General features: G+C 41.8%; 5 protein-coding genes, 3 long non-coding RNA genes and 1 other non-coding gene across 31 annotated transcripts in view; 4 read left to right on the top strand and 5 right to left on the bottom strand.

Moving 5' to 3' along the window:
* Positions 1-10,668: 10,668 nt before the first annotated feature.
* On the bottom strand, positions 10,669-12,804 carry LOC147756149 (uncharacterized). The gene is made up of 2 exons (XR_015327626.1): positions 11,645-12,804; positions 10,669-11,004 (listed from the first exon to the last, which is right to left on the bottom strand). It is a non-coding gene; the product is annotated as an uncharacterized LOC147756149 (long non-coding RNA).
* Positions 12,047-12,128, bottom strand: TRNAS-GCU (transfer RNA serine (anticodon GCU)). The gene has a single exon. It is a non-coding gene; the product is annotated as a tRNA-Ser (tRNA).
* Positions 12,805-15,297: 2,493 nt separating the features above from the next.
* Positions 15,298-19,025, bottom strand: LOC111249239 (proteasome assembly chaperone 2). Its single transcript, XM_022802835.2, has 5 exons — positions 18,685-19,025; positions 16,930-17,151; positions 16,439-16,557; positions 15,939-16,168; positions 15,298-15,632 (listed from the first exon to the last, which is right to left on the bottom strand). Exons 1-5 carry the CDS (start codon positions 18,742-18,744, stop codon positions 15,499-15,501), a joined length of 765 nt encoding a protein of 254 aa, XP_022658570.1. The 5' UTR covers positions 18,745-19,025; the 3' UTR covers positions 15,298-15,498.
* A 1,365-nt stretch (positions 19,026-20,390) lies between these two features.
* On the bottom strand, positions 20,391-22,421 carry LOC111249240 (acylphosphatase-1-like). 4 transcript variants are annotated; one of them, XM_022802837.2, is made up of 3 exons: positions 22,337-22,421; positions 21,393-21,552; positions 20,391-20,749 (listed from the first exon to the last, which is right to left on the bottom strand). In XM_022802837.2, exons 1-3 carry the CDS (start codon positions 22,358-22,360, stop codon positions 20,592-20,594), a joined length of 342 nt encoding a protein of 113 aa, XP_022658572.2. In that variant the 5' UTR covers positions 22,361-22,421; the 3' UTR covers positions 20,391-20,591. The 4 variants fall into 4 exon arrangements, with proteins under 4 accessions (XP_022658572.2, XP_022658573.1, XP_022658571.1 ...); XM_022802838.2 differs by lacking the exon at positions 22,337-22,421 and adding an exon at positions 22,056-22,214; XM_022802836.2 differs by lacking the exon at positions 22,337-22,421 and adding an exon at positions 22,056-22,213 and having other exon boundaries at positions 21,393-21,702.
* A 73-nt stretch (positions 22,422-22,494) lies between these two features.
* LOC111249238 (uncharacterized) lies at positions 22,495-28,414 on the top strand. Its single transcript, XM_022802834.2, has 6 exons — positions 22,495-22,823; positions 23,177-23,262; positions 25,869-26,099; positions 26,565-26,841; positions 26,984-27,223; positions 27,524-28,414. The coding sequence occupies exons 1-6, from the start codon at positions 22,661-22,663 to the stop codon at positions 28,372-28,374; spliced, it is 1,848 nt and encodes a 615-aa protein (XP_022658569.1). The 5' UTR covers positions 22,495-22,660; the 3' UTR covers positions 28,375-28,414.
* Positions 28,415-35,118: 6,704 nt separating this feature from the next.
* na (sodium leak channel non-selective protein na) lies at positions 35,119-78,599 on the top strand. 12 transcript variants are annotated; one of them, XM_022801755.2, is made up of 28 exons: positions 35,120-35,438; positions 35,910-36,838; positions 39,045-39,242; positions 44,194-44,414; positions 44,625-45,147; positions 45,385-45,610; positions 46,210-46,373; positions 47,298-47,627; positions 47,913-48,043; positions 48,189-48,374; positions 48,476-48,568; positions 49,790-49,879; positions 51,171-51,218; positions 52,754-52,931; positions 53,108-53,304; positions 53,516-53,804; positions 54,099-54,439; positions 54,568-54,755; positions 55,108-55,604; positions 55,813-55,961; positions 56,188-56,351; positions 56,957-57,158; positions 57,643-57,780; positions 58,140-58,253; positions 58,612-59,291; positions 59,397-59,816; positions 60,116-60,247; positions 76,551-78,599. In XM_022801755.2, the coding sequence occupies exons 2-28, from the start codon at positions 36,731-36,733 to the stop codon at positions 76,586-76,588; spliced, it is 6,045 nt and encodes a 2,014-aa protein (XP_022657490.1). In that variant the 5' UTR covers positions 35,120-35,438; positions 35,910-36,730; the 3' UTR covers positions 76,589-78,599. The 12 variants fall into 12 exon arrangements, with proteins under 12 accessions (XP_086845094.1, XP_022657490.1, XP_086845093.1 ...); XM_086988967.1 differs by lacking the exon at positions 76,551-78,599 and adding an exon at positions 37,048-37,150 and having other exon boundaries at positions 35,121-35,438; positions 60,116-64,457; XM_086988968.1 differs by lacking the exon at positions 60,116-60,247 and having other exon boundaries at positions 35,119-35,438.
* Positions 78,600-82,536: 3,937 nt separating this feature from the next.
* Positions 82,537-96,156, bottom strand: LOC147756150 (uncharacterized). Of its 3 annotated transcripts, none has more exons than XR_015327629.1 (5): positions 95,442-96,156; positions 91,409-91,529; positions 84,915-86,671; positions 84,568-84,666; positions 82,537-83,429 (listed from the first exon to the last, which is right to left on the bottom strand). It is a non-coding gene; the product is annotated as an uncharacterized LOC147756150 (long non-coding RNA). The 3 variants fall into 3 exon arrangements; XR_015327627.1 differs by adding an exon at positions 83,517-83,652 and having other exon boundaries at positions 84,568-86,671; XR_015327628.1 differs by having other exon boundaries at positions 84,568-86,671.
* LOC147756151 (uncharacterized) lies at positions 92,479-96,784 on the top strand. The gene is made up of 2 exons (XR_015327630.1): positions 92,479-93,627; positions 93,789-96,784. It is a non-coding gene; the product is annotated as an uncharacterized LOC147756151 (long non-coding RNA).
* An 11,149-nt stretch (positions 96,785-107,933) lies between these two features.
* Positions 107,934-144,179, top strand: part of LOC111249806 (uncharacterized) — a 106,461-nt gene continuing 70,215 nt past the window's right edge. For 2 of the 7 annotated variants that reach the window (XM_022804145.2, XM_022804149.2), the window contains exon 1: positions 132,328-140,384. In XM_022804145.2, coding sequence (XP_022659880.1) covers positions 140,382-140,384 — 3 coding nt within the window. In that variant the 5' untranslated portion in view covers positions 132,328-140,381. Of the gene's footprint in view, positions 109,121-109,190; positions 124,732-132,327; positions 140,385-140,443; positions 140,607-144,179 lie in introns of those variants that run through there. The other 5 variants (XM_086988493.1, XM_086988494.1, XM_022804146.2 and 2 more) reach the window with 5 other exon arrangements.

The raw sequence follows: 144,179 nt of genomic DNA on the forward strand, positions 1-144,179 counted from the left end.
CGCATAAGCAGAGCGTGATACTCCTTCTGAAGGGCTTTCGATTTTAACCTTCAATTTCAGTTGACTTCATCAGGAGATACTGCTTTTCTATTTCGTCTGTTTCAACCTAAAGGCTATATCGCGTTCAGCGACAATGCAGCCATAGAATATATTGCCAATAAAACTAGAGTGATACATCCAACCAGTTAACGAGTGATCATTTCCAAAACCTGACTGATAACGAGGAAAGTCCAGAATCTAAAACAGTAAGCAATGGGACCAAGACGAAAAAATATCGCGCAAGCTGACTGAAAGGGGAAACCAAAAATGGTAAAGATTTGGATATTCTGTAATTTTTTTTAATATTTCCAGCGTGTTGCTTAACACATTCTAAACAGGTAGCACGACATGGATAACACAATTTAAAATCATCATCAGTGCATTACTTTACGCGGAAACTTAGCTAGTGAACCGTCAACAGCTGTAACTAATTATCTTAAAATTAGTGAAACAATTCAAGTAAGCAGGATTTATTGATTATATATCGTGTATACAATGTTATACTAAAGATTCATTGTCCGGTATTGGTAATGTAATAGCGTACACTATAGAATGAAGGCCGAAGTAAATTTTTTAGGCGATGTTAAGGAGACAGATCATCAGTGATTTATATTGGAAAAATCAACTATTTTTACTGAAAACAAGAAATGTGTATCTTAATGTGTGTTGCTGAAAACATAAGAAGCCAAATTAATATTTTGTTATATATATATATAATTTGTTAATACATAAATAATATATAAAATAAATAAATTGTTATAATAAATAAAATAGGTTTGACTATAATAGTTTCAGCCAACTAATTAATATTTAGGTTACGTGCGTTATAACTCGGATTGATCGCCAATCCAGTAGCATTTTGATAGTTTATTCTGGTGGATTCAGATTCTCTATGGATGGTCTTGATTCGGCCGCTCCTCCTGGTTTTTATACCATCATTAGGGTAAGTATTTGAGTGTATAATTCGAGTAACATTTATTCGTACATAAAAGTTTCGAACGGTGCACATGTCAAGGCCTCTATGCCTTTTATATCATTTTCTAAAATAATAGTCATTTTGTGTATTGGTATTACTCCTTAACAGCAAGCAGGGACATTGTTTTTCAAAACGATAAATTATACTCATATTTGAGCAAAAAGCACCTTAAATGCCCCCAACTCTTTGTTGCTTTCCTTGGTCGACCTCCATATGGGTCGACGAATCCTCACACTATTAAGTGGCAGCCTGCTGCTGATGCGCCTCTAACTGCTGTATACAAACCCTACCGCTATAAAAAGCCGAACGCTCGTAATAGCAGGCCTCTCCAGTTGTAACATTGTCGGCTACGGTTCAGTGACTATTAAGGCATATGCGCACAAGGCGCAAATCAGGAAAGAGGGACCAAAAGAGAAACCGAGTGTCCGATGGACACGCTAGCTTGGCGAGCAAGCTTAGTCGTCACGATACATTTCGAACTGTCTTCAGTCTTTTGTTACCGTCGCTCGCAATTTATTCACCCTAAGCGCGTATCACTCGCTCCTCCGGCCAGTGGCATCGTCGTCTGCGCTCTCGCTTTTAGCTTCTTAGTTACCGCTAGTTTTTTAAGCCCTTCGCAAGGCATTTTGTTTTCTATCTCGTTCTCCGCTAGAACAGCGTCCGCTGGACGACTTCCCCATACTCCACAAAAATCGTGATAGCTATGTAATAACGTAGTAATACGGTGGCGTGTAGTGTCGTTCTACGTATGCCGATAACAACCCGAAGCAAAACCATTTCGCCGTTAAGAAAAATATCACTCTAGGGTTACAGGCGCAACCGTGCTTCAGATTTCTACAGAGCAGCAATGAAGCGAATACATTCTGAGGAACCATGCTTAGCTACACGTTTTGAAGGCTGTGGTATATCACCCTGTACATATATGGTAGTACCATCTACAGATAAAATTACAGAGACCTGGTAGCGCAGTCACGGTTATGAACTCTATCACTTCGGCTCCGAAACATGAGGTAGTACTACGGGGGTTATCCTGGAGAGAGCCCGCACCACAACTAAATCCGGTTTCAGCACCCATCGCCTAACGTGGGCTTCGGCTACATTGTAGAGCGACAGTCCCGTTTCGAAGTCCTATACGTCATGTTACTTTCTATCGCTTGTTGGCTATTCCGTCTGATGAGTCAGTGAGTGATACTCGCACCTTTTACGTATAGTGAGACCTACAAGACGTGTTGCTTATGGCAATGGTTACGGTTATTATCATTACCGTGCAAGTGTTGTTTCATACATAGCAATCGATAGTCTTCACACGAATGCGCTTGCTATGTTTTTCTTTCTGAAAAAGGCGCGAATACGAAAAATTGATTGACCCATGTCAGCATTAGTCTACAGAGTACCTTACCAGGTTAATTGCGGGATTGCCATAACATAGTCTACATTGCCAACCCTAACGGAGCGGTTGGTTTTAGCGTTCAGTTTGCGGATAGCATTGTATATTGTAACAGTAATAATATATCAAAAGTAATTTACATCAAGTAGCACTTAGAGCAGTATTTGGTATTCGGCGTTTTGGCTTTCGTTCAGGCAACTAAATAACACGTACCTATCTGGAATAGCGATCTTTGTTTCCGAATTCATAACTCGTGTAATCATGTCGCCAACAAAAACAGATCGAACAATTTGACGATTAATTGAATAGGCTACCTCTTTCGACACCCAGTATACCATTTCTCTACGTAAAGGGTGTTGTTATTCGTCGTATCGAAAGGATTCGCTCCTCTGCCCGTCAAGCGTAAATTCACACTTTCTAGCCTAGTGCCGGCCCGTATAGTTTGAGCTTTACGTGTGTAGCGATTCTAGGAGACTATTGGCTCCCAGAGGAAAACGAACTGTCTGTCTATGCCCTGCCCTGGATCGAACCTGGACCATAACGTGCCCTTAAGATTAGCGTTACCCACTAAGTTGTCACGGGAACAGGCAAGTGCCAGTCGGAAACAGTTTACTGAGAGCAACCAAAAAGGGTCTATCACGGTTCCAACTGGCCGGTTTGTCGATATAGCTTCAGGTGCACAATAGCTTAAAGCGATCGATTGCAAAAGAGTACAGTCTATAGAAGTTCCCTTGGGTCAGTAGCCTGGAAAGCAGCTCTAGAGACCTAAGGTATCAAATGTAGAGGCGTGGATGAAGGAACAGTAATAGACGCCATCTACAATTCCCAAAGGATCAGATTGATAGTGAAAGCCACGCAGAATGCATGCATATGTTGATTAAGCATTTGTATGTTTTTGCCTTATCAAAAGGTTACCGCGAATATCAACTAAGTGACATACAACCGTTCTGCATTCACTTGAACCAGAATCGTATACGCCTCTATATATTTCCAGGCTCGCATCATGCTATTAATTAAGAATCCTTTTCTAAAATACAAACGGGGTAAAATAAACTAGATTGTATTAACTGAAAGCAATTATTAAGTTTTGATTAGAACTTTTTTTCTTTTTTTTTTTGCTACTTTAATATCCATTCTGGTTCACAAGATTACAGTATACATTGATATGGTCTTCGACAAGAGTATCGTTCGATTATTTAAAAAAAAAAGTTGTTTCTGCACTCTAATATCTTTTAATAATATTGGTACCTGCTATTCGGCTGCTGTTTATCTATATTAGATAAGTGATAAGCCGTTAGTCGGTTAGATCCTGAATTTCCCTTAAAGCTTATGGAACTCAGTGGTTCGTAACGACACAGCCATTAACTATCCGGAGTTATACACTAAGTTCAGTTGGGATTCATACGTTCCTGCAAAAATTCAAATCTGTTATTGTACAAAGTTGGACGAGTTCATCTAAATCAAGGCAGCAAAATACGTACTTGCAAAGCATTGTCTACGCGTGTTCAGGATACAACGGTAACGAACACAACGATTAGCTAGAACAACACTCACACTGTTATTTTTTTTTGGTAAAATAACATTTTGAAAAAGGTGCAATATTATTAAACTAGAACTGAGATAAAATTGATCAATACCAGTATTGTATTTACGTTGTTGCGCAGACGCCAAGGCCTATGTGATTATAATTGTGGTTAAAAATCTGCTACGATAATCTGGCGATATAATAGTGGCAGTAGTGAGAATGGTGGCACAATCTGGCGAAAAATTAACTTAAAGCCAATGTACGGCTGCAATAGCCTATGTTGCCTGCTTGGTGGTCTGATGCAAGTATCTACACACTAGAGCTTTATAGATTCTATTATGTTGATAGGGCTTGAAGTAATAAGTTCAAGAGAACCGTAACGAAAGTTCATGTTAAACAATCAGGATCAGTGAACTACTCTTACACTGAGTACATATACAAAATCCGTGCCATTTGTGAGGTAGGACTACCGATATCTGAATCTGACGAGGGAGCAGATACTGCAGTGATTCATAAATCGACTAGTTTCTAGTTATGATCTTATGAAATGGGTGAGAAATTAACAATTTCTATTTAATCCGCATGTTACAGTTAGAGGCTCTTTATCATCCAGCACACTTACCGATTTAAATGCTAGCACAAGGTCGAAATGATCTTTCAAGACTCTCGTCCCCAGACATCTCCGACAGCGACACACATTGTGATTTAAAAGGCAGAACATCACAGACAGCAATGGCGTATACTTCGATTAAAAATAAAAGAACTTAAAAAGTTCGAAGAGTCGAAGGTTACGTTATCTAGACGTTTTCATACTGAACGACCTAAAGTATATAGAAAGTTATTATTATAGGTCGTATGCCCGTATGATGGAGTAGTAAGACATAGAATAAAAAATAGGATCCGCTTCAAACTATTTGATTAGAAACACACTAAAGGAGAAACGAGGCTATATGGGACAGGGCCTATATGGACCACTCCGTTCTTTCCAGTAAAGCAACGTTCACTTGGAATTTCAGTACTCATTTTCGGGTGTAAACAACTCAAAAACTTAGTACAATTTGTGTTACTGTATTTTCTTTTTAACTAAACATAAAAGATGGAACTGTATCGGGAAACTAAATCATTCTTTAAATTTTATCAAATCAAACAATAAAAAAGCAAACGAATCACCCCATTTTTTACGGCAATTTTGGCTACCTCAAAGGTATATTTTAACGGCAAGTTGAAAGAAAATTATATTCTTTAAAAATCATCATATTGAATAGTATTGCATGACTACTTTGGGTGCTATATAAGCCAAACTAAGATAGATCTATGTAAGCCATCACATTTCGACCAGATGCCGTCGTTGCACATTTCATAAAGTAACTAAAAGCACTAACTTGTCCCAAAGCATAACTTTACAGAATGCGTATTTATATGTTGACATGTCAAGTTAAACTAGGGCAGCGTATTTTCGCGTTCGCAGTACTGCATGCCGTTGTTATCATCAACATGTCAGATTTAGTGGTTTTTACAAAAAATTAACGATTTTGTTAACATAATGCATCGTTCGAACAAGACATTATTGTCAACGTATGCCTCACACTGCGGATAATCGCGATCAAAAACTGAAATGATTAATTATCTATAGCAGCATCCTGCACCACCAAAATATTTCTACCCACTTGGTTGCGGTTAAATTGGCTTTGTAGAACATTTTGCTCTATATCGTTATCATTTTTCTAACCAATTTTCTCGCAACTCGTACTTAGGTTATATGAATTTCAAGTGGATTTGTTGCGTGCCAAACTTGACAGTAAATTACCACGATGGTCTTCGCTAGTAATAATCGCTGGCCTTTCTAGGAAAAATAGCATTTCCCCTTTAATTGTGTTGAATATTTGACTTATTTGTGCGAAATTATTTAAGATTCGTATAACCTTATCTCTGACCCTTATAAGCCCACCTTTTGGGGCTATGTGGGCAACGATTCTTTTTTTTTATTCTTCAATTAACATTGTCAGGAAACCAAATGAAGTTTAGGTTTCATAATAGATAGGTCTGGGGCGAATATGCGGATATATTTTTTTTGTTCCCGTGGCATTGGCTATTTTCAACGATGGCTTTAAGAAAATTTGGTCCATGTAACCTCTTTTTCTTATATAAGACCTTATATATAACTTATTTATCGAAAGATTAGTATAAAAAATAAATAAAGCTACCGCAAATATTTTTTTTATTCAATCACACCTGTTGTGTGGCGTATGCTAACTTTTATGGTCGAAAGTCTAATTGTCCGAGGCATCGGATCGCCGAATACCTTTATTTTTAAAGAGCAGGTACAGGCTGTCAGAGTTCATACCCAACGTTCCTGCTTTGAAATTTTCGCTTACTTCATCGCGGTAGTATCCGTAATTGAAACCAAATCAGAATGTGGATAAACGCTTGCATGCTATACACCACTGGAACTAATTAGATAAAGAAGATCTATCTACTAATCAACCCATAATCGTAAGTAGTTTAGCATCGCCACCTAAAGTAGAAGATGAAATCTGGTTTTACCACTGATTTTTTTTATTGAAAAAAAATCTATATACTGTGACGCCGCCTATATATACCCGAATGGACCGACCTTAAGTTTAGATAGAAATTAATTGAAAGTCGCTATGGTTTAATAAACGTTGCTGAATGCATATACTACTTTTAAAAATTTTTTTTATAGTAATCATTATGTGCTAAATGGCGTTTTTCGCAACCTAGTGTCACAAAAGGTGTTATAGTCGGCCACTTCTCGCATGTATTGTACCTCGTTGTAGTTCCCGTCGATTGCCTAACCTGCATACCTTCGACAGAGCTGCATAGCTAAGTTGGCTTGTTCTAGTTTAGAACAAAAATAGATCCTAACAAATTAAACCACCAGATTCTCTCAGAAATAGTTAGATACCAAGACTAACAGAAGAAGTCGTAAGACCTGTCCCTTCTCTGTAGTCCTCCCTCGTCCTTTTCTTCATTCCTGGTCCTGAACGGTTCTGGCAGCTTAATGGCACAGAGCGGGCTTAGAGGCCATTTTTTCTTTCCGTCACTACCAGGTGGCCAAATCGTTGACAGACCCCAAGGAACTGAGTAAACTGCAGAAGACTAGAAACGATGGGGAAAAGAAGGCAAAGTGGCAGATAATGCCCTTATTACAATTCACACGCTGCGATCCTTCGTATTTTTCTTCCTTCGTCCTCCGTCCTTATTTGTTCACTCCTCGACCTCTGCCGCTCGTTCTTTCGTGGTCTGTGGTCCGAGGGCCCTCTTTCTTTCTCGAAGAGGGAGAGAAAAGGGGAAAGCTGACTAACAATTCAAGTTAGCTACCAATTCATGTTTACTATGTTATGAAGGTGACTAGCTTGGTAGCTAGTCAGGCTGGTTGATCTGGGTCGTGTACACACATGAGGATAACACGGTTATTATTGCTATCTATAAGCTTTGGACATTGTTTGACTTTGCTCTTCTGAAATTCCTTAGATAGCATCATTCAATTTTCTGTTCTATTTGAGGAAGTTCTGTCAACCTATTAGCTAAGCATCGCTGTCTTTTTTTACAGGCATCCCTTTACGTAGAATCCGTACAGTTAAGGCATACAAGGCAGAGAAAAATGCGTTCACAGCATTCGGTTACTCATTGGTGATCCGCTTTTGAATCAAGTCAAAGTTTTCCGATACTGGATCAAATACCACTTGTATTTGACAGTGATGCAAATAAAATCCTTTTAAGTTCTTTATTACTAGAAAAATTTTATTCATTTACATCCTTTAACATTTTTGTAAAAAGGAAAAAGCAACCTCAGTCTAACGGGTAAAGTCTAATATTAAGAACCGCTACTTGCTCTACAGACCTTTGTAAGGAGTAATTGTTGGCGTCTATTTCTGAATTCAGGCGGGCAAACATCATTTTACAGTTTGATTATTTATTACATTTAATAAGGTAGCAAGAGCGTAAAAGGTACTAGAAATAAAAATGAAAAAATCAAACGAAAATTCTCAAAATTGTCGAATCAGTTTTGTTCCAGCCTATTGGGTTGTCGACAAAGCATTGATTATACTTTCAGCTGGATGGCTTTAAAGTCACATCTACTATATGGGTCGGGATTTGCCAGTACTAGATGCCTTAAAATTGTAGGAACAGATTTATTCAGACCCAAGATAAGATGTTTTGAAAATAAGTGAAATTCTGCAAAAATGCGCTATATCTTACAGTTTTGCTACGATAAAGGCACAGATGCTGCCCACACCCATAAAAAATTTGTGCTGTTCACCGTCAGGATAGGTTACTGGGAGACACGGCTCTAAGATGATTTTGTCGCTTTTCCGCTGAAAATTTCGATGTCAAATATGCTCTTCGTAGTGGTCGACTAAGTACGAAAAAAGTTGTTGGAATTATTACGTAAGTTGAGCAGGGCCGAGACGTAAGTAGACATGGCTTTGGTATTTTTTAAGTCACTTAAAAAAGTTGACTACAAAAAAGCTCGATGTTCGGCAAAAAAATTGACCGTCTTTCATTTTATAAATAAAGGGGCGAATAGAGAAAAATAAAGAAGTGTGCTTCCAATCTGTGGTAAAACCTAGATTTACGCTAAATAAGGCGACGCTATATGTTTCGTGGAACCAGAAAAAGCTGAATAAATTATTGCTGCCACCTGCCAACGAGAATGATTAGAACCTTTGCGATCAACAAGACAACAATTACGCCGAGCGACTAAAAAAAATTACAGAACTAGAGAACAGAAAAGGCGTCGCCTTCCACAATTAAAACATATACACCTTTAACCGCTTGATAAAAATAGAGAGAAGTTGAATAGGAAATTTCGATGTATCTGCCATACTGCTCATATATTTCACCATCAAACTTCAGTCTATTTCTATTTTAATAAAAAGAGATGAGAGCAATTTCTGGCTTAAAAACCACAGGAATTCTATAGTAATGAGATGAAAGTGTTACCAGAAAAATGGCAGAAGGCCTTTGATCGGAATGGAATTTATTTAGTTTATTAGTATTATCTCAAAACAAGCTTTAATTTTGCTGAAAACAACCTTAAATATACATATATATATATATATATATATATATATATATATATAAACAAATTGTCTAGTTTATTGGCATACATTAAGAATCGATTGGAAAGCAGTCGTTGAAAGGATCCTTTACCTTCTTCACCAAAAGCCAACATCTCTTAAGAGTTACGGTACACCTATAATAGTCGGATGATTTTGATGAGGATTAGTTCACGAAATGAGCCAAACCAATCATTGTGGAAGGGAGAACGTTACTGTGAGCAAATACAACATATGCTAAGGGCCTAAAAACGCATCATCATAAAAAAAAGTCTAACATAGTACGTTCTTTCTTATTTCAACATATTGGTACAGAGAATTCCCTCTTTGGAGCTGGTTGTTCTATATTGGTAACGCTTTAATCAAATTATTTGTACCAGGTCAATGAACATTTGTAGTCAGTGTCATATGAAGCATTGCATAATAAACGCAGCAGTCGTGCTAGAGCTTACTTGTGTTTAATTAAAAAATTCTCAGTGTATCGAAATCTTTACATAGATGAAGGTAGACCTAAAAAAATAAAATAACGTAAAACCTTCTATATGAGCTTAGACCCTTAGATTAATTTATTTTACAATTTTAAGCAAATTCTCAATGAAAATTTGTATTGGCCAAACAAATAAAAATCAAAAAGAATTTTCGGCAGCTTTGAATTTCCAGTTTAAAAAAGTCACCTAAACGTACTTATTTCTCTGTCATATTTATTCGTGATATTAAATGTTAGTCTACCCTAGGTGTGGATAGTTTTAAATTTCACTGACACGCTCAGACCAGGAGCTCTTCGAGTTATTATCTGTGGTACTAAGGGTCTCACTTAATAATAGTACGATAAAGGTAGGTATTGTTACAGACAGCCCCCTTGATAAAAAAAAAAAGTATCAAATTTCACCCGAATGTATGATTGCCAAATATTTAAACGCGCGATTAATTTCGTAGTCACCTGAGAAAATTTACCACTTTAAAGGCAGTTGTAATCCAAGCCCATTAAAATATTTGTTGAGATGAGCGTTTTTAAAAAACAGTAAAAAACATAACTAATAAGTCTATACGTGACTGGCTTGTGGCACTTGAGTATGTATTTTTTAAATGATCTCAACGTATAGATTTTTCACGAATTTGCTCTACGAGGTAATCGACGTCAATGGAATTAGACAGAAAAATTCGAAATTCTTCGTAGTATTTACATAAACGTTTGTTCCAGGCAATAAAGTCGTGATCTCCAGTAGCGATTCTAACCTCTTGTATACTCATCATATTTTCATAAGATGGGATCGAGAAATTACTGCTATATAAAGAAGAATGGCCTTTCCACTGCTGAGGCTGCAAATCAAGTGAAGATGCATCTTGAGCTGGTATAAACTGTGGACGTATTCAAGTCACCCTTCGTGTTGGGACCATTGATTGGGTACAAAGTTGATTTGATACGTCCGCCGCCTACACGAATTGGTCTCGTCAAATAGAAAATCCTCTTCCAAAAAAAAACTGAAGAAGTGCGTTAATTCAAGTGTCCGCTTCATTCCGAACCTCAGTAGAAAATAGCGAAGCAATAACTTTCGTGTGATGACGCATGAACTCAGCAAACAAGATGTTATTAACTTATAACGCAAAAAATTTGAAGAACTTCTATATCATGCAGATTAGAATAAAGGTATTTGAGTATATGTTCAATGTACGTCTTTTTATTATTGATAAACCAACGTGCTGGAAGTGTTTCAATAGTTGGGTGCTTGTGATTTGCATGACCATAGCTATTCTCATCATCTATGGGCTATTTAAGAGATATCTAGTGGCATTAACCGTTTTCCTTTCGCACAGTGTCTTGTGGTAGCGAATTTCCCACTCAGCTATTGCAATTTTGTGCATCACCTTACTGTTCAGTCTATTCGATACTGCCACCAGAGTCGCATTATCTTCTGTTCGATGTCATTCTCTCGCGTGATGATTTCCTGATAGTCGGAACACACTTATCCACGTCTCGTCGACGGCAAAAATACTGTAAAATGCCATGAGCGTGTTTTTTAAGTAAGGGGAAAATGTCACTTTCGAATTCCCCGTTTTCTTCGAGTGCTTTCTTTTCTTTTAGAGTACGGTACGCAATAATCACGTTCTTATTGACCTAGTAAATATACAAGATGATATAATTCAGAAGGAGAGCACCTCAATACAGGGGAGATTACTGATTTATTTTTAATTTCTTTGGCCTTACCATGTTTGATAGAATTTGTTTATTATAAAGATTACCTCTACTACCTCGTTTCACAAAGTTTAAACAAAGTCCCACGCAACATAGCCGTTTACACTCTAATAAGATAGTTACGCTCAGAACACAGCATTTTAAGGCTCCCTTTGCACCAGGCAGAATATAAACACGCTACTTCATATATATATCTATGCTTCAGTTATTGAATTACTTCTGATTCGCTACATAACCAATGGCCACTCGCAAAATTAATTATGTACTCTCAAAAGCTTTTCCTTTTAATAGTTCCAAATCTGATGTAAAAAAGTATAACTGTACACAATATACAAATTATCTCAAAATCTAATTAAGATGTGTAAAAATTCTTTTTTGACTGATTAAGATTATGACTTTTGATTTCTATGTAGTTAATGAAACGATCAAGAAAACGTACAACAAAGAGGCTTTTCTCGATTGGCACTGAGCGCAAAATTTATGAGCACTCTTAACTAATAACACCTTTCATGTCTTTCTGAACGTGACAACACTGAAACTTGGCAGCGCAAGCAGCTTCGGTTCTTCTTTTCGCTCACAACTAACCCTTGGTTGACACAAACGTTCCATATTTTTCGGTGGGCCCTTGTTTACTTCCACTGATCTTTGCATCTGATTAATGCATTAAGATTCGTTAAAAGTAATTAAGTCTATGTAGCAGTTAAATTATCTAACCAATCGTTGCCATTAAAATAAATATGGTTTTCACATATTCACAAGTGAACATTTCTATTATTATTTTCTATATGTATTTGTGTTAGAGCAGATTATTAATCTGCGCTGTTTTTTTAAAAACTAAGTTCGACGAAGATGGGATTCGAACCCACGCGGGCAGAGCCCATTGGATTAGCAGTCCAACGCCTTAACCACTCGGCCACCTCGTCGTGATGACATGCGTGTGTTTGAAACCTCACTAAATTAGTTGTAAATATAAATATAAAAAATAAATAAAATCGTTACACTGAGTGTCTCACACACTAACTGCTCATAAATCGAGACGAGCAATTTAGCTTGTGGAACCCATGAACTCCAGTTGTTAAACTAGCAGATTAGTCTTCCTATCTTCAAACTATGGTACATGACATAACATCCTGTGGATTTGCAAATAAAACTAAAACTGCGGGTAAACAAACTCGGCAGCACCATCCATTTTACTCGGTAAACAAAGAAATTAAACAAAAATCAGTCATCTTATGTTTCATTAACGAAATTAAAATTATGCATTATCTCGTATCTTTTCCTGCTGTTTCTAACTGGCATCTTCTTTGGTTTGGTATCATCGGCCTTGAAGCTTATATCTTATGGTTTAATGCTTTTTAATGAGGGAATTTTTGCAAGCATTTGCTTGTAAATACAGATAACAAAACACGTGTAAATATACTAATATAAATATACGTTGCTAAAAATTACTGCATCTTAAAAGGTTAGAAATCTACTAGTGGGCCTGACTACATCGCCCAATAGCTTATTTACGGTACCTAGTCTGACAATGTTTACAAAAGCATCTGCAAACATTTTCATTGCAAATATACGCTTTCCATTCCTGCTTCTTGTATTGCCGTGTTGCAAACCAGACGATGACATTTATAAACTCAAAACCTAATTACTCTATGATAATTTATTCTGTTAGTGCGTCTTCAATCATTGTCAGCCGTCAGTGGCTATGTGCAAAAGAGAAGAATCCATTTGCATATCTTTTCACCTACGCCTGCCTATGAAGATACGAGATGCTGCTGTTTCGCACACATTGAACGTTTTGCAGGTGTCTTCAATGTCTCTACGATGAATTGTCTGCCAACATATACACTAGGAGATTCCGGGATGAAGTGTAAAAACCGACTAGCGATTTCAGGAACGTAGGTTGAACTTTATCTGTCATCGCTGGATCTCAAATGCTTAGATCATTCCAGTCGACAGGGAAACCGCGAGTTGCAGTTAGTGCTATGTTCATATTGAATAGTTACGTCGCAATGGCTAATAAAAGCTTGTAGGGATTTCCAATTGTGATTGCTGCTACCATTGACTCATACGTCGTGAAATGACTGCACGGTGTTGTTAACACTAAGCCGAGGTACATATCGGACTTGACTAGCCTTCCTCTGGCCAGACAGTTGCTTAATGTTTTCAAATCTGTCTTTCCTCCTGAACTTCATGTTTTTAATGTTTGCGTTATTTTTTTGTGGCCGAGCTCCTCGGCATGGTTCTGCAGTTTCACTAGTGTCCAATGTAGGTGGAATAACAAACTAAACGAAGAAAAAACATCTTCCTATTTGAAAAAAGCTAGCCAGGTAAGACGTTTACTTTGATAGCTTGAACGACCTTTAATGTTTACTAGGTATTTCTTTAGAAGCGGTATCTTACGAAGGATTATAAAAGTTTCCTAAAACATAAAGCCATAATTTGGTACCAATCTGTTGCATGATGCAAGTGAGCGCGCATACTTTCTAGTGGCCGCAATGGTGTCAACATCATGTTGGTAGACATGATATAATTTTTGAAATCGTAAATCGAACCCAGTTTTTTTAAAAATATTTTCAAAACATATCAAACGTCCAAATGCTGTTTGTAATAACAAGTTCGCTTTTAATTCGGTTTTAGCTCACATTTTGTCACAACAAGCAGTCAAAAAGATATATCGGTAATTATAAAAGAGCAAAAGCAGAATACGAATTGTGTATTTTTTTACAATTTTATTAAATTTAGTAAGTTTCTGTAAAACTCTAGCTTATTAAAAAATAATTTTTTAATGAGTCACGGAAGAGGCCCTGAATTTTACTTTCAATTCAATTTGTGAGTACTTGTGCATGTTTCACGCTCCTTATAAGCAAAATAGATTTTGAAAATAATTGAAGAAGCAAGCCATAAGAAACAAGAGTTAGTAAAATGCAATAAACAGATGCAAGGTTTCCAAAATGCTCGTAGACCTGCAATGTAAGTTAATTATTTGAATATTTTTAAACGGTATTATTTCTTAGTTGAGAAATCCCATGCAGGAACTTTTGTTGGAGGCTCTAAAAACGATCTCTTTTACTTTTTCTCTTTATACTGAGATGATAAATCGCTTTGTTTATTTATGCTAATAAGATTTTAGACAAACGAGCGATATAAACGTCAATTGAGCACCAACCGTAAACCTCATCGCTAGAGGTTTCACCTAGCCTTCTTATTTCTTTAATACTAAGGATATATTCATTACTTTTGGCCTATATTATCACTGCATGGAACTGAAACGGTACACAACCTTTAGGTTCAGTCAGGGTAAATGTGGAAGTGCTTGCAGCTTGTTCCAGTATTTTCCAATACAATGTACAACGTCTAACCGGATAGCTTTTGCCAACTCTTATAGAATTGTTGTTAGGTAAAGCACAAAATATAGTATATAAAGTAATGATGAGTAATTTACACAAAATGCTTCCTCTAATCTTAGATGCTGAACACCAGGACGTCCCGAATTTATAAATAACAACAACGTTTGCTTCAGAATATATATGTGTATATAGATATATATTATTATCTCATTAGACATAATTCTAAAACATCTCTTTTTTCACGTTTTATATTCGCTCATTAGCTCTTATTTGTGGCTCTTTTCCCTTTTCTTACTACTATTACTATTATCTAGTTTTTTTGCTTTTGCAGTTCATTCGAATAATAACAGCTAAGCCATATCGCTGTAGCGAGCGATTCGTTTTATGTACTATTTATATCTTTTTTTTTCGACCTGCGTCTACTTTAAGTCCACCTGCAGTATTAACGAACAAATGAACTAATTATTTTAATTATTTCAATACAAGACTATCTTGATAAGTAAACGCTTCCTAATTCATTACCTAAGCGAGCAAGTCTACACCGTTGACGATGTGGGTTGACATTTCTGTCCGTGCACGCACTTCAGCCACGGTAACGCCTCCGTTTAACAGTAGATGGTAAGCAATAACGTTAAAATATCAAGTAGGAGTAATGTCTTATGTTCGTTTAACATATCCAGAATAACACGACCAGTATAAATAGTTAATTATATATATAATGCTAAATAAAATACATACGCAGGTATATACTGTCTGGACACTAATGACTTTTACTTTAGTCGCCGGATAAATAATACAGTAACGATAACTCCACTCATAACTACAGTAATAATTATAATAATAAGAGTACAACTGCATATGCAATAACAACAAGAATAATCGTTATATTTCATTCTTTATCAGCTTCTGCAGAAGTCAAGCCGACCCAAAAACAATGTTGTATAAGTTAGTAAATGCCCTTAGGCGGGCCCTGTCCAAATAAATGGCTCCACGACATCGGCGTCTGCCATCCTTTTTCAGCCAAATGAAGCCACCGATTGAGTGAGTTGGCCAACAGAAGGGCATCGGGCGTATTATCACCTAAAGTTGGATAATAGGATAATAGATAGTATATAATAATTAACTTGTAGACTGACATATATCATTTAATTCGGAGCTATAATTTCTTTCTAAAGATACATTTCCAATGACCCACTAAACTAGACCTGTCTAGCTTCAAATGCATTCTGATTAAACCTATCACCAAATCTCCTATAGTTTCTTGGAAGCATTATAAATATGTTTACACGTTTTTTTTTGTTTATGATAGAGTTGTAATCAAAACCACATTCTGGAACAATTTCCCACCACAGAATGTTTACGATGTGTGTGTGTACGTGCATGTACCTTCTGAGCAGTATAGGAGCATCATCACAACAGGCACGTTGAGTGGCTTTTGACATTTGTCCCAGATTGGTCGGGCCATGCCCGCACCCGGCATCAGAAATACGCCACCCTCCGGCGAGGGACATTTCGTTAATGGATCTTGCTTTTCAAACAAACGCCAGCCCTGAGCCATAACTTCTTCACGCGTTTTGTCGTCCACAGCTTCACCGCATAAATAGCGCAGCGCGCCCCTATAGCAACCAAAATTAGACAAATTATTACGTTTCACACGTACACGTAAAAAAATAATTTGAAGATATGATAGAATTTCAAGCACTTTAGAGTGAAAGGAGATTCTTATTGACTCCGCCACATAAAGCCAATTTATCCTACAAACTATTATAGTCGAATGCCCGACAGTTTTTAACGTTGTAGCTCCCAGGTCAGTAAGCATACAAATGTGCAATACCAACAAGCTACATGCTCTACATGTATTACAAACACAGCAGAAGGCTACATACTCCTTCAGATCTTCTGGGCTACGGTACTCCGAAAGGCACGATGCCAACATTACTACGAGATGAAATTTCATTTCTTTCATCCATCGAGTCAGCTGGGAACTATACTCGCCTCGGCAACTCTGAAAAGTGTGAACTTGTGTTACTCAAACATTGTATTTTTTTCCTCTGGAATATAATAATAATACTAAATACCAGAGTTGTTAGTAGCTGTGGATCCCTTGATTGGGTTCAGGGTTTAATACAGCAATTAATTTAATTACCTTGGCGATATTTAATGGCATCTAAATGCAGGTTGTTGACAACAGGCATATGGAAAAAACTAATGTAGTTCTACTTAGGACTACATAGGTAATTGCACTTTTATTATTAATCCATATGTCGTGGATTTCACTACGACTCTAAGTTAATCCTCTTTTTAACTACCACCTAACACGAATCTCTTGTCACGACGCGTTGTAAGACCAATATTTCTTTAAAAATGCTTTACTCACCGGAGACACAGGTGTTCTCTGTTGGAGAATTAGAATCTTTTTCGAAGGGCAGGCGTACAGCTGGCACGCAGTGGCAAGACGTGGGTCAGTATCGACGTAAGGATTACCTCCAACTAGAGGTAGCAACGAACTCGAATGGATGTACCCTGCCAATTCTGTTTCCAATGAAGAGCACAACAGATCCACAGCCAACTGGGCTGCATTGCCTATTGATACCACTGGCTGTCAACACAAACATGTAAAAAAGTGAGACATAACTGGATGTATATTTAGGAAATCTGGTTGCGCTATAGGATCGACTGGATACCCTGTACATAATTGTAATCAGCGCGGCAATGCCCCGGGTATCCCACCGCTGTCGATCCATAATAGTTTCTAGTGCATTATTAAATTTTACAAGTATAATCGTGAGTTAATACGAGTCAGAATGTATTTATTCCCTTGGGAATAACCGTTATTATAGGAAAAAAAAAACGCTAAATTTCAATCACAGACACTTAGGTTTTTGCCCATATAGCCCCACAAGTTGGGGTTATATGAGTGAACTAAAATGGTTATGCATGATCTGATATAAAGACTTATCCATAGTTAATTGTGATTATAAGGAATGATGTGATGCATGTGCCGACGGTTTTGTTTACTCTTAGTGGTCGGCTATTCCAACATGATTTCCAAGTTTTCTTTAAAACCAATTATATATGGCATGCTCTTGGCCACAACGACATACTGAGCACTTAAAAACGTATTACGTTGATAGTATTCATTTCAAAAACTGATATCTCCCTTTTGGACAGAGACAAGAGTTTATAGAACTTCACTCTTTGCCCCATACTCACATTTACCCGGTCAATCCTCTCCGATGACCTCACACAAAATTAGGTTGACGACATATAACGGTCGGTTAATCGTACGCTATTGTTATGTGAGAATGTACAAAGAACTGAACTTTACGTCATATATGGTTTGAAAAGTAAAATAGATTCTTAAACAATGTTCTTACAGCAGGACGACTAAGAATAATAGATAAGAATAACAGATCGTGAAAAAAAGTGAAGGCAATAAAGTGCTATTGAAGGAAATGAAAATAAGTAAATGCTAGCTTAAAGATTAATTTTTCATTGAAAATATAAATGTTGGTATATGACATTCCGTAGAATAAAACATATAGATATAACGACGAAGACGAGCAAAAAAGGTTAACCTTTCAGGAGAATTTTAGTTCCTTGTCGTAAAATAGCAAATTAATAATTCCTGCCTAAAATAAATAGCGAAGAAGGATGATCAGTACTGATATCATGACAGGCAAAAAGTTAAAATGTTCTTCTTTGGTTGTATAAAACCGAGAGGCTTTACTACATACTTAATCAGTATGCTCAAATATGTCCTCTCCGCTAATGAGCCCGCCTTTAAGAGGAAATCTGCAGACTTATGATTACAGTGATTTTTAAAACACTTTTCTGCACGGAGTTTACTACTTTTTTTTTTATATAAACAGAACCAAGAAATTGCATCATGTTTTAGTTACATTTCCACCTCCCACTAATGTGCTGAATTACTTAGCAAAGATAAATATAAAATTCAAATATGTAACCTTATAGCTATACTGTTATGGAGTTTCCTTGTTTCGATGGTCTGCTGCCTGTACGAATAATGTCAGGGAAATATGGCTTCAGAGATAAATTCAAGAGGCGCAGTTTATTCAACAAAAAAGTATGTAGGAGATGAATACAAACGAACACTCGATTGATAACTTACAAATATCAGTGACCAATCGCTCCAGTCCCGATTCTGGTATTTTTCAAGAGGCACAAACATTGCTGCGAGTTAGATGGGGGAGCAATCGATAAATGCGATAATAATGGGAGTAATCGGACGAAGGTGTTACCCAATTATAAAATTCAAGAAATCAATCACGCTCAATAACCAACACGAGAACAGCTCTAGGGGGAATGGGGAACACGCAAAGTTGTTTGAAACAAAATCGTTAATCAGGCCGTCTTCTCTATTGCAGTGACACAATTAGGATAGAACAGGCAGCGGCATTACAGCGCCAGTTTGACACCATCATTTTGCTGCTGCTCGTCGAATGTTGCCGCTTCATCCTCCTCGCGTCGTTTTCAGAGAGAGGGTCGAATGATTTAAATGAGCGCGCGAAATTAAACCGATTTCAAAAGCCAACCGTACCCGCTTATTACCGATTAGGTTGTAATCTGTATGTATATATATATATAATAGGAGTCAATACGGTCATCTTAAATTAACTTCATTCGATCAGTTAACTGTTCATTGTGGAAACTGTTTATAATGAAGACACATGGATAGGCAAAGTTCAGGTCGTCCGTTAACTTGATTTGCACAGTTCGATATAGGTTATCTCTTAATAACAGCTCTCGTTCAACTGTACATAACATTTATAGGAGATAAATATTTGTTACATGCAGGTTTACGTAGTGTGTCTGCAGGGTAATGGACTATTTTGAAGTAAGCAGGTCAACTAAACACGCGTAGCATAATAAGCAAGCTCAATCTGTTTTTGTTTATCGACACTGGCTTATATTCCAGGATATGGGTCTTGACTAGCTCTTATCAAAATAAAAGCTGGCAATCCTCGGCTCATTATTTACTCCTCCTAAGTAATAAATTCTACAAAAGATCATAAACGCCAAAATTACTACGCCAGAAGAAATACTGGATAATAAAAGCACGAGGCACATTCGAAGGGCAACTTATTTTCGGTTACGTTTCAGTCAGAGACCAACAGAACAGAAATGTCTATCAAGTACCACGCAATGTTTGCAACATTCTTAAATTCTACAGTTTGCTATCTAAGACCACAGATGATTACTGAAATAGCTTTTTGCGAAGACCAATTTGTGACGAGTAGAGGCATGAGACTTCGTAGTCGCATTGCGGGTAGTTAAGGCAGCTGTCATAGCTTTGAGTGTCATGTCCTGCAGAGACCTGTTTGATATCAGTCTGAAGCGTTATACAAATGTATATTCTATGAACATGTGTGAGCCCTGTCCATGAAACAGATTTCAATGTAATGAGAAGATTTGTCCAGTTGTTGCAGCTTCTCTTGTATTTGAATCGCACTTGCACGGCCATTCTTGACGATCAACGCAGTATTTATATTCAAGATTTCAATAATAACGATAATGTTGGTAATAATAATAATAATATTAATTACTGTTATTATTATGGTCGGCATATATATAATGAAAAGGTAGTAACTTTTGCATCGTTAAATGACGTAACTTTGCAAAACTTTGCAAAAACCATCGATGCTCGTACGTTACGCATTTATTTGGCGTCAACAATGTGATACATTATGGTTTCGTTAATAAAGCACAGCATTTTTAATGCAATACGTCCTATCTAGCTAATACACAAGAAAAGCTAATATATTTCAAATAATTAAAAAAAAAAAAGCTTTTCCTCATAATGAATGAAACACTATCTCACTCGATAAGGTGAACGTTTACGCAGTCAACTTTATTTACGGCCTTTTACATGGAGTAACTCGACGACTTGCTATTGTACCCTCATTAACTACAGTTGAAAGAAAATAATGTCAACCATTAAGCTTTTTATGTATTGATTAACCAAATAATTGATATCTTTCCTACGGATTTTTATAACAACGTTTAAAGGTAAGTTGCTTATTTGTTTTTCCGAATTTCGAACGAGTTAAATTGCAGCTCTGGTATGTCCTTCTCATTCGTAAACTCTGCATTGTCAATTTGCGACTGGGGACTTCCCGTTGTTCGTAGCCATATTTTCATTTTATCGAACGCTTCAGCTGGACCCTGAATTTCACCTGAAGACATAAGTAAATGGCTAGTCGATACGTAAACATAAAATATAATGTCTATAATGAATCGATATGAAAATAGAACTATAATGAATCTGTAATCTCATAATTAATAGCTGGCTTAGGCGATCACACGATAAAAAAGACAGCATAGAGTGATCGAAAATAAAGTTCTCGGTAGTGTAAGCAAGCTCGAGTTCTAACAATGGATCTAAGCAAAATTAGTGATATGCTAGATGAAACGTGGTCTGTATTCAAGTGTTACGTATAGAGTACATAAGACGGTACCGATACGACAGTTAATATTGCACTTATTTACGTGTGCTTTTAATTAGTGAAACCTTTTTTTGAACTTATCATCTGTGATTCATTGTGTAGCTGGTACCCGTAACAGGACGTCGTAACATAAGCAGGTCAGTTTATTTGTGACAAAGTTTAATTATATATTGAAGTTACTTCGGTTTTGTTGTTATGTTGTCCATTTGTATTCTTTTTCTATATCCTATCACTAATTAACGCACATCCAATTAGCGTTTCACTCCAAGTTTCGGCATGTGACATCGAAATGACTTATTCATAATTGTACATGTTACGTTAAGAACATAACGCACTGTAGCGTATAGAAAAAATGGCAAAGCCTGAAACAAACCTTCCACTGTATCTCGTGAGGTGTTCCTTATCCAACCAACAACTCCAAGCGACGTCGCCTCTTTTTGAGTATATTTGCGAAAAAAAACTCCCTGAACTTTTCCAAAACACTCAAACGAAGCTGCGCGAAAGACCATTTTTCTTGACTGTTCACGTCCTACCTGTGGTAAACAGTGGTTAGTGCAGAACAGCTGATTTTTGTTATTAAATAGGACTTCTCCGTTGACACGAAAGACCGCACACAAATACACATAGGCTAGGATAATCGCATAGCTTTCCATTTGCCAGAGCCCGTTCGGTGCTCCTCCGTACTGTTCTGCGCAGATGTATGAACTGTTAGTCGGTCAATAAATCGTTACTTCAAGATACGTGAAAACATAGAAGCATCTCATATGATACGACGACAAAATGTATTTTGCTTCCAAAATGATCTAAGATCCGTCAATACAGCAACGTAATAAACAATTGGGTTCCTATTAAAAATTACGCTAATGGATGGCTATTTGCTATTGGTAAATAAATAGGCCGAAACTGCACGTTAATGAAAAAAGGGAGCTTCAATGTTGACAATGAAATAGACCATAAATAGGTAATTTTGTTGGCCTTAATTAGTTCCGTAGAAGCGGGTGTTTAATTTGGTAGCAGTTCTTTATCTTTGGTTAACCTTTGGATAATGCAGCAACAACTTAGTATGTTTCATCCTGGATTGTATCTATTCGAATGCGTTTTAACAATGTATGCAGCTCATATCTCAATGTTAGTTTCACAATCACATGATGAATTGGTCTTCCGTTGAAAGAAAGCTGCCCAAAAATGTTATGGGTAAACACTGATGTGTCTGGTGCGGATGACACCTTGTTGTATTCTGAAGATCGTCTTGTGTCACAGATCAAATGATACTTTATCCCAAAAAATCAACCAGTCTATAGTCTTCTTATTGCTTACCAAATGAATCTGATTATTAACCATTTTTGAGTTATTTTCGTCTAGCCACGATGCGACAAATCGCCTGCTATGCAAAGTAAAAACATCAGCGATCACGACATCATTAGTGCAGCGCGAGAGCGGGCTTTTTCTGTCTATATACCCGATCTGTTGGGGTACCGCACGTCTAGCATCCTCAGCTGTCATACCGACCGCCTATAAAAAAAACACTGCAATATTTATTGTGCGCCCATAAAAAGATGTATAAAATAATGCATAAAGCCTAAGTAATGACAATGTACTTCTGTCAGGTTCACTACGAATGAAGATGAAACCACGCTCATAATGGAAGTGGAAAATAATCAAAATCTGCTAAATGGCTTTGCCAATGAAACAATTTTCACGACTGAGATGACTCGCTTAAAAGAAGCTGAGGTGCTGATGGCTTCGTTGGAGGAATATGTGCTGCGGAGGTATAGCCCGCGACCTTCGGCTTACATAGGCAAGGGTAAGTTTGACATTTTAAAGAAGTGTTGCTTAATGAGAACGACTGTTATAATACCTCGATAGTTTTCGATTCCGAATTGCCTTTGCTGCAAATCCGAGAAGTGATCGAAATGCTTTAATTGGTCTTTACTTCCAAAAAGCTAATACAGCAGTTTCCAATATTTTACATAGCAGTAACTGAAAGTGAATTTTATGTTAGATGAAGAAAAAAATAACGATTAAAATACCCGAAATAAAAAGGAAAAAATAACCCTTCTTAAATCTCGGTTTTCACGAACTTCTGTACTTTTTTTTTTTACAAGCTTACTACTAGAATTGAAGCAAGAGATCTAATTTATTTCGGTTCTTTTTCAGGTGCATTTCAGATGAAGCTCGATGAAGTACGATCTAAAGTGTACTCGCTCGAGACCCAACGAAGTGACGAAGAGCTCCTTTGGATTGTAAGTGATCGATGAATATGACCTCTGTTCAGCCATTTTACCATAACGTCTATAGCAGTATTAAAAATATTTCCTTCCGATGGCCAACCTTCGATGTGGAAAACCTCACAATTTTGGGGTTTCTTTAAAGACCATTGCGGAAGTAGAAGGTATTCACATTCGGTTTCATACAACGTCCACACGTCTGGCCGGCTTTCTCTCATTGTTTTTTTAGCGTTGGAATAATACTTTCTCCGTCAATATGCTTTTCGTAAATGTTTAGACTTGAAGAGAGATACCATTTCGCTGCTCCCGCAGCCATAACTGGGGCATTATAAAATAATTAATGTATTTTGTTTTAGGTTAACGAAACTTTCCGGCATCAGCTCACGCCATACTTCCCGTTGATCAGTTGAATTAATCTGATTCATTAGTGTTACAATTAGAGTAGCGTAAAGTATAGGTCGAGTACACATTAGTAGTTTACCGTTGTAATCACCGCGTCCTAGTCAACATTTGATCAGACTATTTCGATAGAAATAAATTTGATCTGCGTAACATCGAACCTACTAAAATCTAGAGGTCGATTGGAAACATCAGTCGTCAGCCGGTCGCAACTTTTTCAGAACCTACGGCACCAACTTCGTTTTTTCCCCTTTAGAATTGTTCTGTCACAATAATTTTATCTTTCCGATATTTCCTGATTCAGTCAATCTATCGGCAACATTTGCCCGTTCTTCCAATAGATGTTACAATAGTTCTCTATATACAATATGAAAATCTCGGATTCGCATTAGCATTTTCACAATAAATTTTGATAGAAAAAAGCATTGACACATAATGGCCTAGGTTCGAATACAGGCATAGGCATACTTCGTTTCGTGCTCGGAGCCATCCATGTTATTGAATAGCTCGGCAGCAACTGTCACATCGTCGTTTTCAATATGTGACTCTGTAACCCTGCTGTACTAATTTTATTATGTTGCTGTCACAATATGGTTACAGTTATACCTTTTTTTATCTTGGTGTAGTTCCTCTGATCCTTGCCTTAGCAATTGATTATTTTGTTGGAATGAATCTCCTGGGGACCTCATCGCATTATCGCAATTATCCCGTTAACGGAGTACTAAACTGCTACTCGAGGTAACAAAGTTCCTCAGAGGAAAGTTTAATTTCAAAAATGTCGGTTACCAATAAGAACTATAAAACATGTTGCTTGACTCAAATGCAAAATTTATCTCTGACCCTGCACGCGGCACTACTTTGAAACCTTACCTACCTAGACGTTGTACTTTGGACTACAGTTATTTCTACTCCAGAATCTAAGCGTTGTGATTTCTGTACCCCGTTGAATGTATATCGATCTATATATTGATTTGTTTAGAAAATAGAAACAACTTCTAATATTAATTTGAACTGTCGTCGAATAAATAATTGAATGTGAAGCAAAATGGTTCTCTAAAAACCGTCGATCCATGCTGAATTATACGTCGCAGTTGTTGATATTCCATCACCGTCCTGCAAATTAACCAAACTATCATGATACTTCTTTATGAAAGAAACAAATTCTACCTATATAAAAAATTATAAAATCCAATGAAAAGATATGACCTGTACTTTGTAAGTTATAAAGTATTTCGGCAAAAATTACAGTTTTACCTCTTTGTTGTTGAAACAAAAAGGACCGAAATATTTTTTTATAATAAGAACAGACAGTGACATTTTAATAAAAGGTTGTCGAATGGACTGCTACAAAAGGAGTCCGCTTGCATAAATTAGCATTACACCTCCTATGGGGAACCGAACTGAGCCCCTGAAAGTATTTTTATATTCATATTTTTTTACATTCTTGGATATTTTGATATACATCAATTCAAAAAAGGTGAGCTATATGCCAGGATGTTTCATTTCATTAACTTCCAACCATTTCGGCAAAAACTGCCATTTTACTAGTGAAGGGTAAACATAAAAAATTAAAGCTTGTCTGTAAATTCAATGATTTTCAGTATAAGTATTTCGAAGTAACTTTTAACGATCATCGACAAAATTATAAAAAGTGACCGCCTTGCCCAAATTAACATTACGTTGTATAGGAAAATATAGCTCTTATCCGAAAAAAAGATATTCATCTAATCGGTATCATTTCAATCGCGGCTCACCCTTTCATCAATCAAAAAATCTAGTTTTATCCTGCCGTTTTGGTGGGCTCGATGTGGAGGGGTAAACAAACATATTCGTTGTAGATCGATAGATCGACAAGCTGTATCATAAACAGAACTACTTCTTTCTACGCAGGCCATTGTGCATCGTGTAACTTGTTGATAGTTGCGTTTTGCTTAACTTTTTCCTTTCATTGAGTGTTCCCGTAATTAAAACCTCAAAAATATGTTTTAATAAATGCTTCAATTGTCAATTGCGATTGGATAAGGAGTTTCACATATAAAAGGTCGCGTTTTATTTCCAATTTGCCAGTTATAAGTAGATTCAGTGGAGGCCCTTATTAACAATGTATATATATATAGGTAAAAGGCAATCTTCCTCTTGTGAGATGTGGACCGTTTGTAAAGTGCGCGTTTCATTGTCTTCTGCTCTGAATATTGTTTTGTTTTTACTCTGTTCACTGTCAGTGTGAAAAAATAACTCTGCTGGTTAACTTGTGCCACAATCTCGAAGCTGCAATCCGTTGCGCGGCAGTTGGGGGTAGCTCATCGGCAGCTGAAGGAATCGCACTCTGCAATGACACTGATCAGGTGATGGATTGTCTACAGCTGGAGCTGCGGCAAAGAGAATCCCAACTTTCTGTTCTTGGACCGATTTCGAACAGGCTGGCCAAAGTTAAGGCTCATTACCTGGCCCAGGTAATAAAAACTATAGCGACTAATTATTAACTTTAATGGAAAACCTTTGTATCCCTTAAATTTTTCTATTAAAGATTGCAGAGCAATATGAGACTTTAAAATGAGGTGATTTTGCATTTTATCACGCACGCCGCCAAGAGTAGATCGATGACAGGGCTTGAACCCGCGACTCTTAAGTTGTCCAACTAGAGCTTTTAGTCTTCCAAGCCGCCACGACAATTGGATTTCTATGTGATTGGTATTTTTATTATACCAATCAATAACCCATCCTACCATCTCAATGGGCTGTGTGAGCACAAGTTTTGCAGAGAAACGGTTTAAACAAATATTTCTTATTGTTGACTGTTTTCACCAGCCCTCTCCACTTTTTTTGAAATACAAATCGTTAGATAGTTTTCAAACATACCATATCTTATATCATTCATTGAAATGAATACATAGCTCTATTTTGGGTTTCTTTTTCAGTTCATGGATGATTGGCGCCAACAGGTGCGCTGGCAAACTTCGGAGTTTCCTCGTAGTCAGCAGTTAATAATTTCATCGGAGGGAGCAAACACATTTCAACTTTTACGTGTATTACGCAACTCTGCACAGCTGTCGGCTGATCTAGTGACAGGTTTTTTGGAGAATTTTATCAAACCCTTAACAAACGACCGCTGCACCCTGAACATCACTGAACGTAGTTCGTCAACTTCGATTGATTCGCTTATCGTCGACGGCCGCTCGAATAATAGTATTAAAGGTGCCTATAGTAATAACTTACTGCTTCAGAGAAAATATAGGGCGGAAAATAATTAACTTGTTAATTAATATTTTGATGAAATCTAGTATAAAACATAAACGAAAACAGACACTAACTAAGACACAAGTCATTTCTTTGACAGTCGATCCCAGTCACAATCTACAGACTGCATATTCGTTCCTCAGCGGTACATTGCTACCATTGCTGGACCTGCAGGAGGACAGTCGCGAAGTCAGTGTAGTTTTTCATCTATTGGCTCAGCGCGCAAGACGTGAATCTCCATCTATCCTAGATGAACTAGCAACCTCTCTCCACGTGGATCTTCCTCAAGTAGCGGCCCTATTAAATAGCTATGCCGTTGAAGCAGACGCTTCTAAAGAAGGTACGTCTCGAAATACCTTGCTATCGCAACGAGAATGCTTAGGGCCGAGAGATCCAGGGTGCGTGTCTTTACAAGTATGGGAGTATTGAAGTAGATCTTTGATGCTATTTAAAATCAACTGAGTAATTTACTCTAACCGCATAAGGTGTCATCTTATAGTGACGTATATTTACATACAAGGAAATTTAAAAAGCTACTCGTTTATTATTAGCTTATAACGCTTTTAGAGAAACAATAGATCTACTTGATTAAATAAAGAATAGTATTGTTGATTCATTTTAATTGTTGGCTCTGTTCCAGCTCTTCAGATCATATCCGAAATGGAGGAGATGATGATAACCGCCTTGGAGCCTACGGAAGTAGCTGAAATTTCCAACTTACCGAAAAATCTTTCGCGTCCATACCTAGTCTCCTCATGGATTCCATCATTGACTGAGAGTATTTTGCGCCTTTCGCAAGCGTCTATTTTGTTGCCGGTTTTTTCTCGGCTAACTCGTCACTTCCTCGCTTTGGAAAGCGAAGCTTTATCAGACCCTCTTAAAATTGCCGTTTTTCTAAATAACTGTATTTATATGGCTGATCGATGCTGTCTCCACTCGGCGATATCTTCCAGTCATATCATCATGCTTAAGCAAAAAGGCACATCACTATTTCTTCGCTACGTCAATGAGCACAAAGCTCCCGAAGTTCCTGTATCTTTGCCGGTGCCTTCAGCTCTAAAGACGTTTATTTCCTATATTGACTTCCTAGGAGAGATGGAGTCTGCGTGGAAGCCGAGTTTACCGTTCGACAACTACTCTCGAGCAACTGCGCTTCTTTTCAACACGCTTTCTCTAGGACTAGAAGGTTATGTATTTCAGCAGAAATTTTTGACCGAGTTTGAGGTAGGCCTATTAAAATCGCTTGTGATGCGAGCAATCTCCATGGCAGAGGGATGGTGTCGAACATCAGAAAAGCCTCTCCAGGTGAGTCCGTTCCGACTAACATATTTGTTCCGCCTGCTGCAGATGGGTGCTGAAGATATTGCCCTGGCATGGCGGTCACAGATGAAGCCTATCAAGGCTGTTTTTACTGCACAACAAGTAGCATCTTTAGCGAAGGCACGATTTGCCTTCGAAGAATTTGACAAGTTGCAGGCCGCACTCGTATAAATGTTACGCTTGGCATCAATAAATGTGTTGTAATTGTGTACTCAAGTTTTAGATTATTGCGATAGAATGTAAAAGCAATGATAGGTATTGTTTTTAGATGGTATCATTCATGTCAGTATATATAAACTTAACTGAGTGCTATATATTTGCTGCTGCGTCATTAGGTTTCAGAGGTCAATATTTTTCTAGATACGATTGAATTAAGCCGCGACGAGCGTGGTCGCGAAAATGGCGAAATTATGAATATATACCTCGGTAGCAGTTCGATTAGTATGTACTCATTGTCGGGTATCAACTGTGAAAATAACAACAATTCTAGGGAGACGATTCTTATGATTAATCCCCTTTATTATGTTAAAACTAACTGGAATTGTGTATATATATATAAGCTATGTTACAGGTCGCTGCGAACTCCGGACATCCCCATTCGTACACTCATTCGTATTCTGGGCACCAACTGGCCACTTTTGTTTCAAGCTATTCTAGGCTTAGGTCATGACCATAAACAGTTTTATTACTATAAATTGAATATTACTACCGATGCCCAAAAAGATGAACAACCCCACATACTTGAATTATTAAAACAAGTTGAATATTGTCATACATTAACTGCACCAAGCCCTACACGCCTGATAAACTGGCATGAGTTAACACGACCTACACGATTTTAAATTGACAATAGATTATGGTCGTCTATGCAGCGTGTATGACAACGACGATACTTATTTAATTTATAGAAATTTGACAGTTTCAAGAAAAAGCAATTAAACATTATACAAGATTGTACTAATGCATAAAATAAATGAGCATTTCTAGGAATAAACACTTTTACAGCAAGACTTTTTCTGCATAAAAGAAACACACTTAAGATAGACATTATATCCTTTGCCGTTGGCGGAATGACAGCATTTGTCGGACAGGTTACCGCTAACTACAACGTCTGATGCTTGAGAATGTCTGGATTGTGGTTTTTCTTGTGAAATGTTATTACTATTATGAAACGTTTCACCAAAAGACTAACGAGCAGACTAAATACGCAGTGTATGCTTAAGTTAAATTTGTCGGCGGTGGTTTATTGTCGAATTCAGCAGATAAACGACGTAACATTGTCCAATCTTTTTACTACGATGCCGTGAACGGCCGACGACAGCCATCTGACAAAAACGAAACACCAGATCGATGAGGTGAGCTCTGTGAGTAGTCTTGCCATTATTAGAAATAACGTTTTTGAAGTTGGCAGACCTGACTGGAACTCGCATGAAGCGACTCTCACAACGATACTATGTGAGTTGAGCTACAGCTTCTAGCTCACTATTACAGACTAGCATTTTAACACGTTAAACAAACGAAAGACGAAGTTTATTAATGGCCAGATTGACATGCTGCTTGTGTACCAAACTCAGTATTCTTGACTGCTTATCGGAAATGTATGGACGCCATTTTGACAAACGAGCTGACATTGCTAGCATACATTTCCCCTACAGGACTCCTGATCAAAGATTCAACTTATTCTGAAACGATTAAAATCTTCCCAGGATTAAATCAGGCCAGATGATTCGTAGAGTACGCATTTTTCGACTTTATAGGCCCCTTCGTAAAGCAGTAATTACATGCGCTACCATTCTTTCTACCATGGGCAAGATATTGCTTACGAGTTTGAACATTTAATCAGCAGTCTAAGTCGAGCTACTGTTAAGGTTACCGTATGGTAAGGCGAAGCACATCTGATCTCTAGTGTCGTCGGCGTCCTCTCAGAAGCGTTATAATTGCTATTGGTTGTTGTTTAATGCTAGATACGCTACATAAATTTGTCATATAATTGATCTCGTTGTCTCCAACCGATGAGTTTGTATACCTACACATACAGTATGGATCTTAAATCCGTAGCAACTAGGTAGATAGTCAGTAGTTCGATTGTTGCCTGAAATGATTAGTGCCTGATAGCTTGTAAGTTACGCTACTCATCTGAATAATCATAACTTAGACAGGTTGCAGACGGCGATCGATGGGCTGACCGTATTCAGGTAATATGGCAATAACGGTATGTAGCTGGTATTTGCGATGTGCCGGATGTGCGAGTATGGTTAATGGAAACAATGGCCTTCACAAGCCAAACAAAGGGAATTATAATAGTCTTTATGGACCCGTTATCAAAGCGCATGCTCTCCCTTTTCAACGAAATGAAATAGGTTACATCAAGATAGCATTTAGTTAACATGGCAGCAGTCGCTGTACTGCACTTATTTCGAGGCATTTGGCAAATCCCATGCCTGTGAAATGTACAGCATAGATCGAAGTTATATTCTACCTTAATATTTCTTCTAAGCACGCGATACGCGGACATTTTTGATGTGCTTACCTTTTTTATAATATCCAAAACTGCACAAAAATTAAAGCCAACATAAAGCCGTTAGCGAAATCCAAGCTAGTTCCTGGTGGTCTTCAAGCGCAGGAGCTTGGCGTACAGCCATAGTTGCACAAAAAGCACTGAAACTATCCATTGCGGATAGTAAATAAATACGGATAAACAATGCACTATATAGAAACCATGTTAAATTCGCATGAGGATCATCGAGACGGACGGACGGGCGGACGGAGAACGAAAACCAGCAAAAATATATTGTTCGTTATGGAGCACACTAGGCTTGGCCAGAGAAGATGTATATTGAAATCCTTCAGCACTGGCGGAGAATGAGGTACACGATTCCATCCATATAAGGAAGCTTTCGATGCTTCGAGTACAGCGACAAACAGCATTTGATCCGTCGGAAACTGGCCGTGATTTTCGTAGCGAATGGCGTACGTAAGTTCGCAGACGACAATGACGAGCACAAATGATTGGTTTAAGACTGACTGTTATATCATAGATAAAGATCATAGATAAAGCGATCTTCGTAGACTATCCGGATCGACAAAGGCTGCTGCTTTGTAAGTCCGAGAAGATGGGGAACCCACATGTAAAAGTAGTACGATTTTTTTGGCCATTACGTTTTTCGCCGCCCCTAACACAGCGATCATGATGAGCTATTTATGCGCAACATCTTTGGGGCTGGGGTCTACACGACACGATGTTCTGGGCGATAATACCATTGAGCTATTTCTGTGGGGGGCGAGTTCTGTCTTGATGTGGTGCTATCTGTCCAGTGTCCTTCATATAAAACGAAGTACTCAACTCTTGCCAAAGCAGGAGAAGAAAGGAAGTCGGTAGATTTTCTTTGTTGCCCGTAGCCACCATCAGTGCACGCTTTGCATTATCGACCTGGGTTGCTACCACAATGTTTTTGCAGGAACGTTGAGACAAACAAAACCCACCAAGCACACAGACAAAAAAAATATCTATATATATATTAAGCTTAATTTGTCATGTCCACTTGTTGTCTTTCCATATGACTTTCAGATTAAAAAAAAATATTGTCATAGTAATTATAGTATTGTCCTGAATTAGCGAGGATATTCAATAATTGTTAGCTGTTCATATCCGTGCACTGCCAGCTCACACAACTGATCTATCTATGTTATTATGGTTAGTGTGTATGCCCAGTCAGCAAAAGACAGCGGACCGTGCGAACAGAAAAAATGTATGCAGTTCAATTTAAGCGTTAATAAAATAGAACTCTTATAATATGTCCGTCTTATTTTCGCGTGGGCTCAAATTAATCGACATTTGATTTACCATAAAGAGCACCGTCAGTTTAGGCACTCACGCAGGACTGCGTGTACGTGCAGATGTTCACAAGAAGCCATTTCAGCTCGGTATCTTCCCCTTAGATAATACAAAAAACTAACTTCACTCATAGACGCTGTATACATAACACAAATGTAGGGTAGCGTATTTCTTTTAGCTTAATCCTTGCAATTGCCTTACATGCTGCAGCGACCTCGTTCTTTTGTAGACTTCAAAAAGACTTATCATGTTATTATAGAACACCTCGAATTCGTGAAGTACGGTTATTTAAGTTAAGGACGAAATTTTCCTACTAGAAAAGTTGGCGTTTCAAACCAAATTGAGCTAAAAAGGGCAAGTTACCCTGCATTGACGCATGTGGCCGGAGCACTTTTCAACTTCCTCATGGCCGCCTTCATGCTTATTCATCTCTCAGCATAGTTTCCTCTTAAGTCTGTCTATATGCCTTTCCTCATGACTCTCCCCCCGTTCGTTACAAACGTGATGGGCTTCCGATTCGATAAAAATTTCTAAGATCTGAGTGAAGCATTAAGCTCGAGGAGGCCGGAAACTGTTCGCTGGGGGTACAGATCTAATGAGTACGATGTAATCAACTCGAATTCAAATTTATAAATTATTACCATGGGGATCACTGTAGTGCGAAACAGTGCGTTGTTTCGCTTGATTTGCCCTTTCTCAAATGTTGTTGCCTTAAGATTGTCAAGTAACGATACGCGATGCGTCTTGGTTATGAACTTTATGTTTTCAACGTAGTCGATTAACGCAGCTCCATGATTACCCCCGAAGGAACAGTTGCTTTCACTTTCTTGGCTTATAGAACAGCTCTGTCTTGGTTTAAGAACGGTAGTCGTACATTCACGTTTCGCATGTAGTTATCAATCGGGGTCAGAAATTCAATTCATTTAAACTGCTTCAACAGGGCATTAAAACAGAAAATACCTATTCAGATGCCGCTACGGCTTCCATGCACGTACCAGTCAATATCTGTTCAAGATGCCCACAATCTTTGCTGTTTGGTGAACTTTTTCAATTTTATCCACAGTGAATGCAGTTTCTAGCCGTCCTATACGTTTGTCAAGCAAGATGCTACCGCGTTTTAATTCAGCTGCCCAAAATTTCAAGTAAGTTACATAGGCTCGTTACTTTTTACATGTAAACGTTTAACGACGACTTAGTAATAATTTTTTATCATTTTTACAGAAGCACTAACCATTATTAGCTCTATATGTAGTTACTATTTAACAGTGGTTAAATAGCTGGGTGGCCAACATCGGCAAAATGTTCACGAGTATTATTCAACGCATTACATTGTTGATGACAGATACCTTTTTATACTTAAGTCGGGAACTTTTTAGACTAGCTCTGCATACATGCATATTAGGATAGCCACTATCAAATGCGAGATAGTGAACCCTAGTTTTTTAAATTTTTTTCCATGGACATAGTTCTTTTAATCAAAATATACGCCACTATAAATTTATTTTGTTTTTATTCTACAAATTTGTGGTAGAAGAGTTTATCAAGTCGCGCAGGTGTATATTGAAATATAAATAATTCTTTCATTAAGTCGCCGGGATTTTGAAGAGATACTTATAGAGAAACCGCTTTGTAAATAAGGTTAGGTTGGCTAGGAACTGCGGCTGCAGCCTTTGTGCTAGCAAAAACTTGACTCTCGAAGGGTGAGGTCGAGGCATTGTCATTTAATATGTCTGGTTTAGTTCTGCTAAACAATCCTGGTTAGTCAATGTAGTCTGTCTATCTTTTAGCTATTGAAAGTAAATTTTAGCTATAACCGACGACGTAGGGCTCGTAAAGTACACAGTAAACAAAATTTCATACTAATCATAGGAGCCCCTTCTATAATCATATCTAACGCACATGATACATTTCCATGCCTGCATGTTCTCACAGTTACGAACTATTCCATACGATATTTGCAAGTCCATCCGTAATATATATATATATATATATATATATCTGTAATAATAACATATTTATCATGTGTTTTTATGCAAATAATGTTTTTAATAATAAATAACAATAAGGAATCAATAGTAACGCTTAAAAAGAGCGATACATATACACATTCTGTTAAGGAATACATAAAACATCCGTGCCATGACCAAAATGATGCAAATGACCGCATCTGCAGTAACAGTTCAACCGGAGTTGTTCAAATCGGCAGGCCTACCGACTCCTACTTCTTAGGATATTAACCATAATTAGCGTTGAACAAAAAAAAACGTTTTATAAAAGTGTAATTATGTGAATATATATGAAATGAATAAAATCAATGAATGGATTCAACTGGAATCATCTGGGTTGTGTTGGGGTGCTTATGGTGGACGCTTCAAGAACGCGTTTGGCACGATTTTGTCCGGCTCGTTATTTTCAGCTACTAGATATGTAGATATTTACACATGATTCTACGTACGATTCTATTAGAATTGTTTTTGGAGGGATTCTCAACTATTGATCTAATAATTGAAAAGGTTCTTATGCTCTATATTTCATGTCAAATATGACTAAACATGGATCGTAAGCTAGAAATTGATATCATTATCATTGTCGGCAACAAACTCATTACCACTACGGATAATGACTCATATGTTTTTGACTCAACAGGTTCTTCGTATGTTCATGTTGGCCGAGATCGCTAAATTTGCGACAAATTGGTTATGCTTTTTCTGCAGTGCATAACTGAGCAGAAAGGCAGGTGTCGCCAACAAAATGGTGCGAGTGGATTATCAGACTACTGGAGAAAATCTAGTGCTACCGATTCTCGGCGCTCCACCCATCTCCACCTCATTTAGGCATAGAGATCTGCTTGCTCCCTCGCCACACGGTCGCAGACTGCTAACCGATGATTTGGTAAAACAACTGGTTGGTCAGTTGACCCCCCGGTCACGAACCCATAATATCTGTTGCGTGCGTGTGTGTGCGTGCGTGCGTGCGTGCATGCATGCATGCGTGCGTGCGTTGTATTAACGTCCGTGTTGTCACCGTCATTGAACGTCAGCTAAAACATGTCCCTTCAGCAACGGGATGAAGAGGGCGAGGGCAGTCGGAAGAGGGAGAGAGGCTGAGAGACAATGGCTAACAGCCAGAGCCAGATTGGCTAAACTGTGGCGCCCTCTGCAAGTCCTTGGAGAAAGAAAGGAAGCCAAGGATGAAAGTAGGGGAGGGTTGATTGCGGGCCCTGGTTGTAGGGGCCTCTGATGAGTAGCTGCTGCAGGCAGCTGCATCCGGGAGCTCACAAGATGGCTCCCAACTAAGCACACAGAATGAGTGGCTAACTGCTGGCTGCTCGCCTAAAGCTTTCAAGCATTCGTCATCGCTAAACCGCCACCTGCTTTTCACCCTCACTCCGCTAAGAAAGGTAGGGAAAAAGGACGGAAATCCTCCACCCTGAGGAGTTCGCACAAAACACATTCTACTCTGGTTATCTTTCGTTCTGGCCAAGTGCGTGTGAAGCTGTGAGTGCCTCAATGTCAGCTGGCTTCGGTATACCAAAATGGTTGTTAGCAAGTGAGTCAGTTGTAATCACAGTAAGAAGCAACAGGGACTGTATTATACGTAGCGGTGGAACATACGATCACAAAATGGCAATTTTTTCCTGTCGTGCCTTTTGCTCACGCCTCTCCGACGTTTAGTGACTGTTACTATTACTGTAAAGGATCACCAGTTTCGATTATCCCTGGTAGGTTAGGCGTTCGATGGGACATTAGACAAAAGAGGGAAAACCTGTGCGCTTCTACTTCATGTGATTGATTTGTCGCTCTATTTGTAGCTATGTATTGTCAATACCGTGTTTATTCTAATTTGAATAAATTGCTCAAATTGTTTACAGCGCTGCTTTCAGAACGAAGCATGGGCAGGAAATATCCAACGAGAAGCGGTAGCCGCGGCGACCTCACGAAGGTTAGCGTCCCGTGCGCGACCGAGGTCCCCTTAATTCACCGACCCTTGTCGAATGCTTGGAGGCGCCCAAGTTGAAACTGGGTGATTAGTAAAAAGCATACAAAGAAGAAAACATACGAGGGAGAGCGCTGTTTTTAGTGTTCATTGTGTCTGCAAAGCAAACCTCGTAAATTGCTCGACCGTCCTGCTCCGTCCGCTCTCACTTACGACACCCCCATCACAACTATTCTATTAGCATTACTCTAGTCATTATTGAAGACGAAGAGATATAGAAAAACGTTCCGTACCATAGCGTACGTAGTCCAAGTACTTTATATTACATGTTAGCTATCCTAATATAGTAATAATAATCATAAGCTAGTTGCTCCGTTAATTGTTTGGTAATATTAATTGATTAACTCGCTAATTGATTAATAAAGTAAACAATTAATGCCGATTACTAGTTGTGAGACTCAGTCTAGTGCCGACAAGGAGGGCGGGCAAACGTGTGGCCCTCTTTCTCTTTCTCTATTATGAGCAACAACTCTAACATGCAGCCAGACAGAAGGTAGAGGAAGAAAAAGACAGAAAGACAACGATCATGAACTGCGAACAAGAAGCAAATGCACACGTCATTTATTGGCTTCACATCGAACTTCGTCACTAGTTCATCACCGAAGAAGATGTAGCACAGCAAACAAGCGATGTAAAAGAGGGCCGCTGCTATCAGTTCTGCTACCATTAACGCAACCATATGATTCGTGCGTAAAGATGTTAGCACGTAAACAGAGCGTCAAAGGAGGTACCGAGCCCATCCTCGCGGACTACGGGCCCGATGAGAGTTTCAACGAGTCGGCGGACATCGATTGGGTCAATAAGGTTGGTTCATGTTTGCTCCTTCGCTCTTGTTGTATACGATGATGATCAATTATAGTTGCCGTGTACTAAATTAAATTACACAGGCTATATGCTTAGTGTCAAGGGACTTATCCTGTGCGTCAAATACCTGCCAATCAAACCTATATGTTCCACTAGTTCGCCTTCTTTCCCTTCGTATTTTCTCTATGTTCTCAATCGTAAAAATGCAGCGATAGGATCGGGATTAGATGGCCGGAGACCGGCTGCCGGCCGATCCGATACGGAAGACAGTGAGCCCATTTAATGCTAGCCGCTGCGGCGTCTCTTGAAGGGGTTCGTAACGGTGATACATCGCCACGCACGTCACTATCGCTTATACTCTATTGGCGTGTTTGTTTTGCCTCTGTGAATAACTGATGTGGCCGTTCAGGGCTATAAGCAATAAAGCTTCGCTTTCACCTTCTAGTGGCCTCGTTCGCATTTGAAGCACCACACACACAAGTTCGATACGCCCTCGAGCCAGCTCGGCGCTTAGAGCTGACGGTTGTGCAGACAGAACAAAAATACGGACGAAATTTGTTCAAGAAATATATCCAGATCCTAGAGAGCGTGCTTATGCGCTCGGTCGTCCATTTGATGCCACCAATTTTGTCGGAGCTCCGTTAGGACGACTCGAGGCGAATATATAGAGACAACAGACCCGTTGACCGTGGCATCCCACTGTCCTCTATAGTCCGACTCGATTCTAAATAAATAACGTGGTACCGTGTAACAGCTCAAAGTCTTTTCGCTCCTCGCGGCTCGGGACCAGTTGGCTGCGAGTTATGGAAGTGACAAATAATTATTTGTTCGTCTGTAAATTAAATGGCATACTGAGCTTGACATTACATGTATTGCTTTCGTTTCACTCTTGAGGCGATTTAGTAGCGGTATTATTGGTAGGTAGCGAAGTACTGTATTTGCTTGGATACAAAGGCCTTCCCACCTGGACCTGCCGCCGGTGGACGTTAGGATCGTTGCTATTTGAGGAAGTTAGGTGAGCGAAGCCTTTGGGCATCACCCCGAAACAAACCGCAAGAAAAAGCATGAACATGGATCCGGGCCTTGGCAGCTGTCTTGACTCGTTAGCTTGACGTGCCGTTCGCCTAACGCTTTCTGATACTAGATTATACATTTAGAAAATTCTTCAAGGTACTTCTTCTGCAGGCACGCCAATGCGCCTTCTGAGAAACCGTCTTCGAAAAATTCGCATACGAGCCAATTTACAAAAGCTTAACTTTTGAATAGCGCCGTTGGTTGCCATCGCCGAAAAGACGGAAAGCATCGAGGCTTACCGAGGCTTATGTAGATAGTAGTCATGATGCAATTAGCCGGTAGATTAATACATTTATGCTAGTAACAGTGTTCTATAGAAATGAGAAACGTTCTTTAATGTCCATGTAGATACCTCGGCTGAAACCTTGTTTAGAGGCGCCCAACGCTGTCGAGTAGGCCGAGCTATATGGTAACAAAAAACCCTAGAATGAAGACTTATGCCCAAATAGCATGATTGCTGTAGAAAGGTTCAACCCACAAATCGATCCAAATATATATGCCTATATAGAGCAGTAGTCACCATCCCCTAAGCTATGTGGCAAAAACCTATGTGGCTTATTCAGAGATGCCGCCGCTAGTTTTCTGCTACAAAGCGCAGGCAGATGCATGTACTTCAGTCATTTCATATTATACTCCCTTTTCATCAGCCCCTGGTGCAACGGGACGCAGCTACTGATTTATTGCAGCGATATTGCAAGAAAGATTAGTGCTATCTTGAAGCGCTCCTAGTTTGGTACCTTTAACACAGGAAGGAACTTCCATATTGCTAGAAGCCAACTCCGAACGTCCAGTCATTTTTGCAACAGTAATATTGGGAAACGTTTTAGTGATAGCAACAGCGGATCATTGCTATATCTTTGCTAGAATCTTGAATTGAAACTTTCCTCCCGGCCACCTCCCGGCCCGGCCTAATGCGGCATAGTACTACATGCATAGCAGTGCCTGACTGGATCTAGTGGTAGGCCATGAAGACACGACAATTGCACACTTGAACCAAAGAGGACGGCGACAATATCAGCTTACTGACTAAAGCCATTGAAAGCTATTTGTAATTGTTTTTTTTTTCTTTTTTTTGTTTCGCTTCTGGGATGTACTGCTCTGCGCCTTTGATGCTCCTCTGAATCACTTTTAGGTGTGGGTTCGACGTATTCTGCGTTTGTGTGCATTGCTATGCCTAATCTCAGTAAGCTTGAACACAACGAAGACGTTCGAGAAGTTTCCATCGCTTGTCTGGATCACGTTCGGGTATGATATATTTGCGACGCTGCTGTTCTCGTCAGAGGTGATTGCCAAGATCCGCATTAAGGGACTTATGATCAGCCACGCGCCGGTAGGTACAACATAGAAACAGGTTGCTGCATATGAGTGGTAGCATTGTGCTTCCTTTTGACTTCTAGTCGTTCTTGCTGTGTGTTTGATACTGTTCAAAGTCGAGATACTATACTGGATAAATAGACTAACATTGAAAAGCCAGGCAATTCCATGTGACTTTACCTAAGATCCCAATGGAAATTCTCGGTGCATTTTGCACTATCAGTACACATTAGTATATCATTTGAAATAAGGAAAAGTCAAAAATGGCAAACACTTTATTTATTGTCTAGACATGCATTTCTTTATGAAAACAATACGAAAGGTTACCTTTAGAACTTGTAAAAAAAAAAAAAGAAAACCAAAAAAACACCTGTACTGCTGTTGTTATGACGATTGTTTATGACATGCCGCGTCTTTTTTCCAACATATTTAGTGAGCGAAGGATAATCTATAGTTAAAGCGGCCACATAAAAGAGTCATTTTAGACAGTTGAGATTGGTGTCGATAGGATACTCTGCATCAGCCCCGTGACATGAACAAGCTTGTCGCCGATCCTCTGACGAAACGCTAAAGTACAGTAAACCAGGTCATTACAGAAAAAAAAAAAAACTCAGCGTTAGTACTAGTCAAAACAACAAAACGTCAACAACCATTGCCAATATAACTGTGGTTTATGCAATCGGTATGTTTAGCCTATTTGTACGTAACGTTCAGAGCACGACTCGTCTACACGGTAAGGTTGAAGCAGACCCAACGAACCCTTGCATATCTAGAGTGTAGGCCACCTTTTTCGCTGCGATCTGAGAGAAAGAACTACCAAGCTAGACTTCATAAGAACGCTTCTTATCCCTGGCTAAGCGTATAGCCAACGATTTGCATTGAAACCATCATTTCATGAAACGAGGATACGAGCCTCAATGTAAACATTGAGGGCACATAAAATGAAAGCATGGTGGTGAACCAGCACAGCTCACACTTGATTCAAATATTTACTCGAATTATATATTTAGCATAGCTGGACTAAGGTTTATCGAGCGTGGGCAATGAGGTCACCGCGGTTCATTAACTCGTGTAGCCGGACTCGCTAACAAAGACTTGTTATATTCTTGAGTAACGATCCGGTGCAGTCCTCTTTATTCAGAGTATTATGCCAGTCTGTAGCTTAGCCGTCTGGTGGTAAAAGAGTGGCTGTAATGTATAAATTAGATAAGCGAAAAATATAGTGTGCATTTTATACAATTATTTGCACTAAGAGGCACAGTCAGCGTCTATTGACTTCAGAAAAGCGATGTTTTCACCTTAAAACTTCAACACGTTACCTGACTCACTATTTTCTACCCAAATTCTCTGTAAGACTTCCATAGTTTCGATCAAGAAATGATCCCAATTTTCATATGTCTTGATGCAACCTGGTTCAATTTTCTTGGTCCTAATGCAAAGTCCTTCTTGTTGCAAGGAAGGGCTTTGATCCAGGCGTCCTATACGATTCTTCTGCCTTTGAATTAAAGGAATGGACGCTTTGGATGCGGACGTTCGCAGAGTTATTCTTTTTTTTAGCCTTAATAAATAAAGCTGAGGCTACTACATGCGCTGATAAAATTGTATGGATGACGTGCGTCCACTAACATCCTTCGTCTTTTTGTCTGTTGTTTTGCGAATATTCAATAATGATATAATGACTTTAGTACCGTTTTGCCCATATGGGGCTGGAATATGAAAAATAGCGTTTCTTCAAATGCCCCTTTTTATCTCTTTATCACTTCTCCACATTTATAGCCTATATGCGCTAAAATTATATATCTGCCCTATGAGCCTATTGTTACTTAATTGCGCAATGAAGGGAATTTTACTTTGGGTTCAAGTCGGAAGTATAGATGTTTCTGGTACACTTTCAATGCCAAGTCTATTGCGTTTTTGGCCGAAGTCGAAAAGCTGCCGGAGTTATCTGAACTATTCGAGTCGAGTCCGGTGTAGAGTTCATACCTGAGAGGTCCCGCAGTGTCAAAGGCGCTCTAGCAAGTTTAACCGTTAACATTTTTAAACTGGAGCACGCATCCTGCTAGGGTCGGCCATCCCACATCGATGGAAGCCGCCTGAAGGGAATTTTTAAGGGAGACGGCCGTCAAATGGTTCGTGGAGAATCACGAAACGCAGTGTCTTTAGGTGGATACAAAGCTACGAAGGGGAACAGCTAGCTTTAGGAGATATGCTAAGCCAGATCTTTATCTTGCATTTGATTGAAAGGCTACGTAGTATATATCGCTTTGTCCAATCATTGACGAAGGAAATCCATAAGTGCATTTCTCAACTGAATAAGTCACAAATATTGGTTAACCCTGTTCTTCAACACCCGATCTGAGAATTTCTGGTAAAACGAAATAACTAAATAGGTTAAGGGATGGAAGAAGGTCACCGAAAGTGACAATAAATAGATAGTACATTTTTCGTACTAGGTTTCGAGTGAAACCCTGCGTTTTTTGTTTAGTGATAGAACCTCTGTTGTACTATTACGCATTTGTTTTCGTTTCAATCTTCTCCTATCTCTCAGCCTATTTATTCATTCCACCTGGTCAGAAATTTTCAAGGCTGATGATGAGATTTTTCTCGATCAAATGTCTTATTCCAAATTTTATTCGTCACTGACTGCAAAATGTGGTCTTTCCACCTAAGCTCCTTCAAAACCGTTTTACGATATCCACCGTATGCACTCTGTCATTGTCGTGGGAAATAATGACTTTAGCATGTCTATGGGAACGTTTATGATAATGACAGCCCGTAGTAGCGTGGTGGGTAACGTAATTGCTTGTTCATCTTAGGGACACATCGTAGCCCAGGATCGAACCCGGACGTTGACACACTTCGTTTCGTGCTGGGAGCGAGCCGTCTAATAAAATGCCCTCCCGTACGTAAAACTCAAAACATAGATGCCATGCTTACTTGAGGCAATTAGACCATCCCTTGTCGACCGTCTTGCCCTTCCCAAACATTTCTGTATGTATAAAAGTCTTCCAGCCCCATTTAACGCAAATTAAGTTCTTTCTTTTGAATGAAGATTTGGCTCAACACTGGCCTTCGGCCCATTTCTTTGGTTGCTTCATACTGACGTACAGATACCGACTTCTCGTCATCCGTGACAATCCTGTATAGAAATCAATCATCATGGCTGCCCGGTGCCGGGCGAGATGCTACGGTGGTTCCTTATGTCGTTCATTTAGTTTATAGCGTGCCTACGTTCGTGTTATTATTCGTGTTAAGATGACTATGAAATGAATAAAAAATGGCTAAATAGTAGTCCCGTGAGTGCGATTCATTCTTCAACAAAAATACCTTGGCCTGCTGACCGAGAGCCTTGTAACCTCATCAAAAACGAGACAAAGTAGGTATCGAAAATACACTTTTTTTTACTAAACAAATCCATATTTCAAGCACATTTGGATTCGAGATAAGGTTTTGTTCACTGCGCACTTAAACTGGCTTTTAGAGAAAAAGAAAGAGCTTTGTATCAAGAGTATATAGAGCAAAACAAGTAGTGGAATAGGGAACATTTTAAGAAAACCGTCATCAGATAATCATTAATAAAATAAATACATTTTTTTACCGGAATCGTTATGCGAAAACACCGCAATCAGGTATGTTTTAATTCAGTAATTAGGCATAATTACGAAAATTTATAATGCGCTTTACATTTCAGACGATTATTATCATTCAATACGTTTTAGTTCGCTTCAGATAAAAATGCTCAGGTATACAGAAGTAACAGATAGAACTAAAACACAACAATATTCAATATTGAGGTGCATGCTTCTACTGCTACTACCTGATGAAGACCTTAATATCCTCGTTACATTTAGGACATTGGGAAGAAAATCAGTAAAATATCATTGACGAAACAATTTCAGCCTATGCTTGAACGTAAACAGTGTCTAGTAAAGATTACCTATTAGCAAGAAAGATGCCTATGGACGACGTTTAACGAGCAAGACAAGCACACCTTATCATTCAAAGCAATGATGCTATAACACATTGGACTATATGGAACAAAATCCCTAACGAGATGAGCTATTAGATGCTCCTCTAAAAACATTACACGAGCACAGTTATAAAAAAGATCGTGGGGTTAGTAGGAAATTGTGTGGGGGTGGACGGCCGAAACGATCAGCTAAATTAATATCAAGGGTTTTACCGTAACTTGCTAGAGTTCAAACGAAGGTTAAGCCTAAAAAGTGCCTATTTACAGCTGTTTTGAATGAATAACTATCTCAAGATATATCCTGATGACACTAATGGAGAACGTATTCTAATGTTCAGCTGAGAATGATTCAAGTAAGTGTGTCTCTCAAAATAAATAGACTGAATCTAGAAATATAGCGTATAGATCTGGTGATTACTGTTGAACTATACCGGCACGATGATACCGGAATAGGCTCGGTAAAATACAAGCCAAAATTCTTGACTTCTCTAAGAATTGCCAAAAGGGATTATCGAAGATGCGTGCTTCGGTCGTAATCTATCCGGCTGACTAACAATTTGCTGTCATAAAGCACCATGCTTAAGAAGAAGATAACCGAAAGATTTGGTTGCTTACACGTCTCTTGTGTCACGCATAGCAAACCTGACCTAGATCTAACCAAGAGACCCGATGCTATGGAAGAAAGCTTTACTCATTGAAGATACCCGAATATGGCATTGACGAAATCGATAACAAGATACAAACGCTAATACAGCATGGAGGCCTCAGGACAAGGGATATCGTCGGCGAAATAACAATGATTTAAATTTCTACTGTTAGGGTCCGTATCTCACAGACCGAATAAAAATACCTTGACATAAATATGCTTGTTGGATTTACCTGGGTATTGTTTATTATCTACAAGTAGCAACCTACCTCACTAATCGATCCGGAAGGCCAAATAACTTTGAATCGATTGCGCTATGTGTTCTTGTTTTGTGTGTTTTATCCATCACAGGGCGATACGGCCTATCTACGCGACCGGTGGTGTCAATTCGATGCCACGATGGCCTTTTTTCTCTGGGTGTCTGTGTTGTTACAGTGCTTCGAAGTTACATCTCTCGTGGAGCCTTCCTACTTTTCGATGATTCGAGCCCCCAGACCACTCATAATGATACGTTTCATTCGCGTTTTTCTTAAGTTCTCCATGCCCAAGTCAAGAATCAACCAAATCTTCAAGTAAGTAACGAATAACAATTGCAAAACTTTCACCGCCATGTTCCCAGAAGCATTAAGCCTGAACGCTTCTTTCCTCCAACTAATTTAGTTTAGGGTTATTATATGCGTCTGGAAGCTTATAGAGACAAACGAAATCGGAATCGCTTCCGAGCTTGTTACAGATGTTCGATAATAAGCCTAACGGTACATATTATTGACCTTATTTTGCAGACGTTCAAGCCAGCAAATCTACAACGTTACTCTCTTCTTCTTATTCTTTATGTCACTATACGGACTGCTCGGGGTGCAGTTCTTTGGGCGTATGGCGGCACACTGCGTTCGTAACGGGACTGATCCTCGACGTGTAACCCTAGACGATCTCGCCATGCCCGACCATTACTGTTCAAACAACCCCGACGCAGGCTACAGTTGCCCGCACGGACTCGTTTGTATGGAACTTGAACTACCGAAATCAATCGCCGGATTTGCCGGTTTCGATGACTTCGCGCACAGCTTCTTCACCGTCTATCAAGCGGCTTCGCCCGAAGGTTGGGCACTGCTGATGTATCAAGCAGTAGATTCGTTACCGGCATGGCGAGCTACGTTCTACTTTACAACGATGATCTTTTTCTTAGCATGGCTTGTGAAAAACGTCTTCATCGCGGTCATTACGGAAACATTCAATGAGATTCGTGTGCAATTCCAGCAGATGTGGGGCGAGCGTGTGCAAATACACACGGATACGACCGTGCAGGTGGGCAAGCCTTTGTAACCTTGTCTTCCAGATAATATTTTCATTCCTTAGTTGTGTGATATTTTTCAGCTCTAGAAAATGACAATAGAGCTATTATGAATGGATGCGGATGGAAAGTTGGCGCAATTTTCTTCTACGCTATTGTCGTCCGCGATCTGTAGCGCTAGTTCTATGAGATAGTGTCATGTTGCTCGATCTTGCACTTCGGTTAATTGAGGTGCTTTTGCTCGTTTGAAGGTTTTACGCGGTGATGACAGCGGCTGGAAGCTGGTCACTGTGAATGAGGGCGCCGGCGCTGGGGCCGCGCCTCGTTGCCTACAGCGACTCATCCACTCAGCAGCATTTCAAATAATAGTTATGCTGATCAATCTGGCTAACGCGTTTGTAGCGGCTTCGGTACGTTTTGTCCACGATGGCCGACCGCGGGAAGAGTTTTTTACCACCTACTACTACGCGGAGATAGGTGAATGCACATAGACAAACAGGGCCTATATTAAACATGTTCAGGCTCTAGAGGAGCCTAAAGAGCATCTTTTTAGCCGCTTCATTAACATTCATAGCACACACCTACTTAACGAATCGATACTGGTGTTAGCTGGCACCCGTGTACACGTTTGGTATCTTTACTTCTACAAATGCTTGCGAATTTATGTTTTGAGTGACTTTATTGTGAATGCAACTAAAGCTATGACACTTCATCGATTACACGAGCGTGCACAGAGGTTTTCAATTTTGTGGCCACTTTTTGCAAAAATTATAATGTCGATTTTATACGTAAATGAGTAGTAATGTAATAACGCATACCATGTTTACATGGCCAGGTGGGTAACGAGTTTAGGCCGATCTGTGCGCCAATCATCCAAGTACCTAAACATACGCATGTTAGAAATCCATCATCTTAAACAGGCCGAAATTTACCGGCAGGTTGGATAAACTCTTTTTAATTTCTTGGAGTAAAGTAAACTCTTTCACGAATACGGGACATTTTAAGATATCACCTTATCTCACACAGCACCTTCATATTAAAGATCGCACCCACGGTTCATTTGTCGTCACTTTCAGGTTTCACCCTCTTCTTTGACCTCGAAGTTTTGATGAAGATATGGTGTTTGGGTTTTAAGGGATACATCAAGCGCTCTTTGCATAAATTAGAATTTCTGCTAGCAATAGGGACTACCATCCACATCATTCCGCAATTCTTCGCTTCAGAGCTTACCTATTTTCAAGTAAGTTCACCCTCCTTCACGAACTCCATCGGTCCGAATCGAGTTACGTTGACTTTTATCCACGATATTCGCTGCATACAAATTTATTTGCTCTTGATTGTTTAAGTAAATAGTTTTTGGAAGTAGGTTTAGCTAGAGTAAAAAAAGGTGAAACAAGGTAAGACAGGTGTCGAAAATGCAGTTCCCTTTCTCTAGGAATATCGATTTTAGAGCCTGAATTCGGGCTAAAGTTTTGCATGTTGCGCAATCAAATTAGCTCTTAGAGGGGATAGAGCTCTTTCGAAGGGTATATAGGAGAAAACAAACAGTAGAAATGTAGGGAAAATTGAGATATTTAAAGAACAGTTTTTTTTTTTTTAAATCGCGAATTGTTAGGTGCAAAAAAGCGCTAAAGCCTAAGCTTCAACCTAATAGTTAGGCGTGCTCAGGAAAATTTATGGCACGGCCAATATTCCAGACAGTCCTATAATTCAATACTTTTTACTTTGAACGACAAACGTTCTGTATATCCAGAATGAACAAGTTAAGTTTAAACAGCAATATTCTATATTGAAGTGGTTGAACTTTTGTATACTTTAAGTACGTTTATGTGTTTAGGCCATTAAAAGGAAGGTCGGTAGATCGACAAATAATAACACACGTTTGGTTCAATCCATGCCTAAACGCAGAAGGTGTTTAGTAAAGATAACGCATGCAAGAAAAACGTTTATTGAGCACGAAAAACACACGCTATGATCTGAGATTGCTGGCAGTGATGCGATAACATAGCAAATTAATTTCGTAGAAAAGACCAAGAATAATTAAACGCTTATCTTTGGAACTTCAACAAAACTTGAACTGATCTGATGAAATGGAAAAAAGGCTAGGTTGTAGGCTTCGACATAATAACGGTTCAATGAAACCATCCAATGCAATTTCTTACAGGTACTTCGAATCGTGCGCTTGATCAAGGCATCTCCCGTATTGGAAGATTTCGTCTATAAGATATTCGGGCCAGGAAAGAAGCTCGGCTCGCTGATTATTTTCACTATGTGCCTGTTGCTCATCACCAGTGCCATTTCGATGCAGTTGTTCTGCTGCCTGAAGAACTTCTCCAAGTTTGAGACCTTCCCCGAAGCCTTCATGAGCATGTTTCAGATCCTTACCCAAGAAGGTTGGGTCGAGGTGATGAATGAGACCATGCTCCGCACCTCTTCTACCATCGGGCCGATTGTCGCCGTCTATTTTATACTGTACCATCTTTTCGTATCGCTGGTAAGTCTCTGTTTGGCTTATCTACGTGCCTATGTGCGTGTATGCATGTTTTGGCTAAGCACAACACGAGCGACCACGTATGTTTCTACCTTTTTAAAGTAGCTATTACTATAAAGAATTATAAAGTAGAACTACTACTTATTATTACTATTCGCATAACAAATAAGCATCCTTTACCTCTTGAAAATTGAATAATTAGAAAAGTCATACCAAAATCAGCTTGCGCAAGTAGGTTACGCGGAGATCGGTTCAAGCTCAAGGACCCACTCTCATTATTGATTGCAGATTGTATTGAGTCTTTTTGTCGCGGTTATTTTGGATAATTTGGAGTTGGATGAGGACATTAAAAAGTTGAAACAACTAAAAGCTCGAGAGCAGAGTGCTGGAATCACCGAAGGACTGCCAATTCGACTAAGGTAGGGATTTAACGTACCTGTACCTGGCGAACGGAGTAAGATGCAATATATCGACATCTTCTTAAATGTTACTTTGATACAGTTGTCATTATCGATTGGGTACATCTTCGAGTCGTACGTTTGTTTTATGTTTTGGACGACACAGGCTGTTCGAGAAATTTGCGGACAGCCCTCAGATGACGCGACTTCACCGAATGCCTTCAGAATTCGGGGTGCCAAAGGTTCGTGAAAGCTTTATGAAGCAATTCGCCGAAGAACTTCAGGACGAATGTCCTGAGCTCAGAAAGTTAGGAGAAGACCAGGCCAATGGTGTAGACATCGTCACCTACAGGTTTGTAGTCGATATTGAGGCAAAGCTTTTTGGTTCGTCTTATCTATATGGAAAGCCTATACTACTGCTTATTATTGCCATGTTCGTTCTCGTTTGCATAGGAAAAAGACCCCTATTCACCTGCTTAATCAACCAAACAAGGTTCGTGTGGCAGCTTCCACACTACGTAGGGTGACAGTCACGAATATTATCATGTGAGTATTGTTGTCGTCACGAGACGTCACGAAGACCCAATTTTCTATTCATACTTGCGTTTCTAAGGGGATCAGGTTTGAAGTTAAATGTATATATAGTAAAGAATTTATGTAGTACCACACATACCACATATACATAGAGCTTTGCTTTGGCAGTTCAACGGCAATATAACGAATCTCTAATTTTGCCATTTACTAGCACAATGGCCTCGAATGAACTTGTGTATTGCATCGATGAGATGGGGCGCACATATGTGTATACGCCCATATACCCTCTTGAGAGCACTGATTTTGTATCCCTCACTGTCGCGCATCGTATATATCTCAGCCTCACTCGAGACCGAATGAATTCACGTTAATAACAGAGCCTCATGTTTAGCTGTGACGAACTATTCATCTGTTACTTCATCTCCAATGTTACGATGAGCACCGTTTGATTCGTGTCGCATCAGGGGTATCATAATGAAGCTAGTTTTATTTAAAGGAACCTAATAATCATCTTTCTTTCATGTAGCCTTCTAGGAAGAGGCAGCTTGCCAGCCATTGGGAGTTACTGGTTTTTCACGGCGAAGTCAAACTAAGAAATTACCGATATCAAAAAAAATTTCATTGTAGATTTTGCTTCTAAATGGTCCTATTGTCATCTTATCGGCGACAATGCTTAGAATGGAACTAAGTGATTATAATATATATATATATATATCTATCACTTGTTAAGCTTTGCAAAGCACCGAGGGGAGGTATAGAGCAAGGATTTTCAGCCGGTTTGCTACCAAGGCAGACTTAAGACGGCTGCAGTATTTACATTAAATGCATATGTCCCTATACGCGCTGCTCGATCGATGCACCTAAATACCAAAATATCTTTTAAACAACTGGCAACCAAACTAAAAAGATACGTGAACTGTTACTTAGTTTCTTGTACTCTGACTTCCATGCAGTGCTCACTTTACCAATAGGCTTTGACATTCTAAACACTGCGGTTAATCTGAACTTGATACATAACACACTTATAAGCCAGTAGACTAAACCTTCAAACAACCATCCCTTGGTAGCTTCGTGGCCAGTTCTAATCAATTTATATAAAGGAAGAAACGTGCACGTGCATTATACGTAGACAAACACTCTTTTAGCCACACGTTGGCTAGGCGATGGAACCGTTTGAGGTTGTCTGTTCTATGAGCGATAGCCATAACGACACTCCTGAACTGTCCTTTTCAGCGACTCGAACCAACAGCGTCTCATAGAAGCAATGGAACCTCCCCCTCAGTCTAGTTGCGGAAGCAAACAGCAGACGAGATTGGATCGGAGGTTAGCATGATTAATAATACCTTTCGGTAGAAGCACTTCTACGATCAGCGTCTACTTTTTCTCCTACCGCTGTTACGCTAACGGAGCTTTCAGCAAAGCAGTGATTTAGCCGTAGGAAAAACTGGGAAACACTCACAATGTTCGACCCGACCCAAATCCCCTTTTTCGATATGTTCTTGTCCGTCAACGCGTTAATTTTGCCCCGTTTGTTCTCCTTTATTCTTTACTCTTCTATTGTGTGTCGTCTACTATCGTCGCATCGATCTGTACTGCTGCGCAGGTTCTTTAGTATTATTAGGTGGCCAATCGTGGCTTACCCTGCGTTACTGTAGTAGAAAAAAAAAGCAACTCTCGCACTGCGCCTACCTCCATTACAGCATCTATGCCACATCATTGAATCATTGAAACGTCAAAGGAAACGATACAGATAAATAGCACAGTTTTTCAACACAATCATTGGTCGAATCTTATTTATAGTTTTCAGTTGCTCTAAATCTCTTGCTGCGGTATTAATATTAGATAAAGCGCGTGTCACGTTCACGAAGGTGACTCCTTGATGATTCCCTATTTAGATATTCTCGACAATGGAAACACGGTAGAGATGGGCGAGGCGGACGAGTCGTGGCTACTCTATCAACGTCCTCGTTGTCCGCTTATTTTTTCAGTTGTTTTCCTGTGGTCCTGTTTTGTTTGTGTTCCACTTTCCCGGCCCGCCTTCGCCCTGGCAATTTTCTCCTCGCTTAAGTCTGCTCCGCTCACGCTTCGTGATTATTATTACCGTGAAGCGTTAGATCTTTTTGGCACTATGACTATTATACTCTGTAGACTTTAGCTGGATAGTTTAACGTGTGCATTATATGGTAGTTAATGGCAAAAACGAAAAAATTATAGCTTTTTAATTGAATTGCAGATGCATTTCTATCCAAATTAGCCGTATGTAAATAGGACCAATAAATAGTACCTAGCGAAAGTACCATGCAGATGCCTATAAGAGTTGAAAAATCGTCGATGTATTAACATACGACAAAATAGGTAGGCCTCGAGAAGACTACAGCAGGCGTCGGTGAAGAACTGCTATCGTATATATTAGGTAACGCAGAGTATTTAGGACATAAATACAAATAGTATCTAATGCTACAGTATCGTACAGTATATTATGCTGATATTGAACATTAAGATATTAGGTAGTAGTTGGCATAAAGTCTGTGCATAACCGTATACAATTGACAAACGAATAAATATGGTTTATTTCGACTTCGTGATGACTGGCCATCCACCGTTCGTTACGCAGCAACGTATTGAGGGAAGAGCAGGGTCCCAGCGCTGCGGGTCCGATAGTGTAAATATCATTCCAATATGCAGCCATCACCACCACAACGTTACCACATTCGCACAAACAAAGCGAAGCTGGCAGAAAAATGGGGACGCAGGCTATAAACGATCGAGCAGCATAATACTTAAATCATAAGAAAATATACAGAATATACTTTCAAGTCAGTCTGTAAATGCTTCGGTAGTCGTAACTGGTTAATTTGTGTGTGATCTATGATTTTGATCAGTGTCGATCCCTCGCCCAGGAGTATATCGATCGTCACGTTGCTTTACGTGTTGCACTGGCCGGCTGTCGTTGTTGCCATCGTCCTAGCCACCGCTACACAATTCTAGAGTCCCCCATCCCTTTGCCCCTACATTTCTTTTATCCTCCTGCTTCTCGTTCCCATTGTCACTACACAAGCCGTGACCTCGTTCATTCTGGTACGAACACAAGTTCTATAATGCGACTTAATTTTCGATCGGTTGACGGATTGATCAATCACTCGCCCGTTTATTCACTAAGTAACTGACTTATCATCGTTGCTTTGGTTGTCGTTTATCAATATATGGTGGTTGTTGTTATCGTTAGCTGTTGTTGTTGTGGTCGTCGATAGATAGTGTCCATTATCGGATGGTGCTGTCGAGGTCGTTGCTGTTGCGGATCTCGTGTCTCCAGAGCCGCTGTTGTCAATGCCCCTGTAGCCTGTCGATTGATTGATTGATTACGTAAATCATTATTGGGTGAGAGATCTATCATGTGTTGTTGCGCCACAGGTAATGATGGCCTCGTATCTGCTGATCCAACGCGAATCTATAAATGTAAGAAAGAACTGTTTCTTGTCAGACTATAATTAAGCTCAGGATGGTGACGAGGAATCCGCTGCCGTCGGTGCTATTGCCACAACGAGAGTGGACAAATCGTTTTGATTCTGTCGCCATTTTCATAAGCCAGTCACCGATTTCGCCCGAATTAGCAGAACGCCCTTGAGCGAGAAGATTATAGAGATTATTGAATTTGTAAATTCGACATTTCAAAATGTGTCCGCGTCCAACGCACCCGTGTCTATGCGTTTCGTACGGCTGTGGAAATGTAGGCAGAACCACATAGGCAAACAACCTTTTCATGGTTTAGTACGGCAATATGACAAGGTCCACGGTTCGTTGCGCCTTATAATATACGCAGTTAGTATATACGAGTCTGCTTAGCGCTAACGATCGCAAGAGAAACGTATCCTATGCATTAACCTCCGGCATCAGGCGTTAAACATCAGGCTCCGGCAGCGCAGTCCGTCTCGATGTTAGGCCCACCCGCGCATCCTTTCGCATGCAACGCATGTTCTAGCCCATTTTTGTTTATCAATGTTCGTATAGCATGGAGACAGTTCTGTGCGCTGAGGTGGTTCGACGTCGTCAAGTCGTTAGCGTCTCAGGCTAACTTTGCTGAGATGAGCTTTCGAGTGATCACTAACATGCTTCACCCTCATGTGAACGATGCGGCTATCGATCGATCGATCGATCGATTGATTGATGGTCAATCGGTGTGAAATACATCGCAAGCAGGTTTTCTCGATCGCGTTCGATGAGGCGTTCGGTTCGAGGCGGGTCGGTGAAGGTGGGCGGCAAGATGGTGGGCCAGGCCGCGGCGCACGCCTACTCCGAGCACATGAAGGAGAACGGCGGAGAGATCGGCCGATCACTCCACGACTTCGACATTAAGATGCTACAACAGAAACGTCAAGTAGGCATTTGCTGTTGTTTGTCCTTTTCATCATAACGCGCATGCAAAAGGTGCATCCATCTGCTATATATACGGGCTTCTTTTGAAAGAGATGGGAATCTTTCCCTAGATTAGATTATCGGAGCATCAAAAAATCGTCATTGTTGCAATGCTTATTGTTTTTGGCTTTGTTCTAGCAAGCCGAGATGAAGCGCAACCAGCGCGAGGAAGACCTCCGCGAAAACCACCCGTACTTCGACACGCCCTTGCTGATCGTCGGCCGCGAAAGTAAGTTCCGGAAGCTTTGTCAGCGAATCGTATACGCACGCTACGATCCACGATTCCGGGACCCCGTGACGGGGCAAGAGAGGAAGATCAAATATAAGACGGTCCAGTAAGTAGCTCGCTCACCTTATTATTCATTTCATTGCTAATCATCTTGCCGTCATTGCATCGATATATGCCGTCAGTTAACCTTACTAGACTCGGGTGATTGTTCAATGTGAACGCTCTGCCAATACGAAAATGCTTACCGCAATGTTCTTATGTAGGCTCTGCTCGCTACATTTCACTTAATGTATTTGGCAATCCCTGATACATTTCAGTAATCTATTGGGTTTGGTTACGTATCTGGACTGGGCGATGATCATGGTTACAACAATCTCTTGCATCTCGATGATGCTAGAAACTCCACATCAACGCGTGATGAATACCCCACGCCTGCAGATCGCTGAGTACGTATTCGTAGTGTGCATGAGCGTCGAACTGCTCCTTAAAACGCTCGCCGACGGGCTGCTGTTCACCCCAAAGGCCCTAGTCCGGGACGCAGCAGGGGTAATGGACGTTTTCGTCTATACCGTGTCACTCATATTTATCTGCTGGCTACCTGAAAAGGTAAGCCCGTGACCACAGAAACACGTTTGTCCATTTTTGCTTATTGTTAGTGTTATCAGTAAGCCAGAATGCGCATTTAATACTGCACTACGAGGGATGAACATTTCCTACGAACTGACTCAACAAAGGTACCTAAATCTGTGTACGTAGCTCTCTATCGACTTAGAGATTTTGCAAATGTAGTGCCTTTTTACTCGAGCCGGACACGATCGGGCTTAGGTCCAAATAGAGTTTCTAGAAGCCTGCTATTCGTCATCGGTTTGTTTCGTTTCCTTTTGGCTGATGACAAATCAGGTCCCGCCGCATTCGCCGGCGCATCTTTTGCTTCTACTGCGCTGCGTACGTCCGCTGCGCATTTTCTCGCTTGTGCCGCATATGCGCCGAGTGGTCTACGAACTATGTCGTGGCTTCAAGGAGATCCTGCTGGTCTCCATCCTGCTTATAGTGCTCATCTTCGTGTTTGCTTGCTATGGCGTTCATCTATTTGGAGGTCGACTTGCCCGCTGCAACGACCCTTCGATATCGCTCAAAGAGGACTGCCGCGGCGTCTTTGAAAGATCTGTGTTTGTCACCAGAATGAAGCTCCAACCTGCCGCTAACAGCTCGTGGCCCAAGTTATTGGTGCCTCGTATCTGGTGAGCATTTATATTGCAGCTTGTTACCTGGGCACCATTTTCGTCACGACAAACAGACAGGCACGGTTTTCTAATGAAAAGCAAGCTGATCTTCAATCATCCCTAAAGTACATTGACCGATGTTACAGGGCAAACCCTCGGCGTTTCCATTTCGACAATATTGGTAATGCAATGTTAGCATTGTTCGAAGTACTGTCCTATAAGGGCTGGCTTGACATACGCGATGTGCTCATCCACCGGCTGGGTCCCGCGCACTCCATCTTCATTCACCTCTATGTTTTCCTCGGATGCATGATAGGACTCACACTTTTCGTAGGTTAGTAAGCAACTAACGGTGTCATACATATTATATACCGCCCGTTCGTTAACTAAACATGATACTAACCATTATATTCGTAATATCGCGATTCTAACTTATTTACAATATATATTATGAGCAAGAAGAAAGTAATCTTGTTCATGCACGGAGAAGATTTCTATTTTTGTAGTACGAACTGCCCATCATCTATAGCTAGAACTGGACATAAATCTACCGCTACATATACATATACAATACCAATGATGATTATTATTTTAGCGTTTAATTAATTCGAATAATAAAAGGACACGTCCGCATATTTGAGGAAAGATGTTGTATTTTGTCGATTTACCGTTATATACACGCGCAGGAGTGGTTATTGCCAACTACAGCGAGAACAAAGGGACTGCCCTTCTAACGGTCGACCAGCGGCGTTGGTGCGACTTGAAGAAACGTTTAAAAATTGCTCAACCGTTGCATTTACCACCACGACCGGATACGCATCGGTTCCGTGCGTTCATCTATGATATTACGCAACAGCTATGGTTTAAGCGGCTCATTGCCATCATGGTGCTGGCCAACAGTTCGTTACTTTGCGTCTCGTGGGGCAGCGATGAAACGCATACCGTCCCGCTCGCCACCGTGTCAGCCGCATTTACGATTCTATTCGGCGTCGAAGTCATTATGAAGTTAATCGCCTTCACACCCCGCGGTTACTGGCAGAGTGGACGCAATCGCTACGACCTATTTGTTACCTGCCTTGGAATCGGCTGGGTAGCATTGCATTTCTCACTTATGAATGCCACCTCGAATACGATCGGATTCGTCATTGTTATTCTACGATTCTTCACGATCACCGGCAAACATGTGGGTGCTTCCACAATCTAATAGCTAGCTCAATAATAATAAAGTATATAATTCTGTATATCGAAGCTATGACTACAAACCGTATTGATGAAGCTAATGGGTCGTAGCGTCGCCAGTATAACCGTTTCCCGTGTGAAATATCTATAATTAGGTAGGTATTTATCCTCGAGCTTTGATTGTTTGACCCGTCCCTTTTCGCCCTGTTCAGGCAACCTTGCGGATGCTGATGCTGACCGTGGTCGTATCGGTCTACAAAAGTTTTTTCATCATCATGGGCATGTTTCTGCTGATTTTCTTCTATGCGTGCACGGGGGTTATCCTGTTTGGCAATGTCAAACAAGGGGAGCATTTGGGACGGTACGTAACCATATCGGCAGTACTGAGAGAGTCCCAAGGATTGGTATTCGTTTACATTAACTGTATGTTGTGGACTATGAACTGAGGAGTTTTATCTAACGGTTGATTGGCATTTTTTTTTCTTATAAATTGTCTATCTACGTCTTGAAAGCGCCTCTGTATACGTATAGCTGTGTAGTCTATGGCACCGGCCGTTTCTGTCGTTTTACTACTGCCCTTTGAATAGCTACCGTCACGCGTCATTCCACACTGCTCCGTCAGGAATTGCCCTTCTCTTTCGAATCGTAACGGGCGAGGATTGGAACAAAATCATGCACGATGCGATGGTTTCCCCGCCGTACTGCACAGTCGGGGAAAACTATTGGGAGACTGACTGTGGTTCATTTACAGGTGGGTGGAATACCATAGATTTACTGTCATAATCCGTAAATTAGATTGATTTAGGTAGATGAGACGAACTGGCGAGTCGTTCTGTCTTCCTAAAACGTCCTAACAAGGCTTCAGTATTTGGATACTTCAAGCCACTTCTGTGCGGCACAAACCTCTAAGCATTTGACAAAAATTGCAAAGAGAGCAAAATTGACAGGTGTGAAAAAAATCAAATCTGATCTTATAATCAATTAGAAAGTTTATAAGTGAAACTTTTAATCAAGAAATAAGTAACTGATAGAATTTATGCTGCCTCTATTGTAAATTCTCCTTAGTCATAACCGAGAAAATATATATTTTTCCTAATTGTATACACACGTCCTACTTAATTGTAAGTTCATACTTGTCTCGTTCTATACATATCTAGGTTGGTTATTATATTGAACTCAGAGATCCTTCGTACCTCTTAGCATTGTCACAGCCAAAAGAGTTGTCTGTTAAGAACTGGAATTAACTGTAGAATAAGGCAGTTCTATACATTAAGTTATTAGCTTTATTATTGAGCTAAATGATTAACTTATGAATATGACATTTCGATCTTCGCTATTGTTTCTTCTTTATTTCAGGGGCATTAATATTTTTCTGTTCATTTTATGTCATGATTACATATATTGTACTCAATCTATTGGTAGCTATTATTATGGAAAATTTCTCGTTGTTTTACTCGAACGAAGAAGATGCCCTTCTATCATATGCGGATATAAGAAATTTCCAGAACACCTGGAATATGGTGGATACTCAGCAGAGGGGTCTTATACCCATTCGACGGTAAGTTTCTAATTTACTTTTAATTTAAGAATTGCAGTATATCAACCTCACTCATTTAATTGAACATAAGCAATTTGGCCAGTTATTGTGTCATAAACAGGCATCTAGCGAAAATGATCTTACTATTGATCTACTAGATGCAAATGTACTCAAATCTTCGTCACGTTGACTTTCGGTATGTAATAAAACATTAACGTTTGAAAATCGCATCTTACTGCATAATTATCAGCCATTATATTATTATTATTATCGTAATACACTTCACGTGGGGTAGTATTGCATCTGTAATTCCGGAATAATTATTTATTTTCCAAGCGAGTCGTCCGCCAGCGCTCCATGGGTAGAGTTCATTACGTTTTCCAACCAATGGATATTTAAACTAGATCTAGTCAACTTTTACAGCATCTATAAAACAGACACATATTTGTTATGTTTAGCATTCGTAATATATTCTCTGCTGGGAACAAATTTGTATTTTTTTCAGAGTGAAATTCGTTCTTGGATTATTGAAGGGCCGTCTAGAAGTAGACCCCGAGAAGGATCGACTTCTGTTTAAGCACATGTGCTACGAAATGGAACGTCTTCATAATGGGGAAGATGTTACTTTTCACGATGTACTAAAGTTAGTCTATTGTGCTCTTTTTGTCCCACAACAATCTCTAAGTTCGACTTTAAATTTAAATAGATTCAGATGGTATGGAACAAGTAACGAGTATAAGAAAGCAAAATGATGTCTTTGATTCGAGCTTCGCACAGTATATCCGACACAAGTCCCAGCATTAAATCACTACGTGAACCGTGCTTGTGCATTGGCATGCATCCACTCCTCTTCCACAAGTTATCCGCAAACGTAAAACATAGACCTACACGTAAAAGACAAAAAAGAAACACAACGCTGACAACGAACTGATAAACGATTTGACGAGAGCTTTTTCTTTAGCATGAATGGAATCTTACGTACCTACTTGCTGTTCATTTCAGCATGTTATCGTATAGATCCGTAGACATTAGGAAAGCGCTTCAGCTGGAAGAACTTTTAGCGCGCGAAGAGCTAGAATATCTAATTGAAGAAGAGGTCGCTAAGCAAACTATTAGGTGAGTGTGATTTGCCGGGACGATCTACCTAGCTCATTTCGCGGATGTCTGTGAGTGAGAAAGACACTAGTAGGCCTGATTAATTACTACTTATCTTCTTCTACTTATCTGTTCTTATCAAACACATGTCGATGGATGCCGCTTCGAAAATAGGCTTTTTCTCTTCATACCTTTTGAACATAGGCACATACTAAGGCTATCCATGATAAAACGATGGCTTCTCGTTGAGTCCTGCAATGCAATGGACGTAATGTACGTGGAATAGGACGATTTAATGCTTTAAGCTAGAAGAGAAGTCTTCCCAGTAAGTCTTATTTCTGTTAATGTCCTCGTTTCTACTTTAAACTCGTTTTTCCAGAGAGTGGTTAGACAAATGTCTGCGGCGGATCAAGCACACGAAAGCGCAAGAGGAAACAAATCTGCTCCACAGTCTTCGGGTAACCAATGAACCTCTTTTGGCCACTCTGCAGGTGGGAGCTTCTCCGGGTGCCTTGCAGAGTACCCTTGACTTGCAGGGCCACCCTTTAGGTCTCTCGCCTCACCCTCCACACTCGCCCGGCCATGAACCTCATCATGTTGGCGGTGAGATCCTCACCGAGGAAAAAGAAGATGAGGATGACCGCGACGATATTGAAGTCGGTGGTATAAGCTCCGAGGGTGGTGAAGGAGACGTGAGCCCGGGTGGTCTTGCTGCCGTTTTGGGCGGTCTGGGGACGTCGGCAGAAACTGATGAAATCGATTTCTGCGAGGTGTTCACCGCGCCTTCGGAAGATCCTCCCACCCCACTGACTAACCTGTCCTCTCCGGATCACCAACAGCTTCACAAACTACAATCAACCACAGCATCATCAGCATTACAACCTCCAAGCGCAACATCGCCAGTAACGACAACTGCAACAACAGTTACAACAACAATAATAACAAGCACTCAGCCACCGACGACAGGAGTAACACCAGGAGTCCTACAAATACAAATGGCCACCAGTGCTACTCCTGCACAGCCCAAGACGGCCACCGGTTCACTCACTCCCCCTGAAGGTAGACACACAGAATATGTAGAACAGTTACCAGCTTTCAAACGAATCGTGGATCGTCGCACATGTTCGTATTCCTTTTATTTTTGTTGTTTCTGCGTTATTTCAGGTTCTTCGGAGGCGGTGATTTTGGCCACTTCGGTTGCGGGAGGTCAACTTCAAGAGGGCAAGGACGGAATCGGGGTAACGAGTGCAACATCAGGAACAAATGCTGGAGTGGGTGGAATACTTGTTAGTGGAGCAAGCAGCTCAGGACAGCAACCTCAGTCCTTAAGTAGAAGTGACACTCCTATGGAAACAGTCAAACAGACGCAACAACAGCAGCCTTCCAGCATTGGGGGACCTGGCAAGAAGCGAGTAGGCATCCACTCAGACAGCATCACGCCTGCAAGCGGGGCCCTTGCGGCTGCCGGTGGGCGGAAATTTCTGATCCCCGGGCCATCGAGCGTCGACAAGCATCTCACTCCAGCGGAGAAGGATCAGAGGGACAAGGAGAGGTCATACACTACTCTCAAAAAATGGAGTTCGGGTAGGTTTTGTACGTGACATGATTGCTAATAATGCTTCATGAAATGCATTTTAGCAGGACTATCACGTTGGAATTTGTGGGCAGGTTGTGCGTTTCGTCTTTCATCTATTAAACCTACAGTTAGGACAACTTAGGTTCATCTATGTTTACGCATAAATTGATATACGTTGAAATCCATCCATTAGTGATGTTTGAAGGTCGCCTCAAGTTACAAATATGGTAATTAAGATCATTGTTGTTGTTGTTCACATCGTCATGGGCGTCGTATGTATCAACGAATTCCTTATTTGATCTTCCAGCGATCGGAAAGGGTCTGCCGGAAGTTAGCGAGAGCAGCGAACTGGCGACGACGCCTGGAACAGATGGAGATAATCCTCTTATGCAACTGCAGCAACACCTGCATTTGCATGGCCCGCTGGACGACGAGGCAGGTGGGCATTTGGGCCACACCTTAGGTCACGCCTTAGGAAGCGGGGCCTTGCGGGAGCCGGGGGGCGGGGTTAAGTTCCTCAAGGCGGTCGTAGGAGAGGTACACGAGTGGTGGAATGTTCTCCTACAAAATAACGATGCCCATGTAGTCGATTCGGATTCGGACAACGAGTACGACTACTACTAACCCATTTTGATACAAAAACAGATCTGACCTTTGCTGGGTCGAAATAAACGTAGCAAAATACTTACTATCGACAATCGATTCCCATATCTCATTTCAGTCAGTCGGCAACACATTTCCAACAATGCGGTCTAATTTTCTTTCAGTAATTGTCGAATTCGTATCCTGCGTAAGCGCGGCTTCTAGTGTCGGAGTTAAGTACTCCAATTGTATTCTAAAAACTAAAAGCCAGTCATAAATGCGCATTTAAACGTTACATCAATATTTTGATCCGTGTCAAGTTGTTGATGAAGGTGTACAGAACGACCATATCGACTGTAGGTCGACTTTCGAACCCTTCCTATATCTCAAATAGGACGAACCAGCTAAGCATTTGGCAATACCTATTCGGGAACCCAAAGTGACCTTCCCGTTTTTCAACTAACGGAGAGAGATTGTTGAGCCCGCCTATGCCGCTTCGTGACCTTCTCGAGCAAGGAAGCAGCTATGGACTCCCCCCCCCCCCCGGCCGCTGTCCAATACGAGTCTCTAAAACTAACTAGATCAGTATATACATATATATACACATCTTCGTAAAGATACATTGAGGTTTATACGAGATAAAGGCAACTACCACAACAAATGATCGACACGAAATGATTAATCGTTTATACAACAATGCTCATTGATCATACGATTACTCGTATATTTCTATATAATAAGTTGGGGAAAGTAAGGCAGAAATGGTCCGGTCGAGTGTTTACTGAGTGGTCATAATTAAATGTCAGACAGAATCGAATTCGACCATTAAGGACAATATTGAGGTAACTCTTTAATACAGGTTATAGATGGGAAAACGTTAGACGAGCTCTAACGATAACAGTATGGTCTACTGAATAACCTTCAAGAAAACACCAACGACCAGTGTTGGTGCGGGTGATCAAAATCAATTCTAGAACGAATTGCGATAGCGGATTGCTAGAAGTTAAATGATAACTCCTCGGCATTTTCACGAGTTCACCGCAAAGAGACGTAGACGGAAGTCGGAACAAACAACTCTTTACGATTTTCTCATCCGATCCTCTGTGATTTCGGCTATATATATATATATATATATATATATATATATATATATACATACCTACATGAATATGTGTGTTGGTATTGCGTGATGAGTCCGGTTAGCACGAGCACTAACGAAAACGAGAAGGTGACAAAGATGATGATATATAGGAGATGTTATATACACAGTGTTATATATAATCCTGAGACTGACATGTATCGTAAGCTTTTTCGATGCAGTGGAGGTTTCCGAGCATGTGCCAGACCAATCGAATATTGTTTTTTTTCTAAATACATTAGATGTTCAGACGATTTATAGGTTCGTATCACGCAGTGAAATAGTAGAATTAAGGGTAAACGCCAGACGTTTGGCTTATTAGGTCGAGATGCGAGGTACAAGAGGATTCCAAAATAAGGTCAAATTATGACAATGGAAAAATTCGTTACTGATGTGGTACGATTGGATTCTAGCAAAAACTCATCGCCGTAGTAAGGGAAAATTGGAAACGGTGACAAATACAAGCTAACGATACTTTTTCAGGACAAAATAACCGACCAATCGAGAAACGGTCAATGAATGAATGAATGAATAATTCTAATTTAATCTCGAGCCTGTTCAGGCTTTCTCTGCTAAGTTAAGTGTTGACGAAATCCAACTTTACCGAACTACCAAAGAATCACCAAAAGATGTTTTTTTACTTGGTGATTTTGGCTTTACTATTAATATGACGACGATGATGATGACAACGTGTATTATCGAAGTCATTATCAAAATTTCAACTATTGATGATGCCCTATTATATCTACTAGTATCTCTCTGACAGAACGTACCATTTTACTCCGAATAATAATAGAGTTCTAGCTTTAATGTTTTTTTTTTTTTGTGTATACGTACGATTACTTCGCCTCTTGCTGTTGCTTTAGTAACGTCGGCGACTGCAGCTCAAAAAATAATAAGGCAGGGGTGCACCCGGCCAGGACAACTGCCACGCAAAACTAGCCCTTTGCGCTACCATTAGCGCAATTCACGATAGGACAGCTGCAAAAAGATCGCTTTTCTTACCAAATGTATATACCTATTTTACAACAAACTATAATTACGCATATAGAAACAGCAGTTTGCTAATTACAACACTTGATTCATTGAAATGAACGTATTTTGGTGGCTATCAATCATCTTACTAGTCGACTACCGACCAGTGCCTAAGTCAATTTCTGGCCTGACCATTACCATACGAATGGATGCGTCCTGACCATACTGGCAACTACGAACAGAGGCCCTTTTTCGATTTCTGTCCATAAGCTTTCAACAACCAATTTTTTCACCAATGTGTCCTATGAGAGGCACACACACACACACACCCACTCATACCGCAACAAATCTAATTCAATCACATCTAACAAATTCAGTGGGCGGGCAAAATAGACCAACTAGGAGGCTTCTTCCAAAAAGATTGTGCTAAGGATCCATTCAGACTAAGCATAGAATTTTCAATTCAATTCGGTCACAGCTAAACACCAGTTTACTGATTATTACACAAGATCCATTTCCTGGACCTTATTGCCCTACCATGAATTCAACAGAACACAGACAGTTGTCAGCTATGGAGGCCCCAAAGCGACCACGTAGGCCCGTTGAGGATCCTCAATCGGCATGTCTTTTTAGCTATTAGCCCAGAGATTTCCTTCTAAGAGATCTACTTCTAAAGAAATGGCGATAGGCTAGCCAGATTGCCAAATGGTTTACCTAGCCTTTCTAACAAACGCGGATCATCAGGATATTATAGTTGCATGCGTTCCTTGTTATGGTTGCCTAATGCCCTTAGGCTTCCTAGTTAAGCTACCATGAATCAGCTGACTTGTCATCATCAAAACCTGTATTCGCTCATTTCTGACTATATACATATATATATTTGCTATCGTTTTGCTTGCCTATATCACGTCCCTTTATGTCGGATATATATGTCTATGTATGTATATATCCATATAGCACTTCATTGTTAGTCTATTCTATTGTAATTAGCGACCGACATCTTATTAACATAACGGAAAGGGTCACTGTTCAATTGTTCGAACACCGTCACTGGGCTTTTTTTCTTATGACAATAACGATGATCATGCCTACAAGCGAATAATGCGAACAGGACGCTTGACCTTGCATGCGATGATAGATGTGGGCAGTGATCTGATCTGATTTGTGCGAATTGGTACTGGAAGGAGACGCTGTTGATTTAAAAGACACGCCTAAGGTAGAGGATGTTCTTCTGTAATATATGATGTCTTCTGCGTTTCTGTGATAGAAATGCAAAATCATGAGATTTCGTTGCCACCAGCGGTTAGGGTGTGCCAAAGTATGCCCATTGGTAGTGATCGATGGCTGACTGGCTGGTGGAAAACGGAGTCTGACCTTTCCGCCTACCCCTGAGGTCGAATCTGCTTAGCCATTTTCCTATTGTTTAGTAGAAATATTATGCATAGACCATACTTTTGTATCGAGGGAGCCAAGAACGAGTTGACGAAGACAAAGACCGAATTATAAGACTAGTTGACATGATTCCTGCTGCAGCAGCGTATCTGTAATATAAGCTATAAATTCCATATGAGCTCATAATAGACAAACACTAATATACAATGCATTTTTCTCAAAACCTGACATAGAGGCTTGAGAACGCCTAGACAAAAGGAGCCGCCGATAATAACAAACCAGGGCTGGCCAATTATAGCATGTCTAGACGTTTTTCGCTCTAGAATTTTCGCTCTTCAGCGTAAGTGGCGCTTGCGGCAAGCTAAATAGAACAAGCTAAAATATAATCTCATCTGACTAAAGCTGAGCGCATCCGTCAGAGCCATGACGGTAGTAATATTCTTGCTTTATTTACTTGTAAGACGACTTAGGCTAACAGTCATCACTAATTAAATAAAATTGTGATGAAAAATCAATAAAATGATACAGACATGTTGTACCTGAATTTCGGTACGACTTTCCATTTATGAGTTGTTGTCACTTGGAAAGGGAACGTTGTAGAAAATAGTACTAGAGATATTTCATATATTATTTCCGTTCGAGTCCGCACAGCTTCCCGCCTCCGCTTTCATAGCCAGAGTTTCAGCCATAGACCCATACAGAAAAATCTATTTTTAAAAAACTCTCTGTTTTTTTTGGACAGCAGCTTAAAACACTTTCGACCCCAGCATCGGTTTCCGGATCGCAATTACACTGCAACAAAGACGTCTCGAATGATTGTCTGCAAGGTTGTACAGAGGCAGCCGGATAGGTAGAAGATGGTCGAATATAGCTAAATATCAGGATTGTGCGCTTCGAAAGATGCACAAGGACGGTAATAGGCTAGAGACTGAACATTGGTCTGATCAACAGCATGGCATAGAAGCTGCACCTTCTAGAAGTTTTTAGTCCTTTTCTGTTCGCCGCCAACAATAAAAGTTATCCGTATTCTAAAGTCTCGCACGGACTCCTACCGTGTATCACGTATGTAATACTTTTTCGTTTCGATAGTAAGTTTTTACAAAGACACATCTTGCTTTAAACTGTAACTTCCCATCATCGCTGCCGTATTCATGGCTCAACTGCGTTCGGTATTATATTCACACTGCCGTAACGTCCGATTGTGATACAAAATAGGTGAAATAGGAAAGGGAAATGCAAAAAAAAAAAAGTATTTTTGCAGTACCTAATAATACAGCTTACACTTTGCCGTGGTTAAGGGCAGCCTGGGATGTTTACGCCATGTACAGTGTGGATTTCATAACCGGGAAGACTGCTCGAAAGAATTTGCTAAGTTCAAAGAAGAAATCTTAGACCTAGAGAGTTTGTTCCAGCCCGGCTGACCACTTAAAGTTGACGATGATTTTGAATGGCTAACAATTTTTTAAATTGCCCAGAATGATAGGCTGCGAACATCAGTCTACTGAAATTGAATGTATGGGATTTGATTAGAAATTGGGTGAAGCGCACGAAAAAACACGATTTCTCATTAACAGGTCTCTACACAAACTTGTTGCGCTGGACGAAAAGTGGTGTCTATGTCGGTATGAAACAGGGGCGGGAATGAGTAGCTTCGAAAAGTACATCTAAACCCAAACGTACTCTTAATCTCACATGAATGGCCTTTGGTGGGATTGTAGGGGCTTTATACTCCTCTGAGTAATGCGTCACCAGAACAGGATGATAAAAAGCTGCATATGGCCTAATTGCACCGATTGAGCCAAACTATGCAACAAAAGAGATCCGACAGATGACGAAAAGTAATTTTTAGCCGCCGATGACAACGGCAGACCGCACATAGCAAAGGCTACGAGACGGCCCTGCAGGTAATAAGGGCGAAGTTTTCTAAGGCCCAGAATAGTCTTTAAACTTCACGTTCAGGGATCACCGTTTTCTCCAATCACTGGCGAACGGAATCAGTAACCGTATGCTTGACGGTAAATCGGATCTAAAAAACTTGGCTAGACGAGTTCTTAAGAACGGGATCTAAGCACTTTTGAAGCAAAAAGAAGTAAAGAAGCTGATTGAGTGATAGGAGAAAGTCGGTGAATGCGTCATAAGGCAATACGTTCAACGTGAGTAAATAGCGGCTTTTATCTATATTCCAACCTAATATAACTGAAGAAAAGGTCGCCAAACGCACTACTAGGTGAGTGTTATCTTACGTTATGTGACGTGTGTGTGTGTGTGTGTGTGAAAGGAATAGGTGTTTTAATCTATTTTTGGAAGTTTTTACGACCTGTTTAGGGAGTGTAGCCAGGCAAGTGTTTGTGACGCGGATAAAGGTCATATATCCAAAAGGAGGCAAGTCTGTTGCGGAATCTTCGGACAAATCCCTTATAGCCACTCTGCAAGCGGAACCTTTCGCTTCAGCCTTCACATTCGCCTAGCCATGAGCTTCATCTCGCTGGCGGGAAGATATATACTGACAAAAAGCCAAATAGGGAAAACCAAGTGGCTAGCATAAGCTCCGAACTGGTCAACGTTTGTCATCGGAAACTCGCTAGATGTCTTTAGATTGCGTTCCTCCGAACCCAGCCTTTAGCTATGTACGGTTACAAGTTGACTGAGTGTCATCCGTCAATAATAAATTTGGAAACAAAGATTTTGCTTAGCATTGAAACTTAAGCATAAATGATTAAGTTTCTAGTTCTGGAAGGTAAGAGCGCTAAAAGAATTTCCTGGAGATCGGTGAAGAGGCTGGCTAAAAAGGCTTCAGCGAAACAACAGTTCCTTCACGGCGCAGTCATCTTTGCAAAAAGGCGCAATTTTGTAGATTGGGGTATAATTACATTCTCTATAGTATTTCCTTCTTCTAGCAAATGAAAGAATCAGCTGCTCAGATCACCTGTTGTAAAGTTGTAGCGAAAACACTTAAGATGAAAAGCAAACAATACGTTCCTCACGAAATGAGTTCACAAAAGCATACACGTAGAGATCACTTGTTCAACTATTACTAAAAGTTAACTGCTTGCAGGACACTGTCGTCACAGATTGGACATGGGTCAGTTTGTGCCGCTCACTAAAAGAGCGTCAGACGAAAGGCTAATTTCAGCTAAGATGACAGTTCCAAATAGAACCGGGCGTGAGCGGATGCTCACACTAGTCACGTTTTAATCAACTGGATCAAGCAGAGCAAAGCTGAGAAATCGCTTTAACCCCATGTTCTCCACATTTGAAACTATATAGTATCAACTGCTTCTACCCATTAAACGGGATGATCCCCTACGCAACGCATCCTTCGGAGCTCTCATTCTCTTAAGCAGACTATCGATAACGAGATTAAGTATGATAATCAAAGCCACCAGCATACAACTTGTAAAAAAGGTCCCCAAACGCTGGCCTCAGCGTGCGAGCAGTGCTGAAAGCGTGTCAAGACCATACCAGAACATTGTTCTTCCACCTCATAGGTCTCAGAAAACATTTGAGTTTTTTTTTTTTTGATCCACTAAATAACTTCTGGAAATCCAGGACTTTTTGCGCCATTTCATCTTTGCTGTTGCTGTTGCAGTGAAAATTCATTGATTGAGCTGAGTTGGCTATTTCGGTTGTAGTCTACAAAGTTCAAAAGCGTAGGGATATAATTGAACCGGGAAACATCAGGAACAAGTACGCCGCTTACCAGTGGCCACAACCTTTTATACGATAAAATAGATATTGAGAGGAACTACGCTAAGCTTGAACCAACCTCAAAATTTGCTTATGAAGTCACGGTAGGAGCGGTACGGTTCGGCCTCACTCAGAGTATTTCGACGATTCATAAGCCGTCGAAACGCATTCGTCCACCTGTTGAACGAGACCAAGAGGAAGGGAGCTGCCTTTGTCGAGTAGTAATGATCGTACGTTCGACAACGTTATAATAAAAGCGTATCGTCCTATGTACAATTCCTATATGAATAATTCCATCATGGCTGTACATTTAAAAGGCCGAATCGAGCTCTGTCTAATTAACCGCATGATCTGAATATCATCTTTGATAATCAGTTTAAGAATATCTCTGCGAACATAAACGTAACCCAAACGCTCATTTGACAGCGACTAGCGAGCATCGCGGTTAGCGAACGAGACCATACAGACAGAGAAAGAAGTTAACGAAGCTAGAGCATCAGGACCCTACAACAAATAACCAGTGAAGTCACCAATGGCGACAACCGGACAATTGCCAATCAGGACCAAGGCACCTAAGAGGTGCTTCGTCCTGCCGGATACGACTTGCGGTTTCCTTTGTTCTTGGTCCCTGTTTGCGCTGAACTTTTATCAGTCCCATCGTCATTGCCATTTACATTCTGCCTTCGATGCCTTTAGTAGACGACGTGTCGTCCACCACGAGCTGAACGCCCGTTAGACGCTTCTCCGTTGTTGATGTTGTCATTGTCCTTGCTGTTACGATTAAGGCTGAAAACTGCTTGTCAATTGATACCTCATCATCTATTGAGCTATTCTGGGTTGTCTATGCGGTTTGCCCACTTACGTTTTGCTCGGTAGAGCGTAGCGGTAAAACAGAGTTACCGATTCAAGACTTACCTGTAAAAATCTATTTTGTAGGTAACTAAAGTATTCAATCGTACGGCCCGCTTTTACGAGTCCAGGCTAGAGACGCCGTTGGTATTGAATTACTGAAAGAATTACAGAAAGTTAGTACTAGATAGCATGGTGATGTTTTGTCACCACAAAGCCAACTAGCAGAAAGAGAGAATTAGTGTCTAACTGTATAGGCTTATCAGCGTGGTGCTTGTCACTAAACTCGAAGGTTGGGCCAAGACCGTCGAGCATTGTCCGGAGATCTTTATTGTCAACTTACGCTAGACGGTAGACTATTCGAAGTTTTCCCAGTTCAGTCGTAGACCATTTGTACTCCGAGGTAGTGCTAAACAATTGAAGATAGAATTAAGCTAGTTTTTTTCCAAGACATTTCGACTATTGCTACCGCTAACTTGATGACGACTACCTGGCATCCAGTAGGAGATCCACACTAGGTCAATGCTATCGACACCTGTTGGGGCATTCAAAGAAGCATTTTCTCAACATTTGCCTCCGTCGTGTACTGAACTACTATCGTGTACTATCATGTTTCTCTTGCGAGGAGCCATCGGATGTCCTCTGGTCAAAGATAACGTTTGTTTTTATTACTATTTTTTTTTAGGAAATCTGATGTTTTAGTGATCCGACACTGCTCAAACGTCAAAAGTGAAAATTAATATTTGTCGTCGTACTACGGTAGCGTTTCATTTACATTCATTTAATTTGATTAGGTGTTTATCTTTACTTATAGAGTATTTTACAACTTTATTTCGGTCAAGATAAATGCATTCTAAGTCTTTTTCTAATGCGGATTCTTTATAATTTGTAGATTGATCGTCCATATGGCCTTTGCGTATCGCCTCTACAAAGGGTTTCAACTTTCGAGAGTTTTTTTTTTTTTCTTTAACTAATGTTTAGTGCCTCCAACGGCCTAGTTATCACCTCTCGTCTATGGTATGGTACTTGTATGAAAAGTCAAATGTCAGTCAGAGGATAGCATCGCAGTTTGGGACATTGACATAATACAGTATAAGTGAATAATTTATTCAATAAACTTTTATTACTGTGATACAGAAATCATCCTGTTATTAAGAGGAACTTTATTAATTGCATACAGATGTTCGTGGGTTTTACTGTAGGGTTACTATAAACACACGAATAAAGGCCGCGTTATATATATTGCACTTGTTTCGGAATCGATCGTGCATAAACTTCGCGCTACTCAAAGTGTCACTGTCCTGCAACAACTGCTTTTCGTTTCATTATAAGGACTTGCCGCAATTACCTATAACAGTTTCCTTAGACTTGTGTCCTCATTGACGATACCCGCTGGGGACGAGATCTGTCACTTCGTTTGTATCGAAATCGGCTTCGTTTGTCTCGGCGTAAAGTAGTCAAGCCGTTGCGTTGATTGCATAGATCCTGTATGCTCCATCGTTGGACGACACGCCGTCTAGCACACCAATGTGTCAATTTATTTTAGGATTTAACGAGACCCCGGAGAATGCTCGAAGGGTCGTTCGCTACATTTACGACATGGCTAGACACCGGCACGACAAATGCATCACGCGAATAGGATTGGCCGAGAGACTGCTGCACAGTCGTAAGGGTTTTCACCCTTCCGAACTTTTCAGGAAGCTACAGGAGCTGTACAAGAGATACAGATATATATGCTGGGCGACAATGCCAGCCCAACATGTAGAGGACCATAAACAGGCATTGCACTGTTAAAAAGAAAAAGTTGTTCGCTTGTGCCGCGTTCGCATTTTCTGCAAAACTAAATTATCCCGCCTAGAATTTTTCTGTTTAGTGGGCAACCACTGGGCCTGAAAGAACGCCAGGACAGTTGAGGTCTGTCGTAGATAGAACAGCCAAGGAAATGAATACTTTAGGAAAGAGAGTCTCATCTGACAGATGAAGCTATTATTCGGACTAGCCGAATGCTACATGTAATACATTTACAAACAATTCATTGAGTTGAATAATTGATCGTAACGCGGTCACGAAAACAATCCTTTTTGCCAATGTTATTATCACTAAACTATAGCATTATAATTATCCAGAATCAATAGCGTCCTAATCACGCAAGCATCCACTATCTAGGCTTCTGAAGAACTAGATTTACCTGAAAAAATATCCGTAGCCTGATAGCACGTAGCAGCTGGCCTATAGCAACACGCTACTTAGGGGATTATAGCACACGTTAATAAAGCTAGGTAAAATATCGCTTTGCTGTTCTTCTTTATAATGCAATGTGCGTTATATTATACGTTTGTGCTTAATATGTTTAATAGTACACAAATATGATATTAATAATAGTATTACCGTAATTGCAGTAATCGATGTTGTACGACTATGGAACTCAAACAGATATTTGGCACAAACACAAACAAAAAAAAATAACAAACCCAAGACAAACAGCTTTCTCTTAGGTTTGTCGTAAAAAATCCTAGATTACCAAGTTTATGTTACTTAGATGTTCCTATAGCTTTCAATCGAAAGCCTGCCTTTATAATTCTGACACTTTTGTGTTTCAGATTTATTTAAACTAAAGTCAATAAGTTTTCTTGGACGCGGTAGCCGTATGGATAAAATAAGCCATTTTTAAGATATTCACGTATAGATTATTATTGACCCTGAAGTGCCGAATCAGAGGGCTTACACAACAAGTGCCTGATTTGGTCATAGGTTCAATATGGATTTTAAAGTCAACATTAGGGGTCAGAGCTATATCAAGCGTTCAATACAAAGACTGTGTAGACTTGGGCACGGCCTATTTCGCCACCGATGAACATTCCCGAAAAGTACACGTAGCTTATGCCTTGAGGTTCAGTACTTTTCATGCAGGACGACACCTGAAGGGCAGATTTTAAACTGCCAGACACAAACGGTTCCGTTTTGTTTGACATAACATTTGTGTATAGGATAGTAAAAAGTATTTAGTAAAAAACAAGGGATTAGCTCCATAGTCTATATTCGGACGAGATCCCTTATTATTTAGAATAATTTTTGAACTACTAGATTTAACTACGTGACCGTTGATCTCCCTTTTAAAAAAAGCCACACGATTTTTAAATTCAAGAAAAAGAAAGTTTACAATGTGGTCTTCAACGTCTTAAAAATGGTATCTATTGTGAATCCATATATAGTGGGTCTAGATATCACTCCAGCTTTACTATTTCATATGCATTGAATATAACTTGCTTTCAGAGAAAAACATCTGTTCGGTAGGCTAATACAAAGCGTACCATTCCAAAAGATCGTTAACGATCATTTCGCTCTGATAAAATACAGGATACCAGGGGTATACGCATACTGTCTACATATGTATACATATATATATCAGATGGTAGCCGGTTGAAGCATATCAAATTGTAGAATTTATTGAAGTACATTGAAGCGTTAGTGTGTACGGAGCATGCAGGCACGTTTTTAAAAACTTAGAGTAAATTTTAATGCATTATTATGTAACAACAGTTGGATTCCACCTATATATATGATAGGTTAGCTACAATCATAATTAAAGCAGCATTTCACTTTATGGCTCTTTCAGAGGTTGTTAAGCCCAGAAGGATATGATCGACAGGCATGCCAAACAATCCTTCTTCATTTATAGTGTACCCCAAAGTCAGTCTAATTTGAGCGCAAATTTTAGTAGGTTTTCATACCCGTGCTGAACCTCATAGTGTAGCAAGGTTAACCCTATATGGATGACGCTTCCATGTAGAACGTGATGGATGAGCTCAAGCGTGCTCTGTTAAGGCGAGCGTTCGATTTCTTCATGTACGCACCGTTCGAAGCCATCATACATTCGTACTAGATGATCAAGGTGTCATGTGATTCTGCGGTTACGTGCATTGATTTCCAAACGTCCAAAATTTTATCGCCTTTGGACACGACTTTTTGAGCTCGCTGGTAAACCACACGATCGATTCTTGATTTGCCCATTTCGCCCATATCACTCTCACCTCCCCGTCCCCCTCGCTCGCCGCTCGTCACGTTCTCTTCCCGAACCCGTGCTAATGTTATGGAACAGCCTTACTCATCGATCAGTCTCCTCCTTTTCCAGCCTTTCCCTGCTTCTTACTTTCTTTTTCTTCTGAGATTTGCGCATATTTCTTCTGTCTACCTCTAGCTCGTTCTTGTCGCGATTGGCCGGACACACTACCGACAAGAAAACCTATCGTTCTGTTGAGAGTTTAACGAGTTAGTTTTCCTTGGTTTCGCTTGAACAACGGAGCTGACAGACAGTTGAGCCCGATTCATATACTAACGGAGACGGCTATCGCCTGGTGTCAAAGGGTTTATCAAGACACCCGGTCTCGTCGCGACCTCGTTCTCATCCAGGTAGCTAACAATCCATTGCTAGTGATTGTGGAAATTTTTCCTATAAAAGTTGGGCTATCTCCTTAACGTCCTTAAGACTGATTATATATATATATATATATATATATTCCTGTTTGAAACGATGTTTACTGCTATCAATTAATTTGATCATCTGCAAACTCTTTTGTTAGAAATTCACATATTTAGACGTCATCGCGTAGCCATAAAATTTTCGGCCACTGAAACGACATCGAATATCTTGTTTTAATTACAAAAAAAAGGAGTGTTTTTTTGAGAATCGGTAATTCTAACTGAGTACGGTTGGGATAAGTAGATAATAATAAATCTAGCGTCAATATATCAATAACTGTGATACGGCAGTTATTATACTTGTCCGAAGATAAAGGATGCAGGTGTGGCGCTTTTGGCTATCCAGTCAACGTCATGCTGAAAAGAACAGAGCCCTGCGATTGCTATACGTAGTATTGCTTACTATGTTAAAATATTGCACTGCATAGATTTCTACACTTGTAAGTCGTCAAGAGGCTTAAAAAGAAGAATCAAATGGGCAAAATATGTACTCGATATTGTACTACATTTGACAGACCAACTGTGATCTGTAATGTTATTCAATCGACGCAGACACTGAGGGTATCGTTACTAATGTAGCTTAGTAAACATACTCCATTGAGCATAGGCCATAAGCCTACACCTACCAATAACATTGGATGTTTATAGTTTCCCTCCTTCTTCAATTTGAAATGGGTATATGTTCACTGATCGTTTCGAAAAGTTAGTCCTAAGACCCCCACTGAGACAAAGAGCTCTAACAACAGCTTTGAAGCCCCCACGCTTCTTATACAACATGCATTTGTCAGCGACGTTCAGACATCACACTCTGTCCAGTTGGCCATCCAGCGCAATTCGGGCACACTCCGGAACGTGTACGATTCCTTCTCTATTTGACCCTCTGATCTCCTGATCTCCCTCACAATAGCGAGCAGTTCCAGCTGAAGCCTTGCATATTCGTTCAGCTCTCTAACTCTCGATAGTGGCCTTAATACATTACACGCAGTCGATTATGAGCGCATCTATTGCTTTTCATTTCACTGCCTATAACCCACACTGTTTGATCGGGTTTGTGACCTCGACGGGATAAGACATCCAGAAAGGCTCGCACGCATTGACGCTAAACGAAACTCCGCCGAATGGAGTACTCACAGTACAGATCCGCCACGTTGAACCTAGAGGGAAAATTGCCTCCGACCGACCAGCTGAATCTGAAGAGGGGAGCACAAAGAGAAATGAGCAGAGAAACAGACCAGGAGGGGAGATAGATAGACTGGGGTGAAGAAGATTGGGAGAAAGTTGGTCTTTTCGGAAGATCTGAATCTGCCCGTCAAAGAGCCGGCAATACTCTCGGTCCTGGGCGCCAGAAACTCTGCACGCTCTATCGCGTTGTCTTTTGGCCATTGATTGGCCATAGAGGAGCCGGCCAGCAGGCTACAATATACAAGAGCAGGGCGTGGTGGTCCCATTTTCTCGACAGGCCATCGCTAGTGGCCTTAGAGAGTAAGTTATGCTCGGTGCGGATATTCTTCAGTATCTTTGCTGTCCCAATGATATCAGGTGATATGAACTGAAAAAATTCACCGTTTGATCGAAGCACCTCGATGTCTTGTTTATAACAAACGAATGGTATTATCAGAAGATGCCTGATAAAAAAAACACTTTCCGAGCTAATAAAGTTTAATGAAACGATAAAGAAATTATGTAGGCTACAAATGACGCGATTACGTCTGTAGATCTCGTAAAATGAAGAAGATACGCCTGCAAAACTAATCAAATTCGAGATTTTATTAGATACCTACGCTGTGGTAATGATTCCATGAGTTAGAGTGTCCGCATTGCAGAACGAACGGGTTCAACCGGCGTGGAAGAAAGATGTTCTCGAGGTGGGAGGCTAAACAATGAAAAAGTTAATCAATCCATCCTCGGCAACAGGGCTTTCGCCCGCTCTGTTACTTACATGTCACGGGTTTCTAGCGCGAACAAGACCATCTTGCGGAAGCTCGTCCCATAACCTTTTGATGATGATGTCCTGCCGGGTGATCTTTATGGCACTAAGCATCTACTTGGAGAGACAACCGAATGGTTCTTCCTTCATCCACCAATAGGTGCTTACTTAGCAGAGGCGGACCCTTGTGGCTTTATTGGATCCTATTAAACGTAATGAGACTCAAACCGATTTGAAAAAATTAGGTTAATGCTATATTTACTTAGGCATAGCGATCAAATTATTTTTACAGAACACAGCGGTATACGAGCGTAGCCTCCCATCATCAAATTTTCTACATATCATTACAATTCTAATAGAAGATACGATGTTTTCTCTGAGAGAGAAACACGGCATAACTGTTTCAGTGCTGAGTGAAAACAATCGAGAGTAATTTACCTTGAGTTGTAAGCAAATAAAGAACACGGTACAAAATACAGTCAACCGGTTAAGCGTTAACAAGCGTAGTTTGCCGAGAAAAAAATCTCTATACGCGTATGATTTAAGTTGGATTATTTGAAAATTCGCATAGCCTTAAAGAGCTAACTGAAACGGAAACACTTAGGTAAGTAGGTGAGCACAAATTACGCATCAGACTTGTCCGATACCAGCAACAATTCGTCATTGGCTTCGCTCGAAGATTGGCTTTTATACTTTTGGCTAATTTTATTTAATACCCAAGGGATATCAAATCAAACTTACACCTTTCAATATCTAAGGCGCTGGGTCATATCGTACGACCACCTCCCTAGCCATCTGCCCATAAGCTACCATTGTTTACTTTTTTGTCGGGGCCAAGAGCGCGAATAGACTGATTGCTTCCAGAAGTAAATACCGTGACGTCTAATATCGTTTACGACCTCTTCTCCCCACAAAAACAAGACTGTGACGGAATAGCGTACGCTATGGCCACAATTTGGTGTTCAGAGATCGGAACTGATCATCAGCTAATGCAGAAAAAAACATGAACACCCTCATGTGGGCTAAGGGTATCGGTGCCATTCTCTGATCTATTGTTGCCGTCTCTGATGCTCGAGTTTCGCTGCGGGACTTCGTAGAGGATTCATCCTCATGTAAAATGCTGCTTCTCAAATCAAAAACATTATCTCTAGAAGACGATCTTCTCCATTATATGATCGAGATCATATAGTTTAACTAAATTTTGTACAACCGGCTACATCTGCGAAAGCAACATCGACCCGGGGAGTTAACGCTATTAGCTAGCGTTTACAACTATGAACGCAAACTTCATTTTCCCATTGTGACGATGTGACTCCTTATACAAATATATATTATTTTTGTTACTCAGCTGTTATTAAGTCAAATAGATAAGGTGCTCATGAGCAACACTTACTCTAATTAATAACTCTTATAACCTATTAATATTATTCAATTCCTTTCTCTATCTTAATTTTTCCGATTTTGAAATAATCTTATTTTTGTTAATTCTATTCTTAATCAAATAATTTACCTGTTCACGAGTACTACCTTTGATTAACTGAAGCTTATATGAAAGCATCATTAAAATTGAGCAAATTTTCCGGCTTTCCGAGCAGCTCGATCGTAAAACTTCACCAACTGATACATTTCAACTGAACTACTCACAAAGATACCTCCTTCTAGAAAAAGGGTGCTGTTTCCCGTTATAAATACTGTTTTTCGTTACATTTTCAGGTGTTGATTCAAACAGGCCATTAGGACAAAAGGCATAAACGTAGTTACATGATCGAACGTCTGTCGGATTAGTTTAAAGCCATCTAACAGACAAGCGAACGTGGTCGATTGTGTTAGTCTATGCCAGTATTCACGGAGCCGAATAATTTGTATCTTTTCCCACAGGACAATACAAACCTTTGCTCGAAGGATCTGCCTGCGCCCACTGGCTCATTCTGAAACGCAAAAGGCCTGCTATCTAGTAAAACCCCGAGCTATGGCTATAACGCATCTCTTTCTCACTTAGTCAAGCGCACTGTTCACAACGACGAGAAAATAGCCACTTGAGAGTACATCTCGTGTGCTTGCGCAGACTAAGAGTGGGCAGTTCTTCAGCGACACCCAGAAGTTCCCATGTATCCATCCGTTCGCGGATTTGGAGGAGCGGTTCGCATTGCTTGCTGACTTCTGGTAAACTTTAGTTACCGGTTATAACGCGTTTGGTAGAAAGGTGTTATTGTATCCCTGCATGATGAATGGTGACACCTTTGTTGGGTGAGCACCCGTCAAGCACCGAGCACTGCTACTGCGTATTACGAAATCCTCCACTGGGACGATCTCTCTGCCGAAATAGCTTGACAAAGGGTTAGTGCTATCCTGGGAAGAAGCGAAGAGCATGTGACTGTTCGTTGAAGGGGACGAGCTTATTGGACGCGGCTTTAACTGTTTCGAAATTGTTCCACCATACCTCATACGTCTTGTATAGGATGCCTGTGTCCTTCGCATTAGGGCAGTTCTACCGTACACTCCTGCTCTGCTGCATAATACATATGTATAATACTAATGTCAAATAAGCTTTCCTCCTATACTGTTCCCGCTTGCTCAATGGAGCTGTAGGTGGTTTAAGATTAACGTAATGCAATAGCAGGTGATACGTACGACGGGTATTTTGATAAAAAAAAAAACAGTTGTACGATGCGGGGCTGTTGCTGTCTGCCGTCGGTTGCGCATCGGCCGCCTAGGCGATGCAGTCAAGCGTAAGGTAATAGATCTCTTTCCGGATTTTGCAACAAATTCTAAATTATTCAGTCGTCGTCAGTAAGCCGGGTGAAAAATGTAGTTGAAATCTTACGGACAAAATATATATAGTATGCCTTACTACTAAGACAACTCTTGCTTTTCACTCTGCTAATTTTTATAATAGTATTAGGCTTTTTTGTTGCCTGTGTCACGGGTTTGACAAGCTTCTGTTGGATGAAACATAGCTACAGCAAGCTTCAGGCCTCCCATCTATATAGAGGCGCAATGTCAGACTCTACCACAGATCAGACAGATTGAAAAGCAGGAAGGGTTATCTCATCAGCTATTCTTGCTTTAATTTTGTGTTACCAAGCGTCAGCTGTCAAGCTCCACAAGCAAAGCGCATATTGTAATACCGCACCGAACATAAGGCTTGCCTTAATCAGCTATAAAAGCCCATACGCTTTTATAATTTCGCATTCTAAATTAAACAACTGGCAACTGTTATTATTGGGCTTACTTCCAACATCAGACTATGGCTTGACAAGATTTTACAATGACTATTTACAACGACCGTGTGGTACTAAGGACAATTACTTTGCGTCCTTTATTTATCATTAAATACCGTCACACATGCCCAGCGAGCGAGGGCTTTCCCTCTCGGTCGGTACGCTCCACTCATTAGTTTGTTTCTGTCAATGCTGTATAAATATACCTAATGATAGAACGTAGTGAAGAGCGCATTAAATCATGGATTGTACTTTTTGCTTGAGAACCACCTGTGAGCAACGATGAGAATTACACAATTAACTTATTCATGAAACTTACGCGTGCCGTTGCGTGCACGAGTAGACGAAGTTAATGACGCAGACACTTGAGTGGGAAAGAGTGTGCAATACATGTTGAAATAGGGAAATCTGTGTTAGGATTTTACGAATCTGCAGGGAAATTAGGCCCACTGCTTGCCACGCATACGAAAACCTTTAATCACAGGGGAATTAGACTGAAGTTGTACTTTTACAGAAGAGCGAATAAATGTTATTAAACTTACCCACCTATATTGTCGTCTTCTCAAGTTGTCGATGTGATATAAAGATTCACCTAGGTCATTCCTACATTACAGAAATGTACCGGGTAGGATACCTAAATACGTGTTTAATAGCTAGTGGACATTTCTGACGGATCAAGGTAAAGTAATCCTTTGGAAACGAACAACTTTTCAAGCAGCGTAGTAGCCATTGGCGAGATGTGCGCTCACCGTCTCCGCCAGATAGGACGCTAGAGATAATTTTCGTTGATGCGCCAAAGTGGCATGATTTAGCGGTCTCTTGCCAACGGACAAAAGGATTTATCTTCCTATAGCAACAATAGAAAGGTCAAATTTTTCGAATTTGTTGCTGAAAACGGATTCCAACGGAACAATGATAGTTGACGTTTAGACAGCATATATATTTAAAGATTAAAGAACAGTGACTAATAGTAATAAGGTCCGATAGTTTATACATAAAACGTCAGTATTATGATAGTCCATAACGATATTGCTGCGAATGGCTTTGCCGTCAGGTTCACGAGCCAGGCTAATTTTTGAAAAGAAACGATTTATACTAGGTCCAAAAAAAGCAGATTCGCTAGAAAATCGTTAGACTTCCAGTTGATAACGGGCTTCTAAGGACCGCAAGGTGCTTCCTATTTTGTTAGACGCCAACAAGCCACACCGGTTCAACGTTTTCTCTTACCCGTTCTGTGTAATAATTAATATATGTTACCGCATATAAGGTGTCGTTTAGCGATACACGACTGAGTCATGGTGACCAGAAGCGTTTCGCTTGAATACAATAAAACAAGATGATCATGCCATTGTAATCCATATAAGTTTTCATTATCATAGCGCTCGTAAGACAGTATTCAGAGATCTCGTTGCTTCTATATATATAGAGCTACATAGAGAATTTTCGAAACGCTATTGGAAATTATGTCTTCCAATTCGTCCAGTACTGCTGCCCATATCGTCTTCTCGCTGATAATCGACAAGGGTGAGGCGACAGAAAGCGGCAGATTCAATTTTCCTGAGTATTCTCTAACGTCGAGTCACACCCGTGCTGGGGCTAGTCGCTGCTGCTATCTCTAGCTAGGTCCCTTGTTAGGACTGTGAGGCTGTGTACGCAACGAGTTTTCGGCCTAGACTCGGACAGTTATAGAACGTCGCGCCATGTCCTATCATTCTCTAGTGCCAAAACGACGCTGATGATTTGGAGTTTTTGTATTGTTCCATAATGCGGAGAACAGACCGTCATAAAAACCAGCCACTTTGTACTATTCTGAGATTCTGCTTTTACTCGCGACAATCGCGGCCTAAAAGAGAAAAGATCGCACGGAAGTGTCGCTGCTAGACGACTTGTAAATACTATTTATTCTCTACGACCTACTAAGAAGTCAAAAACAGTTGTCTTAACAACAATTGTACGGTAAAGGAACGTATGAGTATAGCTTCGTAAAGGTGTAGCAGTTTTTTGAAGTATCGAAAAATTGAGAATAACTTTACAGCGCCACACAAGATACTATCGAGAATTTAGATACGTCCACGCTTGGTGCTCATTTATTCTAATTTATTTAAACTGATCTATGAGGAGAAGCGTAGTTACTGGCTAGTAATATTAAATCGTCCAGTATCAATGTAACAAGCCTTATTTCTATATTTTAAAATTACACTGTCATATAGTGGTGCGTCCTTCACGACACCTTTTGACGTTCAAGATGCCTGTAGACCCTTGTAAACCCGAGACCATTCATCTAGACAGTGTCACTTGAGCTTTCAGCGGACGAGTTGCAATGAGCCATGAAAAACTGAAAAATCTATGTATGTGGTTTACGAATACGAGTTCTATCTTAGAACTACAATGGCGGAGACAGCTCGCCGTATAAACCTTGTGTTCGGCAAAGGTCCTACAACTAAAAATATCGTAAGCTCTTCGTTCAGAAAATTCCTGCCCGTAATTTTCCCAAGTAACCGCTCACTAAACTCTGAAATGGATCTCATCAAAAATCCTTTTTGAAAGTGCGCGCGTTTTAGCAGCGACGTTGGATGTACTTAAAAATGTTATGCGTCCTCAACTCGGTCAAATGAATTGGCTAAACAAATTATTGCTGCACAGTTGGAGAAAAAGATAAAAATCAAGGCTTAGAAGTGTTTCCAATAGTGACTCCTTTCTTTTGGACTGAATTCTAACTTGTGATTAAAAAAAAAAAACACAGCCTCTACGATAATCAGGGAATACCGGTCAAATTAGTCGGTGGATGCAACTGAACCGGCGGAATGCCAGCCTGGGGCAAACAGAGTACAGTTGTAAAACCTTATGCTACCTGTTTGATCACCTAATACAAGTGCTATCCGGGACAGCTTCGTGTATCCTGTTTTGTCGATTACGGCCTAAGTGTAAGATCAATAATCGGGGCTGACGCTGAAAAAACTTAGCAGTCAGGATCAGTGAACAGAAGGGGTCAACTTTTATTATTGCATGATAAAGCTCGCTTTTACACCGCAAGTATCAGGGCGGCAAAGATGCATGACTTAAAGTTAAAGGCTTTTTGTCGTCGACTACACCTGTGAACGATTGCTTTCATCAGCTACCTATTTTTTTAATTTAGACAATTTTGTAATAGAAAAATGAATGCCATCTCAACGTGGTGTAAAGTTGCTCTTCGAGACTTTCGTACCATAAACTTGTGCAGCAGAAAAGGAATAGTTACTATCCAAGCAGCACTGGCAATAATGGCGCATGTCCTAAACCGAATAAAAAAATTTAGCCTGTGAAAAAATCAGACTTTACTAAGTCTCGTTTCATACTAAGCTTAATGTTAAGCTTTGGTCTTTTGGGTTAATTAATCGCAGTTGCTGACTAGGGTGCACCAGCGCTATTTGACCGATGTACCATTATTCAGCATTATCGTATTCAAGGATTGAACTTAACGGCTTACCACTACATTGGTCCGAGTCTTCCCATTCAGTATACAGCAAGCTTAACCCCCTGGAATCTACGCAGAACTGCTTACATTTTCTACCGTCACTATTTCGAGTTACACATTTTTCTGGGGTTTCTTTCAGCCGCAACATTACCAAATAATCTTAGCGAATATTTTAAAAATCAGGTTACAAAACACATCGTTTCTATGCAATAGGGCCCGAGTGAGTCGATTTTTCTATACGAACTTACGTTCTTTTGCAAAACCCACATTTTGTTTTCAGCGCGTTCTGAGGCCCGTACATTATGAATTTCATCCCGATAAGTTGTGACACAGCGTTAATTGCGTTCAGCAACTTTATATCTAGCCTAAAATTTGACCAACCGGGAAGTTTTGTATCAACTTATTGTTCGAAATAGACCTAGCCTCTTTCCGTGCAGGAGTGTCCCGGTTAGTTTCAACACGTGATGCTACCACTGCTTATATTGTTTATATATCTCCTATTGAAATATGAAATGTCAAACTTAAGGAAAAATACAACTTCAAGCAACTGAGCTAACGGATCTAACTTGGGGGAAGTTGCTCACGTACCTAATAGTTATTCTACATACAAATGATCGGTTAATGTTCGCGTTCTGAATACAGTATTTATCATAATTCTGCCAAAAAAGCAAACGCTTCGTCGTAGAAGTTCGCAGACTGCATGTTCAACAACCGACTGTGTTACTTGAAGAAAGGCCACTGTGTTTCTAGCCAGCTGTTACATTTGCACACATTGGCCGGTTAGTGCAGAACTAACTGTTTGAGAATAGGACCGTCCGTATAGTCTACGTTTATACTCGTTGGATTAAGCGAGAGTCCAGCGAGTCCTAACATGACAACGTCGACTTGCTTACTGATGCTATCAAGACAAGATTCGCAGAAACACGAAACAAACATTTACATCAGCGTGTGAACCGTTTAGTCCCCGAATCGAAGACGTAATCTATGTAAACGGTGGCCACCATGAATCAATATGGCCGTCGGGAGTAACACTTTTGCCGCATGCAAAAAAACTTTTGTTTTAAGAACAACTGAGTGGAAACTTTAAGTTTAAGAACTTGAAAAGTTCATCCCGTATATAAATCGAAACGAAAACAGCACAACGATCGTGTTTATCCGTGTTAGATCCGTGTCTTTCCTCATGCTCTAACTAGTACACTTCAAACAATGAACGGCTTTACGTTTGTGCGCATTGATTTGATTAAGCACGCAGAACAGAGAGAGTTTATATCTTTATCCGGGTATATTATTATTGCTGTTGTCATAAACGTTATCATTATTATTTTATATAATTCTTAGGACTATTATTTCGACAGTCGCTTTGGTGAATTGACTCTAGACGCACAGTATCCGAATGGATGGCCTTGCAGGCTTTTCCATTTGGCCGTGCTCCAGCTTCCACTCGATCCGATTAACTCTGCCATGGAATTTAACCAGCTCAGTTATATCGTATAGGTTATCGATCCTGCAATGCAATTAGGCTGCCCCATTTCGGTAAAGACTGTAATTTAATAACAAAACATACATGTACATAAAAAAAAATAACGCGGTCACGGGGCATCAGCGCGTTTTGTATTAATCTAAAGATCCAGTAATCTAACACATGATGATTGTTACTATTGTAGAATTGTATATTGGCCACGCTATACTTTTTTTGAATGGATGGAAAATTTAGCCTCGTCGGAGAACTAAAGATATCACCTTTGTCGTCCGCCGTTTGTCCGATGTGCAAGGGGATTGTCGCACAAGTTGAATTATGGTTGGCATTCAGTATCTAGATATTCATCCAGCTTCGTCATAGGTTATCGTTCCTCGGAGTATGGTCTTCGGATGCCATGCACCGTTTCGAACACGCAAGATACCGCGTGACAAAAGAAGCTGAAAGCAGATTAGGCAGCCCTTTAGTCCCAGTATCCCTTAAGCGAATTCCAGTTATCTGATGACTGTTTGCGCGTCCGCTCGAACCTTTTCTCCATTGAACGTCGGCATCGAGGTTGATGCGGACCGCCAACGGCTCAGCAAAACTGACGAAGGTCCAAGGGACGTCAAGTCCAGAGATCTCTAAACATAGTAGTAATACAAAACTCGTCCGTGTGAATATCTGCATTGATAATAACAAAATGAGTATATCTGAATTAGACTAACTGGTCACTTTTGTATATGATCGGGTAAACTATATATATATATATATATATATATATATATGCATAGACATGATCAGGTGAGCTGGAAATTCAGCATCTTAGTGCCAAACCGGCATGATGCTCCGACTGATGCCTTAGGACGCATGTTCGAATAGTGCATAAAGATGCGATGGACCATGTCCTGATAGACCTACTAGGGTCTCTGATAGAACGCAACTGTGTCGGGCGAATCTTCTCATGGATACTTCTGGTTAGCATCGGAGGATTCGGCAGCCTGATAGTGTAACGTGAAAGTATTTCATGCAGGACTAAATATCTGCACTCTTTAAAACCGTATTATGAGCATTTGGGAAAAACGCACTCTCAGAAAACAAAACATCCAACATGGAGGTTCTTCAAGGTTGCATTGGAATCTTAACTTACTAAATAAATCACAGTTATATTATATCACAATGATTGATAATAAGGTATGCTACCTGGTAGAGGCAAACATGCACATAACGGTCGTATGATGAATTAAATAGACTCCCTTTTTACATTAACGAAAACAAATAGTTTTATAATAAGAGATACTAGTAGAAGTACGACAGTCACGATAGAAAACATTGCCATAATTTATATTGAGCATGCGTCATTGCAAACAAATAATTTACTTTTAAGAATTTCTTAAATCATTTTATTCTGCTTCCCTCGTTGACTTAGGCCCATCTAGAGAGGACCGGGTTTCTGGAAGCCTTCATCTAACAAATCCACATTCAGATGCTTTATCGAGATTATTTGCCTCCTGCCGATGCGACGAGACTAGTACTATTCTAGATACAAAAGGAATTCAAGATAGTTTTAGTTACCCTGCACCGCGTCCCCTTAATCACCTATTATTTGTGAAAGGACTCGACGTTGGTAGATTATGTTGCGGAATATAGACGTCGCCTAAATGTATTTTCAGGTGCATGGTAATTTTTGTCCTGCAACTAAATGCGGATAGTCAAAACCATTCGTTAGGATATTTGTGAACGGTTCAGATCGTCGAAGCGTAGGCTGTAAGGTAAAACAAGATAAACCACCATCATGACCATCGTTACATTGTTAGAAACGCGTCTGTATGTGCCATGGAGACGCAGACAGAAGATGGGTGGGAGAGCTGATATATAAACATGAACGGACCAACAATGCGGTCACCCAGAGGATATGCGAGTATTCTTGAGGGCACTTTGCTTACCTTAAGTATTCGACGGGTACTTGTTGCTCTTATATCATCCTGTATCGTTCTAACGTGTGCCCGATCCGTACTTATACAATCATATTATAAACAATGACACAGAACAGATCGACATTTTGTGCATTACGTAGAATAATCAATACATTGTATAAGCATTTCGCAACCTCTATGTGCCACAGTACCTAATAGCCCTTGTGAGGCTGCCTTTTGTTGTCCTGTTGTCATTGAAAAATGTTAAATTTTGTCTCGCGCTCAGCAAATACCAGTTAACAGTATGTGAGATTTCCGTTACAACGATTACGATATCCAGAACGATCCAATGTCTCTATTGTCCATCTAATGTCTCAGAGGCTGTGAAGTGTTAGTGTTGATCCTATAGAAAGCAATCGTATTTAAAAATAGTAGAAGTATTCTTGCAAGCGGTTAACAAAGTCCTTCTATGGCACTTGTAACGATTGTGCTGATTTAAGCGTCGTTTCTACGCCCTAAATCTAAACTCGACTGTTAGGACAAGATTAAATTTTCCTACCTCTCGTTGTATAAGTCATCTATTAAATGGCTTTTATGAAAATACTTACGCATATCATTTTTACACTAACTTCACTCTCTACGTAAAAGGTTTTTCCCGCATTACGACACTGCTGTACAGTTGGATTTATCGAAGCAGAATTTAAATGACTAACTTATATGAAGGTGGTATGGTTAAAACTTATTTGAATATTTTTCTTAGAGTTATATCAAACACCGAGAAGGTTGTCGCTAGCATCAACGCAATCATCTACCGGCCCGCTACCGAGACTGGCTGCATGAATATATACGAGATCCGGATACAGAGCTTCAGCTCCTGCGAAATACGGACCAGATCCATAGCGTACGCAGACATCTGCAATCATAACAGCGAACATCCAGCGTTTTGTTAAACGATTATTTCGACAATTGGCACATAATTTTATTGAGTTTTTCCTTTTACTCGACCTCATGTGCTTGAACCCAGCACAAAAGGAAGCACATACTTGATAAATCCTGACGACTTTAGTCAAGCCATTATTCTCAAGTATTTCAACCGCTTAGGGGCTCAATTTCGTTAGGTAACGTTCGAGTTTGATTAGAAGCGCGAATTAACACGACACAAAGTCCAGTTTTCAAAGCTGGTTGTCTTTCTTTGCCGTTTGTACCGTTGTAGTGGACACAAGTCGATAGCATCCTCAGTGAATATCAACGAAGTACGGAAGTAATTACGCATCCGCCGTCACATCATAATGAACTTACCGTGTTCCCTTATATGTCCTGCTGAAGTCCTCTTCCTTTATTCGTCAGTGGTCTGTCTGTCCGTCCCACTTTTGGCACACGACCAAACTTATTCTCGCTGGATTTAAATAGACATATATACTCGCAATAGTATAGTGAAATGTGGCTAAATATTTTCGGTCTACGTTACGTAAGGTCGGTACGAAAGTGGGTACGATCGCGTGCCGGGAGGGGTCATAGCAAACCAGGGGAGAAGGCAATTTGTTGTCACCGATATTTTGTGCTGATTTCCGCTTCTCCCTTGCCTGCGTCTGGCTGCTTGTCGCTTGCGCGGCGTCCTCGGTCCGAAGTTAAGGCATGTCGGTCTCTATCAGGCCTGCAGTAACAGGCAGTTTCACTGCTACTACTACAACAACGACTGCGAACATTCCGCCCATCCTCGAAGAGCTCTCGCCTATCTACAGAGTGGATGGCCCATCTGCTCTTCTGTGTTTCAGCAGTTTTTTACCCTGAGTGGAAACGGAAAAAGGAAAACTCAGACAGCGGCACCTGATGTATAACCGTAAATAGGTGTTTCCCACCAGAAGTAATTCGCTATCCACACGAGTCATCAGTAGGAAATTTTTCAGTAACGAAATGCAAGGCAAGGAAAGGGCTTGTCGCTCTTTAAAGATCGCGTGGGCCAGAGCGAGGCTTGCATAGGGCGTCTCGTGTGGAGCCGACTTTTGACTCGACTAATGAGAATAACAAGCTACCCTTGTGGGGGGCGAACGAAGAAAGAGCAGGATTTACCTGGTCGGATTAAGTGAGCTGGAAATATTTTGTTTCTGGTATTCTCCTATTATACACCATAGGTGCGGCGAGGAGCTGTGACAGGGATGATGAGCGCGTAATAGGCACACGTATCATACAGAAATGCAAACCAGAAGTCAACCCGAAATAAGATCATTTCAAATTTAGATTCGTGGGATTTGCTATCATTCGACGAGAGAACTTTAGAACACAAACAAGAAAGCTGTATGATGGGCGCAGCTTCAAAAGCATTATACACTTTAATGCAGTCATACCAAAATGTCCTCAAACTTGCCTAAAGAATAAGTGTCTAAGTGTCTCGCCATAAGCAGTTGAAGTTCGCAAATAAAAGATACCCCGGCAAACACTGCTTATTGAAGTTCTGTTTAGAATAAATTTAACGACGTTACATCTTAATCGCAGGAAATCCTTGAAGATATTATGTAGTGACTAGCTGTCCAAGGTCACAGGGAGAGATGAATCAGCATTTACTGTAAATATATAGGTACGAGAATTCACGAGATGCGTAGCCTTGTCAAGAATTAAAGGACTCGACCTAAATTTAAACTTATCTTAACAGATAGCTAGCCTAACGAAAAATTTACCCTGTTCGACCTATCTTTAAGCCCATTGTTCTGAATCTATGGCCCGGGTATCGCATGCAAAAAATTTCAGTCGATGGTTATTACAAGGCCCAACAAAGGACTTTATTCACGACGCTCTCACATGTATTAGAATTAGGCTAGGTACTCTTCCGAGGAAGATGACAATAAATAAACGAGCATAGGATTAACCAAATAAAATTTAAAGTTTTCACTTGACAAAGAATTTACATCATAAGTTTCAAGCACATACTACGATGAATTGTTGATAAATAAATGAAATGTTGATATATAGCATATCAGTATAATGTGTAGGAAAGCGATGTCCGTTCGCAGCACGGCGCGAAACACAAGAGACCTTCCTTTTTCCTATATTTCCCTTGTTCGGCCTACGCATATCTAAACTTTAAATTTTGTTGCAGCCAAAAACAGCCCTGTTACCTGAGAGCCTCACTTTATCAAGGCTATTCCGCGCATTAAGTTCTTCATTTACCTTGTTTCAAAAATAGGTTCCAAAAACTTCAACAAGGCCTGACAAGATCGACTTGAAACGTTCGATCGGGAAGGCACTTCAGTTGTTACACGAACTGCGGTCTCAAGAGTGAGCATTTACTTCGGTCAGTTTGCGTTCGACCAGGATTTTCCTGACGGCCATAGAAAAGACTGTTGGGCTTAAGACGACGCAAATCTTGTGTATTTACTAACGTTCATCTCGTTGCGTCCTTCAGCTTCAATTCAACTACGGCAGGATCCGTCTCGGTGATTTGCTATGGGATGGCCAGTTCAAATATACGGTTGCTCTGTGACCGACTAGGATGAATGATAATCACCTGCTATAAACTAGTGTATGTATAGCCATTTAGATTTGATATGCGCATCTATATAGCCCTTAACTGTTCCTGAACGATTTCTTCCGTATTCTATTGTGCAATGCTCGACCTCACTGCTTCATAGTTCGAAGTCCATAATTTTTTCTCACGCCTTTCTAAAGTTTTGTTCTACTTAAATGACTGTGAAGTGCAACCATTTGTTTTTAAGTTGATGCAATTGAAAGCTGATTTTGGGATGTACAAACTGCCGAAGAGCCTCAACTAGCGATGATGAAATATCTGATATAAAGCAGATAATAGATCATAAAGTCAAATAGCCAGAGGTCGTCACAATCGCAGTTGATAACGTAGAAACTTGGGCGTATTTAGATTGCTTTAAGAGTTTTAAAGACTACCTGTTCTCTTTCAATTCCGTTGACATATCCTATTCTTATTGGTATTGCCTGTGTACTTCAACTGGAGTTTCGCGAGAAGAAAGGGCCTCTAAATGACTTTATGAGGTTTGCATGTACTATAAGTTAAAATGCGAACGTCAGCTCGAAATGAATATGTTTGATAATGAGGACGTGCTCTTATTGGAAGCAAATGGTGCAGACGACCATTTTATAGAATTACCCCAATTGCACTAAGGGCAAATAACGTACTTTGTTCTTCCGTACTCTACGCAGCTAAGGCGGTAGAGTAACAATCGTGTTATTTTTCATTGCTTTTACTAGTTACTAGTTATCGTTATAAGTGATTAGTGTCACAGAAATATTAAGTACGATGCCGAGAAACTACATGTTTGTGGTATAGTAGACTACTACTGTGATAGACAAAAGGTAACGTGTTTCAGAAGAAACCAGAAATTTTACATATTTACCTTTTCCACGACTAAAAGTGTATTTGACCTGGTAAATTCATTACATACGTCTATGAGCCTTTTTTGTCAAAAAATTGAGAGAGATCCAAATGCCGCTTACAAAAAGGGCGGGAAAATGCCCTTTTTGTAAGTGGCATTTGCGGCAAAATGGCAGATTGCGAACGCCTGTAAAATATCGCCGTGGGTTTATAGATTATCGAAAGCGGGGAAAATGTCAATAAGCCTGGTAAAGAGCAGAGTGACTTGACAATTGTTAGGTTAAAACTTCTCGTAGCTGCGCACAAATTTTGTATTGTAAATGAAAGATTCACCTTACTAATACAGCGTGAGAATTTTCGAACAAAGCTGTATATTAGAATCATTATAAGCCAGGAACTTGAATTTAAAGTTTCAATACCACCAAGGTTCCGAGCTTAGTGAGTACTATTTAGACAGAATTTCCAAGATTGAACCTATATGTAATAGCTCAATGCTTCATGAACTTATTTAGAAAGTAAATTAACCAGCTTTTTTTTTCTACCACAGCTTCGATTGAACTAAAGCGATATCTTCAAAGGCAAACGGAAAGCAAAAAACGTTTCATAGAAGTGATTAAGTTCTATTACATGAGATGGGTATTTTACAGAATAACTGAAACATCCAAGTAGCCTCAGAATATGATATATATATATAGTGTAAAGTTAAGCATAGTTCTGAGGTAACGACGGCACTTACCATGCCAGACTCATGCTTACTCGAGTGTGCTCGAGATGTCTCTTGGCGGCGCGCATGTTAAAAAAAAAACTCGTAGATATGCCAATAATTGAGTGACTCGAAAGGCAGATTTGGAGTTACGCCAGACGAACCGTGGTATTCGAACTGTCTGATTTGCTAGTAAGTTCGTTGTCGTAAAACATCGTAAGCGTAGGAAAAAATACTCCGTTTTGTTACCCATCCGCTTCCCCGCATGAAATCAGCACTGACCAATATGGCCATATGGTCCTTTGTGGAGCTCCATTTATCAATGGCAAACATTTCTAGTTTCACTAACAATGTCACAATGGATCAATCATGACGAGCTAGTAGATGAGAGTTTGATGAACATACGGCCGCCCTTACCGGTAGATTCGTTCTAGACCATTTTCGTATGATAACGTAATTCCAGCCGTAAAAAATAATAGCAACGCGACCGATCCGCGAAATCCCTATTTGTATATATAAAACTGATTCGGCTAAATTTATATACGCCCAGTCTACATACAGTTTTACAGAATAGTTTTCTGATACGAACGAGCTTGATTCGGGTTGCATTAAACTAAAGAACCTACAATATGTCGCTGCAATGGTCCTAAAGTCAGCTTTGAGCATCTCGTTCTCCCGAAGTGTAGAAATATTCTGACATTTCCGTTCCCACGTCGTGATTATTTCGCCGTCTCAGACTGATACCTAATTAGTGTCACGCTCAATGTAGCGGCTGCTCATTGCCACCTATTGAGGTGGCAGGTTGTTATTTTTTTATCAGGTAATTTTATTATCGCGTCGTAATTATCCAGTTAATTATCCTTGCTAGAGATATTGAACGCCATTATTTCACTGTATATATATATATATATATTTTATCGATAGCTTAGAACTAACCACGGCTTTAAAATTATCAATATAAATAAAGCGGAACATTTTTTCCGCTTGCTCATCTAGAACTGCTTCAATCTTTGACTTCCCCTAACATAGGCTACGTACACTTTTAGAGTCATTTTCGATACCCCAATGGAACGTTGTCGTAGTCTCAATAGTTTGTTGCACTTACCTTGCTTCTTCATGTCAATTAATGCTACCCCCTCCCCCCGCCGTCTCCCAAGCAAAACTTTACGTTCAACCGACGATTATGAGCCATACGTATTGGGGTCAAACCAACTGTTTTAAAAATGATCGAAATGAACATTTAGAGTAAGGAAATTACCCCGTGGTCAAGGTACTTAATTAACCTCCAACAGTTTTGCCAAAATGTATGTGTATGAACAGTGATAATACGTAACGCTGCAGTTTATCATCCAGAAACTTCCCGATATAGGTATTTTACCAATTATAATATATGAGTTCATCATCAGTTTTTCAGCAAAAACCATCACGAAATATTGAAAATTATTCTTAAGATCTAATGTGTATTTTGTATATATATACCTTTAAGAGATTATCAACATTTACCAAACTCGAGTTTGGCCAGATTAAGATGAAGTGCTCCAGGAAAGATTAATCATCCAATCGGCTTCATCGTACACGCAGCTTTCACCAGGACGAAAACCTACCGATCCAATAAAATAATTTCCGACCTTCAATTCGGGCTCGCTATGGGTCATCGGCCGTCTGAAGTTATGCTTAACTGATTAAGTAATGGTGACAGATGGTCATAGAGTTTAATAGATGAGATGGTACATACATAAACACACATACAAGTACATCATAAACATACATAAACAGGTAGATAGATAGTAAGACAAGCCTGTCGATGTCGAGATTTGAGGAGAAAAGATCAAGCAGTAACGACAATAATATTATTGTAGGTGTACTTCACCGAGCATCGTATACAATAACAGATGCATGTTCCTTATTTTACAGTGGTCTAGTCTGGTAGCTATACGCCTCACAGAGCGCCTACAGAATGACGAGCACGCGGCTGCAGGCCTCACCACAGAAATCACTGACAAGCGAATAAAAACGTTCTTCCTGGCCGTAAGGCGTGCCTGCCTGTCTGCCTGCCTGCCAGCTCCGAAACTGACATCGCTCTCAACGTAACTGTCCTCTTATTGAACATAGTCGTCTTTTATCCAGGCGACGTGCCTGTTCACAATCGTTGTCTCTCCTCATTAGTTTAGCTTAAGCTGGTGGTTGACGTGGAGTGGTATTTCTAACCGCTGCGGTTCACTATGTAGTTCTCTTGCCGGTTCTTTTTCCCCACATTGCGCCTCTGCGTCACCTCGTCCATTTGCGCAACGATTCTACAATTATATCTCCGTCTTTACTCAAGAGATGCTAGACCAACGAAAGCCGGACGGACGGACAGACAGACAGGCAGAGACGTTGAGCGCATAAAAAAGCGTGAATGCGTAAATGAGAGGAGGAGGAGGAGGAGGAGGAGGAGGAGGACGAGAAATATGGGTACCTGGCTTAGAAGAGCAGAGGAGGCTGAAAGGGACTTAGAAATGAATGACTGAAGCGTCGTCCGCATTCATTTCCAGCATAGTTCAGGAAATTGCTGCTTTCCTGATACAGTTTTAGGCTGCAATGCTAGTGCCATTGCTGTGGTAAGTGTTCTTCTCCAAGCCATTTCCATACGAAGCGGTACGTATGAACGGGCTGGCTGATGCGCCGTGCTGACGCTGCCGTTAACGTTGTCGTGTTTAGCCAGATCTTTATCGCACCGGCTGCATCAGCAATAGAATGAGCTCGCGACAACAGCGGCGGCAGAAAAGCACTCGAAATCACTGCCGGTGGGTCAGGTCGTCCTAAAAAGCGAAGGATGTTCGTTGCCGAGCACCGGGGGATAAAAACGTTTGTGTGAGGAGAAGGGGAGGAAAAGGAGGAGGAGGAGGAGGAGGAGGAGGCGGCGGCATGGCCGCCGCCGGCGGTCAGTGCGTTACAGCCAACTGTGAGGATAGCTTGCGACAGTAGAACCGATGAGTAACCACAACTGGAGATAATGGTGATGGTACTGATTGTAGAAGAGTGAAGGCGGTTGTAGTCGTTGTTAGGCGTAACCGGCTGGCACTGCTCCCCGATCTAAACACAGACTTCAACAAGCTATCTGTCAGGTGAGCTGACCGAAAACAGACAAAGAGAGACGACCGACCATCCGGAGACAAGAGCCCGGTCCACTACGAATGAAGTGATATACTAAAAAAAAAAACAAAAAAAAAAATAGTTTCTCTCCTTCTAAGTGTGCGTCGACCAACGGTTTCTTGTCTCTCCAGCTGACGCTGCAGGACACTACTACACAGAGGAAGATAAAGAAGGACCTTACCTTCCTCAGTCGAGTGTTATTAGCGGAGACCAATGGCGAACCAAGGCTCACTGTCTCCTTTCCGGTCGACCAGGGAAGAAGAAGGAGCTGGCAGATAATCAGGAGAACAAAAACTCTCAAAGCAAAAGGCGATCTAGCGACGTTGTCGCTTCTGTGGGAGAGCGTTCACTAAAGCAGTCAGCACAAAGCATCGAGCTGCCTTCGAACACGGAGTAAACAGATTGTCGGCAGCTATGGCCAGCTATCCGCTGCAGCTGCCATTGGACGATGATATAGCGAGTTGCTGCCTGCGCTAGGTACGCTCAGGTTAGCTTAACGCGAGCGACTGACCGACCCATCAATCAACCGATGGATATTCTGCTGATTATCGCCGCTGCCAAGCGTAAGTACAGTGTATTTTAACCATAGAATATCTAATAGAACGATATAATGCCAGTAATAATTATAACAATTGTGTAATCATTATCCATTCACCCAACCAACGTAAGAGGTCTTGCACTTCGGGGTACTGTTCATATCTCGAATTTTCTTGATTCTTTCCAGGAAATAATTTTCCACAGGAAATCCACTTCTGACAATTTCGCAGGAGAGCAATTGTCATTAGCGTCTGTTGCAATGTCATCAGTGCCTACACCAGCATTACCCACTCTCATATAAACATGCTTACTGGAGAGTAAATATGAATTCGATAAGTGGAGGGATGCATTTAGGTAACTTTTGGGGGCAAACTATGAGGGAGGAGCAAACGTGGTGGTTCGTTCCGACTGGGATAGCTAGCTGCTGCTTCGGCCAGCGCTGTTTATCCCCTTTCCATTCTTTCGCGTACGCTTTTGCCCTCACCCACTCAGCCAGGACTTATTCACGTGCGTGAGCAAAGCTGCCCTATACCACTGAATGCTGCTCTATATGGAAAGCATTGGGAGCCCATTACGGCTGTGAGGTACATTGCAAGAAGGTGCCGGCTGGTCTGCTGAGGCAGCAACCTCATCATCATCGTCGTAGTAGCAACCTATCGAAGCGCGCGGCGCAGAACGCCCGCCTAATTTGCATCTCTGAGCCATAGTCCGATGATGGCTCCCACTGCAATGAAACTATACCTCGCAGTGGCGAGTTCTGCCATAAATGTGTTTATGCTTCTTAAATGTTTACGTCGAAAACAGCAAGGGGGAATCTCTCATGTTCCATTGCTTGGCCATGTCCTAAACATTTCGAGTAAATCTCCTTTTGCACCTAAGCCACTTTTCCATCTCAAAAAGTTGTCTCCCGAAAAAGTCACTAGAAAATTTGTCGGGTAGCAGCAGTGGCAACAAACATATAGAAGTTGTTTATGTTTATGACCGGGCCATTACCCGGTCACGAATGCGTTCGTCTGCGCCAGCCTAACGCCAGGACTCACCGCCGTTACTCTATATAGCTTACATTTGCTTGACTGAATTCTGCCGATATTCCTGCTCTATTTAGGAAACTATTTGAAATACCCATTTTAAACAGGCATATATACATAAACAATTCACCTCGTGTTCGTGTAATAATACGTTGGCGATCGACTAGAAACTTTCACTATTTCTAACGGGAGGTTGTTCTCAGGCAGGCCAGTTTTTGTCGTATCAGCATAGAACAGTTGGTTACGTTGGTCCTAATGAAAATAATAGCTAGCCAATTGATTTCCCTCACTGCATGTACCTTTCACCTTGTCTTAAGGCCGTTCATACTTTAACTTTTCGCGAAAGTATGGTAGTAACCTGTGATTAGTATTACAGAACAATGTCGGAACGACATTGTGCGTCTACTATAAAGCTACTCTGCTAGGATATAGCAAACTATACAGCCAAGCCACTGTTTCTGTTACATTTTTTCGATGTTCAGGTCCTTAGAGGGAGATGATCATCTGATCGGTCAATGAGGGATTGTATTAGTGATAATACATTACCGGGTTAGATTCAGGATTAGCAGGTTTTTTTTTTTTTTTTTTTCTGCCGATCATGAGAATTTCTAACGACACTTTTCAAGACCAGTTGAAAAATTAGCGGAAAGCTCTAATTTAATTATCTCACTGCACAAGACGCCTTTGTATTTATTTATTTAAACTATTTTCCAACGTACAGTTCTTCCGTAAAAACCACCCCAGCGATGGTTAACTAATAGGCACGCTTTGCAAGTGAGTACAAATTAATACCATTAATACAAATTCAATACCGGTGCTATATAAGACGTCACGTTCACTGCAATCCGCTGGTTTCATGATATCCTTTTCCGAGTCTTCTAAGCTTCATTGTGTTTGATAACTCGAATGTCTACAAATACATATGTTCTTCCTATTTAACTTTCTGTATTTTCTGTTTTACCAGCCGCATCGCAATGTATCAGAAAAGCTGCAGAATAGGACACCATCAGCATATTTTAATGTTTGTTTCATTAAAAAAAAATAATGAAAATAAGAATAGCGCTCACCGCTACAACTGATACGGAGAATACGCATATAGAGGCACAAGCGGGCAGTGACGAGTTGTGATTTGTGACTGGTGTTAGCATTTGTTGATTCGGCGATGACCACGAACAGAAGGAGGGGGAAGGGAAGACGATTCTCCCTAACGTTGGTCGCTTCCATTTTGCGAACAGAATTTCTTGATGCAAAAAAGATGGCTCATATATATACTCGAACATACACAGAGATCACAAACGTCTGTATAGAGCAATTACTATCAGCGCCATTTGGTCAGACACAGCTAGTACTCGAACTCATCTTGGGTGCCTTCGTCTTGCTGCAGCGCGGTGAAATTTCAATTCAATCCTATTTTTTTTTCCGTCCATTTCTTCTTCGCATCCTATCCTATTCCCATCTTCTTTCCCCGATCGTCGTGCGATATCAAGCAAACCTCGTTTCTCCTAACTTCATTTTTGTGACTGTATGGGTGTGCGTGCCTACGTGCGTCTGTGTGTGTAATGTGTGACGTTTATGTGTACACTTTTTGCGTTAAAGATGCCTGTTGTATATTGAGAGGTTTATATGAGTTTGTCTGGTCGATTGAGTAGGAACGGCGGCAGCGACGCTATCCAATAAGATCGCGCGTATGGTCGTCGTCTAGTCGGCTTTTTTTCAACTTCAACCGCGGCGGCAACGGTTGCGGCTGCTGAGTCAGGCCACCGCTCGCCGTCCCCTCTGCTGCTGCCCGCGACGACGGCCGGCCAGCCAGCCAGCCAGCCAGCCAGCGCGTCACGTTTACAAATTTATCAGCCGTTAATTCATTCATTCACAATCATTGAACGGTGGGAGGGAGACAGGCAAGGGCAGGGTCGAAACGGATGGAGACGAAAGGCCCAGCGACGCCGTCCTGGTATTCGTTTTGGTATATGTTTTGCTCCCTGTCAGGTGGCGTAGAGGTAGAAGGCAACATCACAGGCATCATTTTGCCTGCATTCTGCTAAATTATTTGAAAAGCCGACAAAATCAATATGATTTCGCGAGTAGCGCCACGACAAGCAAAACTGACAGGTCAATGGTGAAAAATAAATAAGTCAAAGTGAAATCTCCATAGAAATTATTTTGTTTTTGTTTTTTTTTTTTTATTGCAAACAACTGCTGTTTTTCATCCAGTAGAAAAGCAAATAGCTCCTTCTTTTCAGTTGAATTACTAATGGGTCTAAGCTAAAATGAAGGTAACAAACGTTCTGTAGCTGCTTCAGCTTCTGTTGCGACTATTGCAGTAGACGATTGTACTGTATGTCCGAGGCAATATTCCCGGTGTGTACGTACGCGTGTGTTGTCTAGCGTACGAGTCGTAGTAGAATTGAAATGGCGTCAGGCGTTCCTAACGGGCCATATTGACGCGTCGATTGTCTCGATACTCGTCTGCTATACGCGTGTAGGAACATTGCAGATGATACTCTAGTCGAAAGCTGAATAGTCTTCAGATGCTGCCAGGGAAGATATAACGAATATTAATTACATATTTTAAAATATGCAGATCGCCGTTAGGTAACATATAGGGAAAAAAAAAAAAGAAAAAAAAAAAGGGAAGCCTCGAAAACCCAAATTTTCAAGGGAACTGAAACTGTCTATTTATCATATTATGTGTACATGCTCGGAAAAGAAGGCCTTTGTCTAGTTTCCATATGGCACAAAAGCCGCCTTTTTATTTAACTTCCGGTACAAAAAATATCGTGGCTGAAATACCACCAGACTTTCAGAAGTCGGGTGTCATTTGACCGGAGTAGGACCTTCGCGGGTTTCGTAGGGACACGTTGATGATTCTTTAATCGATTGAACACCCTATAGAAAAATGGTGAACCTAAATTGCCTGTATGTATAGAAGCGCATCGGCCCGCCTTTTACTGGTTCGAATACGAGCTATCGACGAATTACACCAGCAAAACCCAGCGCTTGGCTTTCCCACATTTGTAATTAACCCATGAGCGTACATTTCTTCTCGACTTGTTATTGGATTAGTTTTAGAATCGAGCATTACTACAACGCGCCCCTGTCTATTGGGGCAATTCTTCCTTTCCAGTAAAGAAGCAAAAAGCGGTTCGACGCGCGCACCCGCGCAAACTTAAGGACTCCACGGTCACTTTTGTAGTTGATTTTGGTCAACAGTTTATTATCACGGCACCCAAACGATTTCTAAACACTGCCGATAACCTCACGATAGTGCAGACAATAAAAAGCCGAAAAAAAAATAATCCTTATACTTACCGGTGAGGCATTTGTTATCCAGTGCAGTTTTTTGCCTATAGGCTGCCTTCTGCATTTCAGCTTTGTCACGCTTCGGACGAGCTATTGAGGCTGCACCTGTCGTAAGAGCTTGTCTTCCGGACACCTTAATGATGAACGAAGTTTCCTGTCTGATCACACCCCGTTAAAGGGATCGCTGATCATCATTAGGAACACCGAGCGAGTCGTGCACGACGAGAACTATGCTGGGCCCTTCATCACGAGTCACATCGCATACGCGCTCAAGCATCGAAATGCTTCGATCCACCTAATACTACACGTTTCAGAGTACACATAGATTTTTGCTCTGAAATTACTCTGAAAGCATCTGGTTAGCATGCAGCGTTCGGATAGACTATCTCCATACTCACCGATTTTCATCGATACATTCAATGGATTTAACAGCATCAGGAAACAGCTTGAAAGATAACGATTTTAAATGCTTAAGCATAGGAGTTATTGATATTATGGAGGATAAACGATTATGACGATCATCATTATCGTTGTCGTTATCGCTAGCAGCACCCACTGATAAGGGAATTCACGCTTCGAATCACTCGTGTGGCTGCTATCCTGATCGATTACCGATTCATGTTGAAATGTTTTGGCTGGTGGGAAGACTTCTGTCTAAAATTGTACATATCAGTAGATAATTTGTTGTGGATTCTACAAGACGATAAGCTATTCATAATGAACTGGCCGGTCAGTGTTGTATGGTGACGGTGAGACTATATTATGACTCTTCGTTGTCGAAGTTAGATTTAATTACTGCTACATATTGTTCGAAAGCTTGAAATAGCAGATTATTGAAGTTAGGAAAAACTAAAAATTGAACACAAGACAAACAACAAGTACTACATTTTAATCGCACGAAATAGATCTGGCAGTAGGTAACCGGGTATAATTGACTTTAGGTGTATGATGGGTACACAATATGGACGTTCCATTGAGCAGTGGCACCTATTCTATTTTCAAAGAATTAAAATGATTTCCTTTTAGGATTGCTGAAAACGAAAGGGCCCCACAATACCCTTAATAACGAGGCCGAAAAAGGACAAAACTTGAAATTGGACGGCTACAAGGGCGAGCACCTCATGGCGTTACTGGTAGTAAAGTCTGAAAATGCTTCAGAGCCCGAGTTGTAATTGATACAGCTTAGGTGAGCTGAAAAACTGTTTTTATTAGGGAACGGTAACATAACATCGTGACGTTTCATATACAGGTCCTAAATGCGGCAAGAACCTAATATGGTTTGGTTATTCTTTTGCTAAGATCTAATTTAGGGGAACCGATACCCGCTTCAATTCGGAATTAACTAACTAGCTAACCTAAACCCCCAAAATAATAATTTTTTTTTTCTACGAAACATGGAGGTTACTAATGGGTTTAAAATATGCTTTTAGGCTGTGAAAGAAATCTCGCTTTTATAAAATTTATGGTAGCAGTATACATTACAGTATATTTAAATCGTTTTCTACGGGGCGCCTCACATTTACCTAGGCTTGCGCGCCCCATCATACCTTAGTTAGCTGAAGTCTTGGATCAAATCTACGAATCATATGAAAAAATATCGCATTCGTTTGTTGCCTACGAGTTCTTATGACGCCGTTTTACGTGATCATCCCTATTTTTTTCGTCAGCTTTATGATTATCCGTTCATCGACAAGCAGCGAATAGTACTGTGCCCTCACCGGCATGAATACCGTTGTCTTCACCCCCATTGCGAGCTTCCCTTTGCTTTACAATTTTTTGTCTTTCCGTCTGCTCACTCTTTCTGGTCTGCTAAAATCTGTCTTTCTATTCGTCCGGACGCTTTCGTCATCTACAACAAAGACCCTAACCCGCTTCTCGTCTCCCGCCTTCCCATGCGTTTGCTGCCTCCATCAGCTATTGACATCTGAGATTTGCGACCCCTTTGCAACGGCGACTGTAGTCATGGGCCCTAGAATGATGTTTTTTGCTATCGATTGAGTCCCCGCACGTGGGGCGTCTGAAGCGGGATAGCAGACAACCATCGAAGTGCTGCTACTACTGCTATTGCTACATACAGACCGCCGACTGCTGTTGCAGTAGAAGTGCCTCCTCCTGTTTCCCTGACTCGTTCTTATCCTCTGTTATCTCTTTGCTGGTGTTGCTTTTTAACCCACACTGACGGTGACCTCTTTAGCGGCCATTTTTCAACGGAGATTTCCCTTTTCGACTTTGAACAATCCGCCGCCCTGATAGCGTTGTTATTCTTTGAGTTTGGCTGTCTTGCGCCCGCTGCGTTGTTTCTACATTCAGGCGACCGCTAATCGTCGTATTTGTCTTGTTTCATATCATTTTGTCGATGGTCCACTCATTCAGGTAATGGCAGAGCAAGGTGAGACCGGAGTCACTTTGGCCCCAACAATGCCGCAACAACCTCCCTCTTCTTCTTCTTCTTCTTCTTCTTCTTCTTATTAATAAGATTTAAGATACTCCGTTAGTTAGAATCATTACATTATTATTATATTACGCAGATCCGAATTAGCTGATAGTGTCATCACCGGACCCACCACGTACACCTGTCTATGAGTTATATGCTAAAACCTCTAAATATATATGTATATATGGCGAAACGCAAGCGGGCGGGCGGGCGGACGGACGGACAGCTGCAGCACGCCGACTACTCCGTTAATCGATATCAACTGACTGATGGACTCTACCGGAGCTATCAGCCTCTTTGCGTAACCGATAGTTTGGTAAAGCAAATATATTGAATCTACTGGAAATACGGCTTCCTAATAGCTACGCCGATGGGAAAGAGGAGCAGAATAGATATTCGTTCATTCAAATTTTATTGCTCGTGACACGGGTTAGTAACTGTAGTAGCTTCTTCCGTTTTGAATCCTTCTTGAGGATAGAAAAGTTGCTATAACGACATTACTTTTGGGTCCTTACCGAAAAACTAGACAGTCCTTTATTGGGTCCGCTTGGTAAATACTCAGAACATAGAGGTGAGGAACGAGTCAGCGTCAGGGAAGGGGTACGTTTCATATGACATCCCTTTCTGAAAACAAAACAATCTATCTGTTAAGGAATAAGGACCAAACAGTATGTCTTGATGTGTAGTAATGATCATGTGCACCGACCAAGTAGGCGATCTTAACGTAGCCTTCACGCACGTTTCCTAGTCCTTGCCTCTGTCAAGTGCTCAGCGTTAACACTACGAACATTACACAAGGCGGATAATTTAGTCGAGGAATGCTGATGCCCTCGTCAATGATATTATAATCACCACCGTTTTAAAATACTATAATAAATAATGCTGTGCCACTATTTCGCTCGATAGTAACTAGGGCAAAAATTTCCTACCTCTATTAGGTCGTTTCCATATTTCGGCATACCATACACCAGTCGTCGGTTAAGGTTACCAAGTGGAAGCTGTAATGCATACGGTCATTGCCGCTTCGTGTACGACTGGTGCGTAAGACTAGACCTGTCAAGGATGTTGTTGGAAATATGTGCAGTGCTAAGGTTCGATTTGCTTTCTCATAGCTCAAACGCGATCGTGCTAGATTCTAGCTGCACAACAACACATAATAACCGTAACAATTTATGCCTCGTTCGGTAATTCAGCTGGAACGGAGAGAGGGGTGGGGGCAGCCGATGGGACACAGTTGTCGGCAGGCCATGTGTTGCTTGCTTTGAACGTATAGCAACGTTGTTTGAATCGACAGAGAACTTAGAACGTTCTACTTGAATTGGCGTGGAGGTCCAATAGACTCAAAATTGTCCAATACGACCGTTAGCCACTGAAGAAACATGCTTATCGGTGCTGACAACAACGAAAACTACTCGGGCTATGCAATGCTGGAAGACTATTAAATCTAGCCGTGTATCTAACAGGCAACCAATAATGGAGACGACATCCAATAGTCATGCTTTACGTGCCTCAAAAGTGTACGCGCTTAAGCATTTGGTAGATTATGAGAGAAATGGTGATCAAGGATCATGAAGAACGAAGCGATACGTTTGCTTTATTATCGCTTTGACGTAAGTGCGGTCAAGGTACGTACGCTATATTATGTTGCCCGAAACTGATGAGTATCGGCTAAGTATAAATCAAGCGTATCGAAGATCCCAACCGATCCGCAATAATCATACGTGTAGCAATATGCCATTTTTATGTTGTAGTTATTATTGCCAGGATAACCTGTTCGCGTCCAATAGCAGCGGCGAAATTATACATAAGGCGTTTATAGTGGCACAGTTCTGTATGCAGTTTCTATTCTTTTTGGTGATCCGGATTAGAGATGGAAGGATTTCTCTTTGTACTTTGAAAGGTCTACGGTATGCTATTAGTTGGAGCGTTACTTTCTAACTTGCGTCAGGAACATAGTGCAAATTTTAGACGAATTCTTTAAGTTTGCCACTTGCTGGACGTATATATTTTCGGATTACTAATCAAACGAGAACGTTAGTCGACATGGTCAGAATGAACAAGAAAACAGCTAAAATCGTGTTTAATCCAAATGTTTTTGATACCATCTAGACCACCGAAGGCACAATCTGAAAAAAGACATCGCGAAATGAAGACGCAGCGCTTCGTGCGTGCGTAAGGACAGGCACCCACTGTGTAATGCTGAGGATTTGATGATAAAATGTATAGCTTTTCATTATCTGTAGCGATGTATGTTTTCGTAGCATTTCGAACAGTGACAAAAGCAAGACGTAATACGGACTGTGCCTCCTTAAAATTGATGTTCGCCATCTATTTTGCGTGCAATACCGTTGTTCTTGAATCCCCTCACCCCCCGCCCCCCAACAACCGCCGATAGTTGGGTCTCTTTACACAAACTTTGCAAGCATTCATAGGCAGCTGCTTCGAAAGTCGAAGACATAGGGGCGTTGGTGGTGACTGGCCTCCTTCGACTGGCAATTTTCGATCGTCACCATCGTACGTAGCGTGATCAGGGGCAGTAGCAACAGACAAAACATTATAATCATGTATTAAATTATCAATTAAATAAATGTTACGCGCTCGAGATCGGCTGACGATTGCCACGCTGTGATACTGCTGAATAGCTGCTCCTCGCGGTTTATTTCGTTGGCAGCTGCTCCTTTCGGTCAATTTTCATGAATCAGATTTTTGAAAAGCACCAAAATAACAACATTCTGTCTCGTACATATTAAATTAGTGTCGAATACATTCAAAGGCGATCGCCAGGACCGCATTGAGAGATAGAATAGAATAAAACTGTTCTATCGGGGATTACCTCATCGAAAGACTGTGGTTGAATATTATGGATGGCCTTATGTTACGTTACAAGAAAAGAGCGCGATGATCATTAGAACAGTGAGCCAAAACGCTGATTCGAAATGACTCAATCGAAAAGGGCAGAATTACTATTGAGCTACGAGACAAACGTAAACGTTGCGACGGAATCGATTGTCTCGTGTGTACTTCAACTACGACAGGCAGCAGAAGACGAAACGGTTATAGCTTTGTGAGCGTGCACAAGAGAGACTTACTTTTTGGGTAGAATAAATCAAACGTGCTTACAGACCAGCGAGCATGACGTAGCTCCTCGCAAATTCGCTACATACGTACGTTCAAGCGTGGCGAGAAAGCAACAATACACAACTGCCAGTATCCTGCATGTATACACATATGTATAGAGGCAAGCAGGCTAATTATCGATCTGGCCATATAACCCTCGCCCGAATCGCGAGTAAAACGGACTCCGACACCGGAAGTGAACTAAGTAACTGGGTTACCAACTAATCAATTTCATTCATCGATCTTCTACGCCTACGATCGTTTCTGTTCCTTTATCTTCTTGCATCCTTGACGCAGAACACCCGCTTGTCATCGTCATCTCTATAATACTATAGCAAGAAACAATATGCTAGAACATTTGTATTTTCTTTACTGATGGAGTATTTACGTGTGAGGTGTTGTACCTCTGACGGATTCAGAGCAACAGTGTATATGGGTACTAGAATTAAATTAATTAAACTGTTGCTGCCGAACTTACAAGGTACTTCATGACTAAAACCCGTACTCAGTTAATGCGGCCTGAAACGACTTAGAACGTCCGACCCTCAAGTCTCTCTGTGCAAAGCCGTGTGCACATTCGACCTCATAGCCATGCAACCTCCACTTATATAAATCTATATATACACGCCCCCCTGGCTTTTCTCCCATCCTCTCCCTACCATGGATAAACGTTTCCGCGAGCAAGATCCCTATCTGATAGTTAGTATATTCTTGTCTGGTATATTTCGGTCTTGGGTGATACTCTTATCGTCGTTTTAGTCGTTATTAGAATGAAGCTTGTCATTTGTAGACAGAATCAGCAAAAAAATAATGCTGGTTTCGCCACTGTATGGCTGAGCGCTACGATACTATTTCAGTGATATTGCCTGAACTCCCGGGGGCATGACCTCTGGCGCCCCCGGTGGTTGCGCGAAACCCTTGGCTCTGAGACATAGGAAATCTTTCTAGACCCCCTCCAGGTGGCGCTACGTTCTGTACTGCGTGTTTGAAACGAACCATTTCTGTATCATCCTCATGAAAGATGCTCCTGCTGCCACTTTTACTTCGAAGCTGAAAATCTTCACTTAAACGAGCGGAGAGTGTATGGCCTATTGTACAGCGCTAAATAAACAGAATCTTGTAGCGTGTATGATATATTGTTGTTCCGTCTGATTATTTGCAATTAGACCAGCGTCAATTGAGTCCCGTGGTGCCACACTGACAAAAATATCATGAAGATTCAGAGAGAGAAGATCATGTTTATATATGAATGGTTGTTGCACGCAAATTAGAAAACAGCAATTATTCTATGATGATGGCAACGATTGTGATGACACTGGCAGGACCTCAGTTGATCTGTGTATCCTTTTGGATTGAGGTTATCGATTGATTATCTTTCCATTAATTACTAGAGTTCGAGAACAGCAATAAGGTAATGGATCTCAGCCACGTTTTTGTTTGTACCTTGGTAGAGAGAAGAAAAGAAAAGGCATGAGCGAATGTGTGGGCTCGTTGATAGCGCCATCTTGCCATGTATGTACGCGCTAGTGTCATGTGAGTTACGCTCAAAGCTTAAGCTTGTATTATTAGTCCTGTTTGTCTCGCGTATTATTGCTTCCAATCGAAAGCGAGGCAATAATTTAAAAAAAATAACTAGCTTCTTTATAAATGCATATAATATCAAGCGTATAAACTGGGGGGGAACGTTGAAGGGTTCAGCCTATGTCAAATATTTCGTATAACTGCCGTAGTGCGTCCCAAGACGATTTGTTTAGTTTCCGATAAAAAAAAAAAAAAACACGACCGAGTTAAAGATTCAAGTAAGTTACCATGGATACAAACGGATTTACAGCTATCGCAAGAAAGTAGTGTGTCGGGTTAGCCTTTGCTACTTTCAAGTTTTTAACTGAATCTTTTAACGTTGCAAAATTAACTAGAGTCCATATGCACACAGTCTAGATAATAAAATATAATGAACGCAGTCTAGAGTATTTACTGAATAAGACTTCTGCTCCAATCGAACTTGCGAATTCTCTAAAAAAATTGCCGCCATTACTATTGATGAATTTGGCAATAATTTGGAACTTCGAACTGTTCGCCACATTGATTTATACGGTAGTCAAATACAGACGATGCAAACGTTGCTTTCAGTGATCGTACGCATCTACATACTGCTAGCATAGCTAACGTTTTCATTTATCTAAGCGGTTTTACGCTTCGTATATGTACCTATACCTACTAATATCTTTCTACCTGTAAATAGAAACTGTTTTTTAAAAAAATTCTATTTTTAACATGCGCCTTTTAGATGCAAAGCTCGATTAGGCCATTCGGCCTTAATTATTTGTTAGAATAAAGCTGTTGGTTATATCAGCCAAAAACGTCGTACGGCATATGTCACGAAATAGAACGATTGGACATGTTCGATAGACAGCGTCTGTATGAAATGCGTTTCGGTGTTTGAGCTTCATAGAAAATTATTCCTGCGCTCTTGTTGTATCAAGAATGGCTACGAACCCTTTCCTTCATTTACAACGGCAAATCTTATTAATGTTTTCGCTCGATGCTGTGCAATCTCCCGATAGGTGACGCTGCTGCAAAGTAATTAAGGTTGCTTACTATTAACTTTTTGGTAAATTAACGACAAATCGAAAAACTTAACATCAGGAACGATTACATATACATAAAATATACGTACGCTGTATGATCTAATTTCCTATTTTTAAATTCCATATTTAATTCATGTGGTTCTAGGCTCGTTCTTCTTTGCATACGTTAGTAGCGTGTAAAAACAATGGCAAGTCTGGATGAAACTTCTTTTATTATCAACATGTCGTATTATAATTATAATAATAATGAGCTTAGCAGTCTACTTCGCTCCAACCTCCCTAAAATCATTTGGTAACATGGTAGGTTGATCGTTTCACCGACCCAGTTTAAGCATCTCCGATTTGAGCCTCAAGCGAAGCTCATCCAAGCAACTGCTAGAATTCCTGCAACTTTGACAGTAGGTCATTGACTATTTTACGTATGTCTCGAGTATCGAACTAAGCTCGAAAACACCTGTCGGCCATCCCAATGTTGTGTGTTCTATTTCATAGCTCTTTTCACACATGACACTGTGTCTCTTCCTTAATGACCTCCTTGAGGCTTTGATGTCCGGTCGGCGGCTTTTTCTGGGCTTCTCCATGTCATTTGTCCCGCCCAAGTCCTTGTTTCGTCAGCGGTCCTTTTTGCTTCTATAAAAAATCAGCGCTCGCAAAAGGATCACTAACGGTGTTCTTGATTCCCATTCGGCTTTATTTTTTGGTCTTGCTCACTTCGTGTCATGTAGCTATCTGGGGGGTTGTCCCTTGTCTCCATCGTCGTCGTTCGTTTGTCGGTTCCGTTGTGGCAAGAGCTTTCACCAAGTTTTGCTCCGCCTCCTCGAGTCTATTCTATCCAGTATGACAATGGTGATTGTAGTTGTAGTGCCCCGCGCCACGACCGTCGATGCCCTACCAGTGGTGGTGCCGCTGCCGCTCTCGTTGCCATTGCCACCCCTGTGTGCCCCTGCCTCTTCCATTAGGAGTAGCAGCAGCCCTTGGTTGAAGACCAAAAGGAAACGCTGCGTTAATGATGGCCAGCCATAGTATTAGTGGCCCTATAGTTTCTATGTTTCCCTCGATGTTGGTCGGTTGCTCCCGGCGTAGCCCCTCCTTCGCCCCCGCATGCTTGCGCGCGGCGGCAGCGCTGCTGGGCATCCTGGCTATCAGCCGCCGACAGTACCCCACTCAACCAAATTCAAACCTCTTCCCTTTCCTAGGAGCCCTCCCTTTCCACTGCATCCGCTCCGACGGAGGGAGTGCTGCACAGCACAGCAGCAGCATATCTCAACGAGGCAGCTGCCATAAGACCTGACTACCTGCCCGCCGTGCAGCCGCTAGCCAAATCCAATGTGGCTTTCTGCTAACTGCCCTGCCAGCAGCAGCACTATGGTTTCGTATGTTGCACTATGAGTTTGCCGCAGTTTTCCTACCCTATACTACTGCTCTCTCACCAGCCCGACACCAATATTTGGCCGTCATCACCCTTTCCCTCGTTTGCTTCTCGGTTCGCTGGGACACACACACGCGCAAATCGTCACAGATAGAGAGCAGGGGGGGGAGGGGGGCACAGCACCATCCACGCAGGCACGCACGCACGCGTGTACACACACACACACACACACACACACACGCACGTAGATAGACAGACAGATGCGCACATACATACACACACTAACCCGTCAACGGCCACTCATCTCTGCACTACAGAGCCGACACCGTTGGTCGGACGGCCGACGTCCGGGCGAACAGCAGCAGGCAAGCGACGTTTTTCCTGAACAATGCATACGCCGAAGCCCCGCCCCCCTTTGTTGGGTGGGCGGTGCCTCCTTTCCTATCGCTGCAGCAGCGACCCCTGGCGGTCGTCGAACGGAGCGGCCCGATGCGCGACTCGACTGAGCTAGAAGAGCAGACCCGCGCTGACCGGACTATCGCCGTCGCTGTGTGACGTCGTCGCCGACAGAAGAGTTTTTGACAGAGCTGCCGGCTCGCCGCCGACAATTGCGCTTTCTTAAATCTACTAATCGGGAAGCTACGATCGCTGTTCTTTGTTACCTCGTCAAACGTAACCAACAAAACACCGGCGGTTTTTGCAAGCAAACCTCTTTGACTAACGGGCTCTCTGCTCAAGCTTCGCAGACGTGTTCCGAGACAACCGTGTTTGTCGTCCGCATCATCGCGGTAGCTGCCGCGTTAGTGGATGCGTGCTTAACACACAAAAATAACGTAGTCATATATATATATATATATATATATATATATATATATAGCGCACCGTGGCTGGCTACCTATGATCTGCGCGCCGGGCATCTGTCTGTCTGTTTGCCTCTCTCTCCGTCACTTCTGCTGTTGCTTCGAACGTCGACGGAAGGTGAAGAAGAAGGAAGATCGCCTAGCTGCCTACATTCGCCAGCAGCGTACGCTGAAGGAAGCAAACGATCACCAGCGAGCGCAACAATCAGATTAAGGCATTATAGATCGCTGCCAGCATTAACGGTAACAGCAAGAACACGGGCTGGCAGTGGTAGTGGTGACACGCAGAGAAACTTGTGCGAGTGATGCGTCATTAGTGAGGTTTGTCGATTTGTGCGTAATGTAAGAAGAGTGGGTGTGCAGTGTCGATTACAATATCAGCATAGAATATTTGTCGTGACTGGCCAGGTTGAAAAACATAAGAGAAAGACGTTGAAGGTATCGACGGAACTGAAACGTTCAGGGGGGCCTTCGCTGTATTCTACGGCGTAACGGCAGCTACTCTGCTCTGTTAGCATAGTGCGGTTACGGTGTGAAACACTCGTAGTGTTCATTAACGAATCGTTATACACGACGTTTCACTTTCGCGGATGATTTGTGCAAAGGACGAAATCTCCTGCTAGAAGAGGCAACGTACTGCCCACTACTATACACCCTAATAATCACTGCAACTAGCTAGACACTTATTACTGAGACCTAGGTGAGATTAAGAGTAAGTGAGACGTGTGAAATATTGTATGAGCGTGAACGCTTGTTGTAGTTCTACCTGTTCACATTGGTCGTGCATAGTGGTGCCTCTAAAACAGTCTATGGCAGTGTAAGCGTGAGTATCTACTATACGAACGTCTTATTGTTTATTAGTGCACATCGTCCTGTTCAGGTTCCGCAAATACATACATACATACATACATCTCAACGTTCGAAACGAGAAAAAACATTTCGTGTAGACACAACACGCTGCTTTCTTCAGGTAATTCGAAGCGCGCTCTCTCTCTCTCTCTCTCTATGCCCCTTTGATATTGCTTGCTATTAGTGAATCTCACGCCCCCGCTCCATAGCGGTGAAGCAGTAGTAGACTCTGGCATGATAGATACAAGTAGATTGTCATTAGGGAGCTGACTGAAGTAATACTTTTTCGCTCTCAGAGTGTCGTTTTACTGAACGGCCATCGTTCGACTGACGACGGTTTGTCCCTAGCCGCGGGTGATTTGATCATGTGGCCCAGTAGTCACCGTCCGCTGTCGTCGTGAGCCGCAATTTATTTGAAATTCGTAACCCGGGATTTTTTTAATTGTGCTTGCTGACGCTGTCGAAATACGCTCGCGCGGTTGGTCGGCTCAGTGTTTTTATCTCTTAGTAAATGTGTAGGGTTTTGGCGCTCCCCTAACGATTGTAAACCTGTTAAGTTATTACTACGGCAATGAGCTTGCTTAGATTTGATCAAGAAATGGTGAAATCTTTCTCACAGTTTGTGTGCTTGTCAGGCTAAAAGGTCGAGTGACCTTACACTATTGATGCTGCTATTAAATGGCATTTATCTAGAAGCAGCGATTATGCCGTAATTACCATCCGGTGCTCGGGTGAGATGCGAGGGCGGTTAGCAAAGGACATTAGAGTCCTGCTCTTTGTCCAACGAGCACATAGCAGCTACGCTTACCAATGCGCTACATTTAGATATCTCTCACAAGGGAGTTCTTCTTTACTTCGTACAAAGATTCGATTTTTTTAGTAGCTTCATCGAGTGCTGTAACCGAGCATGCGCCAATCTTTCTGAATTAACAAGACGGCGTCCGAAAAATAGGCTTCGATGTTAAGGGCATTCTCTCCATACTGCTGTCGACAGCAACAAAAAGGATTTTGTGTTCTATTTTTGTTTTTTGTTTCTTCGAAACGCTACATACAGCTGGCTGAATTCTTTACATGGGCATCCGGTATGAATAGCCCGTTCAATCAGCGGTGATTTAGTAGACAATTACGACTGGGGATCAATCAAAATTATCGATGTAACGATATAACAGCTACTTCTTTGCTCCCTTGGATGAGCGGATGGAAACGATTTAAAGTAACGTCACATTGGTCTCCTGTGCTGCCTGTTACGCCTCTCGTAGCAAACAAGCTAACGCCGAAATATAATAGATACAACTGCGGTAGGACGTTGATAAACCCATGTACGTATTACTTACACTGATGGTCCCGATACAAGTGCGTAATCAAGCATTATACTTCTCACTACATAATATTTCTGCTGTCGTTGTCTTTATAAATATAGTCCGACGATGCTTATATTACGTAATATTATATACCGTGTGTCATCTCTTTGCGCTTTACTATCGCTGCTTTATCATAACTGTTTCGCGATGACGGCTGGTTTCGTATCGGTGGCTGTTTTTCCTCGACTTCAGCTTCGATTGAGCCTGAATAAACCTGTGCCCTCACATTCAACGAGGGACTACTGTGCCAGCATTGTAATAGCTCGAAGACAGACGCTATTAACTACTGTTTTCTGCACGATTATTATTTCCAGCATCGGTGTCATACCGTAAGAAGTAGGACAAATAGCGGCCAAATATTGGCAGTGAAGCTGTCGTTGAGTCGACTTATCGACATCTGTCTATAGACAAAACAGCCATAGAGGTAGATGTATACGCATTGACAAGGATGCGAACTAACCATATCGAGGTGGCGACAGCTGGCTCATACCTGCGTCGGCGGACCGGCGTCATAAATTCGTCGTCGCCAAATGTCGACCACTGTATAATCCACTTGTTTTTCGGTTTACCTGTGATTTTGCCTCATGATATGGCCTACTGGATTGTTACTACGGTTCCTGATCCTGTTAATTTCTGCTAGATGCTTGAAGCAGAGAAATTTCGATCGATGCGATTTCGGTTAAGATCGATTCGAAGCGATCGGAACCCGATTGAGCAGCATCCTATGAACAGATCCGAATCAGATTTGTAGGAAAGTGACTAGGGTGACGATACTACCCACCGGCGAAGGGGAGTGGCGGGGCGGACGTGAATATGAGGGAAAGGCGAAACAACCATACGCATTCTTTGTTCCTATGATTGTGCTCAAAAATAAGCTGCGAGACATATGAAGCTTTGGGGCTTCTTAGGAATACCCTGAAAGACACTACATAGCTCAGTTTTATGCGAAAATTGTTCTATGCTCTATGGATCAACTACAGGAAAGTGCCAACGCGTTTAGCAATGAACTTTGCGCCTGAACGGCCTGCGTTCGGTCGCATCTAGTAACGAATATATCTGTCAATGGATATAATTAGCAGATTATAAAGTGTTCGTCGAAGTCGCCATCAACCCTTTGACCTACTCCCAAAGCCTTCGGCTTTACAACGACGCAATCCAAACTGCGCCCACGTTGAGCTTATTGCAAGCTGCTCTAATTTTCCGTACGTTTTTTTGAAATAAATAGATTACAAAAACGAATGATAAAAAAAATGCAAATCACATTGATGATTATGAAACCATCTAAGTAGGCTAAACGAAATTGTGTAGCCAGCCGTAGCAGCGGAATGAACCCTTCGAAACGTTAGGGTGTTTAATCCCACCCTGTTTCTACTATGCCGTGGATTCATAACGACTCAGCAGTCTTTGGGACATCGATGGCAAATATATTTTAGGTACCGTTTTTTAAATTTTCCATTGGCGGCTGAGCGGTCGTCGTTGCATTGCCCAGATTCCGAATGGTCACTAACTTACATCGATGTCTCGATGGCACAGATTGAGTCGTATATATATATATTTTTGCGTCATTCGGCACTTATATGAACCGCCCATTGAACTTTGGCATATGGCGAATACCCGTCTTGTATGTATAACAAATATAGCTAGGCAATACTAGTTTTGTTAAGGCTAAGTAGTCGGCGCCATTAAATGTATTGTGTATCCTTTACTATTTGAAAAGAGGAGACAAGCGATCATTCAGGCCGAAGGCTACTGCCATTTATAACTTAACCTGTTTCGTCCCGTCCTCGGCAGATGATTCAGCTGTTTTCTATAACAAACGCTGTATTTGTTCATTGTTTAGTTCTTCTAGAGTACAATCATGTCATAGCTCAGACACCGATACGAGAGCAAGCGATTAAGCTATGGGCAGGGAAATCTGGATATCGTCCGTTAACACTAAGTTGTATCATTTTCACACAGAAATGCGAATTTGTCTAAGACAATGCTTGAACCCTAAACGTTTACCGAGGAAAAACGTTTCGTAACGACTTGTAACCTACGGCTATTCGCGTCTGTTATGCGATATTGGACGGACGGACGGACCTGCATGCATATATTATAAACTGATACTGTTTATCTTCTTATGGAGATGTGTTTTGTTTCAAAAATGCCGAAAAACTATTTTTCTAGCACTAGGTGGGTAACCGCAGAAGGTTGGCTTGGGTAGGCGGTATCGTCCCGCGACGTATTGTTCCGTTCGGGTGTCTTTCCATTTTTTTGACAATCGATAATTCAAATGTGCCTAGGTTAGTCCTGGAAACGAACGGGCCCTATTGTGCTGTGATAGCATCTGTTCACTACATCGTGTAACGATTCCGTAATATAAACGCTATTGTTTCATCAGTACTCGATGTTATTTAGGAGACGATTGCATAAAATGCCACGTAAACAACGAAGGAAACAACTGTTCCGCTCTCTGTGTCGAACGTTTTATTTCACCCACATGGATATTTGCTGGACGTAGTCCGACAAGCGATTTTACTAACTCTTTGTCTTTGTCTGCTGCCGAAATACCCGGGCGGGATACTCAGACGAACAAGTTTCTGTATGAGTATTATTCAACTCTTTGCCGGCTAGATAATTCATCAGTCGCTTGGTTCGTTAGGCGTTACTTCGGACGGCTGATTTCCAGCGTCAAAAGGAGCTTGCCTACGCGCCGATTCGATCACGTGTCTCTAAGTTTAGCAAGGGATGCACGTCACCCGTTGCGTTGTCTCTGAACCTGTATAATCGATCTATTAGTCCCATGGAATTTCCTCGTCTCTACCGCTCAAATATAATTGAAAGCTCCTCTTATCAGATGTAAAGGCGACGTATACCTAGCTCCATGTTGCCCCATTTGTTCCGTGCGCCCTATAAGAAGATTCCCCCGCGCTCTTTTATTCCACACCCGACCATCCACTACTAGTACGCATATATATACACACGCACACGGATATGTTTAGTCAGCGAGCAGTCGAGTTCTTTGACCAAAAAGGTGAGACGACTTGTTACTTCTGTAACTAACGGCTGCTACTTCCAGTTGCCAGTTACTACCCAGCATCTGCTACTGCTAGCACGTACGAGTCAGTGTCTTCTAGCGAACGAATTGATCACGAGAGAGCCGAATTGTCCCGTAAACAATCCTGCATTTACTTGTACATGTGTTGTTCGATGCGGTCTCGAAGTGCTGTGTCCATGCGCGCTCTAGTTCGGAGCCGTCTCCGTTCTCTCGCACATCTAGCCACTGTTTCTCTCTCTCTCTCTCTCTCTCTCTCTCTCTCTCTCTCTCTCTCTCTCGAGCCCCCGTCCCATGCGTTTCTCCCTCGAGAAAAATCGTTCAATAAGAACCCAACAGACAAGCCAAGTAAACTGTGGTTGAACAAAGCAATCCCAAGTTTCACGACGGCGGTCGCTTAGCACGATCATAGCATTCCCTCTTTCTCTTAAGCCATTCGTTTGTTTCGCCTCTTTAGCTAGCTGTCTGTGGCGGCGGCGGCGGCGGCGGCGACGGCGACGGCGGCGACGGCGACGGCCCTATTTTCGTGTCGTCAATGGTGACTGGGTCTGTTAGTGATATTAGTTCATTATTTGCTGACGCTTTGTTATGCAACACCACCTTGATTCCTTTTTCTAGCTACGACCAGCAGCGTGTGGACCCGTCTGTCCGCGTGGGTGTAAATGGAGCGATGTATATTGGCCTGATCGTTAGTGCTTGCCTGGGTAGTTCGAGTTCAAGGTGTACAATCTTATCGAATTGAAATCAAGTACTATAGGGCCACCCGAAAGAGGAAACGGGTCGAGAGGCAGACAGCGTAGTTCTGTCCGGGTGCGATTACTGCCTGTTTCCATGTGTAGATCTAGAAGCAGTGGACGCCACAAACCACCTTGCCTCACTTCTAGTTTCATATGTCAACACTCAGCTAGCTCTACCGCTGAGTCTGGAGGTTCATATACATTATACACATATATACGTATATATATATATATATATGTATTGCAAAGGCACGTTTACCGCTGGGCGCACGGAATGATCTTGAGATGCTAGATGACTTGCGTGTGAACGACTGTGAAAAAGAATGGCAGTACTTTTTTTTTTGTACACTTATCAATTGGTTGGTTTCGAATTTTGGAACGAGAACTTGTAACTGTAAAAGCGGCTAGCAAACTTAGCGAATAAACCAAGCTGTTTGGCTGGCCGTACGTGTATGTACACGCACGTGCATGTTAATTTTCTCAACGACGTCTGCCATACTTATCTACGATTTTGTTCTTTAATGGCATTCTAAATTTTTGTCTTCTTGGCTTCATCAACACTGCGGATGGCTTGCTTAAAGACTTTTGATAAAAGGATTTTAAACGATGGACGAAGGACAAGCAGTGGCCGACTAGTTATCTACCGATACATTCCAGTGAATGTGATTAACCCTTCGTGTCGAACCCCTCATGTTCAGTTTTTTCCGCGTCGTTACTACAAATGCCGCAGCTGAAGGCTAATATTTATTAGTACAATGTCTGCGCCGGCGAAGTTAGTGCTATCCACGTCCACTAGATCTGAGGCACAGCTTAAACAGGAACCTGATCTGGAAACTGTCAGTTGAAATAGCCTATAGCTAAATAGTGTCTTGCCGAATTTCGCCAAGTTACTTCGGAGAGCGCGGTTAGTGCGGAAGGGAGAAAAAGGCAAACGATAAAACATGGAGAAAAGGTCCGGAGATGAGTAAGTGAGGCCTTCGACACAGCCGCACGCAGACCACCGCCGCATGACCAATGTCATACTCTGCTGGACCGTTCCGCCGTATCGAGGTAGTTAGCCATGCGTTATTATTATGATGATAGCTGGCGAGTCGTTATAATCGACGTAAAGTACGTGTCGGCGGCAGCGCGTCGGCGGGGAACCGTGAATTTTCCTCAGAGTGATGAGAGAGCATCAACGAGGTGAAGTAGAGGGGTCAATTGCATCCGATTAGTTACCCGCCGGAGCCGACGTTGCAGATTGCTTGTGGGCCTTTTGGCTGTGTACGAGCTGCACGGATCGAATCTCTTGTTAAAGTTGTTGTTATTGTTGTTGCTTCTATCGGTTTGAAGCAATTGAGCTTAGACTGGTGTTGCTGCCGTTGTTGTTGCTAAGAGCCGCACAAGATTACAGCAAATTATTTTATTGTTGTTGTTAATAATATCTCACGCTGACTTTTTGTACACGCCGATGGCGAAGTACAGTCTAATCTAATAATAATCATGATGATAATAACAGCAACAATGATAATGATCACGGTGGTTGCTTTTACGGTGGCCGCCGCTGAACCCGAACGATAGACGCGCGCAGGCGATGGATAGAAAAGATCAGTTTATAAAGCGTACAACAGAACAGAAAAAGCCGAATGAACAAGGAAGAGCAGCTCTAATGAAGCTAAGTGGGAAAGAAAAAGGAATCGAGGAAGGCGGAAAGATGAACCAACGAAAGATGGTAACAACGAATGACAATGAACTCACACCGGTCTTTTGTTTTTAGTGAGAAGAACAAACGGACTAAGTAACATAGACACGACGAAGGTGTCGATCGCTTCTGCGATAGACAACAATGCCAACAACGGAAAAATAACAGTAATAGTATTAGCAATAATGCGAGAACACGGCCAAACGATAAAGGCTGTTTTTACGCAGACAAAAAAAACCAGCTGACTGGTCTTAGCAACGTATGATGGCCGTCCGATGGCTTTTTGTTCGTTTACGCTCCCCACTAGGTCTAGGACTCCCTCCTTACGACACCCTTCGGTCGGCCTATTCCATCGGTCTCATCGCTGGTGCCGTATGTATTATGCATCACTACCGTAGTATTCCCGCTTTATTTTAGCGATGAGTGAAAAGCCTTATGAGGTGTGAAAAGTCGTTTTCTTTTTTTATCTTTTCTCGAGACGAGAGAAAACGGCCACAGGGGAAATAGAAGGAAGGGTAATGCATAAAAGAAATTGACTAAGTGTGCCTTGTTTGTCTTCATGGGGTCAAAGTCGCAAACTGCTTTATCAATGTGAACTATCTAAAGTACATGATTTAGCCCTTCTATGTTTCGAGTTGTACGGCCGACATCGACGTTAAGCGTAGCCCATTACGTGCCTCTGATATTAGCAGGCAAATGCGTTACCCGCTAAATTATCACGGGGGCGACTACCTGATCAAATCTTATTACGTTTTAGGACCTGCTGTACACTGCTCTACACTGTGCTTCAGTGCAAAAAAATGAAGCTGAACAAAAACGCTCCCAGGTTTAACTTTATATAACTTCGAAAAGATCGTGGTGATGTTTCGAATTCGCCTGGATATAGTATCAGCGGGACGTCCAGTTGGACAACAGAGAAGAGATGGTTAGCTGATATAGTACATCGAATTGGATAGTAGCAGTCGTACTGCTTGTACAGGTAGAGGTGGCACTCCTTAGCTCTATCTAAGTAAGGACCCCCTCGTTTGTACACAAGAAGAGGGTAACTAGGAGTGGGTTGGGGGAACGAAAGAGTTAGGCTGTGGCCAGTTAGGCCGAAGAATACAGACAGAGAGAACGAGAGGGTTAGAAAACCGCAACGGTGTTTCTTTCTTGGGGGGAACTCGAACTAACGCCAGTGGTAACTTGTGATGGCCGATTGCAGGCACTTATTTTGTATACTTGAGGTTTTAGGCCTGAGGTTGTGCTCCCTAGGGAGATGAGATGCACTTGCCGTGTTCGATATACCATAAACGAAGAAATCCTGTTTGCTAGACGCGGTCAACTTCTTACACTTAGGCCAACTGCGCGAGACGGCATAAATGCATCTGTAGTCTGCAGTTTGCCACACAAGAGAAAAGCAATTTAGAACATGCTGACCGAAATTAATAAATAGGTAAGGTGTGTTTCTAAATTTTTTAGATTCGATCGAAAGTAACGTACACAGTATCAATATTTATAATAAGTTAATTTTCTTGTTTAACTTGGTTTCAGATGGACTAGTTTTATAGCAAGTCTTCTGTAATGTTACTAACACAGCTTTAAGAATTTGTTTGATGAGGTGTTGCGTTCCTTCCCCTAAACTTACGTGTTATAGCGATAATATGTTGCACTCTTTTTTAAAAATGTTGATAAACAGTAATTTTTCTAGTTCGATAGATATTATATTCGAAATAATTCGGATCTCCGGCAAATGTGACAGAAAGGGGGCGCCGCGACACTTGTCAACCTACATGTGCATGGTGCATCCGTCCTAGTGAGCCGTTCCCAATGCAATGTAACGAGCAGTTCATCCAACGTATATGCGTAGTTCTGTCACCTTTTTAACTTCGTTTTGCCTTATGTTCGAATCTGTCGTAAAAGCGCGTGTTTTTCTGTCCTAAATCAATGATCTGTTACGTGCAGATGATCTATTTTGTTCCGAATACATCCCTACGAGATGTCCATTGGTGTCCTGCTACTGCCGCGTTGTTTGGCCATACCATGTGATAAAGATAGGAGCCGCATTGAGAAGTACGTTATGTGCGGTGCTGGGCAACCGGTGGTGCAAATACTATCGCTGCTCCTGCCACGAAGCTGATCACTTGGCTGGTAAGACGCGGACGGAAGCCTCGTTTCGAGGTTCTCTCCGTGGTAACGACAAAGCTGCAATCATAGTTGTCGTCTACCAAATACGATGATGATGCCATCAATTGTCAGGGTGGCTGCTGGTGTTATGGCGGTAATGGTGATACTGCTGCTGCTGCTGCTGCTCGCATGTTCGGCCGTCCGTCCCGTCCTCCCTCTGGCGGAACAATGGGCAGCATGATTCATTAAAAATCACTTCGACTGACTCACCTGATAAAAATGGTGAGAGAAGCTAGAGACGACAGAAACGAATGAGAAAACTAAGAAAATCGAGAATGAAAAGCAGACGAGCTTCTAAAGGAACACAAAAGTGACACACATTGTGACTGACTGAAGAGGGAGACTGACGCAAGGGTTTAAGACGGCAAACAGCATACAGATACGCATATGCATATGCGCAAGGCTAAGGCGATTGGGCCATGATATAAGTAACACAGCAGACTATTTTAGGGAACCATTGCCGACGTCACGACAATGGCCGTGGCTTTGCTATGCTAAAAAGTACTCATTAGACACTAAAGGACTTTGGCAGACGGCTGCGAATGTGGGGCCTGTAGCGGTTCTACTCTATCGCCTGTTGACGGCGTGACTAGCAAAGACTATGTATTATAGTTCGTAGGTGCAGCAGAAACAGCGCCAAATGTAATTGACAAGCTGCAAGACTACGACCTATGATGTAACAGATAGCAGAAAATGTAGAAGAAGAGGTCTCGTTTTTGCAGAAGTTAGCATTTGTCAATTACTCGAAAGCTGGGCAAGCTGGATCTGAAGCGTCCAGTAGTTATCATACGAGCACCTGCTGAGCCTTGCTCGTCGATCTCTTCCAGACCCTGTCCAACCTTGGCTCGAATCCGTTGTGTACACCGTGGAAAAACTTCAAGGTTTGTTTATTCAAGCGGCTACCACAAGAAGCATCACTTTACGCGAGTAATTATTGTCGAGTTGGTCTTAAAGGGTGATGAGAACTCCACTTGCCCAAAAGAAGCCTTTTCCGCTGCAGCCCGTTGGGTTACCGTTTGAGTTCAAAAATCCTTAGAAGATGCTGAAGAATCATATCAGTGTGATGATTTCGTCAATGACCTGGGGCGTCGCCGCCAGACCTCATGGCTCTTGCGAAGCTTGCTCCCGCGTCCACCGATAAATGTCTTAAGCCGAACCGTTACCAGGGTCAGCCGGAATGTGTAGCAGACTAAAACCGTGGCATTCCAGAGAGGATTAGGTATTTCCTTCGGTATCGATACATAAAAACGAATTGTCTAATAAATTAATGCATATAAGTACATGTACGTAATTTTCTAAGTTCGCACAAATTTTGCCGTATGCATTGTTGGCAGCATTTGACATAGTAACCCCTCTACTGTTATATGTTAGCCGTTCTGCAGGACATTACGAATGTTAGAATAGAGGCATATAGGCTTTTTACTCAGCTGCCACTCGCCTCATTCGAAACTAGCGTCCCATAAATGTGTCGTCGCCTAACAAGTGGCAATATCATCCCAATATGAAGACTCAACAGAGGGTGAAGCAGGGATTGACTAGGGCCATCAAAGATTCCAGGCTAATGCTTGCTCGCAGCAAAGTGAGTGGTCATAGTAGTCGCAGTCAGTTTGGGCAGTCGCCTACATAGACATCATCTTTGCGATTCACTCGTAGGCTCTCTTTCCCTTTGTAGTTGATATACGACGACGATGATGAGGAGGAGTCCTATCTCGCAGGAGCGGAGTCCGACCGTAAGAGAGTAAGCTCCTTGCTAGCAAACATTTTTATAACTCCGGCATTCTCTTTCCACTTTTATTTTCGCCCTCTCCTTACCGATTTCTCGCAGCCTCGGCCTCTCTCCGAATTATTCGCTCTGTTTCTTTGCCCAATTCTGCCGTGCAGCCCTGTTTCCATCCTCAAAGGCACCTTATCTACGTGTATGATATCCGCTGAGAACGACCTACCGGTACCGCTACCACTAGTCAGGGAGCATCACACAGGCGCGCAGTGAAGAGCGCGACCACCCGTCGCCGCAGAAGAACACTGAGGGGAACGACGACGGGGGGCGGAGGCGGGTGAACGAGGGAGCTAAGGCAACAGTATCACTTGCGATAGCAGGAGCACTAGTGATTGTACCGGTGCACCGCTATAGTAGCCCTAACCTATTGCGACACTATGCGCATGGAGGAATGGATGGCGGAAATACAGGGCGCCGAGATGGGAGGGTTATGTCATCGAATCATTGTGCCCTTACCACCCGGTCGCTAGCACCGGCTCACTGCCCGCGAGTCGTTCCAACAACTGACACCCCAACCTCCAGCGCGCAAAACTTATAGCTATGCCAGACGCCACTGTACTTCTATGTCTTCCCCTTCCCCGTGGACCTCATGTGTGCTGGTTTCCGAAAAGAAAGCCACTGTCGTTTGAACGCAACCACTCTTGTGTTTCAAATCGGGTCATTTGATCCAATGAGATTGTACACAGAATGACAGAGCCAAAGAGAGCCTGAAGAGTAAGGAGCCGTGTTGTTGTTGCCAGCAATGGCGGCAGAGGTGGCGCCAATGTCCGCGAACGACGATATCAAGGAGCGCAAAGAAGGACGTTCTCCTCACGACAGCGGACTCTGTGGAACAAGTACTATATTAGGGGATGGAGGCTAGACAGTCCCCGTAGACTTCCCTCTTTAGTGGCAAGCCAATGGGGTGCGAATAGCTGCTCTCTGCCTGCGTTCGCATCGGCTCTAGTTGTGCTCCGCGCGGTTAGATCTCAATGGATGTTCGTCTGTGTGACTGTATGTACGAGTATATACGACAAAGAAGGTATAGCTTTCGAGCTTCAGCGCCGGATTCAGTTTAGCTCTTCTCTTGTATGCGGTAATCAAAGTTGCTACTGCCGAAGCTGATGGTGATGCTAGTACAACCCTACATAGGGGTATGACATATGTTGCATATTTGTCCCCACGACCGACTACTATAACACTGTCGTTTCTCTCTTACTTTTGTCGCACGCAATCCCTCCAGGGTAGCGGCAGCAGAATACGACGGTGGCGGCTTCTTGGTTTCGCATTAGAGTGTTCATGCAAAAGTGTCCTTCACGTCCTTACGAGTACAAATATACACAAACATATATATATAGCCATGTCGAGTGTGGCGGAACCATATCAGTGTGGTAGTGTATACTTATTGCGTACACGAGTCTGTATAGCTCGAAGCGACGAGGCGTGGCTGTCACAGGTGGGGGAGAATACAAACCTCAGATCTTGAAGGGACCGGGGAGGGGGTCTTCAACTTCACCCTTCATTTCCCTCCGTCCATCTAAATCATACGGCCACGCCGGGGCGCCCATCAAACGCACAGATAGGTCGTGTTCTGCGATCCGTACATGCATATGCCGTATGTTAGTATAGTATCTCAGCCAGTTTCATGTGATGGTGACTGATTGTCTGTATTGGACTGCTTACTGCGGATACCTAAAGGCAAAAGTACAGATTGACACATTGCATGACCTCACCGTCCTATGCACATACGGCTAATTCATTCAAAAAATACTGTCCGTTTTTGTTTATTATTTTGTTATATAATTGGTGGCCAAGTGTTACACGGTTTTAAAAAGCTCGTTATCGTACTTATCGACTATATCAGAGATTTTATGCGAAATTTGTACTTCAAAGTAGACGCACTTTATTTCTGAATGCAATAGTCTCGATGTTTCCTAAAACAGAAACTTCGCTTAAAATTTTTGAGAGTATAAAATTGAGGAAAAATCTATTTTAGAAAAAAAGAAAACAGAAAAATCTATTGAAGAATTAACAAATAGCCAAAAATATAATTAGAAAAAAAAGAACAAGGAGTGAGGTATTATATAATTACGGACGAGGAAAATGCATAATGACCCAAAAAAAAACATACCTTTCCTTATCTTTCTCTTGTTAATGTAGGTTTTCTTCGATCTTCAGTATTTTTTATTTCGATTTTGATTCATTATCTCATATTGTTACGGATGCTTGTATCTTTTTTTTGAAATTTTGTGAAATGCCGAACCTGTTGCTCCTTGAATAAATTCAATTGTGAATTAATTTCAAATTGATCCGGATTTTCTATAGAATAGACAAAACGATAGCAACAAACTCTAGGGAACGTTTCTGCCCTATACAGGGCAGAAAAGTTTCTGCAACGGCTCAACAACGAACGAAAGACGGCAGTGTTTTGCGAGCTAGCAAATATACTGAGTACCTGTTGCAGAAAGCAGACAGCATAATGCCCTTGTGATAACCAATACCGAGCTGATCAAGCTGGTCTCAAACATATACCATGTGCACACATATATGCCTCTACTTGTATTTACTCGGAATATCTCGGAATGAAAGAAGAGACCCCTTATTGTCATTTGTTGTTTATCCTTTGGGCTACTGTTATTGTTGTCATCCTATTCGCAACTGAGCGGACAGGGTAGACTATGCGTGGGCGGTCGTGTGATGGTTGAAGTCAGCGAATTCTGGGAGGATCATCAGTGGATCCTCCCAGAATCGTCCTCGTAAGCTGTGATTAGCTCGTGCGTGCGTGCGTTTTAACCTATTTGTCTGCGTGCACTCAGTCACTGAGTTAGCCAGATCGCGGGCAGACTACAGCCAAAGAATACTCAGCTTTGTCTATGTTATTTCGATTAGTGGTGTCGCTCGTTGTCAACGCTCAGAGATGCTTTCCATTTCGAATTTTCGTGCTCTTACTAGTGCTCCGTTGCAATTGTTACAGTCTACCCAGCCGCACGTCGTTGATCAATGGATGTTGATCAACGGGAAAAGGCACGTATTCGCAATTGAAAACATTGTATATCTTATTGTACTGGTGACAATCATCGTGACCAGCGCCAGATTTCTGCCGACAAACGAATTTTTTTCGCGGATGATACAAAATATTGAGAACCAGCGCGTAAGGCAATCAGTCAAATCGATGAGATGGCCTAAATCAATAGTCTGCAATTGTCCCATGCTTTATTGGCGTGCATGCATGAGGCTACGGGCGCCCTTTCCTGAAGGAAACCGACAAGCGAAGTCAGGGGTGGAGAAGGCGGGGGTAGTCAATTATTCTCCTGCTGCTGTTAGAAACCCTGTTGTGGTTTTATTTGCCCGTCCGTTTATGCTAGTATATATTATGTGAGTGCGTAGGATCTGGCAGCCAACGCCGGGATCAACAGATATAACTAACGCTGGCTTCTGACGGCCACACCGGGGGAGCAAAGAAAGCAAAATGATTTTACCTTCCTTGCATAGCATTAAACGGAGCGCCGTATACACACACGCCAATGAAAACATAGGAATATGATAATATCTGTCGACATAACATGTCTGTCTCTCGGTAGTTAAATAAATCATCTGTTTTGCCCAATGTTTAATTGAAAAGCAGATTGGACGGTCGACTGAACAAGAAAAAATGCAAAGACCGAATACGTCTTATTGTATCGTCTTGTTATTGTCATTGGGTCTGGTGCTTGTTCAATGCTATTTCGAACGTCGCTTAAATACATATTTAATCCTGCATTGTCGTTACGTTATCTACGTAGCAAGTTGAGCCAACGCATCAACGACCTCACGGAATTAAATTAGGCTTTTCACTATGGCTGCTGCATTGTTCATCGAATTGACTACTCGTTCGTTCGGCTCTATTTTGGGCGCCGCTTTCTCGGCTGTGCTTCGATTCATGGCAACACCGGCAGTGTTGCCATTCATCGGCCGCTGCTACTCCTACCGCTGGAGAACCAAAAAGCGACGGGTGTTAAGGTTCATTATGTGGGCGCAACAGCGCGCCGGGACGCTGACATTGACGAGAACTGTCGTTAGATCAAGACAAGATACGAAAAAATTTCCCGTATTGCTTATTTTTGTTGAATACAGATATAGTTATAATATTGGCACCGCGTAAAAGCACGCTGATCATCATTGCCGCCGTTAGCGTACGCAAGACAGTAAAAAGTACTTGATATTGCTCAAATATAGCCTTCTGCATGCGCATTGGGTACGCCCACAGATCATCGTTGTGTCAGCACGACCAGCCTTGTTTCTGCGCAACCCTTGTCGTGCACCTTGACCTAAGCTGAGCTCTTCATGTACTCTATATCGTAGACTGCGCCGATTGTCGCTTTGGTTAACAACTTGTGGGCACTCGCGCGCCTCCATATTTCCACAGAGCAAAAAAGGAGCCCTGCCCCTTTCCCTGCTCTTCGATTCTGCACTGTTCGCTTTCTATGGGGCGTCCCGCTGTATGATAGAGGAACAGCGAGGAACGACATTTGCGTAAGTGCACTACCACGAAACGCTGATAGTCATCCACCCATAGACCTATCCAGATAGACAGACAGGCCCAGCGACAAGCAGAGAGGCGCACACATGTACACTCCGCTAGTAGGCAGATACATGGCATATCCTACCATCGCATAGCATCACAAGGTAGGAGTAGGAACAGTCATGTCGCACTGTGCACGCCGATATCGAACGATAAAGTCCGGGGCGGTATACCAGCTCAGTACACGTACATACTGCATATGGAGCCTTTGTTTAACGCGCACACCGAAACACTTCGTCACACGGCATGAACTGCAACAGGGCCGACTGGCAGACACAGGGATAACGTGAGTCCTCAAAGAGAATTTGATATCAGACACCCAAAATGCCTGCCTAAGTTTACCTCGCCAATTCGTCCTAACTGCCCCGTCTCCCCCTTCTTCGCTTTCTCTATCTCTCCAGAAGCAGCCTGAATCTGCCGATTTCGCTTGCATTCCACCTCTGTATCTTTCATCCGCGCTCCTCCATCCAAACGCGAACTTGCCAGTCAGTCAGCCACCTATTTACGAGCATGCCCGCACGCTGAACCTGAATTGGCTTTATTCTCCCCTGAGGACGCCCCTTATTCTCTCAGCCGGTTTACTGAGGGACGAAATCTTTGCGTTTTACCTGCAAACCTTTGAAGGTTGATGGGGTAAAGTGTAGCAGCTTAGAGGGCGCGCGGTACGAGTCTGTTCGACTATTCGCACATCTTTGTTTCGATTCCATCTATTCAGTATTAGTGCAGTATGCATTATATCGGAACAAAAGGATTAGACCGCATTGCCCCTTTTGGGCAGAAAAGCATGATATTAGGTATAATAAGTGATTGCTTCAGTGCGGAAGCAGTTTAGCCGTAAAGCGACAACAAATAAAAGAAATCCAAAGTTGCCCAAAGTGGTTTATTCATGCATACATTTATAGAGAACATATTCCTTTGACCGTAAGCGGAATATTTCATACAGTAAATCAGACGAAAATAGTCTATAAGGCATCTCGCTGATCGAAAACAAAAAGAGAAACTAACCGTTTCAGAGATTTGAATTAGACGAGTGTAAGGTCATTATGCTGGTAGCTGAAGCACATGTTACATACGGTGTTGGACCCTACTGCTCGATACTAGGACCACCTTCGTCACACTATTGTGTGTCTCGTATTTGTCCGTTGTGCGGCTTCGTCTCTAATTCAGACTTTCGGCCTAGACAAAAAAAAGGCAAGCACCACTTTGTAGTCTCTGAAAATTTACATCAACCTCTCCTGTCAGGGACGATTGTTCGATGTTGCTGCTCATGACCATTTTTTACCGCTTCCTTTTTGGGTTCCACAGTAGTTTATGCTTACAGACTACGCTTGGCAACGCATAGCTGGTTTAAGAATTTCTCAGCAAATGTAATTACATGGAAAATCGTTGCCAGCGTGATCTGTCCGTTCGACGTCGTAGCTTCTTTTGTTATCTTCGGACATCTAGGGTTAAGTTATCGTGGTCATCGAAACCATCCCGCCTTTGTGATAGTATCATTGCGATGCTTACCGTCGGCTGTTGCCATTGACATGCGCTACAACGTTGGGTCATAGTCTATTGTGGAGACCGTAGTTATGTGTAATGAATTGGCAACCCGGAAAGGCTTTACTTTGACGATAGCCTGTTAAAGAGGCGAACGTGCGCTGGCTTCCGAATGCTCTCCGCAAATGTGGCCTATCTCAAATAGTGCAACCGTGCTGGGCTTTTTTTAAGTCTATCTACATATCTACGCACATATATATATACTCGAGGTCATTGTTGGACGGTCTTTGCTTAGGGTAGTGTACAGGAGGCAGTCGCGTGAAGAGTTTGCGTGAAGAAACTGGGTTACCAGCATAGCTCGATGATCAACTTGGTTTCATTATACAGTTTTAAATGGCCCACAGTAAACCTGCTATAGTGCCTAACAATTTATGCAAGGTACCGGTATAATAATATAGGGAAAATAAGATTCCCCGTCTGTGACGACGTCACTCGTTTCATGTATATATATATACATACATGTATATATAAATATATATATCTATATATACTTGTATCTGTCAATATGGTCGTAGGTGCGATTGGAAGCGCATTTTGGTAAAAATTAATTCAGAGTGTGCACCTGCAACAGTTGCAAAAGTGAATAGGAGTTGTCAGGTCATTTTGAAACATCATTCGCAGTTCAGGCGCCCGCCACTCCGACTCAGAACGCAGCAAGCACTTTATTAGTACGTTCTACAGATGGGCAGTAAGCATGAAACCCTTGTTTTCGATAGATTGCTACTTATTGTACACGAAAATAGCTACATGTCATACCCATCGCTTACTAGAATGTCCGGGAAGTAACGCACTCTGCTACGGCGCGCGATTTGAATGTGTGTATCGTTCATCAGCTTTTCTTGACAAAAATATAGAAAAATGAGCCAGTAAACCAAAGACAACTATGGCAACGAAACTCTCTCTACTGGTTGGGTGCCCCGCGCGTTAAGTGATGGCCCTCTGATCTCACGTCTCTCTGAGGTTGGGGCAGATTTACTTAGGGTGAGCAGCTATGGGAGATCTCGTACTAATAATACTGCCGCCATCGAGCGACGGGTGGTTCTTTCTTTGGGGCGAGCTCTCTGTCTAATGATAAAGAACATACGTGTGTTCTTTAGCCAATTAGTATTTTGTGATGTCTACCAGCATCACTATGACGAGTACGACCAGCGCTGTCACCTCTTTCACAACCATTTTGTGTAATACGCGCTTGTCACTTGATATAAGCTCAGACAGTGTTATTTTCGGGCGGTGCTGTGTTTGATATAGTCGAGCTAGTACTACCCTGGTTGATATAGCAAACATATAGTTGAAAAACTATAGCTGTGTTTTAGGCCTCTCCCTCAAGTCATACCTTTTCTGCGCGATCCTTGTCAAATGTCTAGCCGAGACGCCAACGCTCTCCGTCTTCTTCGTCGGCAAGCGAATGAAGAAAAAGAGGAGAGCTTTCTTTGCTAGACGACGAACGTTTTGCCAACTGCTGTTCGTCATTCGGTTACTGGTTCTGTCGCTGGGGTTCCTCGAAGTGGGACACTGAAATAGACTTGACAGCCAATAGGACGAGCACTAGGTCCGCGTGCAGGTGTCCATATAGTGGACGGGCCAGTCTGGGCCCCATAATTTCGGTATTGGCCAGCCGGCGTTCGAAGACGGAGATGAGGACGGCAACCGAGTCGCCGAAACTTACAAGATAATGACTCACGTCAACGTGACACGATACGCGATCGGTTTGCCGTCCCATATACATCTGCTGAACTATTTTCCCAGGCTCGCTCGATTGCAGAACGTTTTCAGGTCGTCATCTCATTCGCTGAATGGTCAGTCTAAATAATCCAATCAATGTTTATCAATATTTGGTAACTTCGGTTACGGGATTGGTCGGAACAGGTACTCAAGGTAGTAGTTGTGGGGCAGTAACGGTAGGCGATAGGCACTTAGCAACAGACAAGACATTTAGACATTGTATGGAAATTGTGCAACTTACACATATGCAAATAGGAGAGAGCAAATGGTTTAACTTGAAAAATGTCCTGTTCGATATACATGTTTGCGATGACTTGGACAATAGGTATGACAGTTGTCGTCGTCCCAAATACTAATGCTACGACGATTTCTATTTATGTATAGAAGAAAGTACCCCGCAGTTGTTTGAGTATACGCCTCCTGGCCGCCTTACGGCTAGGATTGGCCCTCGAAACTGGCTGGCCTTATACTGTTGGCCGGTTCCTTCAAGAGGGCGCTACGACCATACGTCATTCTACCACACTTTTGGCTCTCCTGTGAATAATGCCGGCTACTTGAAGCGTTCCAAGGTCGGTCCTTAGCCGTAGCAGGCGCGCCTGTAAAATCCTTGTGCACGAACATAGACTGTGTATTTAAAAGTAGGCAATATGAACTAAAACGACCCCCTCAAGCTCAGTTTTCAAAGATTGTCACTCTGTCTCTGCTTCTGTATCAGCATGGTACAGAAGAAATATCAGAGGGGAAAAGAGACGATGGCGCTTCAACTGCTGGCTCATTACTCGGCGATTATTGCCACCATCGCCGACACCATCGTTATCGTTAGCCGTAGCGTGATCGCCATCGGAACCAGAGACAGCGGCACCAGCAATAATATCAGAAATGATCAGGGCCGTTCCGAACGGAGCCGGAAGCGTGAATTCGGTCGCGTGTAGCATAGCAGAATAAGCCTTTCTGCCTTGTATCCCTCCGGCCTAATACTACAACGCTATGGCGCTTGCGTGTATCTTGTTTCGAGAGGCTTGCGTCTGCCGCTGTCATTTCTTTTGTTTCGAAGGGACGTTGCCTCGTCATGATGATGTAATAGTCGCTGGATGAAGCTGGCGTAGAGTGGTGGCCACCTGTAACAAGTTGCAGCTATTTATCTGCTTGCGTACCCGAGTTACCTTTTGCCGAAGCTTCTTCTGCCGTTGCCACAAAACGAAAGTGAATTTGAGAAAATTAATCGACGCTTTGGTGCCGTCGCAGTACTTCGTTGGCGCACCAGGCTACTATTACTAGTACTCATATACATTAGGACTACATATATATAGTTCTGCTATTGACGGTGTTCCTATTCGTTGTCGTAATCGTTAAAGATGTCCCTACTTTTTTTTCTTTGTGATGATGATGACAGCACCAGTAGCAGCCGCCGCCGCCGCCGCCGCCGCCGCTGCTGCAGAAAATTGATTCAAAGCATGAAAAACAACGGGCGAAACCTGTATAAAAGGCAGCACCAATAACGATGCGGCCGCGGCTACGACGGCAACGCCAATACGCGCTACACACGACACGTCATAATAATAATCCAACAATAATGGTCATTGTTATTATGATTATTAGAGAAGGGGATCCTTTTTGACTAGCTGCTTTACTTGCAATAAACTTTGATCATCTGGTCCTAATGTCGAGCCGCCATTGCCTGGCGTCTATCACAGGGAATCCAATACCCGCTAAACGTCTTTAGGATCAAAAGAAGAACAGTTCACCGATGATAGAACAAAAACAGAGGAGGCGCAAACGAAAGCACAAATCGACAGACATAATGAACCATTGCAACGGCTGGTGCTACATCTGCGCCGACGGCACCATCCGCCCATGTCCCGATAGACCGATGAAAACCAACAAAAATTAGGACGCGGACCTGGTTATCTTATCGCATGTTAAAGGATTTTGATGACCGTGTCGATATTTGTTTGTTGGTTATTTATACGAACATTTTTCTCGTTGGAGTGTCACCATTGGAATGATTTCGTAATGTCTGTTTGAATTAAACGTGCTGTTTTATTCTGCCATATGGGTAAATTTGCAGTGGATTAAAGACGTGCTCACCCTATGGGCGCTAAGGCTTAAGATAACATGAACGTTTACTAGGGCAAAAGTTTCCCTCAACCGAAAAACAGACCCCAGAAAGTGCATGAAATACTGAAAATATAGGGGAAATATAATAGCAGTAGAGATATTATATTTCCCCTATATTTTCATATTCCCTATGTTAATGATGCAATTATTAGTCCATCATAAGCGCTAGACAAATACGTTAGTAGTCATTAGGGGTGGTGCCTTTCTAACAGACAAATCGGTCGTAGCCTGAACACCAAGGCCTATTGTTATTAGTATTACTATCATCGTTACAGATAGCATTATTGCAATATAAATCCCTATGGCCAGACAAACGCCATATTGAGTACGCTAATTTTCTTGCTAATTCTACTATGTACGTGTTGTTCCGCCAGCATGGAATAAACATCTAGCTTTTGCTTTTTTACACGATATGAGCGAGTCAATAAGCAATGTGAGCATATCAATGAGCTTCCCAAGTGTAGAAAATCCGACAGAGGCGTCTTTTTTGTTCGTTCACCCCCTCGCTCCCTCCCCCGCCCACTTTCGTCTGTGGAGAGGTCAGTTGAACGCAGTTCTATAGAGAACTGACGCAACAGAAACTTTTAATACGCATATAGGTCGATCCACGTACAATGGAAGCCAGCCAGCCAGCCAGCTAGCCAGCCATCAATGAGTAGTGTCGATCTGCTTCTTGAGTTTTTCTCAAACGCTAGTCTTCTATTCTATTTCGTCCATTATCTACTGCCCCATCTACCCGAAATTCGTATCATCAACGCCTTGTTGAGCGGCGGCGGCGGCGGAGGCAACGGCAGTAGCTACAAAAGAGAACATCGAGACAATTTTTCTTGCTTTCGTGGACGACAAACGCTAATCCTCCCTGGCCCGCGTATCGCCGCAGTGCCTAACATCGTCAATGGCAGGATTGTTACTGCTGCGGCCGTTGCTACAGCAGTATTTTTAATTAAATAAATTAGATCGAACACAGACAGATGGACAGAGAGGCACCAGAAATAATCGGAAAACGAGTATTGAAAGCGATGAGCGAACAGACGGAGCGGGAAGCGGAAAAGGAGCAGACATTTGACATCTTCTCGACCAACGCAATTATGACGTTACAGCAGTGGTTATCGAAGCAAAATATAAGTATATGTGAACAGATTATACAACATAGCTGAGCTCCACCTACTTACTGATCCCGGCGGTGCTCGTGAGGTGGAAGACAGCCGGCCGTCGTCGTCGTCGTCGTTGTGTTCCAAAGAGAGCGCGGCTCGTTATCGCAAGATCAAGCAACAGGGAGCCGACCGGCTGAAACGCACCACACAGCAGGCCTATAGCATGATGTTTGTCAAGGTCCTAACGTCTAGATGTCCTGTCGATCTTGCACACCACTGGTAGTGGCCGGCGCTGTCCAAACTGTGCAAATGTCGGCTTTTTCTGTCTTCGCGATCGAAACTCGTATGTGTTACATTTATGAGATAAACGGATTCAAGGATCGCGGTGACAACGGCGCCGCCGACGACACATTCCAGGCAAGCATGTAGTCAGCCGACGAGTCGATCGAGCAAAAAGAAAAGCGTAGCAGACAACGAGAAGATGATGAAAAGGTGCATCATTCCATTACGATAGTCGTTCTACAGCTGTCGATGGATGACCGTCGAAATGCTCCGTCAGGAAACGATATCAAATGGGTATAGGGTTGGCGTTATGAGGCGTTGTTGTTATAATATTACAGACATTTATAATAATGCATCTGCCTATAACAGTGGTGTGTTATACGGCAGTATGCAACAAGCAGTGGCAAATGTCGACCATGCGTGTCGGAAAGACGTACCGTCTACAAACGTTTCGGACGTCTGCGTCTAGCGTAAGCGTTCAAGCTGGAATGAACAAGTGACGCACTTATGTTAAAGCGTACATTTATGAAACATCTTTAGCCTAATCGGGAAAAAATAGGCCAAAAATATTGGTGCTCTGCTTTCCTGTTCCATCAATTAAGCACCACTGCAGTAGGTGTATGATACGATGCCTATATCTGATATGAAGATCTAATACGAACGAGTAACAGGCATGCGATAAGAATCACTATGATCGTTGTCACTGTTAGTTCTCAAGCTAACATTATTATCGCAGCTAATAATCTTAACGATCTTTTTATTTATTCATTTATCTATGCACAATATACCGTGAATCAGGTGACCCCGATCGGGTGTAGCTGCTACGTCAAGCATCAGTATCGGAACATACAATATCGCGTGACACCAATATCCGACTGTTATTATTTGCACGTATCACTAATCATACAATTGAATTTTTCTCTGTTTTTTTTTTTTGAGAATGGCATCGGAACTGGAACGAGCATTAGCTATTGTGTTTACACAGGACGAACTTATACCGAAATGGTGATCTTGCTTCAAATCGAGGTTCTATGCTGTTTCCTCGAACGAGGTTTCTAGGGGGGGGGGGGGGGGGAACCAGGAAGCCTTGAATAATATTTAGATTCAAAGCGCTAAAAAGCGTTCTTAGGATTACACCCAAAACTTATATAGAAAAAAAGAAAAGTTGCCATTAAACACTTATCTAAGGACAAAAGTTTTATGATAATGGCTTAGGTCCTGAATCGAGTAATTTAAAGCCCAGAATGATGGCCACGTTAAACAAATATGGCGGTCAGGAATGACACTTCCAGCGTATGCATTGTCGTCGTGCTTCTACTGCCTTCGAGCACGACGAGCGAATTGCGAGAACCGGCAGATAGCAGCAAGCGTACGCATCAAGTAGACTTAAAGCTCGTTTAGTTAAAGCGATGAATATGTTGTCCATGCGCTCAAAAGGCCGACGTTTTTGGCACACCATCAAAGCTTCTGCGGAAATACCTTAGAGCATATTATCATCACTGGTAGTAGTAGTCTTTTCAATATCATTCGATAGCGTCTATACTGACCACTAATGCTGATCACCTCTACTCCTGCAACTCCGGGGAAATACCACATACGTTCACACATCCATACATGTCTATATAGGGTAAGAAAACAGTTGAGCTAGTGGAGTCAATTTGGTTCCCTCCACAGAGATACTATATCGATATCGTATGTTTACCAAGTTGTTACGCTTTTGTTGTTCTCAATTGAGAGCCGCGGTTGAATCCCCACGGTCCTTCGAATATGGTTCCCATAGGCAGCAACATACTATTTACCGTCATTGATCACTCCCCTTTCTTCACTCCACCTGCCACCGAAGCCGTCACAACGACGCATCGAGCAGTTAACTTAGCTCTCGACGCGTCTGCTGACATGAGCGGCTCGCAGGTCGGAGGGATGGCTGCCCATTGAAGCAATGACCAATCATTCGCTCATTTTTCGGCCTTTAATGGATCTCGTCTCATACGACTCTATTGACAGTAGCGAAGAATACAAATTACTTGTTGTCTATCCAAGACGCAGCAACGTCCTGCTTAACAACCCGTTTATGGTCGGTCGATCGATCGGTAATTCAATGGGCAGTTTTCTCTATTTTTGTTGATGCATCGGTGACCGTTGGTTCCTGGTTGTGATGGCGGGGTGGTAAAAGATGGCCGATTGAGTTGTTCCCCAATTCCAACGAGAAGCGAAAAGGTAAACGCGTAGGAGTAGTTTTTACTACTCGCGGTAGTCGTCGTAGGAGTAGTAGTAGTAGTAAGTAAGTGATGTCCTCGATGAAGTGCTATTCTTTGGCTGCGGTTTATCGTCCGACGGTTTTGCCGCTGCTGGTGGAGCTCGCTAGTTCTTTTTCAGAACAGAACGCCGAATGGACAGCAAACGTGGCATGATGACTGCCAACCAGCAGCAGCAGCAGCATCATTATATACGAGTAGAACCCAAGATATACGCAAGAGCAGGAACGAACAAAAAAAACAATCCAAGAAAAAAGGAAAAGAAAGAACGAGAAGATGATCGCGTCACGAACTTGCTTTTTTCTATTGCTCGTGTCGTTGTTTCGCCCGCAGACGCTTCTGCTGCCGCGGATCGGCAAATAAAATCTGCGAAACACGACCCGAGCATTATTGAACGAATGGTCAACATTGAGCTTGATTTTGGGAGTTGAAAGTACATAGAATTTTGTATTTATAGGGTGGTCGATATTATTGGTAAACTGCCAATGGCGACTGTCCCCTTCGGAGGCAAAGGCGAAAAAGATCTGTGTTAACTCCGAACGTTGCCATTTCTTACTTTCATTCTTCCGAACTTCAACTGAAGTATTAATTTACCCTTTTGGTTTGTTGGGCTAATCGAGCAGTTTGCAAGTAAACATCGCGGATTATATTGGTTTTCAAATACCGTTTCTGGTTAACGGTAACGTGAGCACAGAGAACGACAACTGATCCCGTCAGCAGTGGTCCGAACGAGTATAGCAAGTGGTCTTGCTCTTCATAGTAACGTAGAAGTCTGTTACGGCTAGCCTTTTCTTAGCTCGGTTTAGCCAGGATAAAATCGCTCTAATCGTGAAAAAAAAACGTGGTTTTTTTGCGATGCGAACCAGCCCAGATGCAAAATTTGAGCAGTATCACCATCGATGAGGCAATATCGTGCCGTATATAAATGCATTTGGACCTTCCTTCTTTATTACAGAACTATTAGTATTAGATAAAATCGGATCCAAAGCCGGCTGGCGTAAGCGATCTCACGTTTATTGAAATGTAGAATTAAGTGACGTCTGCGTACAACAAACTTTGGCCAATGTTTGAAGAAGGCGATTGGCGGACACGATCGCAGCGCTACCGCTATAGCAGCAGTACAGTGGCTTGAAGCGCAGGTTTAGGACAAGAATAATACACGAGAAACACTGCACTTGCTGCTGCACTGATTGATTCGGCCTTCTGAGTATCTTCCATTATTGTAACTATAACACTATACTCAATATATATTTTCCTTCAATGGCGGCGACACCGCATACGACAGAGCAGAATGGAAAAAGTATCCCCGTTTGTCCCGTAAACTCCGCTCGAACACATGCAACTTGCTCTGTCCCAGACAAGATTGGTCTACAATGAAAACATCGCTTCCAGATGAAATATCGGCTGCGGATGGGACGATGGAAAAAAGGGGGAAAACGCATCAACTGAACGCCGTCGTAACGAGAGCTACCAGCGGATGTCAGGAACACGACGTTATTATCCAAGCGTCAAGCTGACTATAGCGTTTCGTTTCCGCGCTATCATAACAATCAAAAGCTCTCAGCGAGAACACGACGAAACGGGTTTCGTCCTACACTGGGTTCGAACGACGGATGCAAACTGATGGCATAGACGTCAGTATGACACCGCTCGTAAGAACTATGAAGCTGCGAAGAAGCAATCAGGAAAAAGAAGAAAGATCAGGATACGGTACATGAAAAGTTCCTGAACTGTCTCTGTGATCTCACTTCACGATTGCCCGCGTCATCCGCCGCGGTAATTGTCGCGAAACCTATTACCTAATAGAAAAAGTAATTTAAAACGCAGCGCGAGCACTGTGTGACCGTTAGAATCGACAGTAAGACCCACAATAACGCACCAAGAAACATATCATAGATCGGTCAGAACGTCTGCAATATTATTAGGCTTACGCAGAGAGTGGACCCGTTCAAAGGGTCATTTAGTATAAATCTGGAAGAAAAAACACGGCATCGAGATCACAAAGGAATCGAGACATATCGACACTGAATATCAGTGTGCAAGAGGATGTAGCACTTCTACGCTAATTTCTCGCCCGGATGACCATCGACAACAGAAAATCATCAGCTTAAAACTATTCAGCTAGACTAGAGACCAGGGAACGAAGGAAAGAGGGCAAAATAAATTGATTACATCAATTCGATACGGTTCTGCTGACAAAACGATTGCGCATAGACGATCAAGTAGTTAACACACCGGGATTGTCTACCTAAGATGCCTGTATATAACCCCATATAAAGCTGATATACCATACTGAAGCTGTCGTTGATATGAAGGTGACCATTGTGAAGAATGATTAAAATTGAACATACGCGGCCAGCACAAATGATAACAGTAACATAAACAATTACGTATAGTGTCGTGATAATAATTATCATAATAAGAATATATGCATGATTTTGTAGTCCTACATTTATCTTAAGGTTGCCATGTTCCCTAGAAGCTCGCAGCGGGGGGACATGGCTCCAAACGCGTGCCGGATATCGATATATTCGGTTTCACATTTATTGTATAACGGTTATAGTGATGGCGGTCGTGGCCGGGATGTATACGGTTGTGGCGAGCATTTCTTGCCCTTCTGTTATGACTCGAGAGAGAGAGAGCTGGTGCTCTGCTTTTCTGGTAAAAACAAAAATACGTTCGTTGTTTAGCTCTCCTATAATCAAAACACGTGCGAACGACGGCACCCATTGTGGCTGTCGACCTGCAAGGATGCCACTAACAAAAATGGGCGCCGATAGACACAAATAAAGCAGTATACCTTATAAATCCAACTGATGCCATTAGAAACAGTGTTGCCCAAAAGAGTCTGTATTACATAACAACTAAACTTATGTGTATGGTTTCGATTTAGACCCCCCAAATAGCAAGTGTATTGTATTTATTTAAATTACTGCACACGCGATGAAAATTACTGCTGGTTATTCTATAATAACTAACAGTGAAAATATTAGCTAACTACATATCTCCCGTCGACAGAAAAAGAAAGGGAGATGGAAATGCTAAACCCTCCGACCCGGATATACATGTGCGCGCCTGCTGTCCATAGACCTCAGGTAATGTTGCACCTCGTCCTCGTCTTCAATAGTCCCTCAACGGAAATGTCCTGTCTCATGAGTGGCACAAGGCGACGATAACGGTAACAACGGCAAGCGGCAGTACAACCACCAGAGTGCTAATGGCGCGTACCGCTTCAAGGATCATAATGAGGCCAAATTTGTGCTTTCAGCCGTCACCCAGAAGCTGGCGGAGCAGGCCACGAGGTGCTAAGTCGCAGCTATCCCTTCGTGGGATAACGCCCTGTTCCTTAGTACGGCCTGGATCACACATAATATAACTACCCTCTAGGTGGTACTCCGGCGGTTCCTGAACGATAGCTCAGTTCCTAGAGTGGGTGCCCAGCAGTTAAATACACTACTCGTGCCCGTATAAAAGCAAATGGAGAAATCAGTAAGGGGAGAGAGAAATCTGTCGAACGGGGTCAAAGTAAGAATTGACGGGGGTTACCTAAAAATGTGCAGTTGCTCTCTCGCTCGACCCCATTCTCGCTCTCTACATATGCGCATTACGACGATACATAGCGTGCCTGTCCCCTCTGGGCTTCCAAGGGCATATGTCGAAGTGGTGGCCGGTAACGGTCTCTAAAGGTCTTTTGGAATTTGGATTCTTCGAGAGACCAGGGTGCGCCTACTGACGCTCACGACGAGTATTGCTTGGCGTCGGCTCACTCAGCAGCACGTTGGGTCCGGTTCGTGGTGCTAAAGTCCTGTTCAGTTGCCCGGAGGCATCGGCAGGCAGTATTTTAGCTGATCTCTCGCAGATTTGGGTCGCATTTGGAATAGAAGACGGCAGGGCAGAAAGAGAGCAAGTGAATGTGCAAGAAATGATCTGCGAAGTTATAATGTCGCTGCAAAAATGGACCCTTCCACCAGTCTTTCGAATAGGCTGTCTCGCATACGTTAATCTGGACTGTGTTGGAGGGGCAAAAGCTAAGAGATTACCCATCCAGGCACCACACGCAGCTGTACTTGCCACTTCCCATAGCACTCTCGTTCCCTCATCTTTGCTCTTGATAAGGTATTGCGCATAGAATTTTCCCGACCATCAGCAGTGGTACATATGTTGCGGTATCCTGAATCGAATAGCCTATTGCTCGAGAATCGCCCAGCGAATAGATGTAGTCCTGTCTATTCTAGGGAATCCGCCGATCGACACTGGTCACGAGACAACTAGTCAGCTGTGGGATGCTTATGAAAGGAAGAGGGAGGCAAGGAGAGTCTATGTAAGCCTCGTGAGGGCCCGAGAGTAGTCCTATGCAGGTGTCAATGTTTATGGTGCTGGCTAATGTATACGATGGTACTTGGTGGAACTGCTGTTTTTCCTCGGGGCTCCTTGATTTTTGTGGAAACGGACTTTGGCCCACAAGTTTAAATCGGTCTTTTTTTTTGGCTTGCCCAAGAGAGCTAGTTGTTGACAGCGCTTGCCGAGCATTGAGGATTGTATGAACGGCGTCGCTGTGTGCTGCTCAGTGCCGACATCGTACCCACCGGGCTTGCCCTCTGGTCACAAAGCTCGCAAGTCGATTCTTCAGAGATATTTTTTGTTGTCTACTTACCGGCCATCAGAGGAAATAAATGCCGGCAATATTTGTCTTTATTTGCGGCTTCAAACAGCGGCCGATACGCCGGGGCCGTTTCGGCTGTGTTTGCGGTGTTGGCGGCCGCTGCTGCGGAATCAGCGACGATTTCCTTCTGACGTAGTGATTTCGATACTCGGTTTTGTTACCGCTGCTTATTTGAAGGTCTTCTGAGTTCCACTCGTCTTGTCTATAACAGCGATAGCGGGCGCGGAAACCGCGGCAGCAGCATGCAGTTCTTCAACGTCGCTTGATTTTTCTAATTCTCGTCCGTATCCTCTGTCTTCCCCCCGGGCCTTCGGTTTCTTTTTCTGCATGTTGGCTGTACATCGTATGCTCGCTCGCATCTTCCCGTTGGTCTCTCCTGTCTTTGAACATTTCCTTAGCTGCGGGCGCCAGCGTGCTTTCTATTTGCCTGCTGTCTATCTATGCGTCTACTGTCTTGCTCGTTTGACTGCTCGATGTTGCTGGTAAGTCTTCAGTTAGCAGTCTTCAGCGCGCGACACGAGTAGGGGTCACTTTGTTGACCCCAGTTCTCGGTCCTCCCTTTGTCCGGCATCCCACTGTGCGCTCTTTCAATCCACTGGTCGATCGCCGCAAGCAGACCGATAACAACGCTACCACCTCATTTCTGCCCGGCGGATGAGCAAAGACGACCCTGCCACGATGACAGCTGAAAATGGCGACACGCTGGTGAAACTGTTCACTCACATGATCCGCCACCCCCATCCCCCTGAGCCATCGATGCTATACTATTCAAAGCTCAGATGGTCAGCATTCCACTCTAGGCAACAACTCCAAGTTGCTGCTGCTGCTGCTGTCCAATTATCCCGTGGTTTGAGCGTACACTTCAGGGTCATTCGCCTTACGGCAGACGTAGTTCATATGGAGGAAAGAAGGGGTGCGGGCTGTGAATATCTTGAGGTACGTCGCAGAGGTGCACGGACGAGCTGTTTGTTTCCTGCACAGGCCGTTGATGAGTCCTCGACTGCGTGTGGCGTGCCCGTGTCTCCGTCTACTGCAGAAAAAACGACGAGATACGATTTCAGAGACTGCGAAGCTCTCTGGTCTCGTCGAAGTGATCAGTCTGCGGGTAGGGAGGTTCCACTCTCCGCGGGATACAATATCATCGTAATTGACAGTGCTTCATCAGGTCCACGAGAAACAATGATGCGCACTTCAGAAAGCTGATGCTTTAAAACAAGGCGAAATATTGCTATCATTGGGTGTATTCAGTACGTCTATATAGGGACACGACAAAAAAAAAAAGACTATTTTCTTGACCAACAATGGACTAACTACTCTAATTTGGGCAGGTTACAAAATAGAAGAACTTCCGTGGATGACAATGCGTCGTGAGTCACACTATTATATAACGCGTATTATAGACAAATAATGGACTAATGAAAACACCGAATCAACTTTTATACGTGTTACGTAAGATTAATAATCGGATGTTCCGTAACAGTTTTAAACCTTTGTGCATCTGTCTGGTAGTACTGAAGCCTTACTTTTTTTGTTCTGACCGTATTGCCATTACTATTACTGGTAATGTCGTAGGCTGATGAGCGCGGACTATGTCTGCCAATCAAGTATCGACGCTCCGCAATCATTCCTACATTTTAATAGGAAATCAGTATAAAGACTAAAACAAGCAAGAGGCAAAAAGCGCTACGGAAACACACTGAGGGCTTTATTAGTGCTGACCAAAAAATGACGACGACGACGACGACAAAAAAGCCATCCGTTGCTGCTAAAACAGTCATTCTATACACATAGCTAGTTAAAATTTTAGCCCAAAATTCAGCTTACCGTAGGGCTAACGTCTATAGATGATGAGGGTTCGGCTGTGGTCGCGGGCGCCGGGTAATATTAAATCGATGCTACTAGTTCTATTTCATACGATGTACATGATTCTTTCAGATCATAGATACCTTGTTTTGTTGCATTCATTTATATACATATACATACACGTTATTGACAGTCGCTCGGTTTGTTTTTCATCAAACGCTGCGCACGAGCGATAACCGGTTCCAAGATTCATCCCCTGATGGTGATGACAGGTCCTAGTTGATGGTGTGTTTTTGACGTAATATCATACACGTACCGATGGAAAAGTGCTAAGGTTTATATGATCATAAGCACGTGATTGTACATAAGCCTTGTGCAGGAAACGCTCAGTTGATGTCCTGAGTCTCACACGGAGGAAGAGAGCTTGAAATCGGAATCTGAAATATTCTTCCTTCGGATGGTACGTAAAAATACTCCCCAGTTTTACTAAAAAAAAGTTGATAACGTTATTTGTTTCAGAAAAAAAGAAGGAAGGTCACACTGGACATTATCTCGACTGGCAGACTGTATGCGCCGGGCATCACTGTAGCTTCAAGTCGCGCGAAGGGTCATGAAAATAGTCGGCACACGATGTGATGCCCATTGCCGTTGATGACGATGAGATATCAGATCCGCATTTCTGGTTGGTATATTCTGTTCGTTGTGTGCCGATTGTAATAGAGCAAAGTTCCAATAAAGACAGCATTGTAAGAGATAGATAGAAAAATGGCCGACTTTCCTGGCGTTTTTTCTGTCCTAATTATCGCGAACCCTCGTTAGCAGGGGGTTCGGGTGTTTCAGCTCTTGCTAAATGAAAAAAGCTGAATAATCGGTTGTCGGGAGACTTGCTACTTATAGTTTATGCCTGCCTTCTTCGACAAAATACGAGCGGCTCCGCCGCTGTGTGCTGTAGCACAGTCAAAATGTCGTGCTCTGTATGTGTACTGTTTGTGTAATATAAAATGAAACAATAACGTGCTTGAATTCTTTTTCGTATTTTGTCTAACAGACCCCGACGAAGCCTATAGGGCCTGGCAGATGACTACACGAATTAAACCTGTTGTCATAGTGATCGATAGTTAACCAGTCAGCAATTAGGTAATTAGGAGAATGGCGTTAAAGAGGAACATCGTTTGTGTGTGAGTGTTTACAAGGCCTGAAAAGAGGGCTATCAGATCAGATCAGTTCACCTATCTTTTTGTCAATTGAGAGTGCTTACAGCGGCACCGATTCATAGCGGAACGCTTCCCTCGTGTAACTTTGCCTGATTGCACACAACAGCAACATCAAAAATTACGGTCACATTAACAACAAGTACCAGCTGGGCCGCTATCCGTTCAGCCGTCCATAATTGACAGGCTGCTAAAGTGTCCACGTCGACAATGTGATATTGCTTACATCGCTGTGGTATACTATACAAGACTGTTCAATGCGAGGCAGTTTGCTTTTCTCTTTCCCCCCCCCCTCTCTCTCTGTTTCTCCCTCTTTCTCTCTCTCTCTATCTCTATCTCTTGGCGTCAATCATTCTTGAGTAACGTAGTTCACGCTAGATACATAAAGAGAGAAAGAAAGCGAACGACTGGAAGCAAAAAATAACCAAACAAGTTATAGCAGAAGTAACAGTATGTACAGCTTTTATATATTTTGCATAGCATCGGTAAGCACACATGGTAAGTTGGCTGCTACAACAACAACAGCAGTAGCAACAAAAACAACAACGGTTTGCTTTCGCGGCGTTCACTCCCATGGATCGACTGCGGTCCATACGGCGGCGATGATGATTATGCTGAATCACCAGTGCAGCTTGCGACACGCACACTCGGTCAGCCCTATAGATAAAAAAAAAAAAAACATTTAACATTATACTTAGTAATCAGGCATCCAATATTTATCTTAAACTGACTTGACGTCGTCTGTAGTGATACGGCTTTTATTGACTGGTGGCAATGGACAGGTCGGAAGAAGAACATGCCCGGTGCAGATTGGTCTTCGCTTTATCCAAAGAACATCTTCTTTTTTAGTTTATATATTTGATGCAACTAAATGCAGATACGTACCGTCCGTCCTATTTTTCTCAGCGTATAAGGCTCTTCCAATTTCACCAAATGCAAATCATGGTTTTTTTTAGACGTAGATCTGGTTCGTCTGTGTGTCTTCTCGACTTAAACGTCTTTCCTGGAGTTCCCTGTGTTTTTCTTTGCTTCATACTGGCCTAGAGACAATTACGTGTCATTAACCATGACAATTCTGTGTGAGAACCTGTCACTATGGCTGTGTTTTTGTTGGCACTTGACAAGACGCCTAAGAGATTATGAGAAACTGTGTTTACTGACGCCTTTTCCGTTTTTAGCTTTGAAAACACCCGGATTTCTGATTTTTGACACAATCGTATAGATTCGGTAAGGTCGAGTAAATCGGTTCGCGATTGATCTTAGCGGACAAGTGTTGCCACAGTTCGTTTACCAGTCATCATCGTCCAAAGCCGATTTGGGATGATTCCTTCAAAGGTGATTTGGGACATAGGCCTTGAGGGCCGACTGGAGCAGGGCGCACCTCCGAAGTCATCTCTGAATGATGTAGCAAACCGTATTCGAGCAGTCCTCTCAGGTGTAGAATTATACATTAATTCAGAGGTCGTTCATTAACTATCTAACCGAATCATTCCGACTGAAATCTTCTAAAAGATTAGGCGTACATTCATTTAAGCAGAGAAGTTGATCCAGTGGCCTTTTGGAAAATTATTTTCTATGAGATTCAGTCAAGTATTTTAAAGGCATCGTCCAGTTTGTATAACAATATAGACATGTAACACAAACTATAGCAGGTGAATAAGTTACTCCGGATTTAAACGCGCTACTGTTCGTGTAAATAACTTCAATTTGGCCCAGCTGCATGATGGACGTCACGTACAAGTGGGGTCCGCTGGATGTGAACGCCACCTTGTCCTCTACATTTGAAGTGCTGCAATTTAAAATTCAGCGTATGTATTACCTGAACTTACTCTGACCCTTTGGGATAATCTTTGCCTAGCAGGCAGAGCATTGATCTCACGCCCATCTTTGAAGGCATACGACGAACATAAAACAGGGCAATAAGCGTATGGTGGTATCTGCTGTACCATGTAAAGCATTATGCCCTTATGATCTCTATATGCGATTTGTGGCTTCTGAAACAGCAGCAATGGCAGGCTGAAGCTGCTGTAGGATATTTGCGATCGCACAGTCTCTGTCCCGAAAGAAGGAGCGGAGAAAGACGGCAAAGGGCAAGCGTCCAAATAGCTCGGTTTGGACCGTGCTTCCTACAAACCGTCTGAGTGAGTGAAGATATTTTGACTTATCTCTGTGCTCTGCCCCGCTTTTCAATCTCAGACTTCCTTCATTCTTTGCCACAAAAAAAACTAGTTTACACGCTTAGGTGAACACTTGCAAGGTCTTTGCATGCGTGCCTACTAATCGCATGCACATCCTACAAAACTATACACTACACCAAAATATATGTACTTTATATATATATATATATATAGGCATGTATATAAAACTTGTGTTCTAAATGATATGCATCAGCGACACACCACAGGAACAACTTTTGTCTCGGTAGCAACAATTTTATATATATATATATATATACATGCGAAATGAATATATATATATATTCACTTGCGTAATACAAACATTTTAAGTGTATTTAGGAGTCGTCTCCATGTCATACTGGATCAATTGCGCAGACGAGCTCTCCACCATATTGCAGAACGTAAAAACTTTGCGAAACTCCTGGGATTGACAGCTGCGTAGCACATGTATAAATATCGCAAGTCCTTACGTAAAGTGGACTTACGTACTCAACTGGAAGCCGTGATAACGACATCTCGTCGTATGGTGCTGTTTTTTGGGGGCTGATCTCTAACATTGATACTTATTGTTTGTCGATGTTGAAAAAGGAAATTGGTCTGACCTACGTATGTGTTCCCTAGTTCGCACCTCACGGTGGCACCTACCGTTATTGTTAAGTTGTGATTGTTTGCACCTCTCCGAAGTAGTTGACAGATCGTCCTGCCTCGACTGGTTTGCCGGGCCTCCTGTTTAGCAGCTAATCCGTCCTTCGCGGCCAGCATTATCATTTGCAGGGTGCACGCAAACTCAAGCGACAGGAACAACCTTCTCGCTTGCGACGTTTTAGAGCCTTGTTGTGCCGACACAGCAGTAGTCCGCATCGATGA

This window comes from Varroa destructor, unplaced genomic scaffold, assembly GCF_002443255.2.
Source record: "Varroa destructor unplaced genomic scaffold, Vdes_3.0 BEIS01000004.1, whole genome shotgun sequence".
NCBI lineage: Eukaryota > Metazoa > Arthropoda > Arachnida > Mesostigmata > Varroidae > Varroa > Varroa destructor.

What these genes read in the sequence shown, in the direction of transcription:
- LOC111249239 (XM_022802835.2), bottom strand. Translation starts at nt 18,744, where the DNA reads ATGTTTGTGCCTCTTGAAAAATACCAGAATCGGGACTGGAGCGATTGG. An exon ending in AGCCCAGAAGATCTGAAGGA is followed by an intron (nt 16,169 to 16,438) that starts GTATGTAGCCTT and finishes TGGTTGCTATAG; the next exon opens with GGGCGCGCTGCGCTATTTAT. An exon ending in GCTCCTATACTGCTCAGAAG is followed by an intron (nt 15,633 to 15,938) that starts GTACATGCACGT and finishes ATCCAACTTTAG; the next exon opens with GTGATAATACGCCCGATGCC.
- LOC111249240 (XM_022802836.2), bottom strand. Translation starts at nt 22,091, where the DNA reads ATGAAACATACTAAGTTGTTGCTGCATTATCCAAAG. An exon ending in TGTTGCTGCATTATCCAAAG is followed by an intron (nt 21,703 to 22,055) that starts GTTAACCAAAGA and finishes TGCGCAGAACAG; the next exon opens with TACGGAGGAGCACCGAACGG. An exon ending in CTCACGAGATACAGTGGAAG is followed by an intron (nt 20,750 to 21,392) that starts GTTTGTTTCAGG and finishes TTATGTCTTCAG; the next exon opens with GTGAAATTCAGGGTCCAGCT.
- LOC111249238 (XM_022802834.2), top strand. Translation starts at nt 22,661, where the DNA reads ATGGAAGTGGAAAATAATCAAAATCTGCTAAATGGCTTTGCCAATGAA. An exon ending in TTCGGCTTACATAGGCAAGG is followed by an intron (nt 22,824 to 23,176) that starts GTAAGTTTGACA and finishes GTTCTTTTTCAG; the next exon opens with GTGCATTTCAGATGAAGCTC. An exon ending in AGGCTCATTACCTGGCCCAG is followed by an intron (nt 26,100 to 26,564) that starts GTAATAAAAACT and finishes TTTCTTTTTCAG; the next exon opens with TTCATGGATGATTGGCGCCA.
- na (XM_022801749.2), top strand. Translation starts at nt 36,731, where the DNA reads ATGTTAGCACGTAAACAGAGCGTCAAAGGAGGTACCGAGCCCATCCTC. An exon ending in ATCAAATATAAGACGGTCCA is followed by an intron (nt 53,305 to 53,515) that starts GTAAGTAGCTCG and finishes GATACATTTCAG; the next exon opens with TAATCTATTGGGTTTGGTTA. An exon ending in TTATTGGTGCCTCGTATCTG is followed by an intron (nt 54,440 to 54,567) that starts GTGAGCATTTAT and finishes CCGATGTTACAG; the next exon opens with GGCAAACCCTCGGCGTTTCC.